The sequence below is a fragment of the Schistocerca cancellata genome, chromosome 2, assembly GCF_023864275.1.
Source record: "Schistocerca cancellata isolate TAMUIC-IGC-003103 chromosome 2, iqSchCanc2.1, whole genome shotgun sequence".
Classification (NCBI taxonomy): domain Eukaryota; kingdom Metazoa; phylum Arthropoda; class Insecta; order Orthoptera; family Acrididae; genus Schistocerca; species Schistocerca cancellata.
This window is the reverse complement of record NC_064627.1, coordinates 918,634,138-918,778,316: the sequence shown is the minus strand read 5'-3', so window position 1 is coordinate 918,778,316 and position 144,179 is coordinate 918,634,138. Positions and strand designations below refer to the sequence as shown.

Sequence of the window (144,179 nt, the reverse complement as noted above, 5' to 3'; positions counted from 1 at the left end):
AGTGCCACAGAAATGCTTGGAGAAGTTAAGCTGCAGTTCTTGAAAGAAAAATGACGTACCTCTGGCAATCCGTCTGGAGTAGATTTAGAGAAAATTTGAAGAAGGTTTGGCAACTATGTGTTGTCACTGTAACAGCTCAGCCATTTTTGCCGCAATCAATACCCGAATGGTCTATGTAAGAAAATCTATAATGCTAGTGTGATGTACCCATCATCATGCACTGCACAGCAAAAAATGGCTCTGAGCACTATGGGACTCAACATCTTAGGTCATAAGTCCCCTAGAACTTAGAACTACTTAAACCTAACTAACCTAACGACATCACACACACCCATGCCCGAGGCAGGATTCGAACCTGCGACCGTAGCAGTCCCGCGGTTCCGGACTGCAGCGCCAGAACCGCTAGACCACCGCGGCCGGCCACTGCACAGCACTTTGCAGAACATATATATACATGGCCGCAGAAGTAAATGTATGCATATAATTCAAATGATAATCACAGTAATTTCTATGTGTCGCTCACGTGAGATCATGGAAAAGAGTAAATTGGCATAAAAGGATTGCTTGCCTGGAAAGGATCTAACTATTGCAAAATGATATAGTGGTGTACTGTTATTAAGAATATTTGATACACTTCTCTTTCGTTGGCGGCGTCCGTAACCCATATTGTCGGAAAATAGGGGTTACTGGTAATAGAGAAATATCAAAAAATGTAAGTTGATGATGTTGGGTTTGTGGGACACTCAACTGCGCGGTCGTCAGTGCCTGTACAAAGTCTCAGTTTTTAGAAAGTCCATTTTTTTCACAATCCTATCTAGTCACTCTCACAAATGATGGTGAAATGATGAGGACAATACAAACACCCAGTCTCCAGGCAGAGAAAATCCCCAACCCGGCCGGGAATCGAACCTGAGACCCTGTTAAAAGTTAGATATGAGTCTCTTGTTAAAACGGGCTTAATTTTTACCACTGCATAAGACACATAAGGCGAAAAGAGGGGACTTCGTGCGATTATGATAAAATAAATTTGTGTAAGCTGTTGTATGGGTAGTTTAGAATGGTGTAATGTATTGTAGTATACTACTTCGAGTTACAGTAAATTTGTAAGATTAGTAAGAAGTGATAAAAAAAGGTCTAAGGAATTGCTCTGACATTCAGCTACACAATATAAGAATGCTATAATGCGATGTGTGTTAAACAAGAAACCGAACTTCTGCAATAGCGCGCCAACCAGCAGAGAGAGCCCGCTGCTAAAGCTCTGCATAAAGGGCAGTCATCCTATTCCCCTCCGCTGCCGGCCGCTGTGGCCGAGCGGTTCTAGGCGCTTCAGTCCGGAACCGCGCTGCTGCTACGGTCGCAGGTTCGAATCCTGCCTCGGGTATGGATGTGTGTGATATCCTTAGATTAGTTAGGTTTAAGTAGTTCTAAGTCTAGGGGACTGATGGCCTCAGATGTTAAGTCCCATAGTGCTCAGAGCCATTTGAACCATCTCCAACGTTTGTCGCCGCTGCAGTTCAGGATTGGCTGAAATCGCGTCACGTGACATTAGCAGCCATTGTGGGCCCAAGCCATACGTGTGAAGCATAGGAGGTGTTGTGTATTTTCGAAGTTGTAAGTAGAATAATGCCTCTGTGCTGTGCTTTTGGCTGTTCATTTCGAGGCGAAAAAGGAGGAAGATTATATAGAATTCCTTCCGAAGGGAGAGATGCAACAGGAGGGAGAATATAGCTGACGAAAATCAGCAGAGCCAACTGAGCCCAGAAGAAACTCTAGCTTGATTGCGGTGTTTTTAGTAAATCTGTAATGTACCGACTGCTATATAGACGTATTTTTGCAGCATAAAAGAAGAAACAGGTAAACGTTGTTTTCCGTTTTGTAGTTAGTGTATAGGCCTAACTGTTGAAGATGGAAAGTCAATATTTGGATGTTTTAGTGTATATTGTTACGTCCTCCGAAAAATACGCTATTATGGCTATCTGGACAATAAAGATCAATTAACAATGCGTCAGTTTCAGTTAAGTTTTGTGAAAATAGTTGACGTGATAATGACGTGCCTCTTTAAAGTACCTATTACTTGCATTTAATAGTGTAGGCCTACCGTTTCGACAATCACTAAAATAAGTGAAAAGAAAGCATAGTTGAATTTAAACTTCAATCTTAACAGTATAGTATATTTTAATTACTTCTTTTAATACAGCTTGTTACACACTCGGCAGTCTCAGATACAAATATTAGGTAGGCCTAGAATATGTACATCATACTAATATTGGTTGCCTTTTGTCCTGCTGACTATTGGATAGGACCAATTCAGCGCTAATTACGAAAATAGGAGTTCAAACTCGATACCCCAACAAGAACTACGAAATCTGCTTTCGCTGTTAATAAATGATAGTAGGGTAAAAACTTTGTTTCATGCTCGCCATAACGCATGCTTTCCGACTCATTTAGCTTAAATTTGTTGAGATTTTTTGTTGCTAAATATCCAGCATGCTCCTTTTGAAGCCACTGATCATTTTTAGCAGTGCACTTCTTTAATATTCATTGCTAAATATGCTGCAGAAGTCAATGTATCACCAGCGGCGCAGTGGGCCCAAAATGGCGGCCACTGCCAAGTTCGTCGTACTCTCCCTACAGAGCTTTACACGCTGCGGGCATTGAGCGCACCTAGCGACAGGTGTAGACAACAAACTGCCGTATGTCTCGTGTCCGCCGGCACGGTGGCTCAGCATGTTCGGTCAGAGAGCCGGTTGGCCTCTGTAATAAAAAACTGAGTGGAAGGATCAACCACCGAACTTGAACAGGATGTCTTGCGACGTCCACAACGACGAAAAAAAAAAAAAAAAAACCTTAGCAAGCGAACCACAGCCGCTGAAGTAAGTAAGTGTACAGCCTGCTCGTCTGATTAGTGCAATTAAGGAGCTTGAAGAACAATGTGTGTGTGTGTGATATTTTGCTACGAACTTTGCAAAACTTTCACAGAGGCATTTAAAATGCTTAGCGAAGCATAAAGGGAGGACTTTATGAATCGCACACAATGCTACAGGTGGTTAAGCGTTTTCAACGGGACAGAATATCGGTATGTGATGATTCCAAGTCTGGACGTCATTCCACATCAACAAATGATCGTCATGTGCACAGCGTTCGTGCTGTGATTCGCGGAAATCGTCGTTTAACGGTTCGGGAAGTTTCTGAGGAGGTGGGCATCAGCTTAGGATCATGCCATCAAATTCTGAGTGAAAAACTTGAGACGCGTCGTGTCAGTGCAAAACGCGTACCGCGTTTCTACATCTACATCTACCTACATCTACATTTATACTCCGCAAGCCACCCAACGGTGTGTGGCGGAGGGCACTTTACGTGCCACTGTCATTATCTCCCTTTCCTGTTCCAGTCGCGTATGGTTCGCGGGAAGAACGACTGCCGGAAAGCCTCTGTGCGCGCTTTAATCTCTCTAATTTTACTTTCGTGATCTCCTCGGGAGGTATAAGTAGGGGGAAGCAATATATTCGATACCTCATCCAGAAACGCACCCTCTCGAAACCTGGCGAGCAAGCTACACCGCGATGCAGAGCGCCTCTCTTGCACAGTCTGCCACTTGAGTTTGTTAAACATCTCTGTAACGCTATCACGGTTACCAAATAACCCTGTGACGAAACGCGCCGCTCTTCTTTGGATCTTCTCTATCTCCTCCGTCAACCCGTTCTGGTACGGATCCCACACTGATGAGCAATACTCAAGTATAGGTCGAACGAGTGTTTTGTAAGCCACCTCCTTTGTTGATGGACTACATTTTCTAAGGACTCTCCCAATGAATCTCAACCTGGTACCCGCCTTACCAACAATTAATTTTATATGATCATTACACTTCAAATCGTTCCGCACGCATACTCCCAGATATTTTGCAGAAGTAACTGCTACCAGTGTTTGTTACGCTATCATATAATCGTACAATAAAGGATCCTTCTTTCTATGTATTCGCAATACATTACATTTGTCTATGTTAAGGGTCTGTTGCCACTCCCTGCACCAAGTGCCTATCCGCTGTAGATCTTCCTGCATTTCGCTACAATTTTCTAATACTGCAACTTCTCTGTATACTACAGCATCATCCGCGAAAAGCTGCATGGATCTTCCGACACTATCTACTAGGTCATTTATATATATTGTGAAAAGCAATGGCCCCATAACACTCCCCTGTGGCACGCCAGAGGTTACTTTAACGTCTGTAGACGTCTCTCCGTTGATAACAACATGCTGTGTTCTGTTTACTAAAAACTCTTCAATCCAGCCACACAGCTGGTCTGATATTCCGTAGGCTCTTACTTTGTTTATCAGGCGACAGTGCGGAACTGTATCGAACGCCTTCCGGAAGTCAAGAAAAATAGCATCTACCTGGGAGCCTGTATCTAATATTTTCTGGGTCTCATGAACAAATAAAGCGAGTTGGGTCTCACACGATCGCTGTTTCCGGAATCCATGTTGATTCCTACATAGTAGATTCTGAGTTTCCAAAAACGACATGATACTCGAACAAAAAACATGTTCTAAAATTCTACAACAGATCGACGTCAGAGATATAGGTCTATAGTTTTGCGCATCTGCTCGACGACCCTTCTTGAAGACTGGGACTACCTGTGCTCTTTTCCAATCATTTGGAACCTTCCGTTCCTCTAGAGACTTGCGGTACACGGCTGTTAGAAGGGGGGCAAGTTCTTTCGCGTACTCTGTGTAGAATCGAATTGGTATCCCGTCAGGTCCAGTGGACTTTCCTCTGTTGAGTGATTCCAGTTGCTTTTCTATTCCTTGGACACTTATTTCGATGTCAGCCATTTTTTCGTTTGTGCGAGGATTTAGAGAAGGAACTGCAGTGCGGTCTTCCTCTGTGTAACAGCTTTGGAAAAAGGTGTTTAGTATTTCAGCTTTACGCTTGTCATCCTCTGTTTCAATGCCTTCATCATCCCGGAGTGTCTGGATATGCTGTTTCGAGCCACTTACTGATTTAACGTAAGACCAGAACTTCCTAGGATTTTCTGTCAAGTCGGTACCTAGTATTTTACTTTCGAATTCACTGAACGCTTCACGCATAGCCCTCCTTACGCTAACTTTGACATCGTTTAGCTTCTGTTTGTCTGAGAGGTTTTGGCTGCGTTTAAACTTGGAGTGAAGCTCTCTTTGCTTTCGCAGTAGTTTCCTAACTTTGTTGTTGTACCACGGTGGGTTTTTCCCGTCCCTCACAGTTTTACTCGGCACCTACCTGTCTAAAACGCATTTTACGATTGCCTTGAACTTTTTCCATAAACACTCAACATTGTTAGTGTCGGAACAGAAATTTTCGTTTTGATCTGTTAGGTAGTCTGAAATCTGCCTTATATTACTCTTGCCAAACAGATAAACCTTCCTCCCTTTTTTTATATTCCTATTAACTTCTATATTCAGGGATGCTGCAACGGCCTTATGATCACTGATTCCCTGTTCTGCACTTACAGAGTCGAAAAGTTCGGGTCTGTTTGTTATCAGTACGTCCAAGATGTTATCTCCACGAGTCGGTTCTCTGTTTAATTTCTCGAGGTAATTTTCGGATAGTGCACTCAGTATAACGTCACTCGATGCTCTGTCCGTACCACCCGTCCTAAACATCTGAGTGTCCCAGTCTATATATGGTAAATTGAAATCTCCACCTAAGACTATAACATGCTGAGAAAATTTATGTGAAATGTATTCCAAATTTTCTCTCAGATGTTTGTTGAGTGAAGATCAGAAATGTGCGAGGAATTGCTTGTCGCTGTCAGTGACAGTGAAAACATTCTTCAGAAAATCATAACAGGCGATGAGACGTGGGTGTACAGCCATGATGCTGCAACGAAGATGCAGTCGTCGCAGTGTGTGGCAAAGGGTCACCTCGTCCCGAAAAAACACACATGAGTGTGTTGCCTTTTGTCCTGCTGACTATTGGATAGGACCAATTCAGCGCTAATTACGAAAACAGGAGTTCAAACTCGATACCCCCAACAACAACTACGAAATCTGCTTTCTCTGTTAATAAATGATAGTAGGGTATCCCTATACAGTCGTTTGAAATTTATAAACATTAAGATAATTTTAATAGAAAAGAAGAGGCCTTGAAATTAAGCGAGATATGGACAGTGGCGTTACAGAATCGGTAAGTGATTTTTATCTATGACGCACTATTATCGATAGTTACATTTTATCTTTGACTAGTTTTCTCTCTGCTACTATGTGCAAGCTAGACCACGCCCACTTTCCTCGGTATTGAGGCCTACTAGTCAGTCGGCAGGACTCAGTAGGACCAGCCATACCTCTGAGGATGTCCAACGTAGTATTGGACGAAACGTTAGGAATAGAAGAATTCCATGGACCACGGCCATATAACCCGGAAGAATTATCAACAACAGTACCATCCGGTTGAAAGCCTTCATTGTAAGCTCATCGTCTCCTGGGATATTGTATATTTTGACACCAAATTCATGTTGTTTCTTCCGGACTAATATTTTCTGATATTTCTCGAAGCCCGTCTGTACTAGTGACCGAAACGATGCTTCACTTTGCACAGCACAGTTGCAAGTTCAGATGGTTTCTACCGAATACAAAGTTGTTCTGTCTTAGTGGCGGCCTGCAAATTTCTCGCGCCTGCGGAGAGTAGTGCAGGGCAGCTTCCTCTCCCCCCCGCGGCGCAGCATCTGCGCTGCAGCCAACCAACCCGGTGGCAGCAGCAGCAGCAGCAGCAGCAGTAGCATCACGAGCCAAGGGCCGCCGGCCGCGGGGTTTTATTTGGTTGCGCTCGGCTAATGAGCGTGTTGGCAGACTTCAATAGCGGCCAAATGAAAAACGCTGGCCTCTCCCTCCCGCCTCACCCCACCCCCTCCCCAGTCGCCACCCCCGGGCCGCGGCGGCATCCCCTCCCGTCCTCTAATTAGGGCTTTGATTCCGATTTGCGGTGAGCCGGGAGCCGAGGCTTCTGAGAGAGAGAGAGCCTGGCTGGCTAGGGCGCACGCGTGTGTGTGTATATGCTGCTACGACGTGTGTGCGCTCTCGCCGCCCCCGCAAACACGCACACACACACACACACACACACACACGCACGCCCGCGCGCGCGCTGCCGGGGGCGGCGCAGCAAGACGCCCCAGCGCGCGCGCGCAGTGCGGTAGACGCCGGTCGACTTGCCGGTGCCGCGGCTTTGCTAATAATTATCACATTTAAGGATGTCAGGCAGAAGGAGGGACCCGTGGCACCTCTGTAGGAGGCAGGCGGGACTCGAGAGAGAGAGAGAGAGAGAGAGAGGGCGCGAGCGACGTGCTTGCGAGTGACACATTTAAGCGCATTGTGCTATATAATTAGCGTTGCTGCAGGCGACAAGCCGGGCCCCGCCAATTCACGCTAACGCGCCGCGCTCCTGCCGCTAACTAGCACGAGCCGTCGCTTCTTTTCAGGGCTGCGCGCTCCGATCTGCCAACCCTTTCCTTTCCCTCGACCTGCGCGCGCCAGGGGGAGGCAGAACCTGCGCGCTCTCGCCAAGGAAACGCTCGTATTTCCTCTCGCGGCGTAAATATTGGCACAAAGAGTCGGCACAGGAGCGGCGCGTGGCGGCGCCGTACACGCAACCCTCGTGTACTCTCTTCTCGCGAACGGCAGAAACAAAACCGAAACGAGCGGAACACCCGCACACCTGGCTAGAATTCCGCGCCACTTGCGGCGCACCTGCGACGCCGACGCGGTCCAAAAGATGCGCCGACTCTTTGGCGTCTTTCTCTTCCCCTTTTTACTTTTCTCGCTCCTCTGATCTTCCCGTCGCGTGCCACCAAACGCGCCGACGTGTCGCTGGCTTATCTTGCGCATCGCTAGCTAATGAGAAGGCGCCGACTCCAACTGGATGCTTACGCCATTTCGCCCGCGACATCTTTTCAGAAGTCCCATCCGACGGCCTGAATCCCGTTCTTTTAGTCTCACGAGTAAGGGCAGGCTCGACGCGAATATGAAACCCAAGTCATGGGAGTGACGATAAGAAAAAGATAAACTTCGCCGCTGGAAAACACTCCTTGGTTCTATTCACTTGAATTAACTTCAAATGACGACACCTCCCGGGCATCTCTCTCAGTTTGTAATATTTACGACACAAGGCGCAGATATCATCCAAGAGGAAGACTTAAATTTTTATGGACTTTTCTAAAGTTATCACGGATTTTTATCATTTCGTTGCACAATATATTACAGCGTTATGCGAGCAGAGTCGATTTGTATCCATTGGCGTGTCTCAGGCAGTAATTAGAATCTTACATTCCTCGGAGATGACGTTCCATTCCTGAAAAACACAATCGTAACTTTTTTTTGGGCAAATTCCTCAGCCCTCCGGGAGAAGCCAAGGGAGTGTGTTTTGATAGATTTATTTCTGCTACTTTCACTGACACAAATCGTCAAATTGTAGCCAACATCGATGCTTTAGACGGCAGCCAGTGACGTAGCACCAAGTGAGAGGTTAATTTTTAAATGAACTGAAATTTCGAGACAGACGCACGACCAACAAAAATACACTACTGGGCATTAAAATTGCTACAGCACGAAGATGACGTGCTACAGACGCGAAATTTAACCGACAGGAAGAAGATGCTGTGATACGCAAATGATTAGCTTTTCAGAGCATTCAGACATGGTTCCCGAGCGAGGTGGCGCAGTGGTTAGCACACTGGACTCGCATTCGGGAGGACGACGGTTCAATCCCGTCTCCAGCCATCAGTGATTTCCCTAAATCGTTTCAGGCAAATGCCGGGACGGTTCCTTTGAAAGGGCACGGCCGATTTCCTTCCCCATCCTTCCCTAACCCGAGCTTGCGCTCCGTCTCTAATGACCTCGTTGTCGACGGGACGTTAAAAAACACTAACCTAACTCAGACAAGGTTGGCGCCGGTGGCGACACCTACAACGTGCTGACATGAGGATAGTTTCCAACAGATTTCTCATACACAAACAGCAGTTTACCGGCGTTGCCTGGTGAAACGTTGTTGTGATGCCTCGCGTAAGGAGGAGAAATGCGTACCATTACGTTTCCGGCTTTGATAAAGGTCGGACTATAGCCCATCGCGATTGCGGTTGGTCGAGGTCCAATGACTGTTAACAGAATATGGAATCGGTGGGTTCAGGAGGGTAATACGGAACGCCGTGCTGGATCGCAACGGCCTCGTATCACTAGCAGTCGAGATGACAGGCATCTTATCCGCATGGCTGTAACGGATCGTGCAGCCACGTCTCGATCCCTGAGTCAACAGATGGGGACGTTTGCAAAACAACAACCATCTGCACGAACAGTTCGACGACGTTTGCAGCAGCATGGAGTATCAGCTCGGAGACCATGGCTGCGGTTACACTTGACGCTGCATCACAGACAGGAGCGCCTCCGATGGTGTACTCAACGACGAACCTGGGTGCACGAATGGCAAAACGTCGTTTGTTCGGCTGAATCCAGGTTCTCTTTACACTATCGTGATGGTCGCATCCGTGTTTGGCGACATCGCGGTGAACGCATATTGGAAGCGTTTATTTGTCACCGCTATACTGGCGTATCACCCAGCGTGATGGTGGGGTGTCATTAGTTACACGTCTCGGTCACCTTTTGTTCGCATTGACGGCAGTTTGAACAGTGGACGTTACATTTCAGATGTGTTACGACCCGTGACTCTACCCTTCATTCGATCCCTGCGAAACCCTATATTTCAGCAGGATAATGCACGACCGCATGTTGCAGGTCCTGTACGGGCCCCTCTGGTAGCAGAAAATATTCGACTGCTGCCCTGGCCAGCACATTCTCCAGATCTCTCACCAACTGAAAACGTCTGGTCAATGGTGGCCGAGCAACTGGCTCGTCACAATATGCCAGTCACTACTCTTGATGAACTGTGGTATCGTGTTGAAGCCGCATGGGCAGCTGTACCTGTACGCGCCATCCAAGCTCTGTTTGACTCAATGCCCAGGCGTATCAATGCTGTTATTACCGCCAGAGGTGGTTGTTCTGGGTACTGATTTCTCAGGATCTATGCACCCAAATTGAGTGAAAATGTAATCACATGTCAGTTCTAGTATAATATATTTGTCCAATGAATACCCGTTTATCATCTGCATTTCTTCTTTATGTAGCAATAGCCAGTAGTGTATTAATTTTGATAGGAGCAGGCTACAGTCAATTTCAGACATAGCGCACAGTACAATCCATTTGGCAGCAATGGTGTGGATCTGTTCTCTGCGACCATACTGTGACAATTACTTTCGATAGCTGATCGCAGAATGAGTGACAGTTTCGTAAAATATAGAAAGTAGCGGCAATATTTTATGTGCGGATTGCTGACAACTGAGCGCTGCCATTTACCAGTTGAAAGTCACGTGGTACAAGGAGCTATTTTGGACCCCAGGTGTAGATGAGAGTAAATGGGAGAATTGGTCTAATTAGCGGTTATTTTAGTACATAGGGGCGTGTGAAACATGCAAAAAGTTATGTCTAAAAGCAGAAGTCGTTTGACAGAACACATCCTGAGACATCACTGAATAATCAGTTTGATAATAGAAGGCAGTGTTGGGGGGAGGGGGTGGGAGGGGGGCGGGGATGGAAATTGTAGTGAGAGACCAGGACTTGATATCCCTAAGCAAGTTCAAATGGACGTACGTTGCAATAGCTATACTGAGTTGAAAGGTTTCCACAGAACACACTAACTTGGACAGGTGCATAAAACCAGTCTTTGGAATGAGGACCAGAGGACCAAACAACAACAAGGTGAAAAGTGATAGTAGTGAAGAACTGGGTTGAAGAACTGGACATGTACAAGTGGCGGTAGTATCGCGTACACAAGGTATAAAACAGCAGTGCATTGGCGGAGCTGTGGTTTGTACTCAGGTGATTCATGTGGAAATGTTTCCAGTGTGATTATGGTCGCACAACAGGAACTAACATCTTTGAATGCGGAGTGTTAGTTGGAGCTAGACGCATGGCACATTCAGTTTCGTCAATCGTTAGGGAATTCATTATTCCGAGATCCACAGTGTCCAGAGTATGTCGAGAGTACCGGATTTCAGGCATTACTTCTCATCACTGACAACGCAGTGACCAACGACCTTCACTTAACGACCGAGGTTAGCAGCATTTGCGTAGATTTGTCAGGGCTAACAGACAAGCAACACTGCATGAAATAGCCGTGGAAATCAATGTAAGACGTACAAGGAACATGTCCATTAGAACAGTGATGCGAAATTTGACGTTAATGAGCTACGGCAGCAGACGACCAACGCGAGTGCCTTTCCTAACAGCACTACATCGCCAATAGCACCTCTCCTGGGCACGTGACCATTTCGGTCGGACCCTAGTCGATTGAAAAACCGTGGCTTGATCAGGTGAGCAGCGATTGCAGTTGGTAAGAGCTGATGGTAGCGTTCAAGTGTCGCGCAGACCCCACGAAGGGATGGACTCAAGTTATCGACAAGGTACTGTGCAAGCTGGCGCAGGAATGGACGCTGTCTTCTGGTCCAGCTGAACCTACCTTGAATGGAAATGGTGGCGTTCTGATACTTGGAGACCATTTGTAGCCATTCGTGGGCTTCATGTTCCCAAACAATCATGTCACCTTGCCGCAATTGTTCGCGACTGTTATAAAGAACATTTTGGGCAATTCGAGCGAATTATTCGGCCACCCGTATCGCCTGACACGAATCCCTTCGAACATTTATGGGACATAATCGACAGGTCAGTTCGTAGGCAAAATCCTGTTCCGGGAACCCTTTCGCAAATATGGACGGCTGTAGAAGCAACATGGCTCAATATTTCTTCAGGAGACTTCCAACGGCTTGTTGGGCGCATGCTACGTCGAGTTGCACAGATACTCCTGGCAGAAGGAGGTCCGACACGATATTACGAGGTATAAGATGACGACTTACGTCAACTCGGTATGTAATCTTACCGCCCCCGCGACAGCCATAAATATCACAGGTCTTGATTTTTGAAGGGCAAATTTTACGATTTGTGAAACAGAATGTCTAATAATCAAAATAGTAAAACCACAAGATTTAATATGAACAACAGGTGCTACTGTCTGTCTCCGTAGCAGTATCACTTTGCCCTACATTTCGGCGCAACGTACAGTATATCGGCACCAGTCGATGGTCTTCGTGACTGTGACGTCCTGTTTTCAATTGCTGCCAGCCGCAACATTCAAGCAGTCGCATTGTAGCTGCTCAGTGAATGTTTGTCCAATACATAGGCAAAAAAAAAGTTCAAATGGCTCTGAGCACTTTGGGACTTAACATCTGAGTTCATCAGTCCCCTAGAACTTAGAAAGATTTAAACATCACGCACAGCCATTCCCGAGGCAGGATTCGAACCTGTGACCTCAGCAGTCGCGCGGTTCCGGTCTGAAGCGCCTAGAAGCACTAGGTCACCGCGGTTGGCAATACGTAGGCACTCGCAAATTTGGGAAGGGGAGTGCAAGAGAGGGAATCTCTTCCATTATCACGCAGTGGTTGTCAGCGACTCAACTGATACGTACCTTTAGCACTGCTAGTCCGATGGGAGATACTGTTACTTTAGTGATAACTGTGAGAAGAAAAAAATCTAGAAATTAGAGCTAATACTGAGGCTTACCAACAATCATTCTTCGCACGCGCCATTCGCGAGTGCAACAGAGAAGGGGGATCAGTTAGCGGTGCCAGAAGTATCCTCCGCCAAGCACAGAAAGGGCGCTAGCGGAATATATATGTAGATGTTCGTGGGAAATTATGACGATCATAGGCGTCCGCAGGAGAGGGGAAGGGAGGCAACAGCAGGCACCCTCCTCCCACCAAATCTGGAGTACACAATCATTATTCGTTACAGAATTCTCATACAGTTCTAGAAGTAATTTTCGTGAAACTGCAAAACCTCTCGTTTAGCCAGATGCAGCATTATTTGTCTGAACGCAATTAGATAATGCTATGGCAATTACCATCTTCTCTTTAGAAAATGCAACACCAGACATTCGGCTATGGAGCAATGGCTTATTCGTTTGTAAGTCGCTCTGCTGTTCCGCGGATCAAACGAAGGCAGAAAAAAGTCGCACTTGCTCGCCGTGCCGACTTTCTTTATTGCCTGCTTCGAAGTATTGTTGTCAACTACTGTGGAATCAAATTACTCGTCACAGTCTCATTAACGTAACCAACAACAGTTAAACGCAGCGCTTTCTGTTCGGTTTCACAAAACGCCATGTACGGTACCGTGTGCACAGCTCTATGCATTAAAATTTGTTTTCTGCATTTTCATTTTTCAGGAAGGTTGGTCAAGGCTCTTTATGATCTGTTATTTTTGTAGGTAACCAATAGTTTGTAACTTCTAATTAATTTCTACGTCAGGCAGCTGACAAACATTTTTGGTGTATAATTAAAAATATGTTTTCCAAATATTTTGCTGCTTTATTTCCTAGCTTATTCATAATTTTATTGGAAACGCCAAAAAATCGTAAAATGATATACAGGGCGTTTCAAAAAGAAAGAGCAGATTTCAAACATTTATTTCTCAAAAACTACAAATGATAGAAACACAATTCCAACGGTCCTTCACTCAATATGAGTACCAAATGTTACACAACAAATATCAAAACTGTACCTCAATATGAGCACCATTTGTTACACGACAAATATCAAACCGGTATCTCATTTCTTGCCACACACGACGCAACTGGTCTTTAGTTACCGAATTCACGGCCGCAACAATTCGATGTCGTACCTCTTGAAGAGTAGCGGGCATAGGTGGGACATAAACACAGTCCTTTATGTACCCCCACAAATAAAAATCGCAGGGAGTAAGGTCTGGTGACCTGGGAGGCCACAGACGATGACATTGATCTTGTGCTCCTGCTCTTCCAATCCACCGTCCTGGAATGGTGTTATTTAGGTACCGTCGTACAGGTTCAGAGAAGTGTGGTGGGGCGCCATCTTGCATGAAGATGAAGTGATTTGAATCTTCCTGAAGTTGAGGAAATAGCCAGTTTTCTAACATGTCCAGGTAAATGGTTCCTGTGATAGTTTTCTCCATGAAAAAGAAAGGTCCATAAACTTTGTTTACCGAAATTGCACAAAAGACGTTAACCTTTGGTGAGTCTCTTTCATGTTGAATAACGTCCCTCGGAGTTTCACTCGCCCAAATTCGTACGTTATGCCGATTAACTTTACCAGAAATGTGAAACGTTGATTCATCTGAAAAAATTAATCGTTCGGCAAAATTGTCCTCTTCCATGTCCTGTAGAATTGCAGTTGAAAATTCGAACCTTTTGTTGTGGTCGTCAGGACGCAATGCTTGCAATAACTGCAGTTTGTACGGCTTCATGTGCAGACGGTTACTCAGAACGCGCCATACCGTTGTTTTAGACATGTTTAGTTCGTGACTTGCCCGTGTCGTGGATTTTCTAGGGCTCCTTTCGTAAGCTGCACGGACACGCTCGACATTTTCATCCGATGTGCGTGGACGACCCGTGCTTTTTCGCTTGCAGATGCAACCATCTTCTACGAATCTGTGATGCCACTCATAAATTTGCTTATGACGAGGCGGCTGTTTGTTGAATTGACGGCGGAATGCACGTTGCACACCAACAATGGACTCTAACTTTGCAAATTGCAGCACACAAAATGATCGTTCCTGTGGTGTCGTCGCCATTTTCCTACAAACAAACGCCAGCGCCACTGCGGATTTGCATGGAACTTCTGCGCGGACCATTGAAAAACTTTGAACCTTTCTCTGACAAGAAACGTTTGAATTGTGTTTCTATCATTTGTAGTTTTTGAGAAATAAATGTTTGAAATCTGCTCTTTCTTTTTGAAACGCCCTGTAGTTGTAGATGTTGTTGTTGTGGTCTTCAGTCCTGAGACTGGTTTGATGCAGCTCTCCATGCTACTCTATCTCGTGCAAGCTTCTTCATCTCCCAGTACCTACTGCTACCTACATCCTTCTGAATCTGCTTAGTGTATTCGTACCCTGGTCTCCCTCTACGATTTTTACCCTCCACGCTGCCCTCCAATACTAAATTGGTGATCCCTTGATGCCTCAGAACATGTCCTACCAACCGATCCCTTCTTCTAATCAAGTTGTGCCCTGTCGAACTCTTCACGCAGTATCATATCTACCATTTCATTTTCATCTACATCGTCTTCCATTTCCATAATATTGTCCTCAAGTACATCGCCCTTGTATAGACACACTATATACTCCTTCCACCTTTCTGCTTTCCCTTCTTTGCTTAGAACTGGGTTTCCATCTGAGCTCTTGATATTCATACAAGTGGTTCTCTTTTCTCCAAAAGTCTCTTTAATTTTCCTGTAGGCAGTATCTATCTTACCCCTAGTGAGATAAGCCTCTACATCCTTACAATTGTCCCCTAGCCATCCCTGCTTAGTCATTTTGCACTTCCTGTCGATCTCATTTTTGAGACGTTTGTACTCCATTTTGCCTGCTTCATTTACTGCATTTTTATATTTTCTCCTTTCATCAATTAAATTCAATATTTCTTCTGTTACCCAAGGATTTCTACTAGCCCTCGTCTTTTTACCTACTTGATCCTCTGCTGCCTTCACTACTTCATCCCTCAGAGCTACCCATTCTTCTTCTACTGTATTTCTTTTCCCCATTCTTGTCAATTGTTCCCTTATGCTCTCCCTGAAACTTTCTACAATCTCTGGCTCTTTCAGTTTATCCAAGTCCCATCTCCTTAAATTCCCACCTTTCTGCACCTAAATCTCTGTCTTGCCATTATATAATTTAACTGAAACCTGTCAGTATCTCCAGGCTTCTTCCATGTATACAGTCTTCTCTTATGATTCTTGAACCAAGTGTTAGCTATGATTAAGTTGTGCTCTGTGCAAAATTTTACCAGGCGGCTTCCTCTTTCGTTTCTTACCCCCAATCCATATTCACCTACTACGTTTCCTTCTCTTTCTTTTCCTACTGACGAATTCCAGTCACCCATGACTATTAAATTTTCGTCTCCCTCCACTATCTGAATAATTTTTTTTATTTCATCATACATTTCTTCGTCATCTGCAGAGCTAGTTGGCATATAAACTTGTACTACTGTGGTAGGCGTGGGCTTCGTGTCTATCTTGTCCACAACAATGCGTTCACTATGCTGTTTGTAGTAGCTTACCCGCATTCCTATTGTCCTATTCATTATTAAATCTACTCCTGCATTACCCCTATTTGATTTTGTGTTTATAACCCTATAGTCACCTGATCAGAAGTCTTGTTCCTCCTGCCACCGAACTTCACTAATTCCCACTATATCTTACTTTAACCTATCCATTTCCCTTTTTAAATATTCTAACCTACCTGCACGATTAAGGGATCTGACATTCCACACTCCGATCCGTGGAACGCCAGTTTTCTTTCTCCTGATAACGACATCCTCTTGAGTAGTCTCCGCCCGGAGATCCGAATGGGGGACTATTTTACCCAAGAGGGCGCCATCATCATTTAACCATACGGCATAGCTGCATGCCCTCGGGAAAAATTACGGCTGTAGTTTTCCCTTGCTTTCAGCCGTTCGCAGTACCAGCACAGCAAGGCCGTTTTGGTTAGTGTTACAAGGCCAGATCAGTCAATCGTCCAGACTGTTGCCCCTGCAACTACTGAAAAGGCTGCTGCCCCTCTTCAGGAACCACACGTATGTCTGGCCTCTCAACAGATACCCCTCCGTTGTGGTTGCACCTACGGTACGGCTATCTGTATCGCTGAGGCACGCAAGCCTCCCCACCAACGACAATGTCCATGGTTCATGGGGGGGGGGGGGGGGGAGTTGTAGATAGTCAACTTAAAATATGCGTCACATGCATTATTATTTTAAAAACACAGAAAGGTTTACCTTGAATGTAATCATTAGTTATGCTTACCTTTTAAATATCGAAGTAATCAATCTTTAAAATATATAGGGTGGATAACCGTAAATTCCATGGAATATAATATTCTACGGAACATAATACAATTTTTGTGTCACCATCAAAATTTAGTTCTTGTGGCATGACAAGTCGAAACCTGATCAAGTAATTTGTGTGAAAAACTGCAATTTAATGGTCTTGACCCCTCCCACCCCCTCCCACCCTTTGTAAAAATTTATGCGCACAGTTATGGTCAAGTATTAGCTCCTAGCCCACCGGGGTCACGTACAATTTCGACTTCCCGGAGATTTAGTAGGGGAAAAAAAAAAAAAAAAAACACCGGGATTGACATGGGACACAATAGGTACATTTTGAGTAAATTCTTTAAATGTCATTACCTTCTACTCACTGAGTTGTATTACAACTGAATTGTTTTAAGTTTATATTCGTTGCTACAAATAAGCAACACATTGGAACACGAATGTCACTATAACACTCAACCATTGTTTCGATTGTTAATGCTCGCACAGCGGTAAATTATAAGTACATTTAGACTGAATACAAATGTAGTAGTTCAGATCCCTGTGCCGACTTATTTCAGTGAGTTCAAAAAATCTCTCTGGGGTGTGTTAGAACGCCTTTCTGGGGCATACTGACCGAAACCTGTGTTGCCAGGTGTTCGGTTTTTTAACGAACTATTCGATATTTAAGCCTCATGTTCGGTGCTCGGTACTGGAGCATGAGAGATTCGATATTTTTAGGGTTCCATTCATGTCACAAATTCGTTTATTGATTTGCTAAAGTCGAAGATTATTTTTAAAAGTGGTTTGACTATGAAATTTCTCCTTTTAAGATTGGTTGGTTGGCTGATTTAGAGGGAGGGGACCAAACAGTGACGTCATCGGTATCATCGGATTAGGGAAGGAAGGGAAAGGAAGCCGGCCGTGCCTCTTCAAAGCAACCATCCAGGCACTTGCCTGAAGCGTTTTAGGGAAATCACCGAAAACCAAAATCTGGATGGCAAGAGGCGGGTTTGAACCGACATCCTTCCGAATGCGAGTTCAGTGTTCTAACCTTATAAGATTTTCAGTTATGTGGATGTAGTGAAAGTAATTTCTACATATAAAAAAGATATGCAAGCATCAAAGGTGGTGGGTATTGAAGAAGACGTTGATAAAGGTAGTCTGTACTAAAAGGCTATACTAAATAAAACTTTGGAACAATCAGAAAGTCCATCTTCTACGTTCACAAACTGGTTTTCGTGGAAAACGTTTTTAAACGAAGAAGCACCTGACATAAAAATATTACCAAGAGGGTAATAGCAATTCCATGCAGAAATGCCTGTGTGGGAAAGAGTCTTCAGTCATAGTCATGGTCTAACACTAGAAAAAAGTAAGTGTCTAAAGAGTAAGAGCAGACTGATGCATTCGTCGTAATTTGAAATTTGCAAAATGCAACGACTTCTATAAAAAAAATCAAAGGTAACAAAAGTTTGCCGAAAGCTGTAACTGCCAACATAAAATATAATTTTTAATGTTTCTACTGTGGTGTTTCTTAATTGTCTTTACTCTCAGCTCAGCAGATCCTTCCGCCATGCATTTTTAGGCAATTATGTCAATTTAATCTGGTAAATCTACTGTCAATACAGCCAAGATCTTTTATTGAAAATAACAGCTCCCACTGAAGGTGGCATTCATAAAGGAGACTTGATTGTTGTCAGTTTATTGTTATCTCGACTTAGTTTACGCGTCATGATATGTCAGAACAAGTCTTTAAGTAGATGTATCACTCATCTTCCTAAGTTAATGCCTTCAACGAGAGAAGAGGCGTCTCCAGCGAACAGGGTGCTGTGAAAATTCGTAGCTGCGGCAGCCTTCAGTTTCAAATCTAAAGCAGTGCTGTAATCAAAGCTACCAATAGCGTCATTAAGAACGCTCAAGATAATGAACCAGACTTCGCGCCGGCTTACATACCTGTGCTGTTACCTTGTGGAACATTCTAGTTTAGCAGCGATGTATACACTCCAGATGAGTTCGCAACGAGGTCAGCAGAATAATCGCCGTGTGTCTAAATCTCACTCTATCGCTCTATCGACCAGAACAGTGCAGTGTTTAACAATCTCATAACGTACTCAGAAGAACAACGCTGTAACGTCCTGGTACACATCCCGATATAAGTTGTTACATTCGTTCTCGTCATCTCTCTCAATAATTTGCGAACAAACGCCCGATGCTACTGTTCAGTCTCCCCACGAGTTCGCTACGCGTCGTAATTGCACCACGTTTGGAGAAGCAAGCATTACTTGGGTGAGCTGGATAAATTTCCTGTACTGACATACTAGTGGAATATAGTGCGATCGGCACTTATACACTTTAGAGGGTACATATTTGTGGCAAGATTACAACACCATAGGTAACTTGGGCTACAATCATCTGACTGTTAATCATTCGCTTTATTTTGTCCTTTTACAAACGCAACCACAAATCACGTGGAGTCAGTCTGGCACAAAGCTAAAGAAAAAAATAAAAGGCGTTTCGGAACTCACCGTGCTATGCTGAATAACTACCTGGCGGAATTTCCCCGGCGTCAACGTTTTGGGGAAAATCCATTCCACAATTTCATTGAGAATGTTCGAAAAATCTATCCTAATGCTGCAAATTAACTTGAGGTAGCTGTTTTTATCTAATCTGTGATTCGAGCTTTAATGTATATCTGTGCAAAATAAACGAATATGATTTTTTGAGAAAATTTTGTTATTAAATCCATCTTTTTTGCAAAAAAAAAAATGTTTTTGAAATTCCGTGCATACATATGCAATACATCATTTTTGATAAAAAAAATTTCGAGACAGTTAATTGAACTTTTTTTGCATCCATATGAAAATAACTACTTTTTTGGTGACGAGCACATCAGAGATGACTGTAACACACAATTTTTGAAATAAAATATTTTTTGGGTTTCCGTGCATATATATGCTTGTATCTTCAGAAATACGCGTTTCCTTCAAAAATAGGTACTTTTCTCATGATCAGCACATGTACCCCCTAAACTGCCGTGCGATCTACATAAAACTGAACTACTTTAATGAGTCATAACATTTGAACCAGTAACGGGAAACATTGGCAAATTTGAGAGATGATAATACATAGTTGGGAGGTTACATACCCACAAAGTCCTCACAGTAAATGTTGCAAATGCACTCCACCTGCATCGATGCACTATTGTACTCGCTTCAACACTTTCCACTATGTTCTCTGATGTGTATCCTGCCAATATTGCTTATTTCGTGTTTAATGGACTCACGAAGTTCTGCAGTGGTCCGTGGTCTATTCTTGTACATTCGGGTTTTAAGGTACCCCGCAATAAATTATTCGGTCACCAAGTAAAGTGGTTACAGGCTGCATCGAAGCGTTAGACTGTCCCACTTTGCACCACCTTGTTGTAAATAACATTCTGTAAGTTCGACGCCATCCACTACTCCTCATATGTATTGAATATGCTCATAAAAACTGCAGTGTCTACGCTCATATCAAAGAAAATGGGGCCAACAATCTTGGAAACTGACACCTTGCACCAGCCTACAACCTTTCGATTATGCAGTCGTGTGCCGATTTCTTCGCAGCTGTCTGACATGCGTCATATGAAATGCTTATCTCCTGACTCAATCGACGATTTCCTTAGAGAGTTCTCCAAGAGTCTTCGAACATTATTGATAATGTCTGCACTCAATGACGATCTGTGTTTAGCACTGTTACTGTTTAGTACAGCAGTTGTCTCCAGCTTCCTTACAATCGACAAAATTATTGCCTTTGTGGAAACAGAGCTCACATTGAAGTCTCTCCGGAATGCCCGTTGTCTTGTAACCAATAAGTCTGTCTTCCTGCCTGTTTTCACAATAAAAGACCACTCTCGAAGTCTGTACCGCATTTGTGTGCCAACTAAAGACTGCTAACGAATCACTAATGTTATTGTCACGTGGTCCGTACTACACACTCACAGACTTCAGAAACCGCGACCGACGAGGCTACGAACAAACTGACACGAGCTGAGTAAGCGAGGTATTTTAGCGGGCAATGCACCTAATGCACAGATACAACAATCAACATGCCAACAACGGGCCGTGCTTCTGATTCTCTCAGAGCTACCGAGGACATTGAAACATCTTCTTGTTTCAAGTGCTTTCGGAGGGAAATTATGACTCACTGAAGTAGTTCAGGTTTATATGGATGGCCCTGTAGTTAAGTGTTCTCATTCTCGCTTAGGCCGTGAGACAGGAATGTACCTACTGAAAACACTCTTGCTCCGCTTTTTATCATCCAACACTCACTGAGCAGGGAACTGCCCGATGGACGTATAAGAACATTCCACGAAGACTCTCCGTATAAACTGCAAACTACGTCCTTGGAATGTCCTCATAAACTCTAGAAAGTAGATCTTGGCATCAGAGTTCTGAAGTGAGAAGGTCAAATACAGACTGTGTCACAATTAATAGAGTAAACTGGCACGATAACAGAAGCAAATACGTTCTAGTGAGCATTGGTCTATCGACAAGCCATTTGCAACATAATTGCCTTAATGGACACAAATGAATTCCAAAGATAGACTTTGTGATGAAGTCCTCATCTAAGTGGGCTCAATTTGACCCAGATCCACTTGTTATTCATTAGTCACAACATCGTAAACGTTTCTCATTGAATGTGTGGTTTGGTGTCTTAAGTGATCCTTCCGTTGGACCACTTTTTCTTCGAAGGAAAGGTGATAGACAGGGCTATCTTCGGTTTGAGCTGCGGGGGCTCTGGGATTGCTTGAGGATGCACAGTGTTGAGAAATGTAGCACATTTATGCTGAGATACCGGCACATTTTGCTGTTGATATAATACTACATCTAACCCACCGTTATGGCCCAAATTGGATACGAGGAGTAGGTCCCGTACCTTGGCCTCCAAGATCACATGACCTCGAGCGTTTGCATTTTTCTGTCTGGGATTCTCTCAGAACTGAAGTGTATAGTATTATCGTTGATACTGCTCGAATTATACTGTGTTAACTAGTTTTACGAGTCGGTCGGGAAGCATTTCAGAGAGTTCCTAACTCACTGCAGAGATGTGCTGGAGTAGTGTTGTATCTCTTGTTCAAGTAGTTCATAGAAGTTCAGCCCAGTTAGATGGAGACGCAACCGGAAAGTTCATATTGCAAATGTATTTGCTAACTAGGACCAGATACAATAGACGCCAGTGATAGCTGTCAATCACAAATTCGCGATTATCTAGTAACCGGCCGTCCACTTATACCCGTATAATGGAAGATTTTTCTTCTTTTATTGGTACCTTCGTTAGTGTCAGATTTATTCTATTAATTATGATACCCAGTATAGACACACAACCAAACACAGCAATTTGGAACGGAACAGAAAGATTAATTTTACCAGTAACCAACGTCGCCAAATCCGTTACTTTTGTCAGCAGCTAAGCCCCAGTGTTGCTGTTAGCTCCAAAATCAAAAGAAAAACTACCACCAAATAATAACACGCACCTTATCCATTCACTAACCTTCAAAAATCGAAACCGCCGAAACATATCCACGCTAGTGAAAAGAAAAAAAAAGAATTGTAAAACCTGTGATTTCATGATAATTGTTGGCATTGTACATGTAGCTTTGCTCATTCTTAAGGCATGCAACTTCGTCTTAAGAAAGAGCGAACTTTTTCAAAATGGTCACTACCTTGGGTGCCCTTCAAGACGCCAAAACGTCTGCCTTCCATCACCCAAAAGAGTTCACTTTTTTTATTTTATTTCACGAGTTTAGAGCCTCTCACAACAAGATTAACATTTTGGTCTTTCAGCTCTGTGGTTGCAGTTTCCTTGGTTTTTATCCGCATCTCATGTATTCGCCATAGTTCTCCGTCGTATTTCATAAGCTGCAAGCCTGTGTAGACTGTTGTCTTCTGGCAGAAATTCTATTACCTTTTACCACCTAATGAATAAGGACACAAAATGCTTCGACAAACAAGCAAGCCAAGTGCACTCTAGAGTTCAGGGAATCTACCTGAGACCAAACGAACCCAGCTCAGGGACTCCCAGCCATCAGTTGAGTGCTGTGACAATTGGGAACAGCGTAGCGCTTCTTACAAGTTTATACTAGCACTAGCGCCAACGGCACTAAAATTCCACCCAATTCACATCGCCATCGATCTACAGGAAACCACGGAACAAATTACATTCTGGCCAGGTGGCTCGCTTTATGAAAACTTGTTCCCCAACACTTTAACTGAGTGCTGAGATGATTCCATCAACAAGAGATATTCTTGGCCATCTTAGCTAGTTTCCCCACCTTCTCCTTGTAAGACGAATATTGATAAAAATATAAATACATTGAATGGTAAGTATAATGATCCCTGACAACTATAGTAATGCTTCTGGCATTCTCAGTTTCGACATTGTAATGGCAACAATACAAAACTTCAACAATATTTTTCGTCAAAAATAAATGTCAACAGGGTATCGGATTTTAGTGTATTACTGTCTGTGTGACAAAGGAGGTTGCTCTCTTGCGCACTTAACTACAGACTGCCAGTCTACACCAAATGATCAACTGTTGTATGCAGTGGATCAGCTGGAGATAATGACAACAGTAAAAACTCCAACTTCAAATGGAGGTTGACATCACATCAGTGTAACAAGCAAGCGCTCGCTAGAAGATGCTGCAGCATCCAAGCGACCAACTAAAGTGCCTACAGTAAAAGTTGCAAAATTGCAAAATTCCTAGTTACACTACACCAATTGTAGAGAAACATACGGGCAAAATCAAATGATAAGACTAAATCTTGAAACTACATATATGACCGGAATTTGCTAAGGAAATAATCTAAATTCAATGCCAGTAAATAACGATTCTAATCAAGAACTATCACTAAACTCTCAGGCAAAAGAGAAAGCTTATTTAAGTTAGAAAGTTAAAAGACTGCCCTGTGAATAAATATACTCATATACAGAATGAGAATCGGGAAATACAGGAAACATTCACCCAATGTTGCTAGGTAAGACCACTTTAACGCAAATCCAGACTAAGGAAAAACGTACTAAACTTGAAAATATTTGAGAAAAATATATCAAAATGATGTAACGACAGTGCCGGTAGCAAATGAGTTTTACAGTAAGCAAGTAAGTGTATGTATTCCTGACTACAGTAGAATTCACATTGGCTCGATACTGTAGCATAGGGGGAGTTCGACACAATTCCAGTTTGATCAAGACAAATACCCAGAATGAGAAGTAGGGTAAAATGTATCTTGTATGGAGGCGCCACAAACGCATTACCATTTGAAACACATACACACACACACACACACACGCACACACACACACATACACACACAGCTACATTCCATTGCGGCCAGAACGAGAGAGGTAATCAAAACGATCGAGGAAGAATTGTTACTCCTGATCGCCATTAACATCCTAGGATTTGTATGTTTGCCCTGAATGCCCCTATTGTGTTATTATGCTCTTTTGTCATAGATATGGTCGAGGCAGTACTTACTCCATTTTTTCACTGAGCTTCACGATTTTACTTTGGCTTTTGTAGCGGCGTGCTACGGTTCTGGTCCGCGGGGATTTTAATATGTACCAGTACTGCATATTATGTACCTCATCATCAGTGTTCTGCTCAAATCCAGGTTATTACGTGGTAACTCTCCTTGCTGCCCTATCTTCGCCATCTTGTTCAGGTCCGCGTAACTTCCGCTTCCCTTTCTTTCCCTTATCATCTTGTATCTCCTCCTTCCTCTAAATTTCCTCCCTAGAACTACATCTTCCAAAGCGTCTGTTAGCAGATACTCTCGTCTGACAGAATGTACCATCCAGTTCTTTTTCCTTTTTCTTATGACCTGCAGCTGTCTTCTCCTCTCATCAGCACTTTCCAACACTATTTCGTTACTTACTCTTTCCATCCAGATTATCCTCTCCGTTCTCCTCCACATTCACATCTCAAATGCATCTAGCCTTTTATCACCCTCTCATCTCCGTGTCCATGTTTCTACCTCAGAGAGAGCCACACTCTAGATAAAACACTGGCCAACCCTTTTCCTCACACCTTTACCTAGTTTCTCACATAACGAGCTCCACTTTCTGTTTAATGCCTACTTCGCTACAGCAGTGAGAGTTTTCGCCCCCTGATGGGGTCTCCAGCCTTCAGTAATAGCACTTCAAAGATATGTAAATGCTCTTACTCGGCTAATAACAATGTTTCCTATCTCAATATGTGTCAGTCTCCTCCCTTTGCCGATCACCAAACTCTTTGTTTTCGCTATACTGATTCTTAATCCATATTTCACAGAAGCATCATTCCGATATTTAAGCATTTTATTGACAGTTCATTAGCTTTCTGCCACTTATAACATTTCATCGACAAATCGTATGAATTCTATTCTTTTCCCACCAATACACAGTCCTCTTTTCCATCTAAGCCTTTCGCACTAATCTCTACCAGGAATAAGCTGAACAAAAATCTAGTCCGACGACCCTTCCAGTGCTGTTTCCTTCAGACATTTCATTACTAATCCTTAGTCCTACTTTATGTTGTAAATATAGGATCTGTATCAATGGTCTCTCTTTCCAATCAACTCCTTCCCTCATCACTATATCCATCAGCTTGTTCCGATGTACTCTGTCGAAAGCTTTTTCCAAATCAATGAAAGCAGCACAAATTTTTCTATCTTTATTAATATTCTTTCCCATATGATTATTAACGAGCCAATAGCATCTCTTCTTCCTTTCCCTCTTCTAGACCCGAACTGTTCCTCCCCAAAATATCTGTTCAGCTTGTCGTACAGCCTTCCGTTCAGTAGTTGTAAACAAAGAAAAATGAATGCCTTATATCTTCGCTAGATAATAGTTAAAAGTTTATGACGGAACCGCGAGTGCTTTCCAAGTTCCGTTGAAAAGTTATTTCATATCCACTGGGATCAAATCAATAGAAGTAACCAGTGCCAAAACACAGATGTTTCTTATGTACAATCCAACATCGAAATAGAACGTGAAGAAACTGTATTAGGTTAAATACGGCAAAACGTAAAGGAAGCTGTGCACCGAGTTATAATATCCAGTATTTGTAAAACCCACACTACAAATGTACAAGTATTTGTGTACCCCACAGAAGAAAGTTGTTTAAAATCTGAAAGGACCAATAGCGCCGTGAGGAAATTCAAAATATTCATATGCGATAACAAAACTAGGTTATCTATTACGAAGTATAAACAAAACACCAAATGGGAAAATTACTGCAGTCACAAGAACCTCAGTACTGTAATTAAACATTTGACTGAGTTGGTTGCTAAGAGAAGCCCCCTTTGAGAGCATACTGTGGAAAAATGGCAGGAAGCATATCAGATCGCAAGCACGGTTGATGTTAGAAAAATTTAAAAACACTAAAAGTTTTAAAAAGTGATTGACTAACTGGCTAGATGAGTGTTTTAATAAGATCGCTCCAACAGCAACAGAATGGGGACGTCAAGTAGGTGCGCCGACATAGGGTCAATAGCACGTTGGAAATTCGCCCCTGTCGAACGTTTCACGAAAGAGAAATTGAATGAAGTCTTAAAGAACGCGGCTGACCCGGTTCCTTGATTCAACCAGATTCGTTACACTATGTTACAAAATTTGACCAGTTCAGCATAGTCTTACAGCCTTTTAATGAAATTTAGTCAGAAGAAAACACACAGCAGAACTGACGAGATACATTCTTAGTCCGATACGCAGATCATGTAAAGAGCAATGTCTTGCTTCATCACATCGACCAATTACAATCGCTACATGTACATTCAAAAGTACAATATATCTCCGCCTAAGTAGACAGAATGCAACTCTGAATTACCGACCACGCTATTTGGTTTATGGTGAGAAAAAGGTGCAACAGACAATCTGAGCATTTTCGGAATAGACACTAAAAGTAGCATTGTATCCTCATTTTTGCTAAGGCTTTGTTCCTGAACATAGCAGGAGCGTATGATACTGTAGACATAGCAAAATCGTTTGGACAATCAGATATTATTTTCAAGGTCTTTACCAGACTCTGCGCCGACGGCTGTGGCCGAGCGGTTCTAGGCGCTTCGTCCCGAACCGTGCTGCTACTACGGTCGCAGGGTCGAATTCTGTCTCTGGCATGGATGTGTGTGATGTCCTTAGGTTAGTTAGGTTTAAGTAGTTCTAAGTCTAGGGGACTGATGACCTCAGATGTTAAGTCCCATAGTGCACAGAGCCATTTGAGCCAGACTCTGCACTGGCGTACGGTCTACATAGGGCAACCAACCAACGTTTCTTATGGACTTCGACTTGTATGTAGTAAGAAGAGTTCACAAATACCAATATTCTAGAGTTCTCTCCTGTGCACCATGTTCGTGGCCCACCGACAAGGGAAACCCGTCATAGGCCGCTCTCTGATGCAGTCGAAACTTTAAATGCATTCTCAGTTGCGAATACGGATAACGATCAGCAGTATAATGGAGTGACAGCAGAGAAAATTTGTGCCAATCCGGAACTCGATCACCAATTTCCCGCTTATCGTGAACTATTACCTTACCAACACGCTGTCCGAGCACGACTCATGACCAGTCCCAAAGTTCCACATGTCATCACCATACGTCTACAGCCTGTGCTCGAATATCCATTATGTATTTTTCCGTACAGGGGAGACATTTTGCTTGAAAGTCGCGCGCCCGATGTCGGCTACATTGCAGCGCCTGTGTTTTTCCGAATTACGATGCAAGGTTCCTCCGGACAAGCATTTGTGTCCGATGGTACATTGCATCGTATTACGGAAAACCACAGGCACTGCAGTATCGTACAGTCGAAACTTGGCAGGGACACACATACTGGATTCGGTGCCAGTACTCAATGATTTCCGAAAAAATGACGGTCAAAACTTCGATGCAACTTCATCAGTCCTCTCGCGCAGCGTGTTTGCAGTAGAGTTGTTTGCGCAGTGGCTAGCGGCATAGTTTCGAATTTTTGAGCCCAAAGTGCAAATCCGATCTTATGTTCTTTTTTTCTCTTTTGTTGTCGTTGAAGTATGTAAAATCAGTATTTTTTTCACAACGTGAAATACAATAGAATCATTGAACAAAGAAGGAAGCATTTTAAATATCGTTAAAAATAGCTTTTATTTTCACGACTGACACGAATTAACACTTTCCAGAAGACTGTTACCAATAATATATATTTGTTTCTAATATGTCAGTGGCAGATTTGGTCCTCGAGTCCAACAAGACTTAAATTAGTTAATGGGACAGCAAGAGAATGTGTACGTAACAGCCAAAAAATCGCGAAAGCTCCCAAAAGAAACCTATCATCAGAATTTGTAAAATGTTTTGTGGCCTCACGTAAAAATGGAACCGTCTGCCTTCAATGGTGATTCGTGGAGTAGGAAAATCGATCAGTTTTTATGCAATGTACGACGCAAATCTACAGACAGGTGAGAATGGCATTTGCCAGTTACACAAGTGCACTATTTTCATCGCACAATAAAGGTAAATAACATGCAGAAGTCATGCATTGAAAATACATGACTTGATCCATAGTCAATTGCAGGCTCCAGCTTTCGAGAAATTTCTTCGATATGCTTAGTTTGCTTCGAAATTATCGCCAGATAGCGGGGTATTTAGATAAGAGGTGTTGGGCTAATTCTATTCACAATAAAAAGTATAACTGTGGAATTTGTAAATTAGCACTTTGCTCACGGTGCTTTGAATTTTTGTATTTTGAATGTTTTTTTTTTTGTGATGGATATCATCCTAGGCATTACATCGGTTCCTCAATCAGAAGTGCATGAGTTAAACACCCGAAATGAAACCGTCGTAGAACGGAAACGGTACGTTTCCGGACATGGGTTTCTATTCAAAATATTACGTATTCACTCTCTTCCACAGTTCCTAGAAGTTTGTAACTAGAATTTCCGAATACTCTGTACACTGGAGTTGAAGTGATGTGTGTCTGATATTGCGTAGCCTCATTTTCTAGAAGAGCAGTGCGTGGCTGACCGAATCAAATTATTTTTTTGAGATCTAAAAATATCCAAACAATTGAACTAGGTAGCTATCGACTTTTTCTGAAAAAATTTTGACGCCTGTTTTGGTGTTTTCGGAATCAGTATTGGCTTTCTACGAGAAATTCGATTCAATAACTCTTCATTAGTTATCTGATCTATCTATGAAATATTCCCCACTCCTATACGACAGGATATATCGAATCTTATTTTCTCTTCTCTTCTGTGCTGCTCATCGTTCACGTTTGACTTCCGTACAAGGCTACTGTCTAAACAAATTCCCTCAGGAAAGACGCCCCACCATTTAAATTTGTGTTGGATGATAACAAATGAGCGGCTACGCAAGGATCCTGTTGAATCCATAGTTTAGTTTGAGCGCCGTGAACTTCGTATTGTTTATAGGTGGACCGGAATTTCCCTACGCGCCTAATAGAAAAGCTGTGTTCTGCATCAGTCGTGAGCCCTCTTCCAGATGTTCCCAACAACCGGCAGAAGCTGTGGGTCTGGTTTAGGGAAAACCCATAAGCCCCACTAGCAGAAAGCATTGGGGCAGGTCAGGTTTCCGAACTTGCTGGACATCAGATATCACTTCCGTTTCATACGATGGCTGTTAGTACGCGCTGTGACCTTCATGACAGGAAATGATGAACCCAGTCGCACAACTGTGGCGATCCTTTATAGGCACGAAATTTGATTAGATATCAGGTTTGAGGAACAGTGTCAAAAGCCTTCCGGAAATACAGAAATACTGAATCAATTCGAGGTCTCCTGTATATAGGGCTCATTACTTTGTGTGAATAAGGAGCCAGTTGCGTTTCACAAGCACAATACTTTCTGAATCCGTGCTATGTGTAAATAGACCATTTTCTTCGAGGTATTTATTAATATTCTAACAGAGTATATATTCCGAAATTCTGCTGCAAAGTGGTGTCAGTGATATGGTTCTGTAATTCAGCTGATTACTTCTACCGGGTGATCAAAAAGCCAGTATAAATTTGAAAACGTAATAAACCACGGAATAATGTAGATAGAGAGGTAAAAATTGACACACATGCTTGGAATGAAATGGGTTTTTATTAAAACAAAAAAAAACAAAGTTCATAAAATGTCCGACAGATGGCGCTGAACAGCAAAAACTCAATGACTGTGCATGACAATCATGTATAAAGGAGCTGTAATGAGAGAAAGGATCAGATGCGCCAGCAGTCGCAGCATGTTGACGTTACCTGAAAAGGCGCTTTCAGTGAAGCTGTATTATCAGAATGGGGAATATGCTAGTTCAGCGTTACGATCCTATCGCCATAGGAAGGGGATTCGAACGGGTAAAGGTCCTTGAAAAATGCAGCTGTGGCGAGAATGATTTCTAAGTTCGAAGCCACGGGTTGTTTAGACGATAGACCCCGTAGTGGCCGACCGAGCACAAGGCCTAGTGCTGCTGGGGCAGTTCAGGAAGAAATGGAGAATGTAACGGGTTCGTCTATGCACTGGGAAGTCAGCGCTCGTGCAGTCGCACGTCGCACCGGCATTCCATATGTAAGTAGGCTATGTAAGTAGGCTGTTTATGTTTTCTTATTGGCAACGTTACGTAGCGCTCTGTATGAAAATCACTGGCTGCGCTGTGTGCAGTCTGTGGCTAGTTTGCATTGTTGTCAGCCATTGTAGTGTTGGGCAGCTGGATGTGAACAGCGCGTAGCGTTGCACAGTTGGAGGTGAGCCGCCAGCAGTGGTGGATGTGGGGAGAGAAATGGCGGAGACTTGAAATTTGTAAGACTGGATGGCATATATATTATGATTATTAAGGTAAATACATTGTTTGTTCTCTATTAAAATCTTTCATTTGCTAACTATCCCTATCAGTAGTTAGTGCCTTCAGTAGTTTGAATCTTTTATTTAGCTGGCAGTAGTGGCGCTCGCTGTATTGCAGTAGTTCGAGTAACGAAGATTTTTGGTGAGGTAAGTGATTTGTGAAAGGTACAGGTTAATGTTGGTCAGGGCCATTCCTTTGTAGGGATTTCTAAAAGTCAGATTGCGTTGCGCTAAAAAATATTGTGTGTCAGTTTAAGCACAGTCTTGTATAATTGTTCTAAGGGGACGTTTCATATGGCGACCCTGCCACGATACCTCACTGGAATCTTCTGATTTTTTCTTTTAGTTTGTGTAATTAGTGTAGATTTTGTTTATTGCTATTGCATAATTGTAGAGAGAATCTCCTTTGTAGTTGCAGCCTTTCATTGTTGTACAGTAAAACAGTTGTGGCATGCATGTAGATTTGCACCAAGTATTTCGCAGCTGCGCTTGCAATTAACTAGATATTATTTTCAGTGCTATGTTAATGTGTTCCCCTATTTTTGCTCTTCAAATTGTGTTCTTCTGTGTTGTCGTGGGAGTTATTGTGACAATAATGGCGTGTGAAAAACGTAACACTAGGCTCCAAAGTAAACTGAGAAATGACAGTGAAGACGAAAGCAGTGTGTTAACGCCACCATGTAATGAATTAACTAATATGCAAAGTAGTAATTTGGTAACTGTGCATAGGGAAATGGAGCGGGCGTCAAATAATGGTGTAGACAGTGAAACAGGTAGTGATCAAGGAAGCATTATCGATCGATCGGTCGGCAACAGCTCGCCTCAGGAGTCCGAAATGACAGAACACAATATTGCAAATACTGTAGACTTAGGTTTTGGGTCCTCACCGTTTTCTCAAATGAGTCAAGACACATTTTCTGCTTGTCAAAATGTGAATGTTGCCGGTGAAAATGCACTGCCAAAAAGCATACAGAAACAGATTCCAGACACTAATACATTATTATTGAAATTAATGCAACAAATGGAACAAAATCAGAGACAAATGGGACAAAATCTTCAAAAGTTAGACACAATGGAACAAAATCAGAGACAAACACAGCAAAAGCTTCAAAAGTTAGACACAATGGAACAAAATCTTCAAAAGTTAGACCCAATGGAACAACACCTGAGACAAACACAGCAACATTTACACACAATGGAACAAAATCTTCGGAAGTTAGACACCACACTTGAACAAACACGTGAAGATTTAACTACTGAGTTACATAACATTGAAACGAAATATCAAAAAGTCTGTAATGACGTAAAAACACAAATTTGTGAGCATTTTCAACCTATTTTTTCGCGGCATGAAAATGCATTACAGAATCACGAAGCAGCCATAAAAGAACTGAAAACCATTGTTCATGAAAATCATGAGACCTTGTGGGCTAAAATTGACTCAGTTTCATCTACCGATTCGGTTACGCAACTTGCAAAAACTCAGGAAAACTTCAAGGACACAGTAGATTCGATTTCAACACAAATGGACACTCTGAAACTTGGTTCAGAAAAACACACTGAGGAAATGTGTTCACTATCGGAGAAAGTAGCCGAACTTTCGGATCAGGTCACTAACTTATCTACAAAGGTAGATGATGATCTGAATGACACAAGGCCAGTAACCTTCACTGACACAGAAGAGTATGAACAAATTAGAAAATTCAAACAAAATCAAAATCAAATCAATACACAGTACAAAAGAGAAATCCGGGAAGTACAAGATCAGTTGACGCAGGTAATACAAGAATTACATATTTCAGAGGACACTCGCGCTCCAGTACGGGAAGAGGGACATAGAAATACGGAACAACCACAAAATAATAACACAGAACACTTCGGAAATTATGAAAGAAATTGGCAAGGTGCACCGAATTTTGAAATGAAACCGCCGAAACGACGTAACAATGACCGATATGCGGCTCGCCGACATGATGATTTTGACTATAAGCTGAACATTACTACACGTAAATTCAAAACGTTTAAGAATTCTGCCAACGACATTCATCCACAAGCGTGGCTCCATCAATTCTCTAATTTTTTTCCTCCCAACTGGTCATTAGAGCACAGATTAGAAATTATGTGTGGCTACTTGGAGAATCAACCAGCTGTAAGAATGCGATCGGTCATTCACGATTGTCACAGTGAAGGAGAATTTTATCATGCTTTCCTCTCAGCGTATTGGTCTCAAGCTACACAAGACCAAGTAAAACATAGCATCATAATGATGAAACGTTTCGAACAATATGAATTTTCCAGTCTTGTGAAATATTTTGAAGACATGTTGCACAAGAATCAGTGCCTGTCAAACCCATACAGACCTTCAGAACTCATCCGCATTTGCTTAATGAAATTGCCTGAAGATTTAAGAAATACACTCCTGGAAATTGAAATAAGAACACCGTGAATTCATTGTCCCAGGAAGGGGAAACTTTATTGACACATTCCTGGGGTCAGATACATCACATGATCACACTGACAGAACCACAGGCACATAGACACAGGCAACAGAGCATGCACAATGTCGGCACTAGTACAGTGTATATCCACCTTTCGCAGCAATGCAGGCTGCTATTCTCCCATGGAGACGATCGTAGAGATGCTGGATGTAGTCCTGTGGAAAGCCTTGCCATGCCATTTCCACCTGGCGCCTCAGTTGGACCAGCGTTCGTGCTGGACGTGCAGACCGTGTGAGACGACGCTTCATCCAGTCCCAAACATGCTCAATGGGGGATAGATCCGGAGATCTTGCTGGCCAGGGTAGTTGACTTACACCTTCTAGAGCACGTTGGGTGGCACGGGATACATGCGGACGTGCATTGTCCTGTTGGAACAGCAAGTTCCCTTGCCGGTCTAGGAATGGTAGAACGATGGGTTCGATGACGGTTTGGATGTACCGTGCACTATTCAGTGTTCCCTCGACGATCACCAGTGGTGTACGGCCAGTGTAGGAGATCGCTCCCCACACCATGATGCTGGGTGTTGGCCCTGTGTGCCTCAGTCGTATGCAGTCCTGATTGTGGCGCTCACCTGCACGGCGCCAAACACGCATACGACCATCATTGGCACCAAGGCAGAAGCGATTCTCATCGCTGAAGACGACACGTCTCCATTCGTCCCTCCATTCACGCCTGTCGCGACACCACTGGAGGCGGGCTGCACTATGTTGGGCCGTGAGCGGAAGACGGCCTAACGGTGTGCGGGACCGTAGCCCAGCTTCATGGAGACGGTTGCGAATGGTCCTCGCCGATACCCCAGGAGCAACAGTGTCCCTAATTTGCTGGGAAGTGGCGGTGCGGTCCCCTACGGCACTGCGTAGGATCCTACGGTCCTGGCGTGCATCCGTGCGTCGCTGCGGTCCGGTCCCAGGTCGACGGGCACGTGCACCTTCCGCCGACCACTGGCGACAACATCGATGTACTGTGGAGACCTCACGCCCCACGTGTTGAGCAATTCGGCGGTACGTCCACCCGGCCTCCCGCATGCCCACTATACGCCCTCGCTCAAAGTCCGTCAACTGCACATACGGTTCACGTCCACGCTGTCGCGGCATGCTACCAGTGTTAAAGACTGCGATGGAGCTCCGTATGCCACGGCAAACTGGCTGACACTGACGGCGGCGGTGCACAAATGCTGCACAGCTAGCGCCATTCGCCGGCCAACACCGCGGTTCCTGGTGTGTCCGCTGTGCCGTGCGTGTGATCATTGCTTGTACAGCCCTCTTGCAGTGTCCGGAGCAAGTATGGTGGGTCTGACACACCGGTGTCAATGTGTTCTTTTTTCCATTTCCAGGAGTGTATTATTTTGGCAGGCGTTGCAAAGACGACATTGAAGCTTTTCAGGGACTCTTACAAGAATTAGAAATTGACACAGACACTCGCGGGATGCGAAAACAGGCAAACAATCACTACAGGTCACATCCGTCTCAATTCCATGACGACAGAAATAATAACTGGACACGACAAGGCTATTCTTACAACGCAAATCGTGACCAAAATAGACACCACCCATATGACAACCAGTGGCAGAGTAATAGTTACAGAGAAAAATCGCATTTCTGTAGTAATGAATATGACAGAGATTACCATCAAAACAGGCAATATGGGAACAAAAACAATTATTATCACGGGAGACAGAATAAATTCAGATGCAACGGTCCACCGTGCAGTGATAATGCAGGGAGAAATTCTCCACCACTTAACTGACAAGAAAGAAACTATGGAATCTACCGACATGACGACAGACGATATTATCATAACGACAGAGCTGAACTGCATCAGAACTGGCGGGGTTCAAAGTGGGCTGCACCCTCTCGGCAAGGCGAATTTGTAGAAGTTCGGTCTCCTAATCCCAGTAAAGACGCGCGCCAACAAAGAAACAGACAATGACTCGCACCGCAGGCAGCCACTTGCGCCCGCTGGCTCAGGGAAAAATAACATTGACGCTAACCTTGAGCGAAATTCCAGTATTCTTTACGGACGAATACCGCATGATAATTGCATTCAAGTTGAAATTCTGCGTACTGAGATGAGCAAAGGGTTACACCACATTTCACTTGTAAAACCGTTTATTGAAAGATAATCTGCTTTTTAACTTTGTTTTGCCATAAAACGTTTCACTTCACGTTACTAGTATGCTTTAGAAACTGTTACCATGCAACAATGTTCGAAGTTAAATATCCAGTCAAGAACCAAGAGAACTTATTTAAACAGAAATTACGAATGCATTGTTATTGCGAACAGACGACACAGTGTTATTGTGTGGGTGCATTCTTGCTTGTTAGTTGCACGATTATGTAACGACTATAAGGCTCACATACTTAGAACATTTACCAGTACTGCTAATGAGATTTTAATGCAACATTTTGGTTTACCTGAAAATACATTCTGAATTAAAGTACTTTCTGAGAGATACCAGATGACACAGTGGTTAGTTTATGTGACAGCTACACGATTATATCACGACGTTACTAATGAGTGACAATTTACAATGTTGCTTTTGCGGTGTATCTGTTTTATATCTGCACAGTTTTTCTGAATTATTCTGGAAAGTAAAACATGTTTTAGTAGTAACTTTTGTGGTATAGTTACAAGGAGACAGCCTTTTCTGTAGCACAACAATACGTTACAGCACAGTACTTTCATCATCACAACAATAAGCGTAATAACTAAGATATCTCTACGCAAAGCATTTCACTTTTGTTTATCATGAGGTAAGTACATTGGCTTCTGCAGAACTTAGCTTTCGGAGGAAAATAACTATGACACTTCCACAGAGATTATCTTACAACAAGATGCACATTTAGCGCTACAGGATACGCATTTCAGTGATTAATTTTGTACTTAAAACATTTATTTTTAAATATTTTTGAATTACAAAGAAAGTTTTCCGTGATACATTTCATTCCATTGTTGTAATCTGTAACACCTGAGGGTATAATTACATTATTCCTCAGGGGGGTACACGCTTACTTTGTGTATCATGTGTTTGGCAAGCACAAGGAGCCCTACCTAATATGGTATTTGCTTACACAACTTTACACATCGGTACCATATTTCTCTAAAACATAAATTACACAGCTATTTGATCATTTAACTGAGAGAGACAAACATTTATATTACTACATCAGTGACAGATGTTTACGTAATTACACCGTTGGATAACTTCACACTTACGAAATTGTATTTTGTCTGTACTTTGTGAACTGTTCATATTTTTTCGGAACCATTGTGATATTATGAGAGCTTTGAATGATATATTTGGTATGGGATCACGATTTTTAAAGTACGTTTGAGGTAGATGACACTATTGAAATTTCTTAGGTCTTGAAATTATTGAAAGAAGCTGTGATGAGTTTGAGATGTGATTGATGTGTTATGATGTTATTTTTATGACGACGATGTGTATTATGCTGTTGAGGTATGTTTATGATCAATAAGATGATGCTACCGTATATGAGGAATTTGATTATGCTATGTATTTATTATAATGAAATATTGAAGAAGTGTCGACGAATACGTATATGAATAATGAGTAGTGGTTAGGGACTCTGATTTGTGGAAAAGGATGTTGGAAACCAAGAATCGTACTTTAAGAGTTATGAAATGTATGTAAATGCGTGAATGATTTACAATGCCGACGAAAATTTTTTGGACTCTGTTATGTCAATAGGATTTTGTCTCTACAGATTTGTAATGCAAATTCTTGACCTGTGAAATATTTTTATATGAGACTGTCACTGTAGTGGAAACTGCTGTCGTAAATATTTCCATAAGAAAGTTAAGTGACCACCTGCACGTAACGCGTCGTGGGCACACAGCTAAGTCAGACGGCTGGAGAAAAAGCCATAGTGTGTCCTTTTCAGAGGCACAGGTAGAAAAAAAGGGGAGGCCATTAACCTCGCTATTGACTTTCCTTTATAGAAAGCACCGCAAATATGACACGCTCATTACTTGGAAACATTCTTACATCTGCACTTCTGATTATGACAAGTATCTTTCTACGAGAATTGAGAGATTTTTTTACTACCTTATGAAATGCCATATGGCTAATGAATGATGTTTCATGCCGTCCTTTGAACATATTTGTTCATTTTCTTTAATATCTAGTTTCTAGCTGCACTGCAGCATTGGTTAAAATAAAATTTTATGAATGTACTAATATAGATATTTTATGCCTACAGATTCAGTAAACAATAACTTAAAAAAAATGAAGGAGCACAAAAATACATTTCCCTTCACAGGACTTGCACACATAATTTTCTTTTCAACTAATTGGTAATATTTTTCGTAGAATAAGTTGTGGTGCACCACTTTAATTACATAGACATTAAGATGTGAATATACATTTCCCTTGTCTGCATTGTTGTCTTTAGTGTAATGTTTTTTTCTGCTTGAGCTATGTCATGTTTAGATATAAGTTATTTCATTTGCTGCTGCTGTTTGCCAGGCATAGTGTTACTGTATTTGACTTTGTGTTACTCTGCTAAGCCAGTTTACTACTGATTTATTTTTCTTGTTTGCTGCACATTGCCTTATATTAGTTGTAATATTGCAATTGCTTTGCTAATTTCTATAATGCTGCTTGCTTTGCAATTCTGCATTTTTTTCATTGCTGTTTGCGTTAATTGTTTTGTGCTGCTGCATTGCCTCGTCCCTTAGTTTAGCATCAGAGCTCAGTAGATTTAAGTTAGCTTAAGAGGGGGTAGATTATATAAGAAACTGACTATGGAGAATAGGTAAAGAATGCATTGCGAAGTTATATGAAAAAGATTTGGGCCAAAATGAGTATTGTACAATCAGAAATAATTATTTTGAGAGAAATATGAATAGAATACAGGAAGGAGGTATAGATAGGACTTTTTGGGAATAATGATGAATGAAGGGAAATCTCCAAGAAGAAAAGAAAGTTTTGTTTGCAAAATACTGCAATAAAACATAACCTGTCCTTTCCTTGTGTTATCCCACTATGTGTTTATGTACCCTTTTGTGTTTTTCCTTTCTTTATGTGTTTAGCTGATGAGAGCTATGTTGTAGAATTTTCCTGATAATATGTTATTTTCTTTGTAAAGATGTTTAGACATTATTTATTCTGTTTTGTTTTAATGCTCATGTGTGAAGTTGATGTTTCAATAATTATTCTGATCTTTTATATATTTACTTATGTCATAATTCCTGTAACACTGATGTATATGTCTATTTCTATTCTTTTGTAAAGCCTGTTTTACTACAAATGTTATTTGTATTGTTATGTTCTTTAATGATGTATTTTGTACCTTTGTTATTGTATTCTTATGTTATAAAATTGTAATTGACACCAGTTCATCAAATTAAGTAACTTGTAAGTTACATTTCACTGCACACGTTTCTGTTGGCCATAGTATATGGACAATATGTGAGAAGTAGGGACTGATAGTGTTTGCACGTGTGTTAATAATTCAGCAAGGGACTGGATAACAGCATTGCTGGTTCTAAGGACATTTCAAACAAATTTTTTGTGAGTGGACAAGTGGTGGTTTATGGACTTGCTATATTCTCCGCAAGACTCTTCGATGGTGATTGTGCACCTGCACAGTCACAACAGATGGCTGCTGGCCATCTCTACAAGGACTACAGTGGGTCTGCATTTTTGATGGCCCACCAATACCATTATCTCTACAAGGACTACAGTGGGTCTACACCTTTGCTGACTCACCAGTACCATTATTTCTACAAGGACTGCAGTGGGTGTGCACCTCTGGTTGCCCACCAATATCGTAATCTCTACCAGGACTACAGTGGGTCTACTCTGTGATGACCTACGTACCAATATTCTTCAAAACTTTGACTGACTCTGCGGTGGGTTTGCTCTGTTGTGGCCCATTACCTGTCTGCATGTCAAGAGTCAGCACTTTTCGTTGGAAGGCCAGCACTACATCTTCAAGACTGCAGGGAAATCCACTACTTCCGTGTGCATTTTCTTCTACTGCTCAGACTTTGGGAAAAACTGTGCAATTTTACTGTGATGAATGATCAGGACTGTCTTTATGGACTGTGAGAAAATTTTAGCTTTTGACCAATATTGTATCAATAAGTGTGTGCATTTGATATCTTTTTTATTGTAATTATGAAAAATTTTATCAAATCATTATTGGCCACTTCCCAAAACAATTTCTAAAATTTTTTGTGGGGAGCATGGGGGCTATGTAAGTAGGCTATGTAAGTAGGCTGTTTATGTTTTCTTATTCGCAACGTTACGTAGCGCTCTGTATGAAAATCACTGGCTGTGCTGTGTGCAGTCTGTGGCCAGTTTGCATTGATGTCAGCCATTGTAGTGTTGGGCAGCTGGATGTGAACAGCGCGTAGCGTTGCACAGTTGGAGGTGAGCCGCCAGCAGTGGTGGATGTGGGGAGAGAAATGGCGGAGACTTGAAATTTGTAAGACTGGATGGCATATATATTATGATTATTAAGGTAAATACATTGTTTGTTCACTATTAAAACCTTTCATTTGCTCACTATGTCTATCAGTAGTTAGTGCCTTCAGTAGTTTGAATCTTTTATTTAGCTGGCAGTAGTGGCGATCGCTGTATTGCAGTAGTTCGAGTAACGAAGATTTTTGGTGAGGTAAGTGATTTGTGAAAGTTACAGGTTAATGTTAGTCAGGACCATTCCTTTGTAGGGATTTCTAAAAGTCAGATTGCGTTGCGCTAAAAAATATTGTGTGTCAGTTTAAGCACAGTCTTGTATAAATGTTCAAAGGGGACGTTTCACATACACTACTGTTTGGTTGGCACTTAGGCGTACCCTCCGTTGCTATCTGTACAAAATCCATCGGCGTCATGAACTGTTACCTGGCGATTTAATGAAACGGAGGGCATTTGCGGTGTGGGCGTTTCAAAAGATGGCGGAAGATGACGATTGGTTGAGTAACGTATTGTGGACCGACGAAGCTCATTCCACGCTGCAAGGGGCTGTCAACGCCCACAACTGCAGAATTTGGGCTACCGAAAATCCTCTAACCGTCGTGGAAACTCCAATGCACGACGATAATGTCACGGTATGGGTTGGATTTACCACATCTACCGTTATCGGTCCTTTTTTCTTCGAGGAAATGCGTGATTCTGGTTTTGTAACTGCTACCGTGATGGGTGAGAGGTACGCCGATATGTTACAGAATCGCATCATCCCCAGCCTCGCTGATAAGCAGCTGCTGGAATGTATGATGTTTATGCAGGATGGCGCTCCACCCCATATTTCTAGACGCGTGAAAGATCTCTTGCGCGCGTCGTTTTGTGATGATTGTGTGCTCAGCCATCACTTTCGTCGTGCTTGGCCTCCCAGGTCCCCAGACCTCAGTCCGTGCGATTATTAGCTTTGGGGTTACCTGAAGTAGCAAGTGTATCGTGATCGACCGACATCTCTAGGGATGCTGAAAGACAACACCCGACGCCAATGCCTCACCATAACTCCGGACATGCTTTACAGTGCTGTTCACAACATTATTCCTCGACTACAGCTATTGTTGAGGAATGATGGTGGACATACTGAGCGTTTCCTGTTAAGAACATCATCTTTGCTTTGACTTACTTTGTTACGCTAATTATTGCTATTCTGATCAGATGAATCGCCGTCTGTCGGATATTTTTTTGAACTTCTGTATTTTTTTGCTTCTCATAAAACCCCTTGTCATTCCAAGCATGTTTGTCAATTTGCATCTCTCTATCTACATTATTCCGTGATTTATTCAGTTTTCAAATTTACACTGCCTTTTTGATCACCCGGTACTTCTTGTTGTGATCTGTGCGTGTTTTCTGTCTTCGGGTATGGTACAATCGTTGAGCGAACGGTTTTATATGATTGTTAAGTATCGAGTTATTACATTAGCATTCTTCGAAAGGGACCTAACGGTTATGGAGTATAGATCGATAACGAAAGAAAACATTCACAAATACAGTGTGGTACGCGAAGATACAAAAATAGTTTAATATGTTACTCTACAAGTAAAACTAAGGAAAAAAGTTCATATACACATACACTATGTGATCAAAAATATCCGGACACCTAGCTAAAGATGACTTACGAGTTCGTGGTGCCCTCCATCGGTAATTCTGGACTTCAATATGGACTCTTAGCCTTGATGACAGCTTCCTCTCTCGCAGGTATATGTTCAGTCAGATGCTGGAAGATTTCTTTTGGGAACGGCAGACCATTCTGCACGGAGTGCTGCACTGGGGAGAGGTTATCGATGTCGGTCGGTGAGGCCTGGCGCGAAGTCGGCGTTCCAAAAGATCCCAATCGTGTTCTATAGGATTCAGGTCAGGACTCTGTGTAGGCCAGTCCATTAAAGGGATGCTATTGGCGTATAACCACTCCGCCACAGGCCGTGCATTATGAATAGGTGCTCGATCGGGTTGAAAGATGCAATCGCCATCCCCGAATTGCTCTCCAACAGTGGGAAGCAAGAAGGTGCTCAAAACATCAATATAGGCCTGTACTGCGATAATGCCATGCAAAACAACAGGGGGTGTAAGCCTCCTCCATGAAAAACACGACCACACCATAACACCACCGCCTCCGAATTTTACTGTTGGCACTACACACACTGGCAGATGACGTTCACCGTCATTCGTCATACCCACACCTTGCCATGGGATCCCCACATTGTGTACCGTAATTCGTCACGCCACACAACGTTTTTCCACTGCTCAATCGTCCGATGTTTACGCTCCTTACACCAAGCGAGGCGTCGTTTGGCATTTACCGGCGTGATGTGTGACTTATGAGCAGCCGCTCGACCATGAAATCCAAGTTTTCTCACTTCCCGCTTAACTGTCATAGTACTCGTACTTGCAGTGGATCCTGATGCAGTTAGGAATCACTGTGTGATGGTCTGAATAGATGTCTGCCTATTACACATTCCGATCCTGTCCAACTGTCGGCTGTCTCTGTCAGTCAACAGACGAGGTCGGCCTGTACAGTGTCCCTTCACGTTTCCACTTCACTATCACATCGGAAACAGTGAACAGTGGACCTAGGGATGTTTAGGAATATGGAAGTCTCGCGTACAGACGTATGACACAAGTGACACCCAATCACCTGACCACATTTAAAGTCCTTGAGTTCCGTGGAGCGCCCCATTCTGTTCTCTCACGATGTCTGATGATTACTGAGGTCGTTGATATGAAGTACCTGGCAGTAGGTGGTAGCACAATGCACCTAATATGAAAAAAGTATGTTTTTGGGGGTTTCCGGATACCTTTGATCAGATAGTGTAGGCCCGCAAATGTTTAGTTACGGAGTTAAGGTTAATAAAAGATTTTGCCTGAAATTTAGCAACTTTGCTAATATGAAGCCATTGCAAAACTGTACATGCTTAAAGTAAAGCATGATTTCCATTGATTTTGTTGTTATTGATCTGTTGAAGCTAATAAAAAATGTACCAGACGTGTATCTGCAGTAGTTTTCCAGAACATCAGAAAAGCAAAGACGTAATTTCGTAACAATGGTACGTATATTCGGAATCCTCGGAGTTGAATAACGTACGCGATATTCGTTAACTGCAGTCGTAGCATTAAAATCACATTACCCATAAAATCGGTGTATTCCTCTGTCGTAAATTTGAAAGGTATAACTATTTCATAAATAATCTACAAACTACAACAGTTACTCTGTTTTTTCACTTAAATACACTGTTGTGATTATGTTCTTTCACTGAACAGTGCAGAAAACAAACTCGTTTCAAGGTTAGGAGACGACTGAAACAACTCACTAACGGTTGCCAACAGTGACACAAACGATTCTGCATTCTAAATGGAAAGTAAAGAAATTTACTTGTATAACAGTCTTTGCTTGTCTGGGTGTTCTGGAAGACTACTGCAGATACACGTCTGGGATATGTTTCATTAGATTCACCAGATCAATAACAACAAATTAAATAGAATTCGTGCTTTGTGTTAACCTCGCACAGATTTGCGATGGCTTCGTGTTAGCGAAGTTGCTACATATCAGGCGAAATCTTTTACGAGCCGAATGTCTATAACTAAATATTTGCGGACCTATCTTCATTTGAACTTTTTTCTTTAATTTTATTTGTAGAATAACATATTAAAATATTAGCATAACTCGTGAGTTGCCCTGTATGTAGACGTACAATTGTAATGAGTTGAGTTGTTGATCCCGTACAATTATGTCGGTTACTTCTTAAATATACACTGCTGCTTGTAAAAAGCAAAACACTTGGAAGCAATGGTCTGAAATACGCCACAATAAGTGAACGTGTGTAGCAGAGAAACCATAATAAATGATGTAAATAGCAGAGAGGTAGCGTTCACGTAGGTCCAACAGCGCCCACTTTTATGTGAGCGAACAGGGCAATGTTATGCAACACCCAGGCGGCGCAGAGCCGTCATAAGAAGTACATTACTGGCCACTAAAACTGCTACACCAAGAAAAAATGTAGATGATAAACGGGTATTCGTTGGACAAATATATTATATGACATGCGATTACATTTTCACGCAATTTGGGTGCACAGATCCTAAGAAATCAGTACCCAGAACAACCACCTCTGGCCGTAATAAAGGTCTTGATTCGCCTGCGCATTGAGAGTCAAACAGAGCTTGGATGGCGTGTACAGGTACAGCTGCCCATTCAGCTTCAACACGATACCACAGTTCATCAAGAGTAGTGACTGGCGCATTGCGACGAGCTAGCTGCTCGGCAACCATTGACCAGACGTTTTCAATTGGTGAGAGATCTGGAGAATGTGCTGGCCAGGGCAGCAGTCGAACATTTTCTGTATCCAGAAAGCCCCGTACAGGACCTGCAACATGCGGTCGTGCATTATCTTGCTGAAATGTAGGGTTTCGCAGGGATCGAATGAAGGGTGGAGCCACGGGTCGTAACACATGTGAAATGCAACGTCTATTGTTCAAATTGTCCTCAGTGTGAACAAGAGGTGACCGAGACGTGTAACCAATGGCACCCCATACCATCACGCCGAGTGATACGCCAGTATGGCGATGACGGATACACGCTTCCAATGTGCGTTCACCGCGATGTCGAAATGACGGACGCGACCATCATGATGCTGTAAACAGAACTTGGATCCATCCGAAAAAATGACTTTTTGCCATTCGTGCACCCAGGTTCGTCGTTGAGTACACCATCGCAAGCGCTCCTGTCTGTGATGCAGCGTCAAGGGTAACCAGAGCCACGTCTCCGAGCTGATACTCCCTGCTGCTGCAAACGACGTCGAACTGTTCGTGCAGATGGTTGTTGTCTTGAAAACGTCACCATCTGTTGACTCAGAGATCGAGACGTGGCTGCACGATCCCTTTTAGCCATGCGGACAACATGCCTGTCATCTCGACTGCTAGTGATACGAGGCTATTTGGATCCACCTAGGCGTTCCGTATTACCCTCCTGAACCCACCGATTCCATATTTTGCTAACAGTCATTGGATCTCGGCCAACGCGAGCAGCAATGTTGCGGTAAGATAAACCGCAATCGCGATAGGCTACAATCCGACTTTTATCAAAGTCGGAAACGTGATGGCACACATTTCTCCTCCTTACACGAGGCATCACAACAACGTTTCACCAGGCAACGCCGGTCAACTGCTGTTTGATTATGAGAAATCGGTTGGAAACTTTCCTCATGTCAGCACGTTGTAGGTGTCGCCATCGGCGCCAACCTTGTGTGAATGCTCTGAGAAGCTGATCATTTGCATTTCACAGCATCTTCTTCCTGTCGGTTAAATTTCGCGTCTGTAACGCGTCATCTTCGTGGTGTAGCAATTTTAATTGCCAGTAGTGTAGAAATGTGTAACCAAGTTGCAGTATGCCTCGCCGACATTACATGGTGGAGTAATGGTATGTAAATGCATTACAACGGGGCAGAGTGGTTGGTGTCCAGGAGACGAGTCCATCGTTCCGCCGCACTGAGTCTTACAGGGCCTAAAGCTACAACGGTGTGGCGTATGTGGAACCAGTGGAGAGGAGAGGGCTGAACACAGCTCTGACAGGGTACTGAACGACACAGTGTGACCACGGTGCAAGTCGACCGCCATCTGGTCCGCTTAGCCGTAACAGACAGAACAGTATCGTTCGCAGATTGGCAGTACGTCACAGCACTGCAACGGGTGTGGACATGTCTGCCTCGATAGTTCGACACCGTGTTCTGCAGTCTGGACTGGTGACATGCATGCTATTGCGTCGGTTTCCATTGAGCAGAGCCCACAAACACCGAAGACCGCAATTGGCACGTGAACGTCGACACTGGCATACTGAGTGACGGGTCCCGCTTCAGCTTATCCTACAGTGACGGCAGCATACGCCCTTGACTCCGCCATGGTGAACGCAGTCGGTGAGACTGTACCGTTGAGCCGCATAGCGGACAAACGCTAAGTGTGATGCTTTAGGCCAGGATGCCTTTTCCTTCAACACGCGATCTCGCCTCCTACATCTTGAGGGCAGTCTGCACCTCCGGCAGGCCGTTCGACATGCCGTATTTCAGCAAGACAACGCCCGGGAAAATGTGGTGAGGAATGTGCAAGCCTTCTCCGAAGAATGACAGATACCACTGCTTCCCTGGCCTGCTCATTAGCCTAACTTGTCGCCCATCGTACATGTCTGGGGTATTGTTAGAAGGCAACTTGATCGTTCAGGTCCACAGTTGATGCTTCGTCGATGCACGTACAACCTCGTAGCAGAGTATTGCCTTGCAGCATTGTCACGGGCTCTTTGTTTCCATGCCATGACGTCTAACAGCTCTGACTGCAGCACGTGGTGGCGCTACTCCGTACTGAATTTCCACAATCACAGTGCATGTATGGGTCGCCAACGCTAATCATTTGTGTAGTGTCGTGTCCCCAATCAGTAGAATACATTTCATTGTTATTTCATCTCTCGGTCTTGGTATTACTCTTTTTGCAAACGATGGCATATACCTCAAATATTATTAATTTGATTAGCAATTCTCCTGTGTCTTTATTTACGATAGTATCTCAAGTAAGTTCAATGTTTTTAAATTATTTCAGCACATGATTTTCAATATCCGCCTCCACAGCTGGGTAGTCAACATGTCTGACTGCTATGTGCAAAATCTGAGTTCAAAATGATTCAAATGGCTCTGAACACTGTGGGACTGAACGTCTGAGGTCATCAGTCCCCTAGACTTAGAACTACTTAAACCTAACTAACCTAAGGACATCAAACACATCCATGCTCGAGGCAGTATTCGAACCTGCGACCGTAGCAGCCGCTTGGTTCCAGACTGAAGCGCCTAGAACCGCTCGGCCACCACAGCCGGCACCTGAGTTCAGTCCTCAGCAATGTCAAGTAGTTTTTCCTGGTGGAAGGACTTGAACACGTTGGACTCAATATAGCGACGCCACCTGAGAAGCTACCCCAGTGAGAAATAGCGGCTACAAGATCTGGAAAGATGACAGTGGCAGGGAGAGCGGTGTACTCACCACATGCCTCTTCATACCACCAGGTCCCCAGTTATCCTGGCCCATACATTCTGCTTGCATAGGTGCTGATGTTTCACTGTCACTATTCCATGGGTGTTCTGCATACTGTAGCGGCACCACCGTTTAAGACAGGAAAGTTAGATTTGGTGCAATATTTCTGAGCACACTAATTTCAGCCAGGTGGAAGCCTTTTGAGAGTAAGTTACGCTGAACAGCAGTTGCAAAGTAGAATGGAGGCCACAGGGCCGTTGAACTGCTGAAAAGAGTAAATGCAGTGATTTGCATGGCGCAAGTTACAGGCAGAAGGGGTCCACTTGCCCAACCTAGGTGTTATGTGTACGTGACTCAGAGCTGCACATTTGCAAAACAGAGGTGCACAGCTATGTATAAATAGGTGCCAGTTCAATAACAAGGCATTCAAGTGTGACAGCTCTCCTGGACGGCGGGGCGTGCCACACCACAGGCTACACGCAGCAGCAGATGGAGCGGCAGCATTCCAGTCCACGGCAGGTCGCTGGTTCGACCCTCTGAGGCATCCACAGCCAGCCAGCGGCATGACACGGCACAGCTCGCTACTGCACGCAGTCATTTTGGCTGCCAACACATGCCAGAGGCATCCCGAGGCGAGAGCCGCAGATTTGGCTGTCGGATTTCAGGCGCTCATTGTCGCCGCAGTCTTAACCACGATGGAGAAGAAGCACACAGCTGGCCCCCCTGTGGCTCTCCAGCGAGCGGCGGTGAGGCAGTGGTAGTGGAGGCCACTGAGTTGGCTGCCGGTGCAGCCTAACGTCATCACTACTCCGTGGCCACACAAGGCCGACACACTACAGGGAGTTGCACAGGTCGCTGAGGCAGCCATTCCACATGAAGCCGTTTTGCGGACAGCGAAGTGGTGTCCTCAGCATTGCGGGACCCGGTGACGCAGACTGAGAGGAACGGGGGCACTGTAGCTGGAAATAATAAATCACTTAGGGAAAAATGGCCGAGTTCTAATACGGCGCATCCTGACTGTTTCCATCTACGTCCAACATTCCTCTGCAATACTATCCCGCAGATGACTCTTGTGGAAGTTGAAGATACCACTCCACATACAGGTGGCCTCATCTGTGAATAGGGTGGATGACGCGAATCTTGCAATTGTGGTTGCCTGGTGAAGAAACCAGTGACAAAACTGTTCCCTATGTGGAAAGTCTGTCGCTAGCAATCCCTGCACACTCTGTAATTGATAACAATAGTAACAATTGTCATGGAGAATGCTGCACACGGTCGTCTGACTTACCCTGTACTGGCAGGCCTACTGCCTGTACTGACATGGCGGTCACCTTCCACAATTTTAACCACATTTTCCTCCAAGTCTGGTGTCAGGGCATTTCGGGTACGTTCCACACGATTTCCTGGTTCCTGCCGGCCGGTGTGGCCGAGCGGTTCTAGGCGCCTCAGTCTGGAACCGCGCGACCGCTACGGTCGCAGGTTCGAACCCTGCCTTGGGCATGGATGCGTGTGATGTCCTTAGGTTAGTTAGGTTTAAGTAGTTCTACGTTCTAGGGGACTGACGACCTCAGATGTTAAGTCCCATAGTGCTCAGAGCCATTTTGAACCTGCTTCCTGGAACGACTATATCTCACACCAAAGGCGAAACACCGAAACACTGTTGCAGATATTGAATTCTGTGGCTGTTGTCGGCGGGGATAAGTCTCCTAATACAACCCTGCTGCCAGCCGCCCACTGCCATTTACCTTTCCCTAAGTAAACACCATGTCATGATTCGAATACGGCAACATTGTGTACAACACTTTATCACATCCACTACAAGGCGAGTCAGCAAGAGACGTAAATCGGACTCAACAGTACCAATTAATATGGCAGAAGAGGGCGCTAGTGCACGACGTGTGAGGAACAGTAAGACCCTCAAGGAGGAAACCATGCATATTGTAACTGTGGCTGCGTGGTATAGCGCTTTCTAGACTGCAGTCTCTGTAACAAAGTGTGATTGAAAAATGGTCTGTAGCATGGAAACCATGCATTGCAGGACATAAGTTCATTACACTTTTTTTGTTCCATATCCTCTCATCGATCAATTCGTTGAGTTTGTACGGTGGAAAAAATCACTCTGAATGAGCGAAGTATTATTGTATCAAAGCATTACATATACGTTATTGTTATGGAAACCTAGGCAATGTAGTAGGTCGAAGAGGCAACAAATTTTATTCGAGGAGGGAGTGGGTTTCAAAATGTTTACGATAGAATAGCTATCATAGAGAACGCAAGGACTTGAGGGATCCTAGGTTCACAAATGTTCAAATGTATGTGGAATCTTATGGGACTTAACTGCCAAGGTCATCAGTCCCTAAGATTACACACTGCTTAACCTAAATTATCCTAAGGACAAACACACCCACCCATGCCCGAGGGAAGACTCGAACCTCCCCCGGGATCAGCCGCACAGTCCTCCTAGGTTTACAGGTTCAGAAGTAGTTTGGAACGAACCACCGAAAGGTGGTGGAAAGGGGTTATGTGACAGCATTCTGATGGTCATCTATTGGGATGCTATTGCAGTATTTTCTTTATTAATGTATTATTCAGTTTTAAATTTTGTATTATGTTTCTGACAAATCTACGCGGTTGAATACTAAATACACAATCGAATAATAGCGAGTAATAAACTTTCTTCGCCGCAGTTCGTGGAGTTGCTCCTTTCATCGCAGTTTGGCCGCGGCCCGCCGCTGAGCCTGGTCACAGGGCAGAATTTAATTAGATCCGTTTCGCCGCCGCGCTTTGGCCGCACTGTTTGCACGCGCGTCTACGCGGTTTCGGCTGCGCGCGGCTCGGCGCGTTGCCTTATAATTACGGCGACAATGCGGCGCACCTATTCGCAGCCAGCCGCTGCTGCGATAATTAAAAACGCGGCACGTCTGCGCCGGCGCCGACGTCGGCACCGATGCTGTCGGGACGCCCCGGGCGACGCCGACGCCGACGCCGCCACCGACGCCGCCGCCGACGCCGCCGACGCCGTCGCTAACGAGGCGCCGCGGTCCGGCTCCGGTGGCGTGTAATTAACGCGCCCATCGGCGCAAATTATTAACACAGGCGCTTCCCAGAAATGTCAGGGGGGCGTGTCACATCCGCGGCAGCGCAGCTCGCAGCGGCTCTCGCAGCAGATTCCTACTACCTTCACCCATAACACTAAAGTAACCTTGCTGCCAGTCAAGTTGTTTCCGTACCAGTACGTAGCAGCTACCACTGCTTACTTGTTATTTTCCAGCACCAATTTATGATCGAAGATGGTAATCCACTAGCAAAGATACCCAGAGGTGACGAAGATCATGGGATACCACCTAATGTGTCGGACCTCGGACCTGTAGCGCAGTAACTCGATGGGGCATGGATTCAATAAGTCGCTGGAAGTCTTCTGCAGTAATATTGACCTTGCTGCCTCTGTAGCAGTCCATAACTGATCATTCGTTTATGTCCCATACATGTCGACGATCTGGGTGACCAAACCGTTCAAATTATCCATAATATTTCTCAAATCAATAGCGAACAACTATGGCTCTATTAAATGTTTGGGAATATGATGTCCATGAAAGGTTGCAAACATTACCATTTCCAGTCAGCGATCGGTTCGGTTGTACCAGAGGACCTAATCCATCCATGTAAACGCAGCCCACAACGTTACTGAGGCACCAGCACCTTGCATAGTGCCTTCTTGACAATTGGGTGCCGACCATAGTGGCCGAGTGGTTCAAGACGCTTCAGTCTGGAACCACGCGACCGCTACGGTCGCACGTTCGAATCCTGCCTCGGGCATGGATGTGTGTGATATCCTTAGGTTAGTTAGGTTTAAGTAGTTCTAAGTTCGACGGGACTGATGACCTCAGATGTTAAGTCCCATAGTGCTCAGAGCCATTTGAACCATTTTTTGAACAGACTGGGTCTATTACTTCGTGCGATTTGCGCCACTCTCGAACCCTACCCTAAGCTCTTACCAGCTGAAATAGGGACTCATCCGATAGGCCACAGTTTTCCAGTCGTCTAGGCAACAACCGATATGGTCACGAGCCCAGAAGAAGCGCTTTTTGCGCAGCTGTGCTGATAGCAAGGGCACTAGCGTCATCTTCTGCCATACCCCATTAATGCCAAATTTTGCCTCACTGTCCTGAGAGATTCGTTCGTCGTAAGTCCCTCATTGACGTCTGCGATTATTTCACGCAGAATTGTTTTTCTATTAGTATTGACAACTCTACGGAAACTCCGCTCCTCTCGATTTTTTAATGAAGGCCATCAGCCACTGCTTTGTCGGTGGTGAGAAGTAATACGTGAAATTTGCTAGTCTCGGAACACTCGTAACACTGTGGATTTCGGAATATTGAATTGATTTGGGAGGAAGGGACCAAACAGCGAGGTCATTGGTCTCATCGGATTAGGCAAGGATGGGGAAGGAAGTCGGCTGTGCCTTTTCAAAGGAACCATCCCGGCACTTGCCTAAAGCGATTTAGGGAAATCACGGAAAACCTGAGAACCTGAATCAGCATGGCCAGACGCGGGTTTGAACTGTCGTCCTCCCTAATACGAATCCAGAGTGCTAACCACTCCGCCACCTCGCTCAGTAGTACTGAATAGCATAACGATTTCCGAAATGGAGTTTCCATCTCCAACTACGAGGGTAATCCCAAAAGTAAGGTCTCCTATTTTTTTCTAAGTACATAAATCTGTTTATTTCTACAGTGGTTTACATCAGTTTATAGCTTGAACATTTAGCTACTTTTCGATATAATCACCATTTCTGTCGATGCATTTTTGTAGACTCTGTGGCAGTTTTTGTATGCCCATGTCATACCAGCTCGCCGCCATGCTGTTCAGAAAGTTATGAACCTCTTCTTTCACCTCGTCGTCGGAGCAGAATCGCTTTCCGGCCAAATGTTCTTTAACGTACGGAACAGGTGATAGTCACTGGGCGCCAAGTCAGGACTATACGGTGGGTGGGTGATTATGTACCACTGAAACTGTTGCAGGAGAACAACGGTTTGTCGAGCGATGTGGAGGCGAGCTTTTTCATGAAGAATGTGTACGCCCTTGCTCAACATTCCTCTTTTCCGGATCTGAATTCAGATGGTTCAAATGGCTCTGAACACTATGGGACTTAACATCTGAGCTCATCAGTCCCCTAGAACTTAGAAGCACTTCAACCTAATTAACCTAAGGGCAGCCGGCCGCTATGGCCGTGCGGTTCTAGGCGCTTCAGTCTGGAACCGCGTGACCGCTATGGTCGCAGGTTCGAATCCTGCCTCGGGCATGGATGTGTGTGACGCTCTTAGGTTAGTTAGGTTTAAGTAGTTCTAAGTTCTAGGGACGGATGACCACAGATGTTAAATCCCATAGTGCTCAGAGCCATTTGAACCATTTAACCTAAGGACATCACGCACATCCATGCCCGAGGCTGGATTCGAACCTGCGACCGTAGTGGTCGCGCGCTTCCAGACTTAAGCGCCTAGAACCGCTCGGTCACACTGGCTGGCGGATCTGAATTGCCCGTTTGAGTTTTTTCAGAGGCTCACAGTACCTGTCAGTGTTACTTGTGGTCCCAACGATTCAGCGCCGACGACGAGGTGAAAGAAGAGGTTCACAAGTTTCTAAACAGCATGGCGGCGAGTTGGTATGACATGGGCATACAAAAACTGTCACAGTGTCTACAAAAAAGCACCGACAGAACTGGTGATTATGTCGAAAAATAGGTAAATGTTCAAGCTGTAATGTGATGTAAACCATTGTAGAAATAAACAGGTCTATGTACATATAAAAAAAATAGGAGACCTTACTTTTGGGATTACTCTCGTACCAGTCCGCGTTCAAAGTCTATTAATACCTGTGGTGCGGCTGAAATCACGTCGGAACCCTTTCACATGAATCATATAAGTACAAATAATAGCTCCGCCAACTCACAGTCCTATTATACACTCCTGGAAATGGAAAAAAGAACATATTGACACCGGTGTGTCAGACCCACCATACCTGCTCCGGACACTGCGAGAGGGCTGTACAAGCAATGATCACACGCACGGCACAGCGGACACACCAGGAACCGCGGTGTTGGCCGTCGAATGGCGCTAGCTGCGCAGCATTTGTGCACCGCCGCCGTCAGTGTCAGCCAGTTTGCCGTGGCATATGGAGCTTCATCGCAGTCTTTAACACTGGTAGCATGCCGCGACAGCGTGGACGTGAACCGTATGTGCAGTTGACGGACTTTGAGCGAGGGCGTATAGTGGGCATGCGGGAGGCCGGGTGGACGTACCGCCGAATTGCTCAACACGTGGGGCGTGAGGTCTCCACAGTACATCGATGTTGTCGCCAGTGGTCGGCGGAAGGTGCACGTGCCCGTCGACCTGGGACCGGACCGCAGCGACGCACGGATGCACGCCAAGACCGTAGGATCCTACGCAGTGCCGTAGGGGACCGCACCGCCACTTCCCAGCAAATTAGGGACACTGTTGCTCCTGGGGTATCGGCGAGGACCATTCGCAACCGTCTCCATGAAGCTGGGCTACGGTCCGCACACCGTTAGGCCGTCTTCCGCTTACGCCCCAACATCGTGCAGCCCGCCTCCAGTGGTGTCGCGACAGGCGTGAATGGAGGGACGAATGGAGACGTGTCGTCTTCAGCGATGAGAGTCGCTTCTGCCTTGGTGCCAATGATGGTCGTATGCGTGTTTGGCGCCGTGCAGGTGAGCGCCACAATCAGGACTGCATACGACCGAGGCACACAGGGCCAACACCCGGCATCATGGTGTGGGGAGCGATCTCCTACACTGGCCGTACACCACTGGTGATCGTCGAGGGGACACTGAATAGTGCGCGGTACATCCAAACCGTCATCGAACCCATCGTTCTACCATTCCTAGACCGGCAAGGGAACTTGCTGTTCCAACAGGACAATGCACGTCCGCATGTATCCCGTGCCACCCAACGTGCTCTAGAAGGTGTAAGTCAACTACCCTGGCCAACAAGATCTCCGGATCTGTCCCCCATTGAGCATGTTTGGGACTGGATGAAGCGTCGTCTCACGCGGTCTGCACGTCCAGCACGAACGCTGGTCCAACTGAGGCGCCAGGTGGAAATGGCATGGCAAGCCGTTCCACAGGACTACATCCAGCATCTCTACGATCGTCTCCATGGGAGAATAGCAGCCTGCATTGCTGCGAAAGGTGGATATACACTGTACTAGTGCCGACATTGTGCATGCTCTGTTGCCTGTGTCTATGTGCCTGTGGCTCTGTCAGTGTGATCATGTGATGTATCTGACCCCAGGAATGTGTCAATAAAGTTTCCCCTTCCTGGGACAATGAATTCACGGTGTTCTTATTTCAATTTCCAGGAGTGTATCTTGTGTGCGCGACACCAACGCAATCTGCAGATGTGTATACCGCTATCCCCTGACTTGTTACGTCAGTGCGGTATGACATTTCCTGCCACACTGGTGGTAATGTATGGTTCCCTATCCATTGTGAGAAAAACCTGCACGTGCAATGGTTGTGTGTTCAAACACTTCGTCCAAAAAGTTTGCAATGCCGCCTGCTGTCACCAGGGTTTGGCGTTGCTCCTTACTCGTAAACAAGGTGGAGGAGGTGGCTATCCACATGTGGACTACTGAATTATTATTCGTTGTAAGTTTAGGTAGGACAATTTGCAACATTGAGCTGAGGAGATGTGATACGATACGTCAGCAGATACCACAAGCCCTTCTAGAACTTCTTGTTAACAATTATTATTACTATAACTTTTTTGTCTTCGTGCTGGCCAACTAGGAGCAAGTAACGACTTCCGTTTCTCTTCCTTCTTTGTTTCCTACTTTTTCAGTACTTCATCTTCTTCTCATGTTTCTTCTGCCTCTATTGCTCCCGATGTCTCATTTTCTTCTGCCTTGAAAGCCATATAAATTTTATATTTTATTCTTGGTAAGGTTTGTATCTTTTACTATAGATTCTTTGTTTTAATCTGTTTCTAGTTATTTTCTTATTTCTGTAATCCATGCTGTTGTAGATTTCTTTTTCTAGAACGGTTCAATCTCGCGTCCAGCCATCCTGATTTAGGTTTTCCGTGTTTTCCCTAAATCGCTCCAGACAAATTCCGGGATGCTTCCTTTGAGAGGGCACGGCCGACTTCTTCCCCATCCTTCCCTAATCCGGTGAGACCGATGACCTCGCTGTCTGGTCTCCTCCCTCAAACAACCCAACCTCGACCCAAATGATAAACAAAAGGACACTGACAAGCTTCAAACTTTCTAGTTCTTCATCTTGTACTTTGATTCATGTTCTAAATGTCTTCTTTACTTCTTTTACGGTTTGATCAATGTACAGAAAAGAGATTCCACAATTCTATCCCAATCCCATCTCAGTCACAGCTTCCGTTTCACAACTTTCAATACTTCCTGCTGCAGCCTCGTTTCTACAAAAGTTGTAGATAACATTTTCTTTCCTGTCTTCTATCCCTGCTACCTTCAGAACTTGGTCCACTGAACTTTGTAGAAAGCTTTCTCCAAATTTACAAATGCTATAAACGTAGGTCTAGCTTTGTTCAGCCTCTCTTGTAAGGTAAATCGTAGGGTCTGTACTGCCTCACGTGTTGCAACAATTACTCGAATCCAAACTGACCCTTGCCCATTTATGCTTCTATCTGTATCTCTATCATTTTGTTAATAATTTTTGTTAGTATTTTCCAGCAATGGTCCATTAAACTGATGGTATAGTAGTATTCACACACCTCAGAACCTACCTTCTTGTTTTAGTATTTTTTTAAAGTTTTGATTGTTAAATTTATCTCAAAGTATGAGAGAATTTTGCCTGTATCATATATCTTACGTACTAGGTCTAATTGTCCTGTCGTTAGTAGTATAGTAGACTGCATTCTGGGCTGGCTTGCATTGTTGCCAGATTTATGATAACACTGCCAGGCAATTTTGCCAGATTTCCCTCCCCAATTCTTTCCCTCCCCTCTATGATCTCCTGCATATCAAATGGAGGGAAATTCAAAATTTGGAGGGAAATTGAAAATATCCCAATTGTGTTTAGAGGTCCCCTTATCCCTCCCACTCTCATGACAACACAGCTCATATAGATACAAAGTGTCGTATGTTACGCCTTCCATTATGAAGTTTCTAATAGTTTTCAACGTCACACATTAGCCAGTTTCAACTACTTTTCAATATTGCCATCCAACGACGCTAGTAGATTATCAGACATACAAGACTTTTAATATTCAAACAATTGTATGGTAGGATAGGAATGTTTTTTTTATGTAAGCAAATAATACTCGTTTCCCTATCAGCAAAATGGCCCAGGGCTGACAGACACTTCTGCATAGTGTCAGCCACCTCCAGTATAGGTGGAACTCATCAATGCTTTGTAAGTGCTGTGCCTCTCAGGGTGGTTCAACATTTGCACTGCTTCCCCCAGAGAAACTTCACAGCAGCTGCACCATGTTGCTGACACAGAGATCCAGTGTGGTATGGCTGTAAGAGTACAACTGCTGTCAGTACTCCATGTGGCGCCATAGGCTCCATTCACTGGTGCTTGCTTTCACCTCGTGTGCTATGCTTCAAGACTTGCCCTAGGGGAATGCCACATCATTCAACTGGAAAATGTGCAGATCCCAGTTGCCTATTGTATACTACAGGTGGTGTGGCCCCACCACAGACTTAGATGCAAGACACAGCTATCAGACACATCCCTAATACTACACAATTTTACACTAAAACAAATTCTAATTTTACAAGTAGACAGCTCCTGGGCTCTTAGTCATCTGGGTGGTAGAGGATATAGGTTCCTTGTGAAAGGGTTTCACATAGCAGGATCATGTGATGATAGTGGGTGGAGTGGGAAACAGTATTGATAGGGATCAGGGCTACAGTATTGAGTGTGAACTGGTAAAAATAGCCTCTGCTACGAGCCATATCAATGTTGGGCTGGTGCCTGCTTTCATGCAGTATGATCAGCCCCAGTTGAACTGCTCTGTCAGGAGGGTAAATATGGAGTTGAATCAGTTGTGTAGGGCGGCCACTCTGTCAGACATTGTATTGGTTCCTGCCAAGGCTATTGATAGGGGTGTTTCCACAATGCATGGCGTACACCTCAATAGGAAAGGGTAGGGTAAACAGGCAGGGTTGTTAGCGAAGTCCATAAGTGGGGAAACTAGTACTCATGGATGTACCTCTTTTTTAGACTCATATCAATGTCCAATGAGAAGTTCATGCAGGCAGGTGCTAAAGAGGTCCAAAACTCACAAAATTATCACAACAGGAAAGTAAAGAATAATGTTACCATATTTAACCAAAATATTGGTGGGTTAAAGAGAAAGTAGATTCTCACAAAAGTAAAGTAAAAAATAATCTTACTATTTTTCACCAGAATATTCCTGCATTGAAGAATAAAGTAGATGAGCTCCTGGTTTGTTTAGATGACATTGAATCTGATAATGTAATAGATATACTATGTCTGTCTGAGCACCACATTGTGTCTGATATGGAGAGCGTAAATACAGTGCACATATGAGTAGAGAGAATAAGGTGAAAGGAGGAGTTGCCACATACGTCAAAAGTTATATCTCTGTAAAAAGCTTAGATACAAAAAAGTTTTGTATAGAGAAACATATAGAAGCATGTGCCTGTCAACTCAAACTGAAGGAGGGCTCTTTTATAATTGTAACAGTTTATAGGTCCCCTTCAGGAACCTTTATTTATTCCTGGAAAACTTGGATGCCTTGTTGTGCTATCTGTCAGATAGGGGATAGCAAATTATTGCTTGTGGGGACTTCAATGTTGCTTCACTGAAAGAGTGTCATAGGAAGAATGACCTGGAAGTCTTGCTCGGTTCTTTTAAGTTGACATGTGTCATTAATTTTCCTACTCGGGTAGTAAAGGACAGCAGCACATTGATAGATAACACTTTTCTAGACCATGATAAGTTTAAAAACAAAAATTCTTGTCCTGTTGAGAATGGCCTTTGTGATCGTAGTGCTCAGCTAGTTACAGTACATGACATAGCTCCATTCAGTAATTCAAAACCACCCTCAAATGTTGTGCATTCAATTAATGACTCAACAATTAGAAATTTCAGAGAAAATCTTCAGCAGTTACACATGGATGAGATATACAAGGAACCCAATGCTAATTTAAAATATAACTTATTTCATGATACACTTGTAAGAGAATTTGAAAACTGTTTCCCCAAGAAAGTAGTTAAATCAAATTATAAGAAACAATGCAAAAAAACCTTGGCTTACTAAAGGAATAAAAATATCTTGTAACCACAAAAGGGAACTGTATCTAACAACAAGAAAAAGTAATGTACTAGAAACAGCCAAATATTATAAAAACTACTGTGCTATATTAAGAAAGGTTATTAAAAAGTCCAGAAGCGTGTGCACATGTCTGAGATTAATACTTCTGATAACAAAATCAAAACAATTGGAATATTATTACAAGGGAGACAGGGCAACCAAGAGTACAGGATGCGTGCATTACCATCAAAGTGAATGGAAACTTGGCAAACAAGCCGAAAGTCGAAAACATTTTGAATAATCATTTTTTAAATGTTATAGAGAAAATAGGATCTAAATGTTCATTAGAAGAAGCAAGGCAGTCAATGGAAGAGGCTTTACCCACACCATTTGATACAATTGAAATTCCACCCACCTTTCCTTCTGAAATTAGGAAGATAACGAACTCTCTCAAGAATAAAAGCTCACATGGAAATGGTGGCATTTCCATTAGGATAATAAAAGCTTGTTCCCAAGAAATAAGTGGTATTCTTAGCCACATATGTAATAGCTCTCTGAAGCAGGGTATTTTCCCAGATAGACTAAAGTATGCCATTGTTAAACCGCTGCATAAGTAAGGGGATACGTCTGATGTCAACAACTACCGCCCAATCTCTATTCTGACTGCCTTATCCAAAATTCTTGAAAAAGTAATGTATTGTAGAGTAACTTCACACCTTTGTAAAAATAAAGTTTTAACAAAATGACAGTTTGGTTTCCAGAAAGGTTTTTTCAACGGAAAATGCTATATATACTTTCACTAATGAGATATTAAATGCTCTGAGTAACCGGAAGTCACCTGTTGGGATTTTTTGTGATCTCTCAAAGGCTTTTGATTGTGTAAATCATGGAATACTTCTAGATAAGCTCAAGTACTGTGGTATGAATGGTACAGCGCTCAAATGGTTTAAATCATACCTATCTGGAAGTGTGCAGAAAGTTGAACTAAGCAGTTCACATAATATGCAAAAACTGGTGATTTCTCAAACTGGGGAACAATCAAGAATGGGGAGCCACAAGGTTCAGACTTGGGTCCTCTGCTGTTGTTAATATATATTAATGACTTTTCATTCTATATTCACGAAGATGCAAAGCTGTTACTTTTTGCTGATGGTACAAGTATAGCTATCACACTCAACTGGCAAGAATTAACTGGTGAAACCGTAAACGATTTTTTCAGAAAATCATTAAGTGGTCCTCTGCAAAGGGCTCCCATTAAACTTTGACAAAACACAGTATATACAGTTCCACACAGTAAATGGAACGACACCATTAATAAATATAGACTTCGATCAGAAACCAGTAGCTAAGGTAGAATATTCGAAATTTCTGTTGTATGCATTGATGAAGGGTTGAACTGGAAAAAACACACTGAGGATCTGCTGAAACGTTTGAGTTCAGCTACTTATGCTATTAGGGTAATTGCAAATTTTGGCGATAAACATTTCAGTAAATTAGTTTACCACGCCTATTTTCATTCTCTGCTTTCGTATGGCATCATATTCTGGGGTAACTAATCATTGAGTAAAAGAGTTTCATTGCACAAAAGCATGTAATCAGCATATTGCTGGAGCTCATCCAAGAGTAAGAGATCTTCACTGTAGCCTCACTCAAGAAATTTGTTATTAACAATCTGAACGAATTGAAAAGTAATAACAGTGTACATGGCTACAACACTAGGAGAAAGGATGATCTTCACTACTGAAGGTTAAATCTAACTTTGGCTCAGAACGGGGTAAATTATGCTGCCACAAAATTCTTTGGTCACTTACCTAATAGTATCAAAAGTCTGACAGATAGCCATATAGCATTGAAAAGGAAATTAAAAGAATTTCTTAATGGCAACTCCCTCTACTCATCAGATGAATTTTTTGTTATAGTAAGTTGGTAATTTCCCCAACCCCCCCCCCCCCAAAAAATACAAGTATTAAGTGTCATGGAAAAAAAAGTATTAACTGTCATGTAATATTTTGTGTAATGTAATATGTTGTATAGGCACCTTTTATTAACCTGACAAATTCCACATCATTACGAAGTGTCGTATTCATGATCTATGGAACAAGTACTAATCTAATCTAATCTGGGATGTGTCCACAAATTATATATTATTAACTACTATCCATAGCAATGTTCTCCTGTACAGATCTCTACAACCAGTGGACACATTTTCACTCTGCAGAGGAGTGTGCGCTGATATGAAACTTCCTGGCAGATTAAAACTCTGTACCGGACCGAGACTCGAACTCGTGACCTCTGCCTTTCGCGCGAAAGTGCTCTACCAACTTTTTTTTTTAGTCTCATTTTGTTCGCTTTCGTTCGTTGTCTATGCGCGGGGCGGACGTCGTATGACACCCGTTGAAGTTCTTTGTTGATCAATTAACTCAGTTATATATACATATATATATATTACAGAGGGCAGCTAACCCTCTGACCGAACACGCTGAGCTACCGTGCCGGCAACAACTGAGCTACCCAAACACGACTCACGCCCCTTCCTCACAGCTTTACTTCTGCCAGTACCTCGTCTCCTACCTTCCAAACGTTATAGAAGCTCTCCTTCGAACCTTGCACAACTAGCACTCCTTAAAGAAAGGAAATTACGGAGACATGGTTTAGCCACAGTGTAAGTAGGCTGTTTATGTTTTCTTATTGGCAACGTTACGTAGCGCTCTGTATGAAAATCACTGGCTGTGCTGTGTGCAGCCTGTGGCTAGTTTGCATTGTTGTCTGCCATTGTAGTGTTGCGGAGCGGCAGCTGGATGTGAACAGCGCGTAGCGTTGCGCAGTTGGAAGTGAGCCGCCAGCAGTGGTGGATGTGGGGAGAGAGATGGCGGAGTTTTGAAATTTGTCATGAACTGCTATATATATTATGGCTATTAAGGTAAATACATTGTTTGTTCTCTATTAATATCTTTCATTTGCTAACTATCCCTATCAGTAGTTACTGCCTTCCGTAGTTTGAATCTTTTATTTAGCTGGCAGTAGTGGTGCTCGCTGTATTGCAGTAGTTCGAGTAATGAAGATTTTTGTGAGGTAAGTGATTTCTGAAAGGTGTAGTTTAATGTTACTCAGGGCCATTCTTTTGCAGGGATCTTTGATAGTCAGATTGCGTTGCGCTAAAAATATGGTGTGTCACTTTAGTGAATGTTTGAGTACGTTCAGTTTTGCTCAGCTGTTTGAAAAGCAAATAGTGTAAGAGGTTTATCAGCACAGTCGTGTATAATTGTTCCTAAGGGGACGTTTCAACAGCCTTGGGGATGTTTCAGGAGTGCTAGTTCTGCAAGGTTCGCAGGAGAGCTTATGTAAAGTTTGGAAGGTGGGAGACGAGGTACTGGCAGAAGTAAGCTGTGAGGACGGGGCGTGAGTCGTGCGTGGGTAGCTCAGTTAGTAGAGCACTTGCCCGCGAAAGGCGAAGGTCCCGAGTCCGAGTCTCGGTCCGGCACACAGTTTTAATCTGCCAGGATGTTTCATGACAGTATTGTTCTTTAAATAACACTGATTTCTTTTGTTGTGTATAGAATTGGAGAATGATCATCTGCTTCAGTATAAACCTAGGCATCAGCATCTACTGTTTTTTGGATCTTGTGGATGAAGAGAGTGAACTAGGTTTCAGATATAGGTAAGAAATTGGACATGCAGCTTCAGCTACTTTTCAACGTCGCCTAGATACCCAAAAGATCGCCAACCACTGACACATTTAGGTGATTGTAAATAAAAGAACTTTTAATGTACAAAAAATTATTCATGTTCTGCATTGAACTACTGTTCAAAGACACACAACTGTAGAGTCTCCATGATAGGGTATTAATATTATCTTGCACCACAAAACGTTTGTCATCTCTGCTGATAATCCTAACTTATGCAGTCACAAAGTGGAGACTATGTGACACTTAGGCACATACATTGAGGTGGCTAAAGTCATGGGAGACTACCTTGTTGACAACTTGGATCCAGGTTTTGTGTGATCTGTGCCACATTAAAACCCTACATCAGCTTTTAACAACTGAAATCGGGACTCATCTGACCAAGCCATAGCTTTCCAGTTGCGTAGGGTCGTTAACGTCAGATTTCACCGCAGTGTCGTAAGGAATTCATTCATAGTTCATACATTGATTTCTGTGGTTATTTCACACAGTGCTGGTTATCTGTTTGAGCTGAAAACTCTATGCAGACGCCACTGCTCTCATTCGTCACGTGAAGGCCATAGGCCGCTGCACTGTCTGTAGTGAGAGGTAATGCCTTAAATTTGGTATTCTCAGCACACTCTTGACGCTGTAACTGTCGTAATATAATGGAATGTCCCAAGCGGCAACCTCCAACTGCCTTTCTGCGTTCAAAGTCTGTTAATCCCTGTTGTGTGGCCGTAATCTCGTTGAAAATCTTTTCACACGAATCACCTGTGTACAATTGACAGCTCCTCCTATACACTGCACTCCTATAGCTTGTGTACGCGATACTACCGTCACCTGTACATGTGCATATCGCTATCGCATGACTTTTGTCACCTCAGTATATCATCGTGTTACAACAAAACTGCTACAAAATGCTCCTTAAATAGCTATGTTGCAAAAAATTGTAACAAATTACCCCGTACAGCATAGATCGCTATAGGTGCTCGCCCGCTGTTTTCATTGACTCAGTCATCTAGCCCAAAATTTTTCAATCTATCGATCGTGGTAACAAGGGAGTAGCAGACACGTAGTAATCCTGGACAAATAGCGAGTATCGTTACGAATACAGGGATTAGTGACCACAACGCAGTTGCTGCTAGGCTGAATACCGTAACACCTACAACCATCAAAAATAAACGCAAAGTATATCTATTTAAAAAAGATGAAAAAAATGATATTAACGCCTTTTTAAAACACAGTCTTCACTCCTTCCGATTTGACAACAATTTATGACAACGATTCTTATTATTAATAATGGGCAGCGTTAATGTTAAAATAGATTAGAAGGTCTTTGAAATGGAATATTTGTGCACTGTAAATAGCGTCACTTATTCAGAGGCGCATTGTTGAAAAAGTTCCCAGAACAATTACATTCCATTCCTTCCAGCACATAGTGTGTCATCCATTTCTAAACTAGGAGTGTGGTTAAGAATAAAACCGAGTAGCTTTAAAAATGCTTATTTTGTAACGGGAAATGATGACTGAATCTAATATCACTGCTTTATAGCCAGCCGGAGTGGCCGAGCGGTTCTAGGCGCTTCAGTCTGCAACCGCGCGACCGCTACGGTCGCAGGTTCGAATCCTGCCTCGGGCATGGATGTGTGTGAGGTCCTTGGGTTAGTTAAGTTTAAGTAGTTCTAAGTTCTAGGGGACTGATGACCTCAGATGTTAAGTCCCATGGTGCTCAGAGCCATTTGAGCCATCACTGCTTTATAAAAGTTAATCGTAGCTATTTATTCCACCTGATACACAGTGGCCGGAGATGTTTGTTGTAATAGGGAAGCCCCTAATGACGTCACCGTAGGCACCCAACACTCAACCGCGACGGCGCTTTTGGGATTGGACTACTTAGACAACGGACGGCATTGACAGAGGAATAGGTATCACATGGGGCTCGGTGTGGCGAGCCTGCTGCTTGGTACTCAGTGTAGCGATCCTGCAAGCTACTGTACACGTTCACGTAATAAAATGAAACCTCTAAACAATATTTATCACGACGTGATCGAGTAGGTGTAGGCCTATAATGCCCGATGTTATTCCTCATTCCGTGAACATGAATGTGTCCATCAACGTTGGTCCGCGACTGCTACGGTCGCAGGTTCGAATCCTGCCTCGGGCATGGATGTGTGTGATGTCCTTAGGTTAGTTAGGTTTAAGTAGTTCTAAGTTCTAGGGGACTGATGACCTTAGAAGTTAAGTCCCATAGTGCTCAGAGCCATTTTGAACCAACGTTGCTCAGCCGCGATGGAAAGCAGTCAGTGCGGACTGCAGGCAGCCTGTGACTTGCGTAAACACACCACTGTCACTCAACCTGCTCTGGCAGGTGGCGCCCTCTAGCGGCCATTCTCTTAGACCGTTATCACTTAACACCTTCTTTAATTTTTATTAATAGCTTGCTAGAAATTATGGCTATTTTTATAACTAGTCCTTTTTGTTGCCCCTTTTTAACTTATTAAGAGTCTGCAGTGTATTTATTTTTTTACTTATTAAAATGAATCAAATTCTTAGGATTTCAGACAGTTTCGGTAATTTTGCACTGTTTTTTTTTACTGAAATTTTTTACTGTTCTTCGGGGCTCGGTTTTTACTTTAACAGGAGAAATATTTTTATACTGTTTTAATGCATTCGTCAATGACTTATGTACACGTCAGATGACTATACTAAATTTTTCCCAATACCACATTATTACTTTTTTGCGTTGGTCTTGCACAATTGTTGACAAAGTACCGTTTTCGGTACCAAAAATGTATGAGACCCTAATACTTTGTTGTTGTTTCTACAGACCCTGAGGCAAATGTTTATTATATGGCACTTCTGTAAAATTTTGTGGTAATTGCCTTTCTTTGTTCCTCCTAGACTTGCAGATGACCTACGACACGGACTGAAATTATTAGTCGGTATACAGAAAGTTGTGATCCAGATGGTGTTTGCTTATTTATTACAACGAAAGGATCACGGTTCCGAAGACATGGCGTCAATTATGACAGACAGAATCGAAAACTGAGACCTTCCGACCCGTAGTCTGGCACTTCCTAGCACAGTTGTTGTGTGATGGTGTTACCTGTACTGCTGTGAGTGGGAGCTTTTCGTAGCCCCGCATCATTGTCATTGGAATGTCGGTGCTGCATAACTAATGTGGACAAGCTGTGGCTTCCACGGGGTGACACTCAGAGCACTGGAATGTGAATATGGTGTACATTTTGGTCGGTAGGTTGTTCAGAAGTAGATAATGCCCCGTATGACATCTGCCAGTGTCACACTGGTGGAGACGGTGTCTTTGTGAGCTTACGGCATGCGGCAGTGATCACTGTCGAAACGAGTTGGGCATGACATGGAGAGCTCTGCTGCTGAGGGATGCGTTCAATCCATCACAGTAATAGCATCGAGTCTGCACATCAACGGATGTTGAGATCTGCGGACAGACCCAACAGTTGTTTAAATAAACAAGAAAACGTTCTCATCTTACTACACACACGACGAAACGCCTTTGGCAGTGGTGTGGGAATCTACTGTGGTCAGTCACTCATTGGTATTTGTTTAAACATTTAAAGTCACTTATTTACGATACTCTACCTGTCTCTGTGGATGGCGATCTTGAAAACTGGCTGAAATTGGGTAGCTAGGTTACAATGAAATGTAATTGAAACACCCTGTGCCATGTCTTATCTATTTGGAAACCCAGATCGCACTGTTCGTCGACAGGACACTGAAAGTAGTAGATGCCGATGCCTAGATCAGTACATCCATCGACATTCATACTCCAGCTGTCCTCTGACACGACTACTGCTAAAATTTCATTCGCATTAACTCCCACATAAAAGAAAAAAAATATTGAAATGTAATACTGTCATTCATCAAAATACGTCTACGGTCATTGTAGCCACTATGCGGTTACAGTACAGGAAATTCATCCTCTTAAAGTTCATGAATCTTTTGTGTGTGCAGCTCTATCAGATGAATCTTACTAAGGATACTGTGCCAGGACGCTGAGACGTGAATGATTTCACATTCCTGGAAATATCCCACATGAGTAAGAGGCCAGAAACCACCCAGTTCTAAAATTATAGTATGTTTAAGTGTAAAATCCTGTAGTCTTCGGAATGTGTCTGGAAGCTGTGCCTTAAATCTAATTGTGTTGGCTATTGTGGGGGTCCGTTGCATAATGTACCACAGGCGACTGGTATCTGCTCATATTCCAACTACATGATGTAGCATTCCTGTTCTCCGAGTCTCAAAGCGTGTCGTACGGGGTGAAAGCAAGCATCAGGGGACAGAATCTGTGACGTCATTTGGTGCATAGGCACTGATTGCATCCCTACGACCATTCCACACTGGACCTTCAGGCTGGCTAGATGTGACGGCCAGTGCCCGCTTTCGCTGGCTGGGTGTGATCCCGGTACTGATCCATCTCAAGTGGCGTAGTCCACGCGAACAGTTGATGTGTTTAAAGAGTACTGGTGGCGCCAACCTCACTGTTTAGCCAGTAGAGTGTTAGGGGCGCGAGCGCTATTTGTTTAGATAAATAAATGTTCCTGTGCTATCCTATCCTAAAACATAGACGCAGTAGTAGTTGTTATTTTATGATAACCTACATGTGACTTTGGATGACGATCTTGTGAAGCAGTTGTAATTGGGTAGCTAGCTGATACGGAAAAGCAATGAAACTTGGCTGTTGAAGGCAACACATGCCCTGTTTCTTATCTATGATCGCTGGGATGCTGGAGGGGACGAAGGAAATTGTTTAAACCGAACAACTACTATTTTTAACTTAGCATAAGCCGTCTGGGATGTCGGAGGAATGGGGAAAACAGGTGTATTTTGAATTTCTCGGCATTTTACTTACGATAGGACTCCATGTTTAGAAAAAATGAAATCTTACAGCGATGCGTAAGCTTCGAAGTCGATGCAGTCGAAAAATTCGGCCATTTATGTCACATTCTTTGTTACTCTCAAACTCACTGGTTAACACCTAGAGGTACGACCCCTGGACGTAGATGGATGAAATTCGGCAAGAAGAAAGGTTTAGCAATACAAGTAAACAAAGAAATCAGAAAATTGTTAATTTTCAGTTACGTCTGATGAAAAAAAAATTCTTTTCTCATTTGTTATTCGACGTCACACTTGAAATTAAAAGATTCTCGAAAGTCTTGGAACCCCTGGGACCGATATCTTGCCAGTATCAATGTCGATAACAGGAAAAAATCCTGGAGATGATCGATTCCTAGAATGCATGGTTTACATACATAATTAAGTTTGTACGGAACCCTCAGTGTATGAGTCCTACTTGAATCTGCCCCCCCCCCCCTTCTTTTTTTTACTGTCCTCTTACGTACAGTTCGTTAATTTATAATGATAAGTAACTCACTATTATGACACTAAATCATTAAAATACTTGTATTCTGTAAATACATGCTTGAAACAACGTTTTGTTCACCAAGCACATAGGGTGAACGCAATTTATTCACATAATACACACGGTGGACAAGACAACATAAAAAGGAACTCAACACGCAAGCCTCTAAATATCTTGATTTCTATCAGGCATATTTGAGTACAATGGAAAACTTTGCCGAAGAGAATTGATTACGTACGAGTGAAGGCAGCCTCATTATATTGTTTTTCAAGTGGAGATAGACATTATAATCAATCAGTATAACTGGATCTGAATATCTTCTCACTACGTTTTTCCAGTATCGAAAGCCATGTTCGTCCAACGGCTTAACCTGTCCCATCAAGCGTTTTGGGATCAGCAGATGGACAGGTTCCTTGTCCTCACGTACGTTGCTCAAAACAGATCTTTCACATTCACCATTCCAAGAATCTAATAATGAACACATCATTTTTCTCCCACAATGGGAAAAGAAACTTGGGTCAAATACCTTTTGGCGTGGTGAGACGTTAGTTTAACAGATTTAGATGTCGTCACAAGAACATTTGTGGCTTCAAAAAGAGATTCTCGAATCCTCGGTCAAAACTCTTCATGAGTTTATGTTATAATTACGTAAAGGAGGGGATGGTCAGTGTGAGAAAGCCGATTTAAGCGTGATACATGAGGACAAGGAACTTGTTCACCTGGTGATCCACAAAGGCTCGACAGCATAGGTACAGCCTGGACTTATACGCCTTTCGATGTTGGAAGAATTTTGTAAGAAGACCTTCCCATATAATTCTTTCCACATGACAAACAATATAATCAAGCGTCTGTCACTTGTATATTATAAGTTAGTTGGTCTAGGTTTTCCAGTGTACCGGTACACTTCAGAATATTTGAAGGAACACCCGTCACAATTTGGAATCCTGTTGCATTTTGTATTATATTGTTTTGCCCGTTAATCGTATTATGTGACGAAATTTAGTTCTTCACGGTGTAAAAAGACATGACATCTCAGGCATTTCTTTACAGATCATCATGATTTTGTATCATAATAATGAAATACTTATTTTCAATTAACAAAATACACCTACTTGAAACTGTAAACTAAAAAACCAAAAACATGAGTGAAAAACGTAAAATAAAAATTTAAAGCAAAAATATATAAAGCAAACAATCAGAGTAATAACGAACATTTAGACATTTTTGCTGGGTATGTCGAAAATACTGCCAGAATATTGTGTACAGCTTATTTTTCCAAAAGTTATATTTCAGAAACCATCTTTATTACACGTGGATAGAAGTGCCGTGAGATCTTCTTTAATTTATGTTGCAACGAAAATTTTCGTTTTCCAAAATTGAAATTATTACAGAATTGGATTAGACCTATATAGTTTTTGAGAACGTTAATTACATTAAAATTTTTATATGAAACACATATCGTGTTTTCTAAGATATTTCCATAAACCTAAGACGCCAAATTACCTTTCGAGGTGTGTTTTTATTTTGACCCCTCTATATACTCTACAAGCTTCATCAAGCTCGTTTATTTACACCAGCGAATCTTTCCTTGTTACTACAATTGGGCTATGAGCTGTGACATAACAGGACAGAGTGAAAACCTTCTAGCACATTTGAGCTATTTTGAATTTCCCCTCAGTGTTTGAAATATCCATCACTTTATACATAGAGCAATTTGCCTCTGACGTCAAAGGGGAGAGGGCATATCTGGGAACGTTACATGGCGACGTCACTGGAAATCTGGTAACGATGAAGGTTAGCCCGCTACAAAGTCTACTACCCTCTTAGTATGTTCTCCCATGAATCGAATTGATACTGAATAAGAGTCACCTACAATAGATAACTAAGTTTCGAACTAGGTCTTTCAGTGCTCTGTCAGATTCTTCTCGCAGTGCTATATCTCCCATTTTAGCCTCGTCTACTTCCTCCTCCCCTTCCATTAAATTACAGTAAAGTCCGTGTTCTTTGTATATCCTGTCTACATGTTCGTTCTACCATTTAGCCTTACTTTCTTTCCTTATTAATGCCTAGGCGTGTTAAACAAATCTAAAAGTTCCCGTAGCTAGGTTGTGATTTGCCCACCTGGAACTTCAAAACGGATTCGTTTCTAATAACTATTCAGCTGAATGAGGGTCGAAACGACCATACAGAATTCTGAACGATAAGTTTTGAAACCATATAAGTGAAACAATTTATCGACTACGTAAAGGCGAGACCAGTGATAATAATACTTAAGGCATCTAAACGCAGGTACAAAACCTCTAGGATGATGCAGCGTATTTCGAATCGATACTTAGGGATTGTGACATACAAAAACACATGAAAACACATTTTAGAGCTTTGCATCGCTGCAATTTAGGCACACTGAAAGTGTCAGATTTTCGTAATTATCAGAGAATTTCCAACACGTGTTTACGCACCAGTAATTTGAAAATTATGTAGAATTGCATTCGTTAGGAAGCAGATTGGCGAGCTTGTAATTAGGTCTGACAGACGAAGGCAACGACGCATTCATGGCGCTGGAGAGAAATTCGGTCGTCATTTCGGACATTAATTATTAATACCATTATCGCCGCGACAGAATAGTAATAATTGTTTTCCACGCCAGTACGAGTCAGCCAGCATACGGCCGCCGTAATTGCGATTCAACTAATGAGTAACAACGTTCTCGTTTTGTTTTGTGCAGCCGTGCTGCGGAACTCCATGTCGATGAACCACTTTGCTGTTCCAGAGCGAAATGGAGTATTGCCCAGCCCAAATTTTACGCATTAGTTGCTTATGCACTCGCGAACGGAATGAAACAGTTTAAATCTGACAGACTATAACTAGTATTTTTATCTTTAGGAACTGTGTTGGTAAATTTCAATTAAAACACCAATTACGGATTTCTTTCAGACGACCTAATCAGGCACTGTAGGTAAAACGTTATACCTTACGTGATTACATCTTTTGAGTAATATTTTCTGTTTAAAACTAACAGGAAGGAGAACGAAAACAAGGTATATCACTTGGAAGAACAACACTAATGGTAACATAATAGCAGGTAACGTGATAGTCCTCATTTTCAGTAGATTTACTGTGCTGTGATGTGCGATTAAGACGAAGACGTAAAGAAGAAAAAAGTAATAAACTACCCGCACCACAGTCAGAATATTGTTATCCCAGCATTTTTCTTAATATAAGTAAAGAATTACGCAAAGTACAGCTTCGCGGGAGTGACATGTTGAAATTTTTCTTAGGTGTAACATGGGTCATCTTGGCTTAGGCATTTTACAAGTAGTTCTCTGTGACAGTTCAGAGTATCACAGTAAAGGGAACAATTATTCATCAGTTACCTGACTGCGAAAGCTAGTGGCCTAGTTGTCTGCTTATGCAGACTACAGCCAACATTAAAATCGTCTAAATAATACAGTATACTTTTTTCAAAATCTCTAGAAAACGCATGAAAAGACACAAGTATGAAACTACGTTTCTACGAACCGTTTTGTGCGATCTTTTTTTTTTTACAGACTCACTGCAATTCATTCGAACAGAGGTGTTTCGAAACATGCAAAATTAACAAAATGTATTCGTTAAATTTTTCGCGTTCCTCTTCAATGCTTTAGTACTTATTTATATTCTTCCTGGTATACAGAAAGTGCACAAACATTTTATAAAAATTTCAGACTTAGCTATACTAAAACGGATTGTCTTCGTCCGCTTGAAATATTTTTTTTTCTTTTTTAGTCAAGAACTATTGACGTACACAAAAATCCAAATTTATTCGAATAATCCACATCTTAAACGACTAAGTGAAGCATATCTTACTATCATGTACTCCACAAGACACTGAAAAAGTTGAGGAGACATCCTCAAGTCCCATTACCGTTCAGTCGCCACACACATCAGACGGAAATCGGTCTAACCTTCGTCCCAGGAGCGGACATCTCGTTCAGCAGCATTCCAGGAATCCCTGTGGGATTGGTGTAATCTTGAGAAAGGGGAGGGGGCCGATCATGTCCATGGAGTGTCTCTCAAATCATGCTGACGCAATTTGGGGACAATAAGGCAGTATAGGTGTAGGTAGGAAGAGTAAGTGAAGATTGCGAGAATCGTCAGGTAAGATCTATGTGTAAAGAACTTCGATACAGATTGACGGTGTGTGTTTGAGGCAAGAACATCGGAAATGTATTCGCAGATGTGACTGTGAACCACCGTCGGCTGTTTATTGAAATAACAATGAAATTTGTACCGGACGGGGTTACAAACCCGAATTTCCCGTTTTAAATGAGCGGTCTCCTTAACTGCTTCGTATATCCGAGCACGAATCACGACGATAACAAAGCGTCCACATGTGCTGTTCCATGCATCGCAACCTGCACTTCTACGTTACGTACCAGCTGGATTGCTGTTGAACTCCGGGAAGGATACAATGACTGAGAGCCATATGGCCTGGCAATAGCGAATAAATACGAAACAGCAGTACCTGTGATAGTAAGAAGTACGATGCAAGTCCTTTCGGAGATGCATGCATGTCCGAAGGAACAGTTCATCGCACTTCATACTATCACAGGTACTGCCATTTCATGCTACGAAACAACCGATAATTGCTGCGGGACATCCGACCAATGATAGTGAAATGAAATGTTAATTGCAACGAAGGGTGTGCACGAATGCATTTAACAGATCATACAGTACGGTGTTTGACAAAGATTGTAGTGGAACCTATTAGTGCGATATTCTGAGCAGTACAGCAACATGTATGCAAGACATGGTTTGGAAGAAGATCCATACGTAGCCTGGTGGCGAACACTGCTAGGCAAATTGCTGCGAGATCTTGCAACCACTACTGGTACACGTGTCTCTCCAGAACTGTTCCGCAGCGATCAATAAGGCTGGTTTATATGGTCAAAGGCCTGTTAAATGCACCCCACTTCAGCCTATGCCATCGTTCCTTGTTATAGGGAGCATGTTGGTTGGTGTTAGCTACTGTGATCCACAGTGATGTGTTCCAACGAGTCCTGCTTCGCTGTGGCAACTGATTCTGGCGACCAGTTTGTGTGGAGAGGAAGGGGAACACACTGCACACAACTCAATGTTCATGAAAGCCCTCGGCATGGTCTAGGGACCCCCCCTTGGGCGAAACGATAAAATACCTGACGGCTTACCAGAGAGGACATTATCATCGTTGATAAAGAACGTCCGTCCTCAGAGACCAAAAACAGGAAAAGTTAACGTAATATTGGTAAACTGCAGGAGTATCCAGGGCAAGGTTCCTGAATTAGTATCTCTTATTGAAGGAAATAGTGCGCATATAGTATTAGGAACGGAAAGTTGGTTAAAACCGGAAGTGAACAGTAACGAAATCCTAGACACAGAATGGAATATATACCGCAAGGATAGGATAAACGCCAATGGTGGAGGAGTATTTATAGCAGTAAAGAATTCAATAATATCCAGTGAAGTTATTAGCGAATGCGAATGTGAAATAATCTGGGTTAAGCTAAGTATCAAAGGTGGGTCAGATATGATAGTCGGATGCTTCTATAGACCACCTGCATCAGCAACCGTAGTAGTTGAGCGCCTCAGAGAGAACCTGCAGAACGTCGTGAAGAAGTTTCGTGATCATACTATTGTAATAGGGGGAGACTTCAATCTACCAGGTATAGAATGGGATAGTCACACAATCAGAACTGGAGCCAGGGACAGAGACTCTTGTGACATTATCCTGACTGCCTTGTCCGAGAATTACTTCGAGTAGATAGTTAGAGAACCAACTCGTGAAGCTAACGTTTTAGACCTCATAGCAACAAATAGACCGGAACTTTTCGACTCCGTGAATGTAGAAGAGGGTATCAGTGATCATAAGTCAGTGGTTGCATCAATGACTACAAGTGTAATAAGAAATGCCAAGAAAGGAAGGAAAATATATTTGCTTAACAAGAGTGATAGGGCACAAATCGCAGAATATCTGAGTGACCACCATCAAACGTTCATTTCTGAGGAAGAGGATGTGGAACAAAAATGGAAAAAATTCAGAAACATCGTCCAGTACGCCTTAGATAAGTTCGTACCGACTAAGGTCCAAAGCGAGGGGAAAGATCCACCGTGGTATAACAATCATGTACGAAGGGTACTACGGAAACAAAGAAAGCTTCATCATAGGTTTAAGAGTAGTCGAATCATAGCTGATAAGGAAAAGCTGAACGAAGCGAAAAAGAGCGTAAAGAGAGCAATGAGAGAAGCATTCAACGAATTCGAACATAAAACATTGGCAAACAATCTAAACAAGAACCCTAAAAAGTTTTGGTCATATGTAAAATCGGTAAGCGGATCTAAATCCCCTATTCAGTCACTCGTTGACCACGATGGCACCGAAACAGAGGACGACCGAAGAAAGGCAGAAATACTGAATTCTGTGTTCCGAAACTGTTTCACTGCGGAAAATCGTAACACGGTCCCTGACTTCAGCCGTCGCACGGACGCCAAAATGGAAAATATTGAAATAAACGATATCGGAATTGAAAAACAACTGCTATCACTTAGTAGCGGAAAAGCATCCGGACCAGACGAGATACCCTTAAGATTCTACAGTGATTATGCTAAAGAACTTGCCCCCTTTCTATCAGCAATTTATCGTATATCGCTGGAAGAACGTAAAGTACCTAGCGACTGGAAGAAAGCGCAGGTCGTTCCCATTTTCAAGAAGGGTCATAAATCAGATGCGAATAATTATAGGCCTATTTCGCTTACGTCAATCTGTTGTAGAATAATGGAACATGTTTTGTGTTCTCGTATTATGACGTTCTTAGATAATACAAATCTCCTTCATCATAACCAACATGGATTCCGCAAACAGAGATCATGTGAAACTCAGCTCGCCCTATTTGCCCAAGAAATTCACAGTGCCGTAGACACTGGCGAGCAGATTGATGCCGTATTCCTGGACTTCAGGAAGGCATTTGATACGGTTCCGCACTTACGTTTAGTGAAAAAAATACGAGCTTACGGAATATCGGACCAGGTTTGTGATTGGATTCAGGATTTCCTAGAAGAAAGAACACAACATGTCATTCTTAACGGTTCAAAATCTGCAGATGTAGAGGTAATTTCGGGAGTACCGCAAGGAAGCGTGATAGGACCTTTATTGTTTACAATATACATAAATGACTTAGTTGACAACATCGGTAGCTCCGTGAGGCTATTTGCAGATGACACGGTTGTCTACAAGAAAGTAGCAATATCAGAAGACTCGTACGTACTCCAGGAAGACCTGCAGAGGATTAATGCATGGTGCGACAGCTGGCAGCTTTCCCTAAACGTAGATAAATGTAATATAATGCGCATACATAGGGGCAGAAATCCATTCCAGTACGATTATGCCATAGGTGGTAAATCATTGGAAGCGGTAACGACCGTAAAATACTTAGGAGTTACTATCCGGAGCGATCTGAAGTGGAATGATCACATAAAACATTTCGTCCGATTCTTGAGTATTGCTCATCAGTATGGGACCCTTACCAGGTTGGATTAATAGAAGAGATAGACATGATCCAGCGAAAAGCAGCGCGATTCGTCATGGGGACATTTAGTCAGCGCGAGAGCGTTACGGAGATGCTGAACAAGCTCCAGTGGCGGACACTTCAAGAAAGGCGTTACGCAATACGGAGAGGTTTATTATCGAAATTACGAGAGAGCACATTCCGGGAAGAGATGGGCAACATATTACTACCGCCCACATATATCTCGCGTAATGATCACAACGAAAAGATCCGAGAAATTAGAGCAAATACGGAGACTTACAAGCAGTCGTTCTTCCCACGCACAATTCGTGAATGGAACAGGGAAGGGGGGATCAGATAGTGGTACAATAAGTACCCTCCGCCACACACCGTAAGGTGGCTCGCGGAGTATAGATGTAGATGTAGTAGATGTAGGCTTTATGGTGTGCGCTGTCATTACGCTCAATATCAATTGATACATTGTTAAATCGGTACAGCGACCGGTCAAATATTTACCAAGGAAAATCGCCAAACAGTCGTATGTTGAGAAGTTATTTTATTTAGACAACCAGTTTCGGCAACTCAGTAATGCCGTCTTCAGGCCTCTAGGCACTCCATGTACAGACAGTCAGATATAGGGGCCTGAAGATGGCGCTATTGAGGTGCCGGTACTGGTTGTCTAATAAAATAACTGCCCAACATACGGCTGTTTGGAGATTTTCCTTAGTAAAAATATGCTCAATGGCCGAACACCGCTGCATATCTTCGCGAAATGTGCAGTTACAGCACAGCGGTTTTGCAGGGAGATTATTCTGTATTGTGTCCGTCTGTTTGCGGGTGCAGTGGGTCGCGACTTTTTTTATTGATGGTCGACAATTCCCGGCCACACAGGACCGCTGAGGTGTCGGACATACAGGCAAGTGAAGATAATGAACGTAGGCAATAGCTTGCGTACTACCAGGACCTAAATTCTATATGGCATGTCAGGAATGTTCTTAGCAGACGTGTTTCTCAGCGAACACCCCTTTCCCGAACAGCGCAAAAACTGAAAACCGCTTTGAGAGAGGAATGGGGCAATATCCCCGGCCTCAAGGACTCCTTAGTGGTTTGACAGCCAGCTTGAATATCAGGTGCAAAATTTGAACTACTACTAGAGGAGGGCATATTCGCTATGAGAGTCTGATATCGACTTTTATGCTGGGAGTATGAACTGTGTCAAACATAAACGTTACTTATGTCAGTTATCCCGCTTTCCCTTGTGGTGAAATCTGTACCATTTTTATTTATAAATATACGACTTCACCTCTGTTACGTATGTACTGTGTTTCATGTCGTCATTACCTGTGATTATTCCTGTCCAACAATGTTTCTGTTTCCCAGCAATTGTCAAGCAGTGTACAGGGGAAGTCAATATAACTTTTGGAGAATTTCAAAACAAAGGCCTCAACATTAACAGTACAAAAGGAATAACCACTGGGGTGAGGAGGATCTGGCTGCAGATGTTATAGGAGAAGGATGGGTGTCGGTTTGAAAGACAGAATAGCACTCCTTCGGAATTTCTAAAATCACCGTAGGCGATAGGGGTGATGGGGGAGGAGAGGAAGAGTAGCAAACAAATGGTTATTCAAATTAATGTGTAGAATCTATAAGACGGGAGACATACAATTGGATTTTCGGAATAATGTTATTAGGTAATTAGTTACTTGCATGTGGAACGAGTCACTTTACAGGATATGTATACGTGATTAATGTTAACATTAATGAACGCATTATTTTTTTTATCCTACTCAGGCAACTGCACACTTAACAGCAGGGGTGGCCTGTTTTTTACCATAAGAATTTCCGTGCAATACTCTTCTGCATTTATAACAATCGCTTATATTTGCATTTTGTAGATTAGTATCAGTCTCGCAACATAACACTTTCCTTCATGAAATAGGAATAGTGTAACAACAGATATGCAAAGGACCGAGAAGGCGGCACACCACTTCCCAAACTGTTCTTGCAAACACTATGGAGACGGAAATCATAGTGCATGTCACTGTGAAACTGCTATCGTTTTAAATAATTAATTAGCTCGTAGTGATTTGAAGCAAAAATTAATACCGGCACATTTCATTTGGTTCTTTCAAAGAGGAAAGAGGGAGGGCGGGTAGAGAGACAGGGTGTAACTGCGGCCCCTAGCAGTCCAGAGCGGGGGATGTAGGTCTCACAATGCCCCTATTGGGCTGCCAGTGGGAAGACGCATAGGGCGAGTGTCACGAGGAGAGCGTCTATGAACGTTAAGGCTTACACGTAAAGCTAACGAACGCTCAAATGAATCGTACAATGAGACATGGAATTACTGTATACAAGCATATGCATCAAATATTTTTATTACGTTTTGGCTAGCTGTAGGCACGTTATTACAACCGTTTTCTTTCTTCCTAGAGCTTTAACATTCTATCGTATTGTATGTTAACCGCGGGCCTAGAAACGACGGAGAGGCTCCGTCCCTGCCGCAGCCGCAATGGTCCACAACCCCACGACTACTACCGCAGTCCACTTCACCTCTCCGCCGTCCCACACCGAGCCACTCTTCCAGGTTCAAAATGGCTCTGAGCACTATGGGACTTAACATCTGTGGTCATCAGTCCCCTAGAACTTAGAACTACTTAAACCTAACTAAGGACATAACACACATCCATGCCAGAGGCAGGATTCGAACCTGCGGCCGTAGCAGTCGCGCGGTTCCGGACTGAGCGCCTAGAACCGCTAGACCACCGCGGCCGGCCACTCTTCCAGGGTTATTGTGCGTTGTGCGGTTCGGCCCCCTGTGGACCCCCCCCCCCCCCTCCCCCCAGGAAACGTCTCACACCAGACGAGTGTAGACCCTATGTTTGCGTGGTAGAGTAATGGTGGTGTACGCGTACGTGGAGAACTTGTTTGCGCAGCAATCGCCGACATAGTGTAGCTGAGGCGGAATAAGGGGAACAAGCCGGCATTCGCCGAGGCAGATAGAAAACCGCCTAAAAATCATCCACAGGCTGGCCGGCTCACCGGTCCTCGACCCAAGTCCGCCGGGCGGATTCGTGCGAGGACCAGGCACTCCTTCCCAACTCGGAAAGCCGTGCGTTAGACCGCACGGCTAACAAGGCGGGCGCTTTAACGTCAGTCATTCCAGTATTACTTTTCGCAGAGTTTTCTCATCTGTGACGTTAAATCTTGCTTTCTTCTTTTTTCTACCTTTTGGTTGGACATTCTGTTGTCCATCACGTTTTATCTATAGACAATTAAGTTTCGTGAAGTCGTCCTATGAGATCTCTACTAACTGCAAGTTTCTTTTCTGTTTATGATGATTAGGCAACTACGTCTTTTTCTTAGAAAAGCAGCCAAAGATTTGACTGGATAACCTAATCTGATCTCGTACTTGTCAAAAGAGCATAAAAAGATTTACTCCGTCTCCAATTAGCGTCTTTGTACACAGGTGAACGCAGCTCTTCGCTGTATTTTCTTCTGCACTCTTCATTTTCTTTGATTGGGTACAATGTAGTCCTCAGAATCTTCGTTTCTATGGTTTTTAGGTATTCTGCCTGTACATATTGCTTTCGAACGACTGTTCAATAACGTCTCAGCATGGTACTGTTGGACACAGATCGTTTGCTATAAACATCTTTGGTAAGGTTATAAGCCATTTCCATCTTGTTGGCTATGAAACTCAATGTTCCATTCTCAAACGGTTCATCCACTTCCTTAGGTATTCGAAATTTTCGGTCTGCTTTGCTTTTCTTTCATTTACAAGAAATTTTCTCCACACTAACTTCATGATCGTCTTGAACATTGATTGTCTCAACGAGATTTACAGGTGCTCCGTTACTGCTTCCATCTCAGATTGGTTGGCTTTTTCACAGAAATGTCAAAGAAATCCGAAGAAAGTGTCCATTCTCAACATATTCTCCAATCATTTCTTTTGGCCACTAACTAATAACTCACTAGGTTTATTTCACCCATGTCCTAATGCGAAATATGTCCAAAATTTCTAACCTAAATATGACTTTGAAGGTTGTGTTCACCGTGATATCTTGAATATTTACTCCTGTTTTATTGTCCAGCCAAATTTTCTCCGAACTTAGATTAATATACACCCCTGGAAATTGAAATAAGAACACCGTGAATTCATTGTCCCAGGAAGGGGAAACTTTATTGACACATTCCTGGGGTCAGATACATCACATGATCACACTGACAGAACCACAGGCACATAGACACAGGCAACAGAGCATGCACAATGTCGGCACTAGTACAGTGTATATCCACCTTTCGCAGCAATGCAGGCTGCTATTCTCCCATGGAGACGATCGTAGAGATGCTGGATGTAGTCCTGTGGAACGGCTTGCCATGCCATTTCCACCTGGCGCCTCAGCTGGACCAGCGTTCGTGCTGGACGTGCAGACCGCGTGAGACGACGCTTCATCCAGTCCCAAACATGCTCAATGGGGGACAGATCCGGAGATCTTGCTGGCCAAGGTAGTTGACTTACACCTTCTAGAGCACGTTGGGTGGCACGGGATACATGCGGACGTGCATTGTCCTGTTGGAACAGCAAGTTCTCTTGCCGGTCTAGGAATGGTAGAACGATGGGTTCGATGACGGTTTGGATGTACCGTGCACTATTCAGTGTCCACTCGACGATCACCAATGGTGTACGGCCAGTGTAGGAGATCGCTCCCCACACCATGATGCCGGGTGTTGGCTCTGTGTGCCTCGGTCGTATGCAGTCCTGATTGTGGCGCTCACCTGCACGGCGCCAAACACGCATACGACCATCATTGGCACCAAGGCAGAAGCGACTCTCATCGCTGAAGACGACACGTCTCCATTCTTCCCTCCATTCACGCCCGTCGCGACACCACTGGAGGCGGGCTGCACGATGTTGGGGCGTGAGCGGAAGACGGCCTAACGGTGTGCGGGACCGTAGCCCAGCTTCATGGAGACGGTTGCGAATGGTCCTCGCCGATACCCCAGGAGCAACAGTGTCCCTAATTTGCTGGGAAGTGGCGGTGCGGTCCCCTACGGCACTGCGTAGGATCCTACGGTCTTGGCGTGCATCCGTGCGTCGCTGCGGTCCGGTCCCAGGTAGACGGGCACGTGCACCTTCCGCCGACCACTGGCGACAACATCGATGTACTGTGGAGACCTCACGCCCCACGTGTTGAGCAATTCGGCGGTACGTCCACCCGGCCTCCCGCATGCCCACTATACGCCCTCGCTCAAAGTCCGTCAACTGCACATACGGCTCACGTCCACGCTGTCGCGGCATGCTACCAGTGTTAAAGACTGCGATGGAGCTCCGTATGCCACGGCAAACTGGCTGACACTGACGGCGGCGGTGCACAAATGCTGCGCAGCTAGCGCCATTCGGCGGCCAACACCGCGGTTCCTGGTGTGTCCGCTGTGCCGTGCGTGTGATCATTGCTTGTACAGCCCTCTCGCAGTGTCCGGAGCAAGTATGGTGGGTCTGACACACCGGTGTCAATGTGTTCTTTTTTCCATTTCCAGGAGTGTACTTCGATCGGTCTAGTCACAAGTCTTTCCAGAATCTATGGACCTCATAAAGTATATAATGCCACACAATTTGTAATTTGTGACAACGCAAACACCGTTACTGATAAAAATAGACTCAAGAGCGAAAACGTTTTGACCACCTGCTTAGCAGCGTGTTGATCTACCTATGGAACGCATAACAGCAGAGATGCTGCGTGGCATTGTAAGTAGGCTGTTTACGTTTTTTGTTGGTAACACCACGTAGCCCTCTATATGAAAATCATTGACTGTGCTGTATGCAGTCTGTGGCTGGTTGGACTCATTGTTGGAATATTCGCTTGTGTAGTGTTGGGCAGTTGGATGTGGGCGTAGCCAGTGTTTTGAGAGGTTACTATAAGCGTACGATCTGGACATGTGTCCGCCATAAAAAGGAAATTTGTAAAGATGGTTGTAATGAAGTGATACATACATATGATGACTTTTGAACATTATTAAGCTAAATACGTTGTTTGTTTTATGTCAAAATCTTTCCTTATCTAACTATGCCTATCAGTAGTTAGTGCCTTCAGTAGTTAGAATTTTTTATTTAGCTGGCAGTATTGGCGCTAGCTGTATTGCAGTAGTTCGAGTAACGAAGATTTTTGTGAGATAAGTGATTCATGAAATGTATAGGTTATTGTTAGTCAGGGCCATTCTTTTGTAGGGATTATTGAAAGTCAGATTACGTTGCGCTAAAAATATTGTGTGTCACTCAGCTGTTTGAAAATCATATAACGTAGAAATTTACCAGCACAGTCATTCATAATTTTTCAGAGGGGATGTTTCAGCATGGCTTCAACAAGTCCTTGGTAGATTTCTGGAGATACGTGGAACCATATACTTACGCACAGGTCACTCAATTCTGGTATTTTTCGAGATGTTTGTTTTTGGGCGCAGAACCGGTACCCGATAGCGTCCCAGATGTGATCCATTAGATTCAGCTAAGGCGAATTTGGTAGTCGAAAGATCAAAGTGAGAAAGCTTGTCTATTATGGATGTTTTAGAATCCTTGACTGTTTATTCAATGTAAACATAAATACTGGAACCAGTCACTTTATTTCTAATAGTTATTTTTTCATTCCATGAACCGGTTTTCGAATCTTTCCAGGCTCATTTTTATATGGCGTACAGCAATTTACGTAGCAATTCAAGCGTAATGCTCGGCGCTGTCTCAGTGACTAGATGAAACACGCTTTAATGTAAAAAAATTGGAAATTTGTGGTAAGGTCTTATGTGACCGAACTGCTGAGGTCATCGGTCCCTAAATTACGCTAAGGACGACACATACATCCATGCCCGAGGGAGGACTCGAACCTACGACGGCGGGAGCCGCTCGGACCGCCACAAGACGCCTCAGACCGCGCGGCTACCCCGCGTGGCATGTTTTAATGCATCGCCATGAATATTCTTTATCTGCAGGCTTGGATCCAAAATGTATTTGTTTATTTATTTATTTATTTTATTTACTCCGACAGTATGGGCAGCATTTGTTGTTAGTATCCACCTGCCCGCTTCCATTGTGATGGGCAGTTGGTACCACAATGGAAGCAGACAGAGGGATACTAACAACGAAAGACACCCATACTGTCGCAGTAAGAAAAAAAATGTGGATTAATAAACTATGGGTTCAAATCAGCAGATAAACAATAGTCATGGCGCTGCATTAAAGTATTTTCCATCTTCTTGTCACAGAACCAGCTCTCAGCATTATTCTTGAAATAGCTATGTAAATTCCTGTACGCCATCTGAAGATGAGTCTGGAAAGTTCGGAAATCGGTTCATGGAATGGATTAGTAACTATTTCAGAAAAGTGTTTGGTTGCAGTTTTATGTATTTACATCAACGTGGCCTCATTATGGCATTAGTCAAACAACTGCAGCACGATTCTGGCCTAGAGGCACTGACAAATACCCTGCTGGAAGATGCCATTGCCGTCTGAGAAGACATCAAGCATGAAGAGATGCTAGTTGTGCGTAAGAATATTAACGCAGTCCACAGCTGTCACGGTGCCTTCGATTACCACCACAGGTCCCATAGAAGCGCAGGTTAATGTCCCCACATAGCATAATACTGCTCCATCAGCCTGCCTCCGTCAGGCGGTCCATGTTTCGAGCAGTCGTTCCCTTGGAAACGACAGTCGACCTGTTTTAGCAAGAAATGTGATTTATTCAGCCAGACGGCTCTTTCCATTTATCCACTGCCCTATTTCAATGATCCTGTGCCAACCGCAATCGTCGTTAACTGTATTGGTGGCTCAACATGGTGCTGAGGAGCGGCTTGATCGATTATGTGCACTGAACGACGTGTTCCGCAACACATGTGTATTCACCGGCATTGTGCTCTGTCGTCAGATCTGCCACAAATCACCGCCTGTCACGCTTTACAGATAGGACAAGCCTCCGACCTCCATATTCAGTGATGTGGCGTCGGCAATCCACACCTTGCTACCTACCCGTGCTTTCACAGTCCTTCAACGACTTTCCGTTTATACGATATCAGCACACGAACAGCCGACCAGCTTCGCCGTTTCCGATATGTCTCTTCCCAGACGCCGGGTCGTAAGAATCTGCCCTTTGTCAAAGTAACTCATTTAAGTGGATTTCATTATTTTCGGACCCTACGGTCGCTAGAATGAATAGCCGGCCGCTGTGGCCGAGCGGTTCTAGGTGCTTCAGTCCAGAACCGCGCTGCTGCTACGGTCGCAGGTTCGAATCCTGCCTAGGGCATGGATGTGTGTGGTGTCCTTAGGTTAGTTACGTTTAAGTAGTTATAAGTCTAGGGGACTGATGACCTCAGAGGTTAACTCCCATAGTGCTCAGAGCCATGTGCTAGAATGATTTACCACTCGTACTTGCTTATTTTATACACTTTTTGTCGCATTACTCGCACGCAACGCCACCTGGTAGAACTGAGTCTCGCTGTGGTCAGAGATAATGTTTAGTTGCGGCGGGAAAAGGATTTAAAAATAGAAAGGATTGACGATAACAATAACTATAACAATTAAGTTATTATTACAATGAACAAATGTTTAATGGTAAAGGTTGATACTTGTTGGAGAGAAAACGTAACTCTGTTATTGTGATTCGCCCATCAAATGACGATATTAAGCACAACAGCCCTTATGGTCTTTGTGAGAAGCCGGTCGTGTAGAGTGTATCAATACAGGCCTAATGAGCAGATATTAAGTAGAAATTAAAGACGCTAGGAATATGGGTTCTGAGCAGTTGATTTTCAGGGCAACAGACACGAGGAAACGATGCAGATCACAGGTCGAAGCCCCCACATGCAACCTAGAAAGTTGCCCCGCGGGGGCCAGAACATTGACGCCGACGTATTTGTCGCATTTTCAGCCAGCCTGCTTCCTCACTTTACATCATAATACGAACGACGGCCATCTTAAATATATACGTGTATATTCAAGCAGCAGACTTCACTGTCAGAGTAACGGCAATTTATGACAGACATTGCTATTGACTCCTTAGGGCACACCGGACAGTGTCAATGTCTTAGCTGTGTGTATACTGTGAACCGAGAGATCTGAAAGCGATCCAAAGCCCAAAATTATTTTAAGTGCAAGCAATACATTCCCGGACGTTGGTTCCTTATCAAAACTCTATCTGCGAAGTCCCCTCTACAGCCCTCACATGCCTGTAATAGAAATTGTGAAACACCCTGTAGAGAAATCCAGTATTTCCGCAAGTAAGGAGTTACTATTAGTGTCAATTAATTGCCGCGCCATTAGTACACAATGCGAACAGCAAGGGTTCCAGAGTAATTTCCTGCTACACGGCTAAGGTAATTTCTACAGCTGTAGATGAATCTCAGTCAAAGATAGATACCGTACTGTCTCCACTCAACCAAAAAACCCCAGTCCACTCAAAAATTTCGTTTCATATGCCATACTTCCATTAATAGGCGTTGGTGTGGTACTGAGTCAAACGCTGTTCAGAAGTTGAGAAACCCCGCACCTACATGACTGGCTAGACCCATGATTTTCAAGATGTTATGTGTAAAAACCCAAGTTGTGTTTTACAAGACCTGGTTCTTCGTAATCTACGGTGGTTCGGTATGGAAGAGATAATTGCTTTCTAGATATTTCATTGCCGGCCGCGGTGGTCTAGCGGTTCTGGCGCTGTAGTCCGGAACCGCGGGACTGCTACGGTCGCAGGTTCGAATCCTGCCTCGGGCATGGGTGTGTGTGATGTCCTTAGGTTAGTTAGGTTTAAGTAGTTTTAAGTTCTAGGGGACTTATGACCTAAGATGTTGAGTCCCATAGTTCTCAGAGCCATTTGAACCATTTTTTAGATATTTTATTATGTTTGAGCTCACTTAACTGCTGAGTAGAGCTGCATTTAATGATTCTCATATCATAACCCGGATGTACTTGTTTGAAGTAATTACAGTAAGCATGTAACCAGTGTTGAGTGGGAACGCCGGCCGTTGTGGCCGAGCGGTTCTAGGCGCTTCAGTCTGGAACCACGCGACTGTTACGGTCGCTGGTTCGAATCCTGCCTCGGGTATGGATGTGTGTGATGTCCTTAGGTTAGTTAGGTATAAGTAGTGCTCAGAGCCATTTGAACCATTTTTTTGTGAGTGGGAACGCTGATGAGCTGTACTGCAGTGGAGCTTAAGTAAAAGTTTTTGTCATAGGGAGCAGTTGGGTTGATAGTAACTATACTGATTCTGGAGACTCGTCTCTTCGAAAGGAAAGCAAAATGAATCAAGAGCCGTTCTAAGAAGACAGTGCAATCGGGTACGAGAAGATACGGCACATGATGTATCTACTGTTTTCGTAAGAGCGACGCGATTGTCAGGTTGGCGCGTTGTCGGGTGTGGGCTCTGTAACGTGTGTCCCACACCTAGTTCGTCCACAGCTTCCGCCGGACGTAACAGCAACGCATCTCACCGCAACGTTGCGTCAAACGCTTCGGGCGTCGCCTAGCACGCCCTAGCCCGCCTCTACCGGTATCTAACAGGCTGTCCTACCTGCCAGCAGGCTAACCGAATACTGTCCCAATTGGCAAAGGCTACAGCGCAACTGTGTGCTGAGTATGGTCTTTTGTTTCGAATATATATATTCAACCTGCATTATGCACTAAAAAAATAGTTTCTTTTTTTAAAAAAATAGGTAATGCCGGTTGAATACACTCCGGAACAAAAGAATCTACTCCCTGCGCAGTTGCATTGTAGCTGTTTCACTTCAATTCGGAACGTCGAATAAATTAAAAAGCGAATGGGGAGAACGCTGATAGCAGTGTTCTTAGATGTCACACTCCAACACAAGGATTGTTGTTGTTGCGGTCTTCAGTCCTGAGACTAGTTTGATGCAGCTCTCCATGCTACCCTATCCTGTGCAAGCTTCTTCATCTCCCAGTACTTACTGCAACCTAAATCCTTCTGAATCTGCTTAGTGTATTCATCTCATGGTCTCCCTCTACGATTTTTACCCTCCACGCTGCCCTCCAATGCTAAATTTGTGATCCCTTGATGCCTCAGAACATGTCCTACCAACCGGTCCCTTCTTCTTGTCGTTGCGCCACAAACTCCTCTTCTCCCCAATTCTATTCAATACCTCCTCATCAGTTATGTGATCTACCCATCTAATCTTCAGCATTCTTCTGTAGCACCACATTTGGAAAGCTTCTATTCTCTTCTTGTCCAAACTATTTATCGTTCACGTTTCACTTCCATACATGGCTACACTCCATACAAATACTTTCAGAAACGACTTCTTGACACTTAAATCTATACCCGATGTTAACAAATTTCTCTTCTTCAGAAACGCTTTCCTTGCCATTGCCAGTCTACATTTTATATCCTCTCTACTTCGACCATCGTCAGGTATTTTGCTCTCCAAATAAAAAAAAACTCCTTTACTACTTTAAATGTCTCATTTCCTAATCTAATTCCCGCAGCATCACCCGATTTAATTCGACTACATTCCATTATCCTCGTTTTGCTTTTGTTAGTGTTCATCTTTTATCCTCCTTTCAAAACATACGGATAAAGTGCTTCAGAAATCCTGTGTGTAATTAAAATCGAAACGGTCGAACCAAGGATGATTTTCTCTCTGACATCTGATTGAAGTCTAAATGAGGGTGAACAGAGAAATGACAGAGTCATTCATTGAATTAGAAAGTAAACTTTTGTCAGCCGCTCCGAACTGAAATCTTAAGATATTTCTAGGTTGGGTGAATTCAGTAAAGTGCTGAAAATCATCTGTTTAGTTGATTAGTGAGCATACTGGTACCTAAACGTAAGATATCATATAAAAGGCCGATATACTGAACTCTGTCTTCCGAAACTGTTTAAGTGTGGAAGATCGCAGTGTGGTCTATCCCATCACACGAACACCAGAGTGACATATATGGAAATAAACGACCGCATAATTGAATAGTAAATACATACTGACCTGATATGATACCTGTCCAGGCTGTACATATGGAACCGCCTTGATTTCCAAATGCGTCTGATGTACTGGTTTCTCGTAAACTGTTCCTTTTGTTTTGTTTCAGGTACTAAATAACTGCCAGAAAGGACCACACGTGAAGACGCTGCCCTAGGTTTGTAGTGGGATGCTGGAACGAAATCGCCAATTGCTGTCCAGAGAAACTTCCGACCTATAGCCAGCCACCAGATGTTAAGACGGTTAAGACTTGAAACAGTTAAGCTTTGGCAGAAAACGTAGCCCTAAGGGAATGGTGAACGAGACAAAGAGAGCTTCCATATAAATCCATCAAAGTTAGTTCGCTGAGCGTCCCGAGAGCTACACATCCCTCGATCAACAGTCCACAAGGTCCTGCATGAACGACTTCGCCTTCGGGCTCACAATATTCAAACTGTGTAAAGGTGCAAGCTTGTACTTTCGACATGAACTTGCAATTTAGGTGTTACACAGGATCGGGTGAAACTCCAACAATGTAGAGAATGTCGTTTTATCTGAGGAAGCAACATCCCACTTAGGTTGGAAACTTAATAGGCATAACATTCACATCTGGAGTTTGGACACAAGTCAGAAACAGGGAAACAGTGAATGTGTGTTGTGCACTGATGAAAGACAGCGTATCTGGACCAATTATCTTCATCGAGAAAATGGTAATAGGAATTGTTCATCTGGATATGCTTGAGAAATTTCGTATGCTTCAGCTTCCTCCCTTTCAACCAGATGTGATCTAGCAGTAGGACGGTGCAGCTCCGCTTTGGATTTAACATGTTCGTGACTTCCTAGACCGAATATTTTCACAATGATGATAGGACGTCGTAAGGTAACCAAGTGGTTACCACAGTCTGCAGACATAATCCCCCTGGTTTCCTTCCTGTGGATTTATGTGAAAGACACTGTGCATGCCTCCCTTGTATGGGACCTTGGCGATCTCCGCAGAACTGTAGATGCAATAGCCGCCATCATCTATGACATGCTTGTGCACACGTGGTTTGTGGTGGAATATCGTCTAGGCGTTTCACGTATTAAAAAAGGAGGCCAAATAGAAGAACGCTACTTTCTTGTAAAGACTTTTTGTCTACAAACCGAAAATATCAATGTGTCACAGTTCTTTTATTTTAATTGCATTTGGAACTCAGGAATGTTTCGCGGGGACGTTCTGTATTATTCTACAGATACAGTGCGAAGATATTTATTCGCCCTACTAGCAGCAGTTTATCGTAGGTCGATATTGCAACGAAGGGAAAGAAGCAATTGCAATAGTGGACAGATCATTTTTAAGAACGATCGTCGGGTGGTGGCATATAATAAGAAGCTTATCACACTGACTTCAGTCGGCTGCAGAATTACGAAAAACGTTCTGTGATAGCGTACTGTTACCTTTCTGGAGAACGAAGATCACCTCTACGGTATCCAGCTTGTATCCTACATACGAATCTGGTGGAACTCATTTCCCTCTATTCACCCTGTCATCCAGAACACCGTTGACATCGGTGCCCGGGTTGATGCCGTGTTCTTTGACTTCCCGAACGTATTTGATACGTTTTTTAGTGATCAAATTATAAGTCTTCCTAGTGTAGTACTATATTCGTGAATAGGTTCAAGATATCCTAGTAGAAAAAACTCGTTCCCAACGAGACGAGGCAGTCAGCTGTAAAGGAACTTTCGTAATGTCGCTATAAAATGGCAGAGAGTCTAAAATTATCAAATAAATTTTGCTTTTAAGTACAATAGTTAACTATTTTGCGTCTTCCTTTTTATGTTCCCAAACCCTTGTGCTGGGCGAGTAGCCACAACGTGGACCTCTTGTATGTGAGAATTAGGCAGTTGTCGTTAATTAACTATTCGATTTAGACGCAAGCTTTTTATTTATAGCAATATGTGTACCAACTAACCTGAAGATAACTGTGCGACTGAAGTTAATAACAATTTACCATCAGTTCCTTCCTTTTTAACGTAGCGTCGTTATCGATCTAAATAGAGGACAAGATGATGCAAATGAAGGTCCCGTAATCCGTGTAACCTCTCTTCCTGATATAAAGTTGAGGCGATTGGGAAATGGAAGGGAACATCAAACAGAGTAGGGGTCTGAGGCTTGATCCCATTCCATTTGAACACGTGTTCAGTTTGTAAAAATCTACGCTTTCCTTCATTAGGTTTAAACTCTCAACTAAACTAAAACAAATAATTGTAGTACCTCGCAGCGCCGAACCGGTGAGTGAGATATTCATTTGTTGACGTATTCAGAACTGCTGTTGCTAGGTTTATTCATTCCATGACGATATGAGCCGAAAGAGAAGGTGACCGTCAACTCGGCAGAAGCTAGGGAGATGGTATAGGACTTCGGCATCGAACTTGATACAAACACTTTGTTTCACCCACAATACCTTCAGTGATAATTTTGCCATCGTCAGTGCGATTTCTTCTGAAAACCTCAGATGAAATACAGAGGGACACACGTTGAAATTAGGATAATTTTGGATGTTGTGATTAGTTTCATAGTGATGAAAATATGTCATACAATATCAGATACTTATATGTTTCAGTACAATATCTTTGCCCTTCCTTTCCATTAAATGTCACATTAGCTTGATGCCAGGAAAGAGAAACGCTGACAGTTGATATACAGCGTGCGTGATACCTGTTTGGATGTGATCAGTGCCAGTGTAGTATGTCTGTGCTCTCGGTATTCTCTTTCACTATCACACGTGACGATTATGATTATAACCACCCAATTTTCTTTATTATATCCTATGTCAGACTCCTTATGATAGGCTAGTCCCTAAACACAGCTGAATAGACAACAATTTTTACGCAGCTTAAAGGTGTTGTTTTCTTTAAAAATGCTTAATTGTTGCATCATTGCTTTATGTGGAGTTGTGGGACGAAAAAGCTGTTTCTGGTAAAATCTGATGTATTTACTCTGGATAATTTCTATAGGTGGATGGTTACAATAAATATTTCAAATAGAAGGCTGTAAATAAAAATGAATATATGCTCATAACCAAAAGAGCAATAACAAAAGAACAATACCCCAACTCATTCACAGCTTAGCACGATAAACTAATTTTTGAAGCAATGATTCTAAATAAAAGTTTCACATACACACACACACACACACACACACACACACACACACACACACACACACACACACACACGCAGTGTGCCACGACCCATCCTCCCACAAAATCCATAACAACACTTCGCCATCTGTAAGGTGTCAGGCAAATCCAACACCTTCCTTGAAAACCATGACGTGATAAGCAAATCCAGTAGTATGTCACATAGCTCCGAATAAATCGTGACATTAAATTAACCAAAGTAATACGAGTAACGAGTGAGAAAATGGAATACCACAGACTAACACAAGAATGCCTAAATGCATGTCATACCTTCCCATCGTGAGACAGACGCAGTTCCGAGGGGAGAAACGAGAACAGAAGCCGAGAGCAGAACTGTGTTAAGTTAGAAGGCCCTACGATAAGGGACGGACACCCACGTCGCCAGCTAACCGCTAGGACCACCTCCAGCCCATGTTAAAAGCTAGAGCCCTCCAGAACAACAGTATAGATCTTACGATAACAGAAAAAGGGCTACCCCAACCGCAAGTTTTAGCGTGAGACTTTTTCTCGTCTCTGTTACGTCAGTACCACCCCCCAGCCCATGTTAAAAGATAGAGCCCTCCAGAAGAACAGTATAGATCTTACGATAACACTAAAAGGACCACACCAGCTGCAAGTTTTAGCGTGAGACTTTTTCGCGTCTCTGTTACTTTGCAAACTTTAAAAACATTGCCCCACCACGAAAAGTGTAACGTTTCTCATTGGATAGACAGAATTTTTGTAGGCGGAGCTTAAGGTTAACATTGAGACCCTAATTGGTCAGATGAAAACACAGCCAGATAGTTTTTTTAAACCAACTTCGGTAAATTGTAGTAAGGAGAAGTTAGGGGAGAGTTGCTTCCGAGACGGCGAGGTGAGCGGAGCTGTGCTGGCTGCCGCCCCCTGACGAACACCGACAAGGTAATGAACGCACGCGATGCCGCATAACAGCGCATAAAGCTTCACTCAGAACTGCAGAAGTCTCATCTGTTACACCCCCTTTTTGCGTAATACTAGTGTCGATCGTCAATTAAAACACATGGTGTTCACATTTGCCACTTGAAGTAAACATCTGAAACGCGATGATTTTTCTGTTATATAGTTATTGAGAAGCCACATCAGCCACTGTAATTTACGACAAGTTAGATAAGTAATTAAAGATAATTGAGGGGCACTATAGACCATTTTGATGGTTTTCTCTTTTGTGAAACTTAATTTAAACCTAGATTATAGATGTGATATGGCATAGGTCATCCTTCGATCCATTGTAGAACTTGGAAACCCATTCAGGGAATATTCGTTCACATTTTTGTTGAACGCAGTTGGTTTTTACCATCCTGTATTAAAACATTTCCTTTTATCAATAGTGCAATTTATAAACAATGTTTTGTGAGTAGAATAAAACTTCCAATGGTAAACTTAACTGCTTTTTCGACGTTATTTTACCAGCTAACTAAAATAGGAAAGCCTTGAACCCCTTCCAACTAAATGTAGTTAGTATTAAGATTCTTTTACAGGGAGTGCAGTGGAGCTGAAGCTGAAATCATTAAGTATTTGGTTATATCATCGCTAGTCTCACTGAACTCTTCTGAACTCCACATGTCGTGTGTTGTCTGGCGTCTCCTTGCCAGCAACGGGTCCCAGGTTCAAACTAGTCAATTCCCTAAAAACCACGCTCAGAGCGTCGTTGCGCGAAAGTGGTAGGGAGACACGATATAGAACAGACACCACGCAGAATGTTAGACATCTATAGCTCCTATGGTCCATCAGTCAGCCCTAAAACATGTGAGCAAGATCATGTACAGTGTGTTTCAGTACTGTTTATATGCAGTGAAATGTTGAAAAATGACCTATCTATTGGAAATGTGCACTTGTACATACAGAAGAACATACGGAAGTGTGAAAAAGACATCAAAGTAAAAGTCTAAAAAACTGCAAAAAAACACAATCGCATATTTGTAAATAATCGATAATTTAAATAAGTTGCCAAGAATCAGTAAAGATCTTCCATCAAAATATGAATAATCAAATAATTTTCTTTATATTATAGATCCCTGAAGAAGCGAGCATGAAGAGGAGAAACAGGATGGATAGACACAAGTAAAACATTCAGTTGCAAAAGGCGGAATTTTTCCTTCTCTATATAATAGAGGACAAGGAAAGTAGCAACTGAGGAGAAATAGTAGAAAATATTAACAATAATACGCTTGCTTTATTTCTGAAACAAAACTACTGCTTCCTACTGAACTATTTTTCGTCCATCCCCAGTCAACTCCTATGGTTGTGTCCATTTTCTAGCCTGAGTGGAATCTTCTCACATTTGTTGCGTCTTACATTTTCTGGAAGCAAGATGTGTACCTGCGACAATGTTATGGACCGGCAGAGGACTTCCATGCTGACAGTTTCCCGTCATGATCCAGCAACACGTGAACTATGTGAGCCAAAATCGAGCCTTTTACGTCATTTCTGACACGACTGTGAGTGCTGTTCCCTACTAAGAACGAACATAAAATAGTTTTCCTCACGTCCTCCTGTTTTACAGCATCCTGCATATTACCTTTTATTTACGTACATACTACTTGTGTCCTTTGTTACTAAATCAATTACATTTTCCATCTCATAAAAATAGCACCTTTCTTCAGATATTAATTTTGAATTAATATTAAAGTTTATGTTGTGCTGTTTATATTTTTGTTTATTTATTTACCAGGTAGGGTGGAACCGTGCGAACCAAAGCTGATAGCTATGTACCGAGTCAGTCTATAGTTAACAATTGCTGATTAGAGTGTTTATAAACAAAAGAATTAAAGGACTGATGCAACACGAAAAAAGTTGGTAAGACGGTGAACCAATAAATAACACAGCCTAGAGATATGTTCTGAATTACTACGACGAATTCCTGTAGCGAATGGAATGACTGAATCACAGGCCTTTGAATTTATTTTTGAATATTGGGGTTTCATCATTTAATTTTTTTGAGTTACCCTGGACGCCTACTGAAACTCAAACCCGCTGAACAGTAAACACACTTCTATACAATGCTTGAAGAATTGTTGTTGAAAAACGTACCGTTTTCTGTCTAGTGTTCACTAAACGAATGCTACAAATTCTTCTGAAAATGTCAGTATTATCAGCGAGAAATCTCGTAAGTGTGAAGTAAATATGCAGGGTAGGAAGAGCTAGAACTTTGAGACACCTGAACAACGGTGTACACGAAGTTCGTGAACTGACATATCGTATCAGTCTGACCGCTCTCTTCTGGCCTAAGAATGTTCTTGGTGAGCGCACAGAGGAGCTCCAAAATAAAACACCGTACGAGCCAACGAAGTGAAAGTAAGGAAAGTAAACAAGCCTTCGCGTTTCGGTAACAGAGACAGTGAGTATAATTCCTAGAGTGAAGCTAGCAGTGCTCGATTTGGATATTGGAAATTTGTGGTAAGGTCTTATGGTACCAAACTGCTGAGATCATCGGTCCCTAAGCCTATACACTACTTAATCTAACTTAAACTAACTTACGCTATAAACAACACATACACCCATGCCCGAGCGAGGACGCGAACCTCCGACGGAGGAAGCCGTATAGACCGTGACAAGGCAACTTGGACCACGCGCCGGCCGAAGTGGCCGTGCAGTTAAAGCCTTCCATTGATCCTCAGTCCTAAGAATTTAAAATGATCGAGTTCACTGACTGTTTACCTTGAGACAGTAAAATTCCTCTTTTCCAAGAGTTCCCATTCAGAGACTGTGTGCATTGCATTTTGTTGCAGCCAAGCGTTAATCTGTTCTCTGAACTCCAAATGCTTATATTATCGATTACCGTATTAGGTGAAACATCCCCTTTCAAAAATTATGAGTTACTGTGCTGGTAAACTTCTACATTATTTGATACAAAGACAGCTGAGTAAAACTGAATGTACTCAGACAGTTCTCTCTTTACGTATTATGATCATCACTAAACTGACAAACAATGTTTTCTTAGCTCAACGCAATCTGACTTTCAATAATCCCTACAAAAGAATGGCCCTGACTAACAATAACCTATACCTTTCATGAATCACTTACCTCACAAAAATCTTCGTTACTCGAACTACTGCAATACAGCGAGCGCCAATACTGCCAGCTAAATAAAAGATTCTAACTAGTGAAGGCACTAACTACTGATAGGCATAGTTAACAACTGAACAATTTTGATAGAGAACAAACAATTACTTACTTTAAGAACACTCAAAAGTCATATATATATATACGAGTATATAGCCAATCGGGGCGTCGCGCGCTCGCACTCAAGCGGCCTGACGGGGGCGGTTTTGTTCAACGAGTGGCTTGGCTCGTTAGCTGATACTTGAATTTACGCGCGCGACGATCTGATTGGCTAACTTCAATGCTAAATAAACCGGAAACGGCGCAACGTATCGAATTTTTCTCTCAACATTTATGTCTCAGTACAACTTTCCCTACAACATCACTACAACCGTTTCAGACATTTTCTGACCACCATATATATATATATATATATATATATATATATATATATATATATATATATATATATATACAGGGTGTTACGAAAAGGTACGGCCAAACTTTCAGGAAACATTCCTCACACACAAAGAAACAAACTATTATGTGGACATGTGTCCGGAAACGCTTTCTTTCCATGTTAGAGCTCATTTTATTACTTCTCTTCAAATCACATTAATCATTGAATGGAAACACACAGCAACAGAACGTACCAGCGTGACTTCAAACACTTTGTTACAGGAAATGTTCAAAATGTCCTCCGTTAGCGAGGATACATGTATCCACCTTCCGTCGCATGGAATCCCTGATGCGCTGATGCAGCCCTGGAGAATGGCGTATTGTATCACAGCCGTCCATAATACGAGCGCGAAGAGTCTCTACATTTGGTACCGGGGTTGCGTAGACAAGAGCTTTCAAATGCCCCCATAAGAGAAAGTCAAGAGGGTTGAGATCAGGAGAGCGCGGAGGCCATGGATTGGTCCGCCTCTACCAATCCATCGGTCACCGAATCTGTTGTTGAGAAGCGTACGAACACTTCGACTGAAATTTGCAGGAGCTCCATTGTGCGTGAACCACATGTTGTGTCGTACTTGTAAAGGCACATGTTCTAGCAGCACAGGTAGAGTATCCCGTATGAAATCATGATAACGTGCTCCATTGAGCGTAGATGGAAGAACATGGGGCCCAATCAAGACATCACCAACAATGCCTGCCCAAACGTTCACAGAAAATCTGGGTTGATGACGTGATTGCACAATTGCGTGCGGATTCTCATCAGCCCACACATGTTGATTGTGAAAATTTACAATTTGATCACGTTGGAATGAAGCCTTATCCGTAAAGAGGACATTTGCACTGAAATGAGGATTGACTCATTGTTGAATGAACCATTCGCAGACGTGTACCCGTGGAGGCCAATCAGCTGCTGATAGTGCCTGCACACGCTGTACATGGTACGGAAACAACTGATTCTCCCGTAGCACTCTCCATACAGAGACGTGGTCAACGTTACCTTGTACAGCAGCAACTTCTCTGACGCTGACATTAGGGTTATCGTCAACTGCGCGAAGAATTGCCTCGTCCATTGCAGGTGTCCTCGTCGTTCTAGGTCTTTCCCAGTCGCGAGTCATAGGCTGGAATGTTCCGTGCTCCCTAAGACGCCGATCAATTGCTTCGAACGTCTTCCTGTCGGGACACCTTCGTCCTGGAAATCTGTCTCGATACAAACGTACCGCGCCACGGCTATTGCCCCGTGCTAATCCATACATCAAATGGGCATCTGCCAACTCCACATTTTTAAACATTGCACTGACTGCAAAACCACGTTCGTGATGAACACTAACCTGTTGATGCTACGTACTGATGTGCTTGATGCTAGTACTGTAGAGCAATGAGTCGCATGTCAACACAAGTACCGAAGTCAACATTACCTTCCTTCAATTGGGCCAACTGGCGGTGAATCGAGGAAGTACAGTACATACTGGCGAAACTAAAATGAGCTCTAACATGGAAATTAAGCGTTTCCGGACACATGTCCACATAACATATTTTCTTTATTTGTGTGTGAGCAATGTTTCCTGAAAGTTTGGCCGTACCTTTTTGTAACACCCTGTATATATATATATATATAATGACATCCATCTTTACAAATTTCCTTTTTCTGGCGGACACACGTCCAGATCGTCCTCTTATAGTAACCTCTCAAAACCTCAAAACTCTGGCATCTCTCTCTCCACATCCACCACTGTTGGCGGCTCACCTCCAACTGCCCAACGCTACGCGCTGTTGACATCCAACCGCCCAACACTACACAAGCGAATATTCCAACAATGAGTCCAACCAGCCACAGACTGCACACAGCACCGTCAGTGATTTTCATACAGAGCCCTACGTTACCAACATAAAAACCTAAACAGCCTACTTACATAGGTATATCATTTACATTATGTTTCTCGTCTTCCACAGTAACGGTTCTATCACCCGCAAAGAAAATTTTTTTTTCAGTCGTCTGTTATGCTTAGTGGCATGTCATTGAATGTAGTGGAGAGTATTGTACCTACTGGATAGATTATCTAGGAACACAGGAAGATTTTTGGTCGGTACTTTAGCCCACTGAGTGATTTTAGGATCACATGAACGAAGACCGACATAAGCATTTCCTGCCATTTTCTGCAACTTTATTGTTACTAGACAAGGTGTGCTTTGAACAGTATTTGTAAATATTTCACGTTCTATGCAGTTTCAGTGTTGTAGACTATATTAAAGCTGTCTAGAATATAGTGTTAATCCTTCAGGTAAAGAATTTGACGGTGAGTAGAACATTATATATTTTGAGAACTATTTGTATAATATTTGAACGTTAAGCTACGCTTTCAGGGTCGTGCACCAACTTGTGCATTGAAACAGAAGAAGGCCTTTTGCCATGGTACATGTGATTCTTGAAAATCAACTGAGTTTCTTTCATGTCGTAACAATTTTACCTATTTCAAAATGGAAATTTTGTTTCCAACAGTTTATGTTTCAAAAAGGTATTTAATTTGTAGCTGGTTTTTTATAATACTTCCGCTTAGTTTTATTTCTCTTACTCATTACACAGGCCCAAAAAATTTGAGTTTCAAAACACTTTTTTTGTAACTTTAGCTTACTCTTTTTGTTTCTGAGTGAGATGCATCTCAAAATTCTCTCAGTTTTTCTCTATTACGTACTTTTGTTTTTAGTAAGAGATTCTTCTTGACACAAATTTGTTCCGCTATAATTATAATGCTATATGTAATACAATATTATAATTAAAGCAGAACAAATTAATATTGCTTATATTTATATGTTATATAAATAGCATACCAACTCTCTAGAATTTATTTAGCATCATCATCATTCACGCGCTAATGTGTTCTCCTTCCCTTTTCATTCTTGTTATGAAATGACTCTACGTTTTCTCGACGCAGCTACCAGCAATAGTCTGTCACCAGTTATACTAACATTCCAACTTCCTTGATATCATTTCTCCATGACACGAATATCCTGATCAAATCTTTCCCCCTGCTTGTCATTGATAGCTCCGAGATTTTCGGGACAGAAGCCCAAATGTGATTTGAGGAAGTGAAATTTCAAGCTCATCAGGCAACAGAATTTTTCAAACCTCTGAAGCATTTTTGAGCGATGTTATAGTAATCTGCACTCTTTTCACTCTCCAAAAACTTGGAAACGACGTCTTTGAATGCTGTCCACGTCTCGTTTTCATCATACGTCATCGTAGCAACAAATTCGTCATCCTGCATTAATTTGCGGATGTCAGATCCAAAATACACCTTCTTTGAGTTTGCCCTCTGACAAATTAGGAAAACATTTCCACAAATCTTCAAAACATCTCCCAGGTTTAGGAGGCGCTTTCAAAAATTGCTTTATCATGCCTAGCTTAATGTAGAGTCGGGATTTCGGCGAACTGGAGGTTTGTGTCTGATCCCATTTGGGTACTGGCTCCGCTGTCCCACTCTTATAGAAAATATGGGTACTTCGTAAATCCTTCCTGGTGGTCAAATACCTTGAATATAAGTCCCCACAGATCATCCACTGATAATCTGAGTACTTTACTTTTGTAAGTTTCAATTGTATGTTTTCTTTAGTTTCTTTAAGTGCACTGAAGGCCCAATTGTCACTGAAGGACATTTGTAACTATAATGCAAACGAACAGCTTTTAAGCTTCTTTTGAGGAATCAATAAATAGCCTTCAAGATTATTTTTCATGCTCTATTCCACATTAATGTATTAATCCTGGTAAGGAAGGAAAAAAATACTAAGTCGCCTTCCAGTTCAAAGTAAGATTTAAACTGCAAGTCTTCCTTTCTATTTTTTGCTTGGACCTAGGTCTCTCGAAAGGTCACTGAGTTCGATGATTAAATACATCACGGTTCGGATGTCTAGCACGCCCGAAAGTAGGATCTGCTTCATCACTCCAATCCGTTGGATCACCATCACTTGATGTGTCTGAAGGAAGTACAATTTCTTGTAGTAATTGTAGAAGGTTCCCTGCAAAAATACTGAACCATGCAGCCTTTATAGCCGTCCATAATTGCAAAGTGTTGCTGGTGCAGGATGTTGTGCACGAACTGCCTTCTCGATTACGAAACACAAATGTTCGATGTGATTCATGTCGGGAGATCTGGGTGCCCAAATCATTCGCTCAAATTGTTCAGGATTTTCTTCAAACCAATCACGAACAACTGAGGCCATGTAACATGACATCGTTGTTTGGGAACGTGAAGTCCATGCAGGGCTCCAACTGGTCTCCAAGTAGCCCAACGTAACAATTTCCAGTCAGTGACAGCTTCCGTTGCACCAGACGACACAGTCTAATCCATGTAAAAGCATCCCACACCGTTACGGAGCCACCACCGGCTTGCACAGTGCCTTGCTGACGACTTGCGTCCATGGCTTCGCCTACCATCAACTCTTACGAAATGAAATCGAGACTCATCTGATCAGGCCACGGTTTTCCAGTCGCCTAGGGTCCAACCGATATGGTCACGAGCCCATGAAAAATGCCGCAGACGGTGGCGTTCTCGTCCTGTTAGGAAATGCACTCGCATCAATCGTCTCCAGCCGTAGTCCATGGACGCGAAAGTTCGCCGCAGTGTTCTAATGGGTACGTTCGTCGTACGTCCCATATTGATTTCTGCGGTTATTTCACGCAGTGTTGCTTGAATGTTAGCTCTAACAACCACACAAACGTCCCTGGCCTTTTATACCTTATGTACGTGATACTGCCGCCGCTGTATATGTGCATATCGCTATCGAATTACTTTTTTCACCTCATTGTACGTAGGCTGAATACTGTAAATCCAGCCCTCTAATTATATTGATGTTGATGGCTGCAACTGAGGGAATTGAAGAAGCCACGGTTGCTAATCTGTGTAGTGTAAGATCCTCATACTTGGCCGGAACCTACCTGCGGTTGCATGCCAGCTGAGATGCCCGCTGCTGCTTGTGTAGCAGCGGCGCTGGAAGAATAAGGACGGGACCGCGGTAAATGTGACATTAATTGGCCGTCTGCGTGGGCGGCCATGGGCGCGACGTCTCGCCGCTGACGCAGACGTCGACGCCGCCCAGCTGAGAGCAGCGCGCGCCATGTTTGAGACGGCGCGCCCAGACGCGCGGCTAATAAGCTACCCAATTAGCGTCTCGTCAGCACCTCAATTACGCTAATTATTTGGGTTTTCGCGGTGGGCGGTAATCAGCTCAGACCCGGAGTGGGAGGGGGGGAGGGGGGAGGGCAGCCGGGATGGTCGCGTCGTCACGTCGCGGCTCAAAAGGGGGGAGGGGGAGGGACAGGAGGAGTGTGTCGCGTATGACGAGACGAGGGTGCACTTCCGGCTAGTCCATCGATCGGATGCTGTGCCGTAGTCCGCAACGCCTACAAGTCTCACATAATGGTCAGACCACCTTGTCTGTGAGTTCTTCTACGAAGATCGCAGTTGGTCACATTATTCCGACTCGTCTTATGTTGATTTCAATATTTCGGCTGGGTGGCCAAGATAAAAACAGGCCCCCTGTTGTACTGAACGTGATGGGGTTACTTCTTAACGCTAGGGCGGCGTTCGAGCGGTGTCACGTGACGCCGTGCGGCGATTTAGTGATAAGTGCTGCGTTGTCAACAGTCAGGTTGATGGTTGTTGTGAAGACAGTTCTTAAGAATGCCTTTTTTTCAATCGAGCAAAGAGTGTTTATTGTTGAAACTTCTTTGGATGTAAATTGTTTAAAATGTTAAATGAAAGGTTCACGAAGTTCATTGACCAGAAAATATTGAACCTGTTTACGAGTCTGTGGTAAGGAGTCAACCGAAATCAACTAGACGTTTTTCCTCCCAACTAAACACAAACTAAAGTCACGCCAGAACACGTTGAAAGCAGAATCGGAAAGAAATTATTAATTTTCCGAAAGTGAACTGATAACGAGTGCTACGAAATGCAGTGTGTTTTGAACATAATTTTGAAAATAAATTGCCAGTTTCCGGCGAGTAAGGCGTAAGCAATGAAGCAGAATTTCAGATATGGTATGTAGCATGTTAGTAAATACAGTAAATAGCCGCTTCCAGTAAAGGAAAATGTATTAATGGTTATCTGTCATGTATTCGTTCAATCTCCGGCTAATCGGGTATAACTGCAAGCTTGGTGTATTCACTTTACCGGCTCAATTCGTGATTCACGTTCTCACGTTGGTTTCTTTTCTAGAAATTATCCCCAAACTTTCTAAGATTTGTTGAAAAACAGAATCACCTCTAATTTCCAGTGGCCCATCACGCTGCCTGATGAAAATACTGAAGCTCCCAGAAGGGGAAGAGGAAACACAATGACACTGCACAGTTTGAGAGGGTATCGTGGAGTATTTATGGCTTAACGCGTTCGATAGTAATCGGCCACTTTGACCTCCAATAACTCATGTACTATTTAAGTTACGTCCCTGTAATTCACACCAATTTAGGTTTACACTAATAGCTTCCTAAGGACATAGGGCGATCAACAAAATCGGATGAAGCGTTTATATTTTGGAAATTCGTTGCTGGGTGTTACTTGTATAATTTACATTCATATACTAAACTTTAAACTAATAAAGATAGTGAAAATCTAATCACACCATCAGAATCGTCGTGCAGATAATAATAATGTACATTTTCATTTTGAGGAATCATGATTCATCTGGCTACAATTAATTTCTATACTAACTGTGAAATGTCTGCCATTAAGGTTTCACTAAGTCCACCATCTTTGGCACTACCGGCATAGACATCTCCTTCATCGACACAAAGCACCGTTCTCGTCACAGCGGAATTCCCAGCCACGCGGCTGGACCATGCGCTGGGGCTACCCCTCTCGTCCGGCTAACATATGGCACCACGTGTTTTCTGCCGGGCCCCGTCTTTGACGAACGTCCTGTGCGGCCACCCCAACTCCGAACATATAATATTTCCAGGGCGTCACAACTCGCCCGTTACCTCAGAGTATGCAATGTTACTTTTGTGACTACAAAGCAGAGTCAAATTTAAAAAGGCCTTGGTAGTATGAACCCACCTACCGGTATGGCGTGTCACTCTTTACGGCCTGGATGCATCGGCTGATTCAATTGGGAAAGGTCTCATAAAAGCTGTCGTATGCTCTCCTGTCGCAAGCTGGCCCAAAACTGTTGTATCTTTGATATCCTGGATACTGTCACTGGGATGGAATTAGCATCCGAGCTGGCCCCACAGACGTCCTATTTGGGTGAGATCTGCTGATCTTCCTGACCTCACTGATACCTCAGCAGCAGATATGTTTGATATCCTGGATACTGTCACTGGGATGGAATTGGCATCCGAGCTGGTCCCACATATGTCCTATTTGGGAGAGATCTGGGAATCTTCCTGACCTCACTGATACCTCAACAGCACATGGAGATACGTGGCATGGTGGACAAGCATTGTCCTGTTGAAAAATGGGACCACGATATTGTTGCATGAGAGGTAGCACATGAAAACAGAGGATATCCATGACATACCACTGCGCTATCAGAGTTCCGTCAGCCACCACCAGTCGTGACCTGAAGTCATCTCCGCCGGCCGGAGTGGCCGAGCGGTTCTAGGCGCTACAGTCCGGGACCGCGCGACCGCTACGGACGCAGGTTCGAATCCTGCCTAGGGCATGGATGTGTGTGGTGTCCTTAGATTAGTTAGGTTTAAGTAGTTCTAAGTTCTAGGGAACTGATGACCTGAGATGTTAAGTCCCATAGTGCTCAGAGCCATTTTTTTAAGTCATCTCCGATGGATCCCCATGCCATAAAGCCCGGAATACCACGGCTATGCCTCTCCTATACAATGGAAGAATTGGACCGCTCCCCAGGTCCCTGTCGTACTTGCCGATGATGGCCATCCAGACTATTACAGAGTAGTGATTCGTCGCTGAACACAATGTGAGACCATTCATCAGTAGTCACTACTTCGCATTCATGAAATCACTTGAAATGCAGCTGTTTATATTGTGTGGCATTAACGGAAGACAACGGATGGAGCGGTAATTCCTACTCCGTCTGCTGCTAGTCTCCGAACCAAGTTGAGGGACGGTACACAATGTTGTAGGAAGTCCATTACTTTTTCTCGGATGTCAGGAACAGATGTAAAACGATTACGATGTGCTTACTGCACGTTAAGGTGATCCTCACTTGTGGTGGTCAGACATGCTCCACCAGAACGTTGACGATGGATATGGCACCTCTCATCATCCCATGCTGTCCAAAATTGGGCCACTGTCACATCCGAATACTCCACAAACCACGATTCAAGCAGCTGGTCAAATGGAGAACAACAATGAAGCCCCTTTCAATCCCTGTCAGGCGCTACAACGCTGTCTCAGACGAGTATGCGGCAGCACGTTTGCAGTGATCACTCATCACATATCGCTGTTCACGCCCTTTACGTGCCTTACCAGGCTTGATAACAATACTTAACACGAAAAACACTAAGGCTCTCTAGTTGCATATATACCTGTCACATACAACTGCGATTCTTAATCATTTACATATCCACCAATGGTGTGAAAGTGTACAAAGTTACGTTGATAACCGTTCATGTCTTGTGGGTGCTTCACTTGTTTTGTCAGACAATACATTTATTCGATACTTGTGTGCCGTCAATATCGTTACTCCACTGTACGCAACACAACTAGACTGCTGTGACAAGAACGTGATCCTTTGAACAACTACACGTTCCATATCGTAGTGTTTATTGTGAATATAATCTACGGAACCTACTTACAAAATATGACTGCCTCATTTGTTTTGCTGACGAATTACGAAAAATAAGGAAGAATTGAGGGTTACCAACAGTATTTTTTGAAGTAATTACTGAATTTTTTAGTCCTTTATTTACCGAAGTATAGTTATAAATTAATTTAAAAACTATTATTTTATGTGTATATTGTTTTATGTTTTAAATAGAACATAGTAATACATAAAAAATCTTTTCTCGCTGTAGTGAAGTCTTTCTTGGGACGCCTCACACAGCAGGATCTTCAGACTGCCCGCCACCAATGTCTGAACTGTGGACTCTGCAACAGAAAAAAGAAAACTGACTTGTAATCACACTTATGTGTCTTTCTGGTAGTATTTCACACACTGATTTGAATTACAATGTCTAGAAGTCTGTAATGAAATAAATAGTTTTAAAGCAGAAAATTACTGTGATTACTGCTGTAGGAATTTGCAAATACAGTACTCCCTATCAGTTATATTGTATACGAGAACTCTGAGTTATTGAAGAGTATCCCCCGAGATATGTCTTCTTTTATTGTGAGAAGTCAGTTTAATGTTAAACTGATCGATATTTTTAGCTGTGTAATTGCGGTCAATCCATATTTACAGTTTGACTGATAAATGCATACCTTCCAAAAACGTAAAGACAAAAGGCCTGACAGACGATTTGGAATTTGCTTTCTTTGAAATAACTGAAACAGAACAAGATAATCAAACCAATTAGGTGTGGCAATATATTTAACGTTTCAGAATGATATCGTTTTAATACTCATGAAACTCCATTATATGCATCACCACTTAGCAGTTAGTGAGCAAGGTAGTTCAAACCAGAGGCAGATGTCCTACGGCATGGAGAACCGCACGAAGTCCATTGGTCGGGTCAACGAAGTGTTACGTGCGTATAAAGGGATTGGGGGGGAGGGGATTCATGCGAATAGAGAAAGATATAAGTTTTTGATATGTGGTTCTGTTATCTTCTTCGAACTACGTATCATTCACTGACTAATATCTCATGGAAAGGAGCCCAACACACCTTTGCCGCTTCTTGTCAAACTAGAGGTATATTTCTCAAAACTATTGACGTGCATGAAGGACTTTTTCCTCGTAAAAGCAAACGCTACAGGTTCCTACCTAGTCTCTTTTCAGTAGGTATTCCTTTCACCCAAAGCGTGGTCCGAATCGTCGATTGTTGTATTCATTGCTGTACAAGCGACGGACACTTGCGTCCGTCAGGAACTTAACAAAACAGTTACGACAAGTGTCAGTACCTTCGTTTCCAGGTCAGTCAGCGAAAAATTTCTGCAAGACGAAGTTATGATTATCTAGACCCCTTTCTTCCTTTGGGGCACATCAAAGTACGCTTCAAACTTCCGCGACACCCTTACATTTGATTGTTTTCGTAGATGCAAAAAAGCAAATACATAAAATACACACAGCACACTTTTTGAATAATTATGAGCGTAATCGCTTACAATGATGGGAGATTTCCTGCAAATTAGGGAACTGCCAGAACGATTCGGTGATAATTTTTTATGTTCTAGATATTTTATCTGCGGAAGGTCATCAGACATTAAAAATTTCGCGACACCCACATCGGTTGAGAAACGCTGCTTTAAACAGTACCAACACTGAAGAGTAATGAAATGTTTAAGAAAATGAAAAAAAAATGTATTTTCCCAAATGGTTTGCTTTACCAACAGTCTAATCTGTGATGTATTATTCATTTGGACGTATTACGTCACTGTGTGACGTCGCTGAAAGTAAACCATTGCTGCCTACTTGTAACTAAACATTTCCAGTGATGCTATTGTGGGGTCATGGTGTGCAGTGCCTCATTTCATGTACACTGCCGGAAAAAAATCGTATCACCAAGAAAGAAAGTGCGACTTTAACGAAAGTTGGTATGCGTGTTTCTACATCTGAAGTCTGATGTATATTCAAATTTCCCGCCAGTCGCTTGCGAGTGGCGATAGTAGCACCACTATGAGGATGCAAATAAGGTTTGCTTTAAATACACGCTGTCAGCGTTAGTTACCTTTGAGAATGGACATGGTGAGCTGTTATTAGTCAGGAATACTATTATGGCGACAACACCTCAATGAGTTCGAACGAGGTCTTGTAATAGGGATACGAGAAGCTGGACATTACTTCTGCGATAACGTGGAAAGACTTGGCAGGAATGTAGCCACTACGTATGACTGCTGGCAGCGGTGGTCACGGGAAGGCCGGTCTGCGGACTGCCATGTACCTCTACCGAAAAGAACGACCATCGTGTTCGTTGTGTGGTACTGGAGCATCGTACCGCATCTGCAGCAGCAATTTCAACAGCATCTGGCACCGGTGTGACACAAAAAGCTGATACAAATTGGTTACTTGAAGGACGGCTTCGAGTCAGACATTCTGTAGCGGGCATCCCGCTGACCCTAAACCAACGCCATTTGCGACTTCATTGGTGTAAAGGGACAACTCACTGGTGGGCAGTATGGAGGTTTGTGGTGTTTTCTTATGAAAGTTGATTCTGCCCCAGTGCCAGTGATGGCTGTGTGTTGGCTAGAAGGAGGCCAGTTAAGGGCCTGCAAACAACCTGTCCTGGAGTTATGATCTGGGATGAGATTTCGCATCACATCAGTAGTAGTCTCGTGGTTATCCCACGTATCCTGAAGGCAAATTTGTACGTGAATTTCGTGATTATACCTTTTGTACTGCCATTCATAAACAGCACTCCCGGGAGTATTTTCCAGCAGGATAACGCTCGCCCAGATACCGCTGTTGTAATCCAACATGCTGTACATCGTGTCGATATGTTGCCTTGGCCTGCTCGATCACCACATCTGTCTCCAGTCAAATACTTCTGCGACATCATCGGATGACAACTCCATCGTCATCAACAAATGGCATTAACCGTACCTGTACTGACCAACCAAGTGCAACAGACATGGAACTCCGTGCCACAAACTGACATCCGTCACCTGTGTAGCACAATGCTTGCACGACTGCGTGGCTGCAGTCAACACACTGGCGTTTACACCGGTTATTAACATATCAGCATTTTACATTTACAATACCTTATCTCGAACTTAGATTAACCTGTAATCTTGCAAAGTTAACCACTTAAATGTATTCCTGAAACTTAATGATACTACATTAATTACATTTTGGTGTTGCGTTTCTTTCCGTCTGCATATTTACCGGGTTGGTACTAAATTTAATTCACGTGGACGGTTTGGAAGGTAGGATGCGGGTATAAATACGTAAACTGCTGGTAGTCGGACAATATCTAAGACATGTTAAGTGATGAAACTATATCCCTAAATATTGTAGAAGAACAATTGTTGTCTGTAAGTTAACCCTGCAACACATGTGATCGTAACACACTAAAAGAAGAAGGGTATAATCATGGAAACTGTATGCACATTTCTTCCGTGGAGTGTTAAAGAAATGTTGTTGTTGTTGTTGTGGTCTTCAGTCCTGAGACTGGTTTGATGCAGCTCTCCATGCTATTCTATCCTGTGCAAGATTCTTCATCTCCCAGTACCTACTGCAACCTACATCCTTCTGAATCTGCTTAGTGTATTCATCTCTTGGTCTCCCCCTACGATTTTTACCCTCCACGCTGCCCTCCAATACTAAATTGGTGATCCCTTGATGCCTCAGAACATGTCCTACCAACCGATCCCTTCTTCTGCTCAAGTTGTGCCACAAACTTCTCTTCTCCCCAATCCTATTCAATACTTTCTCATTAGTTATGTGGTCTACCCATCTAATCTTCAGCATTCTTCTGTAGCACCACATTTCGAAAGCTTCTATTCTCTTCTTGTCCAAACTATTTACCGTCCATGTTTCACTTCCACACATGGCTACACTCCATACAAATACTTTCAGAAACGACTTCCTGACACTTAAATCTATACTCGATGTTAGCAAATTTCTCTTCTTCAGAAACGCTTTCCTTGCCATTGCCAGTCTACATTTTATATCCTCTCTACTTCGACCATCATCAGTTATTTTGCTCCCCAAATAGCAAAACTCCTTTACTACTTCAAGTGTCTCATTTCCTAATCTAATACCCTCAACATCACCCGACTTAAATTGACTACATTCCATTATCCTCGTTTTGCTTTTATTGATGTTCATCTTATATCCTCCCTTCAAGACACCATCCATTCCGTTCAACTGCTCTTCCAAGTCCTTTGCTGTCTCTGATAGAATTACAATGTCATCGGCGAACCTCAAAGTTTTTATTTCTTCTCCATGGATTTTAATACCTACTCCGAATTTTTCTTTTGTTTCCTTTACTGCTTGCTCATGAACAAGAAATATAATTTAAAAACTGTACGTATAACCGTCTAAGCTCAGCAATAACTCAGTCAGGCCACGTGCTCTTTCAGCCTGAAGAATAAATGCCAAAAATAAGAACAGAATATAATTTTCGGAAGTATCGTGCCTACTGTCCTTTGACATAAGTGACGCGACTTAAATAACAGTGATTGGTAGTCGCTGAAGCATAGATGTACATGGAATTTCCCCACATTGGTTATATAAGTCCCCTGATTACGTCCATGTTAACATGTACGTGGATCCTCGTTATTCTATGCAAAAAAATTTTGAAATAAATGCGACCGAATAGAGATTCCTGGTGCCAGAAAGGGCATCAGGCTACCCTCTGCAACGAGCATTACCATACCGACATTAACGTATCGACTCAGCGAAGACACTGGGTAAAGACCAGGAAAAATAAGAAAAAAGTTGCACTTTGCCATCCAAGCAGTAGTACTGTCTAATACTGAGAAATTTACAGAACGCATAGTAGGCCTTCTGATGAAGTATCAGAATGCTTTTCTGTCTAGTATACAGGTAAGTTCAAAAACGTGCACCCATATCCATATTCAAAATATTCCTAAATTTTGACGCATCCAGTTCCCAAACCATGCACCGATGTGTAGTGAATCCTTCAAAACTGATCAGCTTCGCATCTCACAATCGTTCACTAACGATGACGGCCCACGAGGTTCCCTCTTCAATATTGACGTATGCTCCACCCTACACAAGATAATAATCACTGTTTCCTTTTCTATACATCCAGTACACAGGGTTAACCAGAAATCCACCGATGATTTTCGAAAGTTGTTTAAAGATTCCTTCTGAGTATTTTGGTCTACGGCACTCACAGTCTCCGGCGGTTCGTTATAAAGCAATAATGTAGCTATGATTTTTTTAAGTTTGTCATCGTAGTCACCATTGTAGTCACCATTTTAATCAAGAAGCCTGTAATATGCAATAACTAAACAGTAAAAAACGCGTAGTATTGCCACATCCTCAGACGAAACATGTACACTTTTATTGCACCTTGAGCGTAACAGAAGACCGCCACCACGACTTTACCAGTTGAAGGTGTGGCTTTGAACGTTTTCTCCAGAGGAGGGGTGAGCGGCACCACTCCATAGATTGCTGTACTGTTTCCGCTTCGAAATGATGAACACATGTTTCATCGCTTGTGAATATATTCGAAAAAACTGTCACGATGAGCTTCGTAACGTGCAAGCCATTCTGCACAGATAGTCTTTAACTTTTTGTAAATGTTCGGATAATAAGTTGCCGTCTCTTTATCTAAGAATAGATGATGAATGCAGCTAGCCGCTATCTCTGTGTAATGTCTTGTCTGTATAGATGTGTATCTGTTGCCTTTAAGATCCCTTCACCTTCACACATAAATCTATACAGTAAAGTAAGGCCCTCCCCGTTATTGGCTGATCCGTGATAAGACAGGTGAAAAATTTGACTAATGGAGGATTATTAGTATTATCTCTATTTTAATTCGCTCTCTCTCTTTCTCTCCTTTATCTATGTACAGCTTTTAATATAATATTTCATTACGTGAAGTCAGCCAAGTAGTCTCTTTGGTGGAGTCCTTCGTCTTGGTAATCAGCGGCTGGCTTGCTGTAAGAGATCTTTACATTTATTATTACTGTTAAACACCGCAGTCAGTCGGGAGAATCAATCGTTTGGACAATTTGTTCCTTTTACGAAAGATTGCGACTTCCAGATGTGTACGAAGCCTTTTTGGACGATTTAACACAGACTCAGTGATTGCAGGCTCTCTTCGACACAGCTGATACTTCCCCACTAATTACAGGGCCAAAGTGATCATCAAATGATTCAGAAAAAAACTCATTCGTTCATTCACTCCAGAACAAAAAAGTCACAAACCTTATTTATGGAGGAAATTGTGTATTAAATCCATCTCCGTTACATATCCAGATCTCCGGTGACTCCACGCCTTAATTATTTTCCTTTTACAGTCTCTTTCTCCTCAAACAAACCGCTAGCGGCACAAATGTTAATTGGCTCGCTTTAGCGAGAAGAAAAGCAGAATATGTATTTCTCAGAAACACGTCAATCCCTCAACAGATACTCCAGAAGCTGCTCTAGTTCCCCTCTAACAACCATGGAGAATGCATATATGCATCTCTGTTATTTCAAAGAATAAACGCACTAGAAAATACTTTGGCGTCGTCGTGCTGTCGCCGCATATATTACAAGAAAATCAGATCATATAAATTTTCAAAAAGTGAATGAATGTGGATGGTTTGATTGAAAATGATTAATTGGTGCGTGGTAGAGGGTATTTTCTGTGGGGACATTACAAGTCCTACAAGGAATCCAGAGAGCACACACCTGTGAGTATCCCAAATGATAGGTGAGGGTGTCAGCACTAGCAAAAGAGACGCCCAGTTGAGCAGCGAGGGGTCTGGTCGTGATACGTCGATCAGTTCGAACGAGAGTGTCCACACGTTCCAAAATTGCACAGCTGAGTGTAGCCGACCTGCACGCTGGAGACCAGACAAGTTTGCACGACCTTGTTGCGATGATGACAGACTCCTCGCCTAACGTCTAGCCGTGCTTTTGTTCACTGACAGGTCTGCCTAAACATTCTCAAAGCGCCTATGAACATCTGCGATGCTCAATGACATCTGTCTGCTTGGAACACACCTCCACTACAGACGCCATTTTGAAGCTACCTCACGAAACTGTAAGGACTGAAGCGGGAACATTCCACGATGTCGCACAGCAAATTCGCATTTCTTCAATCGATACTGGCAGAGAAAAAATGTGGACGCCCCCCGTATACTTGTTTTTCGATGTTGAAATTTCGCAATCAGAAATGCGTTTCTCCTAATAATCAGGGAGGCAAGATTTATTTTCTGCAAGCAAGTGATACTGTTTCCAGCTAGTAGAGTGTTTTACTGTTAGGGAGATCGTCGTATGAAGCCTTTGACGTAGGGCCAATATTATTACAAGCTCTTAAAATGAAAATAAAAGAATAAAAATACGACACGTGTCGCATTCCCGGTGTTATTATATTTTGAAAATAAAAAAGGTAGTCCAATTTCTTTGAGGAATCACGCTTTAGCTGCACGTCTGGCGTGGACGAGATTCGTTCTCAATTTGGGTGCCCGTCTAAAAATAATAAAGGAGACTGGATTTTGTTAACATCACAGGTACAAAAGATGAAAGAAACAGCCAACACGAGAGAGCGAAGAAAACTTTTTAGTGCGCCTCATGGCGAGGATAAGGCGATAGTGGGTGGGTTTCTACTGGTAGGTGAAGTGGGGAGGGAGATGGGTAGTCAATATGAAAGTGGTGTCTGTAGGAGGCGATCAAACAACTGAGAACAACAGGGATCTGCCTGTTACAGTTGGACAATGAGTAATCTTAAATTTGTATAAAGTGACTTGGGAAACGATACAAGGGAGTCTTGCCAGAATAATGGAGACTCCGTGGCAATAACGTCATATTGTGAGTTGTATGTATGCATACAATGACTTTTTAAAATATTCCCATCTCTTACACCAACAGTAGCCACGGCTACGACGTTTTCGCTTGCTTGCTTAGTGAGTTTTTAAGAAGATCTTTCAAGAACAGGAATCTGTTTATTGGAAGTAATACGAGTTTCTCCTTCTAAACTGATGGACTGAATATGCCTGGCATTTTAAAACTTTGTGTCTGGCCGGGACGGCGGGGACTGTAACCCAGAATCTAGCTTTTCCCGGCTATGCAAAGGTGCGGGTTCGGTTCCCGATCTGATACGCAGTTTTAACTAGCCAGAAGTTTCGAAACTCACATTTCAAGTTAAACTTAATTTATTTATTTTTGTGGCAAGGAGACAAGAAGGTGCTGAGTGAATGGTGAAGAAATGTAGTCATAGAATAAATGTCATCGAAGCCACGTCGGTCAGCAACTTGATATAGCCAGGAGCAATTACTGCTGATCGTTGTTAAGAACTTATTGTATACGTTGAGAGAAGAATTAATTTAATATGCTCGACTATGAAAGCAGATTTTACCTCCTGCTGATTTCACTACATTACAAATTTTGTTTGCAGTTATATTCATTATAGAACAGAAAAGAGAAATACCACTTTATTGCGATACGCAGTATCATCTAAAATGCAGAGGTTAGTTAATATATTCGTTGCTTCTTGGCAACTGTCGGCGATCGATAATTTAAACAAATAGTTGTTCACTGCTACCTTCCTTGATTTTTAAAATTTTAAATAATACATTACATTACATACGTGTCACTTTTATTACTATTTATTTGTCGATAGATAAATAAAAGGAAATTGGACCAAATTTCAATACTGAGAAGAGATATCGAAGTTCTTCGGCATACAGTTACTAAAAAGTAAGATCGAAAAATCATATTTGATGACGCGTCTTCTTTGTTTTTGCACTTTTGCACTTCTACATACGCAAAATTTAACCGACAGGAAGAAGGTGCTGTGATATGCAAATGATTAGCTTTTCAGAGCCTTCACACAAAGTTGGCGCCGGTGCCGACACCTACAACGTGCTGACATGAGGAAAGTTTCCAACCGATTTCTCATACACAAACAGCAGTTGACCGGCGTTGCCTGGTAAAACGTTGTTGTGATGCCTCGTGTAGGAAGGAGAAATGCGTACCAACACGTTTCCGACGTTGATAAAGGTCGGATTGCAGCCTATCTCGATTGCGGTTTATCATATCGTGGCATTGCTGCTCGCTTTGGTCGAGATCCAATGACTATTGGCAGAATATGGAATAGGTCGGTTCAGGAGGGTAATACGGAACGCCGTGCTGGATCCCAACGGCTTCGTATCACTAGCAGTCGAGATGACAGGCATGTTGTCCGCATGGCTAAAAGGGATCGTGCAGCCACGTCTTGATCCCTGAGTCAACAGATGGGGACGTATGCAAGACAACAACCATCTGCACGAACAGTTCGACGTCGTTTCCAGCAGCAGGGACTGTCAGCTCGGAGACCATGGCTGCGGTTACCCTTGACGCTGCATCAAAGACAGGAGCGCCTGCGATGGTGTACTCAACGACGAACCTGGTTGCACGAATGACAAAACGTCATTTTTTCGGATGTGTCCAGGTTCTGTTTACAGCATCACGACGGTCGCATCCGTGTATGGCGAGATCGCGGTTAACGCACATTGGAAGCGTGTATTTGTCATCGCCATACTGGCCTATCACCCGGCGTGATGGTATGGGGTGCTGTTGGTTACAGGTCTCGGCCACCTCTTGTTCGCATTGATGGCACTTTGGACAGTGGACGTTACATTTCAGATGTGTTACGACCCGTGACTCTACCCTTCATTCGATCCCTGAATTTCAGCAGGATAATGTACAACCGCTTCTTGCAGGTCCTGTACGGGCCTTTCTGAATACAGAAAATGTTGGATTGCTGCCCTGGCCAGCACATTCTCCAGATCTCTCACCAATTGAAAACGTCTGGTCAATGGTGGCCGAGCAACTGGTTCGTCACAATACGCCAGTCACTACTCTTGATGAACTGTGGTATGGTGTTGAAGCTGCATGGGCAGCTGTACCTGTACACGCCATCCAAGCTCTGTTTGACTCAATGCCTAGGCGTATCTAGACCATTATTACGGCCAGAGGTGGTTGTTCTGGGTACTGATTTCTCAGGATCTATGCACCCAAATTGCGTGAAAATGTAATCACATGTCAGTTCTAGTATAATATATTTGTCCAATGAATATGTGTTTATCATCTGCATTTCTTCTTGATGTAGCAATTGTAATGGCTAGTAGGGTAAATTACTTCAGTTTTGAGCAGCTAACTTGAGTTTAATCTGTATTCTAGGTTGAAAAATATCACTGAATCTCTTGAAGTTGCAACGTTACTGATATAAGTGTTAACGTAGTACGTATATCAATCTGAGGGACAACTTCTCAGGTCTCTGCCATCAATAGTGTCATTTTCTGTCTCGTTCGGGACACGTAAAGTTGTTGTCAGTAAAATGTGTGCCCAGCGAGGGACTGTGGACGGATACTGCCCCCACGCTCTCCCAACCTCATGTCACAAAAAAATGTTCAAAAACAAACTCATATTCATCTCTGCCAAACAGACGTATCAGCTCATCATTAGTTATAGGCGAACCAAAATATGTAATGGGTAGAGGTTGTAGCATTTGCACACAGAGCCAACTGTCGTGAAATCGCAGAACTGAATCGTCACAGATGTACCAAGCTCCTGCCGTGTTTGACGTAAACTGGTAGGGACGCGGACATTTTGCTGTGCTGTTTCTGTTGTAGTGAGGCGCCTCTCGCAGAGCGCCCCCGCAGGCGTGCGACACCGGAGACGGCGGCGGCGGCGGCGGCGGCGGTGTGGGAGACGTGACGCGCGCACCGGAAGCACCCACACCCACACCCTGGTCCCCCCATCCCCCTCGCGGAAAGCGATACGGCCGCTCCACGCCGCCTGCAGCGCCCCGCGCCGCGCTGTGTCAGTTCCCACCCGCTGCCTCTCCGCCGCTCCGCAGACGTGTCAACAACAGCCGCGTGTGCCGCTTTCACATTCCAGATCGCGGTGCGTCCGAAGAGATCGGAAACAATATTCTCGACGGGTGTTCAAAAGCGTCGCCGGTCGGGACACGAGGCTGCAACGTTTCCTACATTTTCAGCTATTTTCAGCCATGTTGAATCGCTCATCTACATCTACATCTACATCTACGTGACTACTCTGCTATTCACAATAAAGTGCCTGGCAGAGGGTTCAATGAACCACATTCAAGCTATCTCTCTACCTTTCCACTCTCGAACTGCACTCGGGAAAAACGAGCACTTAAATTTTTCTGTGCGAGCCCTGATTTCTCTTATTTTATCGTGACGATCATTTCTCCCTATGTAGGTGTGTGCCAACAGAATGATTTCGCAATCGGAGGAGAAAACTGGTGATTTCATGAGAAGATCCCGTCGCAACGAAAAACGCCTTTGTTTTAATGATTGCCACTCCAATTCAAGTATCATGTCTGTGACACTCTCACCCCTATTTCGCGATAATGCAAAACGAGCTGCCCTTCTTTGTACTTTTTCGATGTCATCCGTCAGTCCCACCTGATGCGGATCCCACACCGCAAAGCAATACTCCAGAATAGGGCGGACAAGCGTTGTGTAAGCAGTCTCTGTAGACCTGTTGCACCATCTAAGTGCTCTGCCAATGAATCGCAGTCTTTGTTTTGCGCTACCCACAATATTATCTATGTGATAGTTCCAATTTAGGTTATTTGTAATTGTATTTACTTGAATTTACAGCCTTCAGATTGTGTGGCTTATCGTGTAATCGAAATTTAGCTGATTTCTTTCAGTACTCATGTGAATAACTTCACACTTTTCCCTATTCACGGTCAATTGCCACCCTTCGCACCATACAGATGTCTTATCTAAATCATTTTGCAAGTAGTTTATATCATCTGCTGACTTTACAAGACGGTAGATGACAGCATCATCTGCAAACAATCTAAGATGGCTATTCAGATTGTCTTGTATGTCGTTAATTTAGATCAGGAACAATAGAGGGTCTATAATACTTCCTTGGGGAAGTATATATGTGTTTGTGTCTGTGTGTGTGTGTGTGTGTGTGTGTGTGTGTGTGTGTGTACAACGTAAAGGAAAACATTGTTACTAAAAATCTTTCCAATTTACTTTAATTTTTACACATTACTGTAAGAATAGATTTTGCTTTTATAGCCTTGTACTCGCCTGACAAGAAAACCTGTCCTTCCTGTCATCACACTTCTCAAATTCCCACTGTGTATAACTTCAGAGAATACATTTCCATGCTCCGACTGAGAGAACGCCAGCTTTGTTTTTCCTGATGATGAGATCCTCCTGAGTAACCATCCACAGGTTCGAATAGGTAACTACACTCCTGGAAATGGAAAAAAGAACACATTGACACCGGTGTGTCAGACCCACCATACTGCTCCGGACACTGCGAGATGGCTGTACAAGCAATGATCACACGCACGGCACAGCGGACACACCAGGAACCGCGGTGTTGGCCGTCGAATGGCGCTAGCTGCGCAGCATTTGTGCACCGCCGCCGTCAGTGTCAGCCAGTTTGCCGTGGCATACGGAGCTCCATCGCAGTCTTTAACACTGGTAGCGTGCCGCGACAGCGTGGACGTGCACCGTATGTGCAGTTGACGGACTTTGAGCGAGGGCGTATAGTGGGCATGCGGGAGGCCGGGTGGACGTACCGCCGAATTGCTCAACACGTGGGGCGTGAGGTCTCCACAGTACATCGATGTTGTCGCCAGTGGTCGGCGGAAGGTGCACGTGCCCGTCGACCTGGGACCGGACCGCAGCGACGCACGGATGCACGCCAAGACCGTAGGATCCTACGCAGTGCCGTAAGGGACCGCACCGCCACTTCCCAGCAAATTAGGGACACTGTTGCTCCTGGGGTATCGGCGAGGACCATTCGCAACCGTCTCCATGAAGCTGGGCTACGGTCCCGCACACCGTTAGGCCGTCTTCCACTCACGCCCCAACATCGTGCAGCCCGCCTCCAGTGGTGTCGCGACAGGCGTGAATGGAGGGACGAATGGAGACGTGTCGTCTTCAGCGACGAGAGTCGCTTCTGCCTTGGTGCCAATGATGGTCGTATGCGTGTTTGGCGCCGTGCAGGTGTGCGCCACAATCAGGACTGCATACGACCGAGGCACACAGGGCCAACACCCGGCATCATGGTGTGGGGAGCGATCTCCTACACTGGCCGTACACCACTGGTGATCGTCGAGGGGACACTGAATAGTGCACGGTACATCCAAACCGTCACCGAACCCATCGTTCTACCATTCCTAGACCGGCAAGGGAACTTGCTGTTCCAACAGGACAATGCACGTCCGCATGTATCCCGTGCCACCCAACGTGCTCTAGAAGGTGTAAGTCAACTACCCTGGCCAGCAAGATCTCCGGATCTGTCCCCCATTGAGCATGTTTGGGACTGGATGAAGCGTCGTCTCACGCGGTCTGCACGTCCAGCACGAACGCTGGTCCAACTGAGGCGCCAGGTGGAAATGGCATGGCAAGCCGTTCCACAGGACTACATCCAGCATCTCTACGATCGTCTCCATGGGAGAGTAGCAGCCTGCATTGCTGCGAAAGGTGGATATACACTGTACTAGTGCCGACATTGTGCATGCTCTGTTGCCTGTGTCTATGTGCCTGTGGTTCTGTCAGGGTGATCATGTGATGTATCTGACCCCAGGAATGTGTCAATAAAGTTTCCCCTTCCTGGGACAATGAATTCACGGTGTTCTTATTTCAATTTCCAGGAGTGTATTTTACGTCCGGGATATTTTACCGAAGAATATGCCATCATCACTTAACCATATGGTGGAGCTGTACTTATTCTGCAAAAATAATGGATGCAGTTACCTCTTTCTTTCAGCTGTTCGCAGTACTAGAAGAGCAAGCTCGCTTTAGCTAATGTTACAAGGCCAGATTAGTCTGTCAACCTGAGTGTTCTCGTACAGGCTGCTGCCCCATTCAGGTACCGTAGCTCAGTCCGGGCTTCCAAAATACAGCCCTCCTTCGTGGTTACACCTTCGGTACGGCTATCTGTATTGTTGAGCCACACAAGGCATCCCACCTCGGCAAAGTCCACAGTCCACCGATGTTTCCATTTGATTACTGTTACCTCAATGTTAACAGCATTTGCTTCTTCGAAGACATTGACCTTTGCATTATAGTCTGACAAGTTTATTTTAATTATTGTCTTTAGACACTCTGGTGATATTTCTCCAAGCAAAGTAACTTGTCTCTTCTGGATGGCTCAAATTTCGCACGCATAAACTAGACTTGGCTGTACAATAAACTTTTACACTTACGGCTACGTCCGTATGTTCACGTGCTGTTTGTCTAAAATAATCATCCGTAAGCAACCGGAAACTCTGCTAACACATTTGACACGCTGTCGAATTTCATTGTTTCCATATGCCGACAGATGAGTGCCGATATAGAGAAGCTGATGTACATTCCGCAAGAAATCGCCATTACGTGTGATGTAGGGTGGCTTTAAGGCTGATACATTTTATGATGCCTGTTTTTATTAAGATCTAGGTCAGTGACTTTACAATCTTCGCTAATGGCAATCAAAGTAAATTGTAAATCATCTTCTGTGTTGGCCGAAACAAAGCTGTGATCAGGGTACTGGAGTTCTATAACGCCAGTTAAAGAAACATTGTCCCTGGTCCTTAGTCGTTTTAGGTTGATCAATCCTCAGACAGTCGTGTATTGTGTATTTACATCTGAGGGTAATTTTGCTTTCGACCGCTACTGTCGCAGGTTCGAATCTTGCCTCGGGCATGGATGTGTGTGACGTGCTTAGGTTAGTTAGGTTTAATTAGTTCTAAGTTCTAGGGGACTGATGACCACAGATATTAAGTCCCATAGTGCTCAGAGCCATTTGAGCCAATTTTACTTTCACAGGATCGATGAGAATAAGCTGGGGACTATTGAACGTCCCTGTGTAGCACCAACGACTACTCCAAGTGGTTCTTGCTCATCACTAGAGGGAACTGTGGCATACATGTTGTCATGCGACAGCCGAGAAACCTACATGCATTATTGTGGGCAGCCAATTTAAATCGTATCTCTCACAGTGAATCTGGCTTTACAGAGTTGAAGACCTCGACAATGTGTCTCGAGTGCAGGCGTTTAAGAACTGAAAAAATAACGCCAAGAAAAAGAATTCTGTCCACTCTTCTTGTCTTGGATACAATGTTATTAATATTTGTCACAAAAATATGCGACTACGAATTACGAGGGTTAGATGCAAATTTTTAAGTATGAGCTTGATAAATGAAGCTTTGTTCACTAAATTCGGTCATGTTGTTCATCTTCCTCTATCAGGGTGTACACGCGGACAAGGATAAAAAATTCCCGGATTTTCCCCAGGTTTCCCGGTCAAAAATACACTTTCTCCCGGGTGAAAAAACACTTTTTCTGTGTTAAGTGACAGTATATTTTCCCTCAGATGTGCAAAACTCATCAATCCTTTGAATGGTTATGGTTGTATACACGGTCGTAGAATTTCCCGGCACTTTAGAAGACGAAACTCAGGGAAAAAGACACGTTTTGGAAATATCTTTGATGTGCAGAAACATGTACGCTGCTTATTTTCGTATTACGAAAGTATACATTGGAATTGCACCAAACACTGTATGTTACTAAGCTAAGCTTTCGCATACAATGTTGATTTTTTTGCGCGTGTTACACTTTAAGATATATCACACAAATGTGCCAGTAAAATTTTTAATAATGACATAAATGTCTGATCTTCAGGTTTCGAAATTCTTCTAAAAGGGTCGTCATCTTGAATTGATTTTTAAATGAGAGTCAAACGCTGTGTGATTTAAGAAATCCGTGGTACATTCTCGCACATAATTCAACTTACGTAAAAGGATATTTACTTTGAAAGTAACGCTTTTCGAACAACAATTCGCAATATATTCCCGCGACCTGTTAGAAATAGGTTCGTTTCAGCAGTTGCTACAGAGCGCAGATAACAGTCGACACCGCGCTTGCGCAGCTAACATGAAAATGACAGGTTCAAATGGCACTGAGCACTATGCGACTTAACTTCTGAAGTCATCAGTCGCCTAGAACTTAGAACTAATGAAACATAACTAACCTAAGGACATCACACACATCCATGCCGAAGGCAGGATTCGAACCTGCGAGCGTAGCGGTCGCTCGGTTCCAGACTGTAGCGCCTAGAACCGCACGGCCACTCCGGCCGGCAGCAACTATGACGTAGCCCGTATGTACGTACGTGTAAAACATTGAAAGATCATAATTATGACATAAAAGAAACAAGACGTCAGAGGATACTCCAGGAGCATCGGAATTTTGTGAACCATACTAAAATGTGCACATTTTAAGTGCATACTTAAAGCGCACATTCGTATGCCCAGATACCCAATGATATTTAGCTTTTCAGTGTGGTTTCCAGGATGTAAATTCCCTTGGAGCACCATTACTGTTCTATATTATGTTTGGTTCTTTATTATGGCATAATGCCATACATGCTAGAAGATGAAAACGTGCACTTGAAATGAAGCCAACAGTTGAAACTAGCCATTACTATGGAATTACATATTTCGTTTCAAATACATTGCCTGCCTCTGCGAAAAAGGTTAATAAAAGTCAAATTTCTTTAGCAAACAGACAAAACTAATTCATTGTTCTGCAAGGCGATTAATGCTTGACTGTCAGAAAGGTGGAAACTTTGTAAATTCTAAGGTGTCTCATATGTTTATTCTTGTGTACTGTATAATATTCAGCTGCTGGCCGCGGTGGTCTAGCGGTTCTGGCGCTGCAGTCCGGAACCGCGGGACTGCTACAGTCGCAGGTTCGAATCCTGCCTCGGGCATGGGTGTGTGTGATGTCCTTAGGTTAGTTAGGTTTAAGTAGTTCTACGTTCTAGGGGACTTATGACTTAAGATGTTGAGTCCCATAGTGCTCAGAGCCATTTGAACCATTTTTTGAATATTCAGCTAATTATTGGTGCATGGGAGCGCTCTTGACATCTATAAATGGTCTCACCGAGATATTGAATTTATGTATTTTGGGTTGACTTCTGAGGACTGGTGTTCATGCACAGTTTTGTACTAAGTGCCGCGTGGAGGGGACGCGCGGTTTGAGGCGCCATGTCACGGATTGCGCGGCCCCTCCCGCCGGAGGTTCGAGTCCTCCCTCGGGCAGGGGTGTGTGTGTGTTGTTCTTAGCATAAGTTAGTTTAAGTAGTGTGTAAGTCTAGGGACCGATGGCTTCAGCGGTTTGGTCGCTTAGGAATTCACACACATTTGTACTAAGTTTTGTTTCTGTGCTTTTGTAACAATTTATTATTTAACGTCTTTTTTTTCAGATTCGTTCGGATCTTATTAGTTGGATCAATTTTAGGTTCTTTATCACTGTGTTTTTCGAAAAGTTCCTGCTTACTCATATATTCCTGTTTACCCATCAGCACTGCAGTATTTAGTTTCAAATAAAAGAAACATTGAATTACAAAGGGTAGACTATATTTATTAATATCTACAAGATAAACATAATTTTGTAGCAAATGAAAAAGAAAGATCGTAAATATTAACAAATTAATAATTACATAGCTTAATTTTTTGAAGTGATAATCAAAACTGTATGAATATCCGTGGAACGCGTTTCGCGCCAGAGACATGTGTCTGCGGAATGAGAATTTGAGAAGCTGAAGAGAAACACTGCATTGGCCTCGTAGTCGTGCAGACAGTAATAGCCCTGTGCGAGGCGCACGCTTGTTACGCCGCAGGTGCAAAGTACTCGCGAAATTTTAGCACGCCGCAACATATTACTCATTAAATCAACCAGTAGAGCGTGTGCGGGATGATTATCACGTATTCGATTTATTAGCGCGTCATAGATATAATCGCCTCCGTATTCATCGGAAGAGGAGGCAATAACTCGCGGTGCTATCTGTTGCGGTGAGGTGAGGTGATGTATGCGTTGTGTGACGGCACGACATCTAGGCCCCTGCGGCCGTAACGAGCCGCTCTGCCGATAACAACCATTTGCTCGTCATCATTAGCGGCTGCCGGATGCCGCCGGTATATATATCTTCCGCATTTTTCCCTATACGACCCTCAATCATCCAGCAGTGTGTCGATACACTCACATATGTGTGGACGTGAGCCACATGGGGCAGGAGATTCATTTTGCTACAGTCCTTGGTTCAGAAAATTTTACCTCTGGTCGAGCTAATTCGTTTGTCCAAGAAGCAGGAACAATATCGATTTTTTAGTATAGAAGATGATTCAGCAGCCCCTACCGCTGGGTTTGATGCAACCCACAACGCCTGCAAAAACCTCACACGAGATTTTCATATTCTCTTGCTCGCTACTTGTGTACTATTAGTCCTACAGACAAAACGAGCAGGGCTTTTTTTATAGGATATTTAATTTCGTTAAATTTTGTATTTGGAGATGTTTTCGCTGGAGGCCACAGTTCTCGAGGTATTCAAGAAAAAGGCATTTTAAGGTCACTTTTGTACATTTCTCTTGATTAATTCTAAAACTACAGCCTCTACCGAAAAAATGCCCCAGTATAAAACTTAGCTGCATTAAATTTCCAAAAAAAAAATGTCATGTCCATTTTTTTGTAGGACTGGTTGTTTGCATGCACCGAGTGAGACAGTATGAAAATTTTGAGCTTGGCATCTGAAGTCGTTTCGGGTTGCATAAAACGCAGTGGTAGGGGAAACTGAATCATCGTGCATCCTGGGTGTTTCACAGCCATAGTATCAAACGTCTTGGGCCACGATTAGGTCGTGGGGAACAAATTCTGTTCGAGACGAATGGATCGCTGACACTTCTCAGTGATGCTAGTCGTCCTTCAGTATTCACCAGACCTAGATCGACGAGTTTCACATTGCTATCAGGGTCTTCTAATAAGTGGTGCTGCATACTACCTATCCCAGTAAATTGATAGAGAGATTTCCGACAAGAAAACCTTGAGTATGTTCAATTGGAGAAAGATGTTTTAGAAGCCAGCCAGGTACTTTAATTTGCTCAGTGTATCCGCTTTCACATGGAGCAGAAGACTAGATTATAGGCAATACTCATTGCATACAAACCTCTCAGAGTGTCTACACCCTGCCACTCTTAGATAACCAATAGAAAAGGATGCCTGGCATCGCCGGGAAGTGTCAGTGAACATTTTACCTCTAATAAATGTTCTTCATCAGGACTTGATCTATTACAACTAGATATTTGATGCAAAGATTTTGAAAGACCCTGAACATTTTATACACACACACACACACACACACACACACACACACACACAGGAAATAAAATTAAAATAAGAACTACGTAGTACTATTATTACTTCTCAAATATTTTACGTGGTGGGGGACTGTAGGTATTTTATTTAGTCATATCAGTTTCCTTTGTGAAGCACAAAACTGATTCACATATAATTATAATCTTTGGATATTTCAAGACTTGATACCGTAAAAATGTTTCTCAAGTCTGAATACTGTTAAACGCTTTCACACTACATTTCCTAACATTGTATTATGAAAGTTTTTGTCTTTTGTGTCTAACAGGTCCTCTCCAATCTAAGGTCGAGTAACCTTGGCTTGTAGGATTCCTCTGAAATTACGAAATGAGTAACCGCCATGTCGCCTGTAGAAAAACTATCGGAATTCTTTAATGTAATTTGGAAAAGATGCAGATTTCGTGTTGCACATAAATATGACATACTAATTGTCGGTGAAGCCGAACAAGAACCTCTCCCCCAATACTTTCAGTTATTACAATGCAGAAAGCCACGTTTTGCTAATTATTTGAAAATGGAATATGACCTGAGATATCTAAATAATGCACGCTACTCCAAGCAATAATTTTCTTTGAAATTATATTTTCAACTTAAATACACTCACATGAATCAACAACGAACAATGAAAATGCAAGCTCAAGAGGAAACGCTAGAGGAGAAGTGAAAGATTTTACGTTGTTTCGTCACATTTATACTTTTACGAAAGAACAAATTTAAACATTTTGTGACGTTCTCTACATCATGTCTCTGGTTAACTTACAGTTTTTTGTTCTGGTACTTTAGAGTGCTGGGCACCTTGTCTCTTTATTAATTATAGTTTGTAACGCCGGAAATGCATATCCTCCTATTTCCATCTATTGTACTATTTTTTTTCCTTGCTTTGTTACCTCAAGATATGACATTTCTGTCTCTTTGTATATTGTAATTGTTTTACTATTTGTATATTTATGCATTTATGTCGATGTATAATTGGTTTGTTTCGTAAATATTATTTGTATTTTTACGCTGGGTCTTGCCTAAGGAAAACTGCTATCGAACGATTACGTCGATAGGTCGTGTGAAGAATCAAAGTGTGTAGGATCTTTGGTAGTGTTAACTCTGCCGCGTGGAGCGCGGGCTGAGAGAGGGAGTCTGGCTGGAGTAGCGAGTGGAGCAGGTGCGTGGTGTGACGCTCCCGCGAGTTGCCGCGCTTTCGGGGTTTGGCAGCATGTAATTGCGCTCGACTTGCGATGATAGTTTCTGACATGGTGTCGCGGACGGGAAACATTAACTAGCGCACATCAAGAGCCCGTTTCGTCTGGTGACCGTGTCGAGAAGAATGCGCGCCAACATCCAGCTTCTGCAACAGCGACGGCCGACAATGAGTGACTGTCGCCACCTCCTCGATCGACGGCTTCAAACCTTCAATCAACCATCAAGGAAGACTGGAAGCAAGTAAAGTTTTAGAACTGTATGGCAGACCTCAGCTTTTCAAACTGTACCATTTTCGTAACTATAACAACAGCAACTTAGCATGAACCTTTGTTGCTCATTGTCCCAATTGCATTACCAAGCAGGGTCCCTTCCTTTTCCGAAATGAACCCAAGTGTCGTTGAAATTTAAACGCCAGCACTAAAGTAATATAGCTAATTCTATTTCACTGCTTTAATTTCAAAGTTCAGTTAGCTGGCTACGATATTCAGATTACACAAGCACAAATTAAGAGTGCAAGTTTTGTTATCGTATTTTAGCTTACCTGTGACTGCAGCTCAGCTTGGTACGTACTAAATTTTACTATTGTTAATTGTTCAGAATCATTTAATTCAAGTTCAAAGTTAAATCTCTTATTTCCAAATTGCGTAGATTCAAGTAGTTTTTTGAAATGATTGTTGAGGTAGTCCAAGACTAACCGTATTTTACTGAATTTCGATGTGCTTCAGAAAGAAAGCTCACTATTAACTTCAGTCACTAAATTAACTTTCGATTTTCCGGTTTTATTAATTCTTTGCTAAATTAAGTCAGGGTGTAGCGAAATTTATTACTTCTGACAAACTTTCAGTTTTCACACTACACGTGTCAACCTTCAGTTGCCACGCTTCTAGTGCTAATTATATGTGTAATAACCTTTCTTTTTCAGTTACTATAGTAATTGTCCTTAGGACTGGCGACCGTGATTTCCCCCAAATCTCAAATACCTAATTACCGCTAGTTAATTGTTAACGTAATGGCTGCACATTTACTTTCTTTATTAACTTTACCCCTTTTCAAAATTAATTTCCACCAGTTTCATTAGCACGTTTCCGTTCATCTAGATGTAACCCTTTCCTCCCTCTTTACCGACAGGTTAACTTCGGTGACGATTGCTTTTCCAAAACTCCCATTAGGTACACGCGGTTTCATTTTTCACTGTCATTAAGGTCGGTAAGTGAGGGGGAGGTTACAAGTTTATTACTCGTATGAAAGGTAACGTGAAAAAAATACGAAAAATAACTGAATTCAATAAAAGAGGCGCCACAACATACATTAATACAAATGTTAAGTACTTAAACAAAATGACGTCAGTTGTCATACAAAAATGTTTTCCACTTGCATTTAATCTGGTTCACACTGTTTATGAACATTTTTAATCCACTAGGGAGTTGGGCAAACATCATTATGGGTCCATAATAGCCCCTCCTCCCACCCCCTGTCCTTGGCTTATCTTATCTTATGGTTTTTGATTGATGCAGCAAGATTATAATGTCAACAATGGAGGTTTTGTTTCTGGCGATGGTTAATCAAGAATCCTTCGCCGGCAGGTGTAAGACGCTAATGTAGGGAAAGGTTGCTACTGATGGCCTGGCTCCATTTCTCTGTGGGTAGTGACAATAGGCACATACTAGCGTTCATTAAGTGTACCCTACTTTGCCAAAGATTTTACATACTAATGACGAGTTGTTCCATGAAGCTACAAAGCAACAGTGAAAAAAGGTATGATTTTCCCCATGTTCTTGCAAGTGACTAGTATTAATGATTGAACCGTCATAGTTATACTGTAACAGTAGCTAAATTTTTGCAGCCGTTATTGGTATTTACGTGCAGTTTGTCAAGGGTCCGTGCTGTGAAAGGAGACTAGACGTAAAGCTATGCAGAGCCGTCTGCCTCCAGTGAGTCACCTCGAAATTTACCCAATCTTAAGTAGGCCTTTACGAACAAAATTTAAGAAATGGTTTTCATTAAATATTTTCTGACAGCTTGTGTGACAAGTCCCCTTTATTGGGCCGATGACGTATGTTTTTATTTTTCAAATATTTCATTAACAGTTAACACCTTCATTTATGACTTCTACATTCGGCAGCAAATGCAGTCACTCTAGACATGTTTGTAGAACTGAACAACGAGTTTTACTATCGTTGCCTCTCGTTCTCCGGCTCATCTCACCTCTAACTAACGGGTACAATAGTGACAAAACTACTTGTTGCGGAAAGCGAAAGGCGGCAGCATGTTGTTCAAGACAAACCAACAACCATAATAAGTTTTCGATCTGCTCAAGTCGATCTACAACTAATTCAGTAATATCTCGATAGAAATACGCCAGAGGATTAGGCAATTTGGCAACCGCTGCATCTAACTTCGCAGAGGATATAACAACACCATCCCGGGCTGTCTCCCGGTTCCCCCTTGATATAACAAGTCCCGGTCTTCAATCCTCTTCCCATCCAATTCTAAACATGTAAGCTTAAACTGCAATGCATTAACCAAAGATCCTAATTCGACGGTTAATTTTTTATGATGATCCTCCAAACCTAACATGCCTAAATCCGCTATCCGATTGGTTAAATGCAATAACTGTGCCTGCACCCTGTCCACTTGATTGCCCTTTGTTGAGTGCCCTCCAAAACACAAATGGTGTCCTCAAGGCCGCTAACAGCCTGAAACAAAAATTCAAAGACAGCGTCTGTCTCACCTACCACCGCCGGCGTGACGTCAACCGGGTGAAGAACGGTAGCACGCAAGCGGGACACCAAGTCGGGAACACTGCTCTCAATAGCTTGGCGCCTTATTGCCAACTGATAAACAAGGTGTTTCTTCCTCAACAGGCCGATCCCTGGCACTGCCTGACCGCCATTAAAATAAGTCACCTGAAACAATCAACAACCAAAACAATATGGTGCAACACTAACAGAAATAAAATTCAAACCAACAGTAACTGGAATGGCAATATCACAATCGTAACCACGCTCTGCTACCAGTCGAAATCTGGTTTCGCAGGACAGACCGGATCAGGTTATGGTTGTGGAGGGGGCCATAATCATTTACTGTTAGTTGCACAAAACACACAATCTTTTATTTTCCTAAGAACCACTTAATTACACATTGCCTTAAGAGGATCAAATTAAAACAATATGGCTGAAGGCCTAGTTAAGGAACCTTGCGATACCTCCCGGGCTGAAGGCCCAAAACCGCATCAAAAACAAGAACTGCTGAAGGCCTAAACACAAATAATAAAAATTGCTTTAAATAATACACGCGGCTGAAGGCCTTAGTTTAAAAAATATTTCATGTAAATATTCAGCTGAAGGCCACACACAAGACATTGAACAACTCAGGGCTTAGGGCCTGGATAACAAGAATTTCAGACAGAGGAAATTAAAAAAAAAAATAGTTTTACACAAATCAACTTTCAAAATTTTAATTTAAGGTGGCTGAAGGTATTATCTTAAAAATATTTCACGTAAAGGCTCGGCTGAAGGTCACACACTGGACATAGAACAACTCAGGGCTTAAGGCCTGGATAACTAAAATTTCAGATAGAAAAATCTTTCAAAATTTTAGTTATTAAACAAATCAATTTCAAACTTTAATTGGCTGAAGGCCTTACACAGTACATCAGGCTAAAATGAAAACACAATCCGAAACCGACAGAACAGTGGTGGTCAGAAGTGTTCCAAGGGTCAACCTGAGGAGGTAGCTGTAATGTAAGGTGAAGTGAGACAGGCAGCCAAGAGTAAGTAAGGTTAAATAAGTGGATGGCAACACGACCCAGGGACAGCTGAAGGACCGACCAACAACCTAAGCAATTCCCTTGTGCCTGACCAATGGTACTGCAACGGTAGTATCATGCGAGGACAAAGATACCAGCAGCACTACGTCTTCAAAATGGGCGTTTAAAAACAGCCAAGGCACAATAACCACTCTTAAGAAAAAAAAAACGAACAAACAACCAAAACCCTATCGAACTATATGCCATGCCAGACAGCAGCAACACAGTGAGGAAAAACACACTATCAGAAAACTACGCTAATGACCAGGGCAGGTAACTGGGGCGTTAACAGCCACAAGGCAAAAAATTCCACTGATAAGTAACAACCAATTTAATAGTTAAAGACCACACAGGAAGACGGCTCCGAAAATTTTGCCAACTCCAACACACCATACGTTGCTGCTAGCTGGAACGGCCCAGGAAGCAACAATTGACAATGAATGAAGAGATGTCACAGCAGTTGAGATTTCATAACAGGTTAACTGTTCACTCAACTTCAGTGTCCAGGTTTCGTGGGCAACGAACTTTGTAGTTCTCGCAGCTAGCGCTTCACAATCTGACCTCGTGTGCACGCCGCCTGCGGTCCCAGCCTGACTGCGCACCGCGGAGACTTCCTCGCTACTGTGTCCCAACTGACCGACTGCCACACACACCACCACACGGAAATATATCGGTCACATCAAAGATGGCACAGCAGTACTGGTATCAACAAGCGCTGCTGCTGTCACTGACAGAGGCAAGTCAGCAACTCGTTATGGTAGTAACTCAGGGAGAAATAAGATGCCACTCAATTGTGACAAACTGCCAAAGAACAAACGGCATCAACGCGAGCCGGCCATGCTCAGTCGAATGTAAATTTTTTAAAATTGTGATTGTGCTGAGCAAGTGAAAATACACTGCTACTTGCCACGAGAGGGGTAAAGGAGGTGATGTGAACTTCAGAGGGTTTAATGGATATAATAGTAGAGGTAATATGGACCAATAGCAGGGACATAGCTGTAATGAGAGGGGTGGTCTGGGTGGTAAAAGTGCCTGGTAAGAAGTACCCGATAAACTCAGGAAGGAACCCCAGCGCCACCGGAAAGAGTTCCCAGTAAAGGTTAATGCAGTAGAAACAAATGCAGAAGCGGAATGTGACGTAGAGGGTGTGACAGATAGTACAGAATATGAGGTTTTCATGGACACAGCGTACATGTGTCGGTGGCCTCAAGGGAGTTAGCAGGTAGGAGGAGTTTGAACCAACCTCATTAGAATTTGCGTGAGGTGATATACACCAGGTTTAAGGAACGTATGGAGGTGGTGTCTCGTGTGAAGGAGCAGTTTTTTGCGTGCCAACCATGCTCTATTTTCAGCCAAGGGAAGTTTCAGAAGATCCAACAATGAAGTATAATGAGGTCCAGTTGTGGTTCTGCCTGTTTCCAAGTAATCTATGAGGATTATTCTTTTGGAATCCACCCTCCTCCACAAAAAAATCTGTCGCCATCACTTTAGCAGCTGACGAAACTGTCTTTGCCTTCTTCGGTGCGCTGTCACCAGTCTATGGTTCAAATGGCTCTGAGCACTATGGGACTTAACATCTGAGGTCATCAGTCCCCTAGAACTTAGAACTACTTAAACCTAACCAACCTAAGGACATCACACACATCCATGCCCGAGGCAGGATTCGAACCTGCGACCGTAGTGGTCACGCGGTTCCAGACTGTAGCGCCTAGAAGCGCTCGGCCACACCGGCCGGCGTCACCAGTTTATGTCCATTATTTTGACTGCGATTTTGCTTCTGGTGTGTCATGATGAACCCAGGTTTCATCAACAGTCACAGATCGTGGCATAAGGAGTTGCAGATTGCCATTCAACATCGCCAGGCATGAGTTGAAATGTTAGGTCGGATGCGCTTTTTGTCGATTGAGCGCAATAGTGGCATCCTACTCACACACAGCTTCTTCATAGCCAATTATCCGTGCAGGACATTACGCATTGGCTCAGTTGAGATACCTACAATGTCATCACTCTCACGAATTTTTATTCTGCTGTCTTGCATTACCTTATCATGGACTTGGTCAATGGTTCTCTTTGTGGTGATCTCAATTAAACGACTGGAGTGCGCTTTCTCTTCGGTGCTTTCCGACTGCGTTTAAATTCATTAATCCAAAAGTAAGTGGTCTTCGATGAAGATGCTGTTTCCGGGTGAACTCCATACAATTCTGTTTTGGTTTGTGAGGCAAGTCAACCTTTCAAATGAAAATGTTTAGCAACAGAAAAAAACTCGGTTTTCCCCATTTTCAATCGCAGTTGACACACTGACCAGTGCAGACGGTTGCCAACAATGAACTGTACACTCTACATTCTAGAAAATCTGTATGTGCTCCTTGGAATAATCAAGATGATCAACCACGAAGGGGCAACGAGTATGTTCCATTCTTTTAAGGCAATTTAGCAGGCTTATCAGACCACCCTCGTAGTTGCCGTTACTCCCACCTACTTTGGGCGGTTGTGCTAAAATACTAATCGTATGCAAACACAATTACATCTTTTGGGATCAGTGACAGACGACCTGTTATTGCCGAAGGCCGTAATTTTCAAAATACCTTGCCAATGTAGTTTGGCTTACATAGAGCTGCCTACGAGCACCATGAAAGAGTGTTCCACTGAACATCAACGTCGTACTCGCCTTTTGCAACCAAGCAAGTCGGCTATTGGCAAACACTGCAATTCCACTGGCATTCAGTAGAGTATGACAGAGTACACAAAAGGCCGCGGTGAGCGGTATTGCAGAGAACGGGTGAGATCCGCGATTCCACTACCGCCGGGAAGTGTGGTCCCTCTGTCAACTTGATTTTGACACATCCGCGGAACGGAACAACCGCAGCGCGCTTCATATTGCGGAATGAAGCATTTTTTCATCAGTCTTCGATGGATCATTGCAAATCTCTAGAGGAATGGAAGGTTCCAAATGTTTGGAAAAGAGCACAGGTAGTCCCAGACTTCAAGAAGGTTCGTCGAGCAGATGTGCGAAACTATAGAGCTATATCTCTGTCATTGATCTGTTATAGAATTTTAGAACATGTTTTTTGCTCGCGTATCATGTCATTTCTGGAAACCCAGAATCTACTCTGTAGGAATCAACATTGGTTCCGGAAACAGCGATCGTGTGAGACTCAGCTCGCTTTATTTGTTCATGAGACCCAGAAAATATTATATACAGGCTCCCAGGTAGATGCCATTTTCCTTGACTTCCGGAAGGCGTTCGATACAATTCCGCACTGTCGCCCGATAAACACAGTAAGAACCTACGGAATATCAGACCAGCTGTGTGTTTGGATTGAAGAGTTTTTAGCAAACGGAACACAGCATGTTGTTCTCAAAGCAGAGACGTCTACAGACGTTAAAGTAACGTCTGGCGTGCCACAGGGGAGTGTTATGGGACCATTGCTTTTCACAATATGTATAAATGACCTAGTAGATAGTGTAGGAAGTTTTCGAGGATGATGCTGTAGTATACAGAGAAGTTGCAGCATTAGAAAATTGCAGCGAAATGCAGGAAGATCTGCAGCGGATAGGCACTTGGTGCAGGGAGTGGCAACTGACCCTTAACATAGACAAATGTAATGTATTGCGAATACATAGAAAGAAGGAACCTTTATTGTATGATTATATGATTGCGGAACAAACACTGGTAGCAGTTACTTCTGTAAAATATCTGGGAGTATGCGTACGGAACGATTTGAATTGTTGGTAAGATGGGTGCCACGTTCAGATTCGTTGGGAGAGTTCTTAGAAAATGTAGTCCATCAACAAAGGAGGTAGCTTACAAAACACTCGTTCGACCTATACTTGAGTATTGCTCATCAGTTTGGGATCCGTACCAGGTCGGGTTAACAGAGGAGATAGAGATGATCCAATGAAGAGCGGCTCGTTTCGTCACAGGGTTATTTGGTAAGCATGATAGCGTTACCGAGATGTTCAGCAAACTCAAATGGCAGACTCTGCAAGAGAGGCGCTCTGCATCGCGGTGCAGCTTGCTGTCCAGGTTTCGAGAGGGTGCGTTTGTGGATGAGGTATCGAATATATTGCTTCCCCCTACTTATACCTCCCGAAGAGATCACGAATGTAAAATTAGAGATTCTAGAGTGCACGGAGACTTTCCGGCAGTCGTTCTACCCGGGAACCATACGCGACTGGAACAGAAAAGGGAGGTAATGACAGTGGCATGTAAAGTGTCCTCCGCCACACACCGTTGGTTGACTTGCTGAGTATAAATGTAGATGTAGATGTAGAAGATAGATGGCAGGAGCCCAGTCGAAATATCGTGGGATGAATTAAATGACGACCGGGTGCAGGCCCAAAATTTGTTCGAACACTGTACATAGACACTTCTCACAGATCCATCCCAACATTCGCCTCAAGTGAGTTAACCCTTCCGTGCAGTTAATTTATATAGTGCAAATGAGTTGTGCAAGATGAAACCAATGATCCTATAGCAGTCTCCGGCACTGCAAGCCGTTCAGGTAATGTGTATCGACCGGCGTAAGCAGGAGAGGCAGAAGTGAGTGCGGCCATACCCTGCCCGATCACTGACGGCTTCCGTGATATTGGAGAAGCAATCAGTTGCACGCGGTAGAAACACCGAAACAACTGTGTCACGGGGGCGGCGCGCTGGCGAGCAGAGCCCGCTTTTAACAGCGGCGAGGCTGCAGCGGTGCGGTGGGCGGACAATTTGTCGGCGATAAACATCTGTGGCGGCTGCAGCGCGGCCCGAGCCGGCAGTGACTGCGTCCCGCGGCCGGCAGATGGCAGGCAGATAGCGGCCTAATGACGCCGCCGGCCATCAGTCTCCATCAGTCAGCGATAGCGCGTGCGGCGCCGCCCAAACTGCGGTTCCATGTCGTCACTTTGCCCCCTGCCGACCGCCACGTCACAGCCGCAGCCGGCGTAATTATTTAGGCCTACTCGGCGCGATCGCTTCCGCGTGTCTGATACAGAATTTGAATATAATCTCAATTTGCTGCGGTCTTGATTTTCAGGTTGTCCGTTCTACAGTCCTAATGAACTCGCTGTTGCGTACGACTTCGTACACAACGATATGGAGAGGTGGGCCACAGAGTGGTGCGGCAAGAGCAGAAATGATTAGGAAACACGAAACACAACAAACAGAAGATTTACTTACTTTGCATTTTTCCAAACAAATGAAGACTCAACACAAATAATAAAGCGATAAATTCAGTCCATCTGTTACAACAGCAACAATGATGGAGACAGGGCCACGGCTAGGTGGCGTCTGCATAGTTTCATGTATCGATGTGGCTCCAGGTACGATTGAGCAGAGTCGCCGCCGCTGGCCATCCTACACTACTGGCCATTAAAATTGCTACACCACGAAGATGGCGTACTACAGACGCGAAATTTAACCGACAGGAAGAAGATGCTGTGATATGCAAATGATTAGCTTTCCAGAGTATTCACACAAGGTTGGCGACGGTGGCGACACGTACAACATGCTGACATGAGGAAAGTTTCCAACCGATTTCTCATTCACAAATAGCAGTTGACCGGCGTTGTCTGCTGAAACGTTGTTGTGATGCCTCGTGTAAGGAGGACAAATGCGTACCATCACGTTTCCGACTTCGATAAAGGTTCGATTGGAGCCTATCGCGATTGCGGTTTATCGTATCGCGACATTGCTGCTCGCGTTGGTCGAGATCCAATGGCAGTTAGCAGAATATGGAATCGGTGGGTTCGGTAGGGTAATACGGAACGCCATGCTGCATCCTAACGGCCTCGTATCACTAGCACTCGAGATGACAGGCATCATATATGCATGGCTGTAACGGATCGCGCAGTCACGTCTCGATTCCTGAGTCAACAGTTGGGGACGCTTGCAAGACAACAACCATCTGAACGAACAGTTCGACGACGTTTGCAAGAGCATGGACTATCAGCTCGGAGACCATGGCTGCGGTTACCCTTGACGCTGCATCACAGGCAGGAACGACTGCAATGGTGTACTCAACGACGAACCTGGGAGCACGAATGGCAAAACGTCATTGTTTCGGATGAATCCAGGTTCTGTTTACAGCATCATGATGGTGCATCCGTGTTTGGCGACACTCGCGTATCACCCGACGTGATAGTATGGGGTGCCATTGGTTACACGTCTCGGTCACCTCGTGTTCGCATTGCGGCACTGTGAACAGTGGACGTCACGTTTCAGAAGTGTTACGACCCGTGGCTCTACGCTTCATTCGATCTCTGCGAAACCCTACATTTCAGCAGGATAATGCACAACGGCATGTTGCAGGTCCTGTAAGGGCCTTTCTGGAGAGAATGTTCGACTACTGCCCTGGCCAACACCTTCTCCAGATCTCTCGCCAATTGAAAACGTCTGGTCAATAGTGGCCGAGCAACTGGCTCGTCAGAATACGCCAGTTACTACCCTTGATGAACTGTGGTATTGTGTTGAAGCTGCATGGGCAGCTGTACCTGTACACGCCATCCAAGCTCTGTTTCACTCAATGCCCAAGCGTATCAAGGCCGTTATTACGGCCAGATGTGGTTCAAAATGGCTCTGAGCACTATGGGACTTAACCTCTTAGGTCATCAGTCCCCTTGAACTTAGAACTACTTAAACCTAACTAACCTAAGGACATCACACACATCCATGCCCGAGGCAGGATTCGAACCTGCGACCGTAGCAGTCCCGCGGTTCCGGACTGATGCGCCTAGAACCGCAAGACCACCGCGGCCCGCCTGCCAGATGTGGTTGTTCTGGGTACTGATTTCTCAGGATCTATGCACCAAAACTGCGTGAAAATGTAATCACATGTCAGTTCTAGTATAATATATTTGTCCAATGAATACCCGTTTATCATCTGCATTTCTTCTTGGTGTAGCAATTTTAATGGCCAGTAGTGTATATCGTGGCAGCAGAGGGCTCTGAAAGCACAGAGCTGCTGCAGGTGTGGGTCAATGGACGCACACCATTGTGTCCACCACAAAGATAACACATACAACGTTACATTAGATAATCATTAAGGGAAATGGCTCTGAGCACTATGGGACTTAACATCTGAGGTCATCAGTCCCCTAGAACTTAGAACTACTGAAACCTAACTAACCTATGGACATCACACACATCCATGCCCGAGGCAGGATTCGAACCTGCGACCGTAGCGGTCACGCGGTTCCAGACTGAAGCGCCTAGAAACGCACGGCCACACCGTCCGGCTGAAATCATTAAGGGAAGGGAATGGTTCAAAAGGTCCCTTTACTCAGTCGGGCAGACAACCACTTGCTCGTGAAGGCGTCGTTGGGTCCTTCGCATGAGGCTGAAATCAACCTTCGTAATCATCAACCAAGAAAAACACGCCCGTATGCCACTCCCAGCGCCGAGCCACACAGTATACAAGCAGACCCCTGTAACAGAGAAAGGAACACACTAAACTCACGTATCATAATGAGGCAATTATTTACACCAAACTTTTCTCTAAAGTGCCCCAGTAGCAACGAACACCAGCACAGCAAAGAAGTGATTTAACTTTAGCAAGCTTAGAAAACAGTAGTGAAACAATGCGGCGCTGAAGTCAGCTGGCCAAATTATCACGGAACAGGTAACAAATGCATAGTTCGAAGCCTTACGGATGTAAGCTGGGTTTCTGGGGCATGTTAACTTGAATGACACTACATGCGATGGCATACACTACCAACATGTTCTAGGCACAATCTACACTGCGGCACTTGAATTTGTATATGCCAAATACCAGAGAATCTGGCACCGTGGTAACACATTTGTCTTTGCAGGAAACGGGGAATCTGACGGATCCTCACCAGTGATAGAACAGGGGAAACGGCCCTTAGTTCCACGGCCGTCGGCTTGATGGTGCAACCGCACCCTGCACCACGCCGTCTTTGGGCCAGGCGCAGGTCGCTGTCCTTTACGACGTACGTCCTCGTCTGCGGCGACAACAGCACTGCGTGACAGCAGGAACACGGCGCTGCCTGGCCGTAGGAACACAGCCACTAGAGGGCCTCTCGTACCTCACGTACGCAGCTTCAAGAAAAAGAGCACGAACGACATCGACAGTCCGACGATAACCGAGGCGTTGTCATGAGGAGGGGAATAATTCAAGAAAAGCAAATTATACAGAAGAAGCAAGAAACTGCAAGAAGTTGTATTTGCAAAATGGTTGCAGAAACTCCAAATTAAGTTTACAAATATATTTATAGCATGCTGTTACATTTGTGTAAGAAATATTATTATAGTGTACAAAGACAGCGGTAAAGTGCATGATATTTGATGTCCATCTCGTCCAACATCGCCCAGGATGTGCCACCATTCAAATGAGTCACGCTAATTGTAAGTGAATTAGCATATTACACAAACGTCCTCACGTTTATTTCGACAAAATTGGTTTATAAAACCGAAGATACCTGTTTTGACGATGACTTGGGTTCTATTAAAAGCTAATGATTTATAACACGTAAGTAAGAGAAGAAATCATGCAGCCCATTCATTGATTTAACTGTTTCCCCTGCTATTTTTCTGAAAGTTTGATATTTGTACTTTTATTGTGCTTTAATCTGTTGCAGTTGAAGCACTCGATGATGGCCTAAGGCCTAAATATACATTGTGGAATAAAACCTGTTGTATAGTCAAATGGCGATTACATCTTTCAGAGGCTTTTTGAAAATGTGCTTCCGCCACGGTTCCCATTCATTGTACGAATCTTTTAATTTCGTTCATCAAATTAGATGTTTCAGGATAGTCTGCAATTGTGTCACTCATTATTCAAACCATGAATCTTTAATTTCTATGATGGGGAGCTTATCCCTCACAATTCTAATCCAAGTAGCAGAACTGATCTTCACTGGCGCTGTATGCAATAATTAATCTCATAACGAGGGGAAATGATAGAAATCTTCCTCCATTATCTTTATAACATTGAATGGGTATATGTTTTTCGGTTTCTCGAATCGTACCAGCTGTTTGATCAGAAGACAATGGTTGCGAAACATTCTTTCTCTTCTCTGTTATGTCGAAATCTCTGTCGCAAGTGAGGCAGGAATGCCCCGAGACTGGAAATTTCAAGTTGACATAATTAGCCACTGCGTAGGTAAGAGCCTTTCAAACCATCCGGTTTTTATTTTGGCTGGTGCAGTCGCCACGCCACACAGACGGTATCAGAGTCAGTGGAGGATATTTGTCTTATGCTCAAAGTAGGATCGCCGATATTACGGAGTCCTCTTTTGTTTCATCTGCGCTGTGTTGATTAAACCAAAAAGAAAATTACCTTGGCTTATCCAGTTTTGGTTCCAAAAGTTTGAGTACAGCTTCCGTACGTCAATTTCATTAAAACCACGGCAGTTATATTTGCATTTACAAGTAGCCTGTGCAGAGGATGCAAACAAATGGGTTAGGTCACAATAAAACACAGAATTAGGTGTTAGCACTGAATGAAATCAAGTAAAATGCTTTGCAGACGGAAAAAACTGCAAAAAGGCAGACCAACGTTTACAGCATTTGTAGACTTAGAAAAGCTTTTGACAATGTTGGCTGGGATACTCTCTTTAAAATTCTGAAGGTGAAAGGTGTGAAATACAGGGAACGAAAGGCTATTTACAATTTGTACAGAAACCAGATGGCAATTATATAAGAGTCGAGAGGAATGAAAGTGAAGCAGTAGTTGAGAAAGGAGTGAGACAGGGTTGGACCTGTCCCCTATGTTATTCAATCTGTGTATTGAGCAAGCAGTAAAGGAAACAAAAGAAAAATTCAGAGAAGGAATAGAAGAAATAAAAACACTGCAGATTGCCGATGACGATTTAATTCTTTCAGAGACAGCAAAGGACCTGGAGGAGCAGCTGAACGGAAATGGACAGTGCCTTGAAAGGAGGATATAAGATTAACATAAACATAAGCGAAACGAGGAAAATGGAACGACGCTGAATTAAATCAGGTGATGGTGAGGGAAGTAGATTAGGAAATGACACACTTAAAGTAGTAAATGAGGTTTGCTATTTGGGCAGCAAAATAACTGATGATGGTCGAAGTAGAGAGGACATAAAATGTAGACTGGTTATGGCAAAGAAAGCGCTTGTGAAGAAGAGAAATTTGTCAACATCGAGTATAGATTTAAGTGTCAGGAAATCTTTTCTGAAAATATTTGTATGGAGTATAGCCAAGTATGGAAGTGAACATGGGCGATAACGAGTGTAGACAAGAAGAGAATAGAATCTTTCGAAATGTAGTGCTACAGAAGAATGATGAAGATTAGATGGGTAGATCAGGCAGCTAATGAGGAGGTACTGAATAAATTTGGGGAGAAGAGGAATTTGTGGTACAATTGACTAGAAGAAGAGATCGGTTGGTAGGACACGTTCTGAGGCATCAAGGGATCACCAATTTAGTATTGGAGGGATGCGTGGAGTGTAAAAATTGTAGAGGGAGACCAAGAAGAGAATAAAATACGCAGATTCAGAAGGATGTAGGTTGCAGTAGTTATTCGGAGATGAAGAGGCTTGCACAGGGTAGAGTAGGATGGACAGATGCATCAAACCAGTCTCTGGACTGAAGGCCACAACAAAAAGAGCAACATCTACATAGATAATCCGGAAAGCACCGTATGGTGCGTGGCGGAGGGTACCTTGTATCAGTGCTTTCCCTTTCGTGTTCCTTTCGGAAATAGAGCGAGGGAAAAACGACTGTATATGTGCCTCCGTATGAGCCCTGATTTCTCGTATCTTATCTTCGTGGTCCTTACTCGCATTGACAACCATTTGTATGAAACAGGTTCCGGAGGCATTTTGTGATATCAGTAGCTCCTGACAACATCAAACCGCATCAATAACACAGTAATGAACTTTTGGTCGCAGAGTAAAAGCTGGTAAATCGGTGGCTTGCTGACTTACTCTCATATCTATGCCAGCTCACATGAAGTTACTGTAAGTGAAGGGCTTATTTCAGTAGTGGTACAAGTCCATTACCTCCACTTTTCTGCCTATAATGCTTCTGAAATTAATGATCCAAACAAACAGAAAGAAAGGTTCATCTCTAGCAAGAAGACATATGCTTGAATATTTCTGATACCTCAACTGCGGATTTTTCAGCGCTCATTTAACTTTAGGTTCAAAAATGGTTCAAATGGCTCTGAGCACTAAGGGACTCAACATCTTAGGTCATAAGTCCCCTAGAACTTAGAACTACTTAAACCTAACTAACCTAAGGACATCACACACACCCATGCCCGAGGCAGGATTCGAACCTGCGACCGTAGCAGTCCCGCGGTTCCGGACTGCAGTTTAACTTTAGGACTCTGTATCTCTAAATGAACAAAAATGGACTTCTACCACTATTGAAATAAGCCCTTCAAGTGCCATCCTGCGTCGTTTGTAAGAACGCAGTCACTCACGATTTTGGCATTTTCTGCTTGTATGCCACTGGCGACGTGTCTTACGACCTATTCGATTAAAAAAAAAAAAAAATGCGGAATAAGATTTGTGTTGATTTACTACCTGTCCCATGTCAGTGCCTCAATTTGTGTTACCGTCGACTGGAATTAAAGAAAGAAATAGGAATGTGTTTTGTTTGTTCCGCACTGTTTGGACGTCGAGTGGTGAAGACTTCATCGGAACGGCTATAACTGACGCTTTGCAGCGTAACGAACCAAAAGAGCGCTGTTACCCGTCTGGAGGGAGAGCCGACAGATTGGCCCCGTCCATTACGGCCGGAGAAGCGGCTGACCTCTGAACCGGAAGGAGTGGTCGGCGGAATAACGAGGTCTGGCCGGCGCCGCGCAGCCGCGGGCAGATGAGCCGGGAGCGGGCGCCGTCCACCCGCTAATAACTCTGGTCGGCTAATAGAATTTAGCCGACGGATTAAGCGCCGGCCGGCCCGCCATTGTGGGCGGTGTTTTAAATCGGCGCAGTGCCGCGGGGCGGACTTTGTAGCGTTGCACCGGCCGGCGGTGCGCGGCCAGCCTTTGTGGCAGAGCGCCCGCGGCAGGCGGCGGCGGCGGCGGCGGCGGCGGCAGCGGCAGCGGCGCCTAATTACCGCACGGGCCACGGCCGGCCCAGGCGCCGCGCCCCGCGTTTTCCACGTCCCTGGACAAACAAATAGCGCGCCGGGGCACTGCGGAGCGCTGCCGCAGTCGGCACGGTATCGCGAGCTCCCGGGGTGGACGGCGTTCAGTGAAAACGCCGGCGCAGAGAGAGAACGAAATCACAAGTTAACAACCACCTGTACTCATCGCGAAGTCCCATGAAAGCGACACAAGTTACACGTAGAAATGAAAAATCGACGTGTCCTTTACATACTTCGGTGCTCAGTCTGTCAAAAATTATTTTGAAGAAGTTCGCTATCAAGTCGCGAGGTCATCGGTACCATCGGATTGGGCAATGATGGGGCAGGAAGTCGGCCGTGCCCCTTCAAAAGCGAATATCCTGGCATTTGAAACTTCCTGGAATATTAAAACTGTGTGCCGGACCGAGACTCGAAATCGGGACCTTTGCCATTCGCGGGCAAGTGTTCTACCGACTGAGCTACCGAGCACGACTCACGCCCCGTCCCCACAGCTTTCCTTCTGCCAGTAGCTCGTGTCCTACCTTCCAAACTTTACAGAATCTCTCCTGCGAATCTTGCAGAACTAGCAGTCCATTTCATTCTAGAAACATCCCCAAGGCTGTGGCTAAGCCATGTCTCCGCAATATCCTTTCTTTCAGGAGTGCTAGTTCTGCGTGGTTCGCCGGAGAGCTTCTGTAAAGTTTGGAAGGTGGGAGACGATGTACTGGCAGAAGTAAAGCTGTGAGGGCGGGGCGTGAGTCGCGCTTGGGTAGCTCAGTTGGTAGAGCACTTAACCGCGAAAGGCAAAGACATTGGAAACACGTTCATACTCTTTCACGATTTACACTTGACGCAGACAGCTGGGGTACACTCAGTCCGTCCCGGGGGGGTATGGGGTGGCAGCAGGAAGGGCTTCCAGCCACCCTTACAATTAACCATGCAAAATCCGTACTTAACCCTGCCGACCCTACGCACAATGCGGGATAAAGGTGGTAGGGAAAGAAGAAGAAGAAGTGACAGCTGATGCAGTCTGTACCTGTAAAGGAAATTTCATGCTAAACGTCAGTGTGTGTAAAATTTTCTTTAAGTGGTTATCTACAGCTGATAAAAATTTGGAAAACTTCACTTCTTTGCCAACAGCTGGTACAGTTTTGCTTACTCTCCACCGGTTTCGGAACTGGCTACCAGCTTCACAGAAGATGCTGCGAGGTACGAGACAAGAACAACACAAGTACGTGATTTCCTACGACCTTCAAACATGACAATGGGTACCAAAAATTGAAACATCTTAAGACCTACATAATGTACATCCATTGGCCAAAAATATGTCTCTGCCAAATCACAGCAATATTAAGTATAAAATGTGACTAATTATCACGATAATTATTTCAGTGAATTTCCACTGTAGTGGATTTACAATATCTAAGCGAAGCATTAGAGAATAATTAAAATGTACAGCTCTTGGCACAAAAAACTGTTTTTTCTTAAATACTGTACAGTGTCAGCCTGCCGTTGTGGTCGAGTGGTTCTAGGTGCTTCAGTCTGAAACCGCGCGGCCGATAGGGTCTCAGGTTCGAATCCTGCCTCGGCCATGGGTGTATGTGATGTCCTTAGGTTGGTTAGGTTTAAGTAGTTCTAAGTACTAGGGGACTGATGACCTCAGATATTAAGTCCCATAGTGCTCAGAGCCGTTTGTACAGTGTCTGAAGTCCGTATCAAGTTTCAAGAGCATATCCAGAACCCGAGCTCCAGGCAATGGCAAGCCATGTTAACTATGTTAATTTCTGTGTGACTGGTGAAATAGTACCCAGGTTCACGACAGGTAATTCTGGGTGGGCTTGCTTACAATCACCATTAATTATGTGCTTCGCCTTTCCCCGAAATGATGCTGGATTGATACATCCATCACTAGTAGGTGGGGCAGATCCCTTCTTCTTGTCAAGTCGTGCCACAAACTCCTCTTCTCCCCAATTCTATTCAATAGCTCCTCATTAGTTATGTGATCTACCCATCTAATCTTCAGCATTCTTCTGTAGCAATGTAACCTCCCCCTCACTTATCGACCTTAATGACAGTGAAAAATTAAACCGCGTGTACCTAATGGAAATTTGGGAAAAGCAATCGTCACCGAAGTTAATTTGTCGGTAAAGAGGGAGGAAAGGGTTACATCTAAATGAAAGGAAAAATGCAAATGAAACCGGTGGAAAGTAATTTTGAAAAGGGGTAAAGTTAATAAAGAAAGTAAATGTGCGGCCGTTACGTTAACAATTAACTAGCGGTAATTAGATATTTGAGATTTGGGGGAAATTACGGTCGCCAGTCCTAAGGACAATTACTATAGTAAATGAAAAAGATAGGTTATTACACATATAATTAGCACTAGAAGCGTGGCAACTGAAGGTTGACACGTGTAGTGTGAAAACTGAAAGTTTGTCAGAAGTAATAAATTTCGCTACAATCTGACTTACTTTAGCAAAGGAATTAATAAAACCGGATAATCGAAAGTTAATTTAGTGACTGAAGTTAATAGTGAGCTTTCTTTCTGATGCACATCGAAATTCAGTAAAATACGGTTAGTCTTCAACTACCTCAACAATCATTTCAAAAGCTACTTGAATCTATGCCATTTAGAAATAAGAGATTTAACTTTGAACTTGAATTAAATGATTCTGAACAATTAACAATAGCAAAATTTAGTACGTACCAACCTGAGCTGCAGTCACAGGTAAGCTAAAATACGGTAACAAAACTCGCACTCTTAATTTGTGCTTGTGTAATCTAAATATTGTAGCCAGCTATGAATACTTCAACTGAACTTTGAAATTAAAGCAGTGAAATCGAATTATATTACTTTAATGCTGGCGTTTGAATTTCAACGACACTCGGGTTCATTTCGGAAAAGGAAGGGACCCTGCTTGGCAATGCAAATGGGACAATGAGCAACAAAGGTTCATGCTAAGTTGCTGTAATTTTGTGATGCAACAATTTTAAAAGTTTGAAAAGCTGAGGTCTGCCATACAGTTCTATAACTTTACGTGCTTCCAGTCTTCCTTGTTGGTTGATTGAAGGTTTGAAGCCATCAATCGAGGAGGTGGCGACAGTCACTCATTGTCGGCCGTCGCTGTTGCAGAAGCTGGATGTTGGCGCGCCTTCTTCTCGACACGGTCACCAGACGAAACAGGCTCTTGATGTGCGATAGCTAATGTTTCCCGTCCGCGACACCATGTCAGAAACTATCATCGCAAGTCGAGCGCAATTACATGCTGCCAAACCCCGAAAGCGCGGCAACTCGCGGGAGCTTCACACAACACACCTGCTCCACTGCACCACCCCAGCCAGACTCTCCTCTGCCCGCGCTCCACGCGACAGAGTTAACACTCCCAAAGATCCTAAAGACTTTGGTTCTCCACACGACCTATCGATGTATTCGCTCGATAGCATAGTTTTCCCTAGGCCAGACCCAGCGTATAAATACAAATAATATTCACAAAACAAACCAACATAAATGCATAAATATATATATACAAACAGTAAAACAACTACAATATATAAAGAGACAGAAATGTCACATCTTGAGGTGACAAAATAAGGAAAAAAAAATTGCAGTGCAATAGTTGGAAATAGGAGGATATGCATTTTCGGCGTTAGAGCACCACATTTCGAAAGTTTCTATTCTCTTCTTGTCCAAACTATTTATCGTCCATGTCAGAGACAGCAAAGGACTTGGAAGAGCAGTTGAACGAAATGAACAGTGTCTTGAAAGGAGGATATAAGATGAACGTCAACAAAAGCGAAACGAGGATAATGGAATGTAGTCGAATTAAGTCGGGTGATGCTGAGGGAATTAGATTAGGAAATGAGACACTTAAAGTAGTAAAGGAGTTTTGCTATTTGGGGAGCAAAATAACTGATGATGGTCGAAGTAGAGAGGATATAAAATGTAGATTGGCACTGGCAAGGAAAGCGTTTATGAAGAAGATGGTTCAAATGGCTCTGAGCACTATGGGACTTAACATCTGTGGTCATCAGTCCCCTAGAACTTAGAACTACTTAAACCTAACTAACTTAAGGACATCACACACGTCAATGCGCGAGGCAGGATTCGAACCTGCGACCGTAGCGGTCACGCGGTTCCAGACTGAAGCGCCTAGAACCGTACGGCCACACCTCCCGGCTCTGAAGAAGAGAAATTTGTTAACATCGATCATAGATTTAGGTGTCAGGAAGTCGTTTCTGAAATTATTTGTGTGGAGTGTAGCCATGTATGGTGAGGATAGCATTCATGTATAGTAGAGGAGTCCCATCTGACAGTTGGGCTATTCAAGTCGCCTCACACACCACTCTGGAATCACATGTAAGCGAGTCATTGAACGGCACTTTGAGGAAGATCTTTTCTCCGAGCCCTTACCGTCGGATTTCAAAACCTAAGTGGCCACACGATCTTCAGAAAAAAGACGTCCCTTCGAAAATGAGGTAACAAATGACGGGACACACAAGAGGACTGAGACGCTAAAGGAATTATCTCAACATTCAAGTAATTTGAGGAATATCCACACGGAAATTTCAGCTTACTCCTCCAGATTGTGACCCTGTTGCCAAGACACTGCATTTTCGTCAGCAACAACGCTTCTCATACCAGCTTCGGCTTTGCACCACTTTTATTTTCCTCTTTCTCTCTTCCAGTCACGAGTGGTCCGCGGGAATAACGATTGTTGGTAAGCCTCAATGTGAGCTCGAATGTTACTAATTTTACTTCCATTGTCTTTTCGCGAGACATGTGTAGGTGGAATCAATATATCACTTTAATCTACTTGGAACCTACGTTCCCGCAACATTTTACAATAAACCAAACCGTGATTCAAGGCTCTTCTCTTGTAGTGTCTGCCAATGCAACTGGATGAGCGTTATTTCCTATTTAAGTCAATCCTATCTGGGACGGATCCCAGACTGACGAGCAATGTTACAATATTGGCCGAACGAGGGTTTT

At 43.3% G+C, this 144,179-nt stretch overlaps 1 protein-coding gene across 1 annotated transcript; it reads left to right on the top strand.

The window, feature by feature from the left end:
- Positions 1–49,573: 49,573 nt before the first annotated feature.
- LOC126159909 (RNA-binding protein MEX3A-like) lies at positions 49,574–139,249 on the top strand. Its single transcript, XM_049916718.1, has 3 exons — positions 49,574–49,767; positions 113,591–113,847; positions 139,059–139,249. Exons 1-3 carry the CDS (start codon positions 49,574–49,576, stop codon positions 139,247–139,249), a joined length of 642 nt encoding a protein of 213 aa, XP_049772675.1.
- Positions 139,250–144,179: the final 4,930 nt, after the last annotated feature.

What these genes read in the sequence shown, in the direction of transcription:
- LOC126159909 (XM_049916718.1), top strand. Translation starts at nt 49,574, where the DNA reads ATGCGGCGCACCTATTCGCAGCCAGCCGCTGCTGCGATAATTAAAAAC. An exon ending in CGGTCCGGCTCCGGTGGCGT is followed by an intron (nt 49,768 to 113,590) that starts GTAATTAACGCG and finishes CGCCTCTCGCAG; the next exon opens with AGCGCCCCCGCAGGCGTGCG. An exon ending in CTTTCACATTCCAGATCGCG is followed by an intron (nt 113,848 to 139,058) that starts GTGCGTCCGAAG and finishes AAATCGGCGCAG; the next exon opens with TGCCGCGGGGCGGACTTTGT.